Source organism: Magallana gigas, chromosome 2, assembly GCF_963853765.1.
Source record: "Magallana gigas chromosome 2, xbMagGiga1.1, whole genome shotgun sequence".
Lineage (NCBI taxonomy): Eukaryota > Metazoa > Mollusca > Bivalvia > Ostreida > Ostreidae > Magallana > Magallana gigas.
Genome location: NC_088854.1, coordinates 29,058,760 through 29,202,938, shown reverse-complemented (window position 1 = coordinate 29,202,938; position 144,179 = coordinate 29,058,760). Strand labels below are relative to the sequence as shown.

The 144,179-nt window shown below is 33.3% G+C and overlaps 9 protein-coding genes, 1 long non-coding RNA gene and 1 other non-coding gene across 26 annotated transcripts; 8 read left to right on the top strand and 3 right to left on the bottom strand.

Moving 5' to 3' along the window:
• Positions 1-4,651: 4,651 nt before the first annotated feature.
• LOC117685958 (uncharacterized) lies at positions 4,652-18,424 on the bottom strand. The gene is made up of 5 exons (XM_066073549.1): positions 18,266-18,424; positions 17,419-17,631; positions 16,507-16,562; positions 9,625-9,762; positions 4,652-6,318 (listed from the first exon to the last, which is right to left on the bottom strand). The coding sequence occupies exons 1-5, from the start codon at positions 18,407-18,409 to the stop codon at positions 6,279-6,281; spliced, it is 591 nt and encodes a 196-aa protein (XP_065929621.1). The 5' UTR covers positions 18,410-18,424; the 3' UTR covers positions 4,652-6,278.
• A 1,367-nt stretch (positions 18,425-19,791) lies between these two features.
• LOC117688587 (uncharacterized) lies at positions 19,792-51,743 on the top strand. 2 transcript variants are annotated; one of them, XR_010710971.1, is made up of 5 exons: positions 19,792-20,096; positions 25,888-25,983; positions 40,381-40,510; positions 49,174-49,236; positions 49,940-51,743. It is a non-coding gene; the product is annotated as an uncharacterized protein (transcript). The 2 variants fall into 2 exon arrangements; XR_010710970.1 differs by lacking the exon at positions 49,174-49,236 and having other exon boundaries at positions 19,837-20,096.
• A 14,163-nt stretch (positions 51,744-65,906) lies between these two features.
• Positions 65,907-68,649, top strand: LOC105339032 (uncharacterized). Its single transcript, XM_011444434.4, has 2 exons — positions 65,907-66,055; positions 66,405-68,649. Exons 1-2 carry the CDS (start codon positions 66,035-66,037, stop codon positions 68,289-68,291), a joined length of 1,908 nt encoding a protein of 635 aa, XP_011442736.3. The 5' UTR covers positions 65,907-66,034; the 3' UTR covers positions 68,292-68,649.
• Positions 68,650-69,919: 1,270 nt separating this feature from the next.
• LOC105339031 (neural cell adhesion molecule 2) lies at positions 69,920-82,485 on the top strand. The gene is made up of 16 exons (XM_011444433.4): positions 69,920-70,000; positions 71,222-71,272; positions 72,440-72,763; positions 74,299-74,571; positions 74,807-75,030; positions 75,136-75,241; positions 75,533-75,853; positions 75,947-76,246; positions 76,368-76,487; positions 76,679-76,697; positions 76,953-77,005; positions 77,122-77,149; positions 77,340-77,404; positions 78,152-78,167; positions 78,777-78,850; positions 79,879-82,485. The coding sequence occupies exons 2-16, from the start codon at positions 71,227-71,229 to the stop codon at positions 79,956-79,958; spliced, it is 2,049 nt and encodes a 682-aa protein (XP_011442735.3). The 5' UTR covers positions 69,920-70,000; positions 71,222-71,226; the 3' UTR covers positions 79,959-82,485.
• A 37-nt stretch (positions 82,486-82,522) lies between these two features.
• LOC105339030 (uncharacterized) lies at positions 82,523-84,017 on the bottom strand. The gene has a single exon (XM_034462520.2). The coding sequence runs from the start codon at positions 84,008-84,010 to the stop codon at positions 82,523-82,525; it is 1,488 nt and encodes a 495-aa protein (XP_034318411.2). The 5' UTR covers positions 84,011-84,017.
• Positions 84,018-85,062: 1,045 nt separating this feature from the next.
• Positions 85,063-89,452, top strand: LOC105339029 (large ribosomal subunit protein uL24m). Of its 2 annotated transcripts, none has more exons than XM_011444430.4 (6): positions 85,063-85,178; positions 86,726-87,011; positions 87,347-87,442; positions 87,760-87,860; positions 88,171-88,313; positions 89,236-89,452. In XM_011444430.4, exons 2-6 carry the CDS (start codon positions 86,754-86,756, stop codon positions 89,373-89,375), a joined length of 738 nt encoding a protein of 245 aa, XP_011442732.3. In that variant the 5' UTR covers positions 85,063-85,178; positions 86,726-86,753; the 3' UTR covers positions 89,376-89,452. The 2 variants fall into 2 exon arrangements, with proteins under 2 accessions (XP_011442732.3, XP_011442733.3); XM_011444431.4 differs by having other exon boundaries at positions 85,068-85,178; positions 86,750-87,011.
• A 693-nt stretch (positions 89,453-90,145) lies between these two features.
• LOC105339027 (cys-loop ligand-gated ion channel) lies at positions 90,146-94,022 on the top strand. Its single transcript, XM_034462521.2, has 9 exons — positions 90,146-90,482; positions 91,047-91,169; positions 91,992-92,189; positions 92,430-92,537; positions 92,627-92,779; positions 93,024-93,179; positions 93,282-93,458; positions 93,557-93,604; positions 93,714-94,022. The coding sequence occupies exons 1-9, from the start codon at positions 90,450-90,452 to the stop codon at positions 93,816-93,818; spliced, it is 1,101 nt and encodes a 366-aa protein (XP_034318412.1). The 5' UTR covers positions 90,146-90,449; the 3' UTR covers positions 93,819-94,022.
• A 625-nt stretch (positions 94,023-94,647) lies between these two features.
• On the top strand, positions 94,648-98,670 carry LOC105339026 (cys-loop ligand-gated ion channel). The gene is made up of 8 exons (XM_011444425.4): positions 94,648-94,803; positions 95,615-95,737; positions 95,946-96,140; positions 96,690-96,935; positions 97,193-97,348; positions 97,591-97,770; positions 98,008-98,055; positions 98,411-98,670. Exons 1-8 carry the CDS (start codon positions 94,780-94,782, stop codon positions 98,546-98,548), a joined length of 1,110 nt encoding a protein of 369 aa, XP_011442727.3. The 5' UTR covers positions 94,648-94,779; the 3' UTR covers positions 98,549-98,670.
• Positions 98,671-99,904: 1,234 nt separating this feature from the next.
• On the top strand, positions 99,905-101,350 carry LOC105339025 (uncharacterized). Its single transcript, XR_010710969.1, has 2 exons — positions 99,905-100,512; positions 100,977-101,350. It is a non-coding gene; the product is annotated as an uncharacterized lncRNA (long non-coding RNA).
• A 5,243-nt stretch (positions 101,351-106,593) lies between these two features.
• LOC105339022 (ras-specific guanine nucleotide-releasing factor RalGPS1) lies at positions 106,594-139,717 on the bottom strand. 13 transcript variants are annotated; one of them, XM_066076001.1, is made up of 19 exons: positions 139,532-139,717; positions 127,371-127,471; positions 120,599-120,734; positions 113,900-114,013; positions 113,537-113,587; positions 113,221-113,304; positions 112,987-113,076; positions 112,759-112,851; positions 112,428-112,551; positions 111,260-111,391; positions 110,781-110,874; positions 110,374-110,562; positions 109,978-110,144; positions 109,755-109,818; positions 109,459-109,570; positions 109,059-109,151; positions 108,769-108,874; positions 108,404-108,495; positions 106,594-108,260 (listed from the first exon to the last, which is right to left on the bottom strand). In XM_066076001.1, the coding sequence occupies exons 1-19, from the start codon at positions 139,646-139,648 to the stop codon at positions 108,231-108,233; spliced, it is 1,989 nt and encodes a 662-aa protein (XP_065932073.1). In that variant the 5' UTR covers positions 139,649-139,717; the 3' UTR covers positions 106,594-108,230. The 13 variants fall into 13 exon arrangements, with proteins under 13 accessions (XP_065932073.1, XP_065932077.1, XP_065932075.1 ...); XM_066076005.1 differs by lacking the exon at positions 139,532-139,717 and adding an exon at positions 139,251-139,293; XM_066076003.1 differs by lacking the exon at positions 139,532-139,717 and adding an exon at positions 135,846-135,932.
• LOC105339024 (uncharacterized) lies at positions 135,867-143,958 on the top strand. Of its 2 annotated transcripts, none has more exons than XM_011444424.4 (7): positions 135,867-135,974; positions 137,191-137,354; positions 137,564-137,662; positions 140,589-140,652; positions 141,732-141,788; positions 142,558-142,662; positions 142,859-143,958. In XM_011444424.4, the coding sequence occupies exons 1-7, from the start codon at positions 135,875-135,877 to the stop codon at positions 142,876-142,878; spliced, it is 609 nt and encodes a 202-aa protein (XP_011442726.3). In that variant the 5' UTR covers positions 135,867-135,874; the 3' UTR covers positions 142,879-143,958. The 2 variants fall into 2 exon arrangements, with proteins under 2 accessions (XP_011442726.3, XP_011442724.3); XM_011444422.4 differs by lacking the exon at positions 135,867-135,974 and adding an exon at positions 136,031-136,262.
• The last annotated feature ends 221 nt before the right edge of the window (positions 143,959-144,179 follow it).

Sequence of the window (144,179 nt, the reverse complement as noted above, 5' to 3'; positions counted from 1 at the left end):
TCACACCTTTGCTAATCAGAATACACCCCTGATGCCTGAGATGAGAAAGATAAAAAAATGTCTCCGCTGCATTGTGTTCTTCGCAACTAAGTTTGTCTTTTTAGCTTGTGCTTTGTTTAATTTTCGGTAAACCAGAAAGTTATGATAATATACTAATAATTAATAGGTACAGAATCTAGGTAAATTTATCACTAGTTTAAGATGAATAATAAAAGGTCGCATATGTGGATTACCGTAACAGAGGGTATACGTTGACAATATAGTGACTGTACATAAGTAGCTGTGGTAGATGTAAGGGTGTGAAAAGACAAATTAAATTAATAAGATAATATTTGTACCTATAATTAAAGAGCATGTTTTAACTGACTATCGGTAAAGTGTTTAAAAAAGTAATAAAAAGTAATGAAAGTGATAATGTAATAATATTGATATTTCTCTCTCTCTCTCTCTCTCTCTCTCTCTCTCTCTCTCTCTCTCTCTCTCTCTCTTCATAATGTGCATGCAATATTGCTAAAAAAAAGTATAAGTGTTTATTCCCCACAGTATTTGATCACCTCATTATTCTCAAAGGCTTATTCCCTCTTCCTTTATTCAAACGTGCAATAATTTTATATGTATATAACATATAGTATATAATATACATGTAATTAAGCAAGGATTTGGTAACAAGTAAACACTTAATAATTAAATCCGTTTCCATCGATAAAGTTTACAAAAATCAAATTTTTGATATGTCCAAGTTATGATTTCTCTGAAAGCACATCTATTAAAAATTAAAGACAGAACTGATACTTACAAAAATTGCGTTGAGGAAGAAAATTACAACTTGTAGGTGCAAAGATAAAATTGCTATGTTACAAAGCTGTTTAATGCAGAAATATATTTGAAACTGCCTTTAAAAAACAATATCCTTGCGGTTTAAAGAAAAATATTTATCTCCATGGAGTAAACTATTGATGTCCTTATCAAAAGGGATAGTGTCTATGAGAAGCAGTCTTTCATTGGTATAGATTAGTCTCTCTCTCTCTCTCTCTCTCTCTCTCTCTCTCTCTCTCTCTCTCTCTCTGACTTCCATGTCGGAAAAGTGCCTAATTTCATATCCCAAGATAAGATCAGTCTCGATGCAGCAATGGTACATGTATCATTATTAAATAGAAAATGTCTCTTAGGTTATACATATGAACCTATACATATTAAATAAACAGTAAGAAAAACAAAGTGTACATAATCAATTTGGATAATTCACATTGAGAGTTCGTTGCTTGTTTGCATAATATAAATACTTACCTAAATTACACAGTTCTTTTAAATTAGTATTAGAGGTAGATAATAACTGTATGACTTTAAAGACACTTGGTTTTCGGGAGTAGTATCTTTTAATATACTTATCTCTTAAACTACGAAATGATGGACAAATAGGTAAAAAATGGAACTCATCTTCAATTACAGTTACCGATAAAAATACCGTGACGGTAACGCGGGCCAATACGGGATCCGCGTTGCCTGTACTGTAATATACATTTTGATGCATTGCTTAAATCGTTAACAACTTTTTGTTTAAAAGCATCACATATTCTATTAAATATAGTATCTAAAACTAGACACTTGTTGCAAAAGCATACATCATCCCACAAAGTTTGGTTGTTCAAGTCGTGACCGTTTTTGAGATCTCGTCGAAATAAGGTTTTTTGTCTCGGGACAGGAAACGGCCAAACGGAAGTGCTCAATGTAAATTGCATTAAATATTTCTTGTATACTTGCCTTTTTTACACAATTTTTCATTTATCTAACTAAAAATATCAAAGGAAAACAGTTAATCTGATTAACAGCTCGATTTGTTTGAACTCTTCCGGTGTGGACCGGAAGTGACGGAAGACAAAATAAAACCGGTTAAACACATCTTCAATCAAATGTCTATCATTCATGGAAGTTTCGTGTCTTGATCAATTATAGTTTCTGAGATCTCGCAGGTACAAAATATGTTTTAAAAAAGCTACCTGAGATGATTGAGATGTCTCACCGGAAGTAGAATTTTTTTGTTGATTTAACATCGCATAGATGACATATGTAAGGATAAATACTAATATCTTTATTTTACGGAAAATAAATTAAATACGTAAAAACAAAAAATTTGAAGTGCTTCCGGTGACGACCGGAAGTTACGCCGAACAAAACAAAAATGTTTAAACACATCTACAACGATAGGTCTATCATCCCTCAAAGTTTGGATGTTCAAGTCTTTATCATTTCTGACATCTCGATGTGACAAGCTTTTTCTCGCGGGACAGGAAACGGACGAACGGAAGTGAATTTAGAAAATCTGTTACAAAAAACCTCTAGCTGTTAATATTTTCAGTCATTCCTGAAAATTTTATAAGAATTCATCAAGACATCTCTGAGAAATTCATAAGACAAAAAGGGGAAAAAAATAATAATAATAACTAGACTCTTGTTGCTATAGCAACAAAAAGGTCTTCCGTTCCTCATGTATTCATCTGTACAAAAAATCCGTTTATCTTCTAAACAAAAAATGGATATAATGTATACTGTAAAAGAATTTCCTAGAAATAAAAACAAAAAGACAAAATGTCAATTTTTGAGTACTTTTTGTGACGACCGGAAGTTATGCCGGATCGTACAGATCATAGTAAACATATCTTTATATATTGCTTTATCTTTTCTGAAAGTTTGTATGTTCAAAATTTTGTTTGTTATAATATCTCGTTTAAAGAAAAGGTCTTTGTCTCGGGACCGGAAACGATCGAACGGAAGTGATTAAGAAATTGAAAATACATATTTTAGTACATTTACCTACGATTCGTAACTGTTCATCACACTGAGTAAAATGTTTAAAAAATTCTAAAGTTAAAAAAAATGTTATTGCTTGAACGCTTCGAGTGAGAACCGGAAGTGACGAACGACCAAATGAAACCCGTTAAACAAATGTTCAATCAAAAGTCGATTACCCATAAAAGTGTTGGGTCTTGATCTCTCTCAGTTTCTGACATCCTGCGGATACTTTGTTTTTAAAAAGAAGGCGTCCTGGGATATTTGAGATGTCTCACCGGAAGTAGAACTTTTTATGTTTTATTACCATGCAAAGATGACCTTTTTTAATTTTATAGGTAAAATTTTACTTCAATGCTAAATAACCAAAATATTTTTAAAAAATCAAAATTGGGTGTACTTCCTGTGACGACCGGAAGTTACGCCGGACGAAACAAAATAGTGTTCACACATGTACATACATAGGTCTATCATCCCACAAAGTTTGGTTGTTCAAGCCATTACCGTTTTTGAGATCTCGTCGAAATTAGGTTTTTTGTCTCGGGACGGGAAACGGACAAACGGAAGTGCTCAATGACATATAGATTTGTTACTTCTTATTTACTTACCTATATAACATTATTATTTATCAAAGTAGCTAAAACTATCGCATGAAAATAGTTAAACGGATAAACAGTTTGATTTGTTTGAACTCTTCCGGTGTGGACCTGAAGTGACGGAAGGCAAAATGAAACTATTAAAACATATCTTCAATCAAATGTCTTTAACCAGTGAAAGTTTCGTGTCTTGATCACTTACAGTTTCTGAGATCTTGCGGGTACAAAAAATGTTTTTAAAAAGCTTCCTGAGATAATCGAGATATCTCAGCGGAAGTAGAATTTTTTTGTTTATTTAACATTGCATGGATGACATATGTAAGGATCTATACTAATATCTTTATTCTATGGAAAGTAAATTAAATACGTAAAAACAAAATCTTTTGAAGAGCTTCCGGTGACGACCGGAAGTTATGCCGAACAAAACAAAAATGTTTCAACACATCTACAACTATAGGTCTATCATCCCTCAAAGTTTGGATGTTCAAATCTTTATCGTTTCTGAGATCTCGATGTGACAAGCTTTTTGTCTTGGGACAGGAAACGGACGACAGGAAATGAATTCTCAAAAAATGAAAAAAAAAAACGCCTCGAGATATGATTATTCTCTATCAGCCCTAAAAAAACTTCAAGTAAATCTATCGAGCCATCTCTTAGAAATCTTGTGGACAAAAACTGGGAAAAAAATAATATCATCCATCAATGTGAAATAGAAACAATCATATGATATACCAATAAAAAAGAATAGTTCAGTGACGACTAACAGCGATACCTTTTTATTACTATTGGCTACTTCATTTTTTCAGTCTCCATTTCAAGTTTGAAGTTCCTTTGTACATTAAAAGAACAAAACTGAGTTAAAAAACCAATTAAGTGACAGTTGAAAGCATAACAACGGACACTGTAATTTTTCTGATTGCTTCCTGTGACAATCGGAAGCAAAATCTAATAATTTGATGTTAGTATTCTCCTGGGTGCGTAAAATTTGATAGTTTCATCGCTACCGAGTAACACGGCGAGGCAAAATGTACGTCCACACAGGTGAGACCTCTACAGCGATGTACTTTGAACTGTTTAGAGGTCTGTCCCTTATATAAGGGTTGTAGGGACAGCAGTGATTAAAGAGAAATATGGCGGACAGTGCCTATTTACGAGCGATGTTCAGCTTTAATGTTTCATACACAGGGCGATTTCACCATGCATCATTGCTATTCATATTTCTTTTAATGTAAATCCTCAAATCTACATATAGGAATTTAGAATAGTGCTTCTGTTTAAAGGAATATTTATCATAAGGGGTTCTTTATCGTGCCAGCTCCTACAGGAACTTTGGACTGAAAAGGGTGTGTCAGTAAAACTCGATTTTTAAGTGGTTTGAGGAAAATGTTTGTATCAATTATTTTTAAAATTCTTATTTTACTTCACATTTAAAGTATATCACAAGGAGTGGGCACATAATCTCCATATTATTAGAAGAAATCATGCAGGGAAAACTGTCCGATGACTGTCAAATTCTTAATTCTGATAAAGTTCATTTGTTCTAATTCAGGAATATACGAAACAACACATGAAAACATGCACATTTATTTGAAAATTTATAAATAAAGTTGTCCGATCCAAGGTATGTGTCGGATGCATGGTTAAATCACCCTATGTATAAATATCATTTGGTTACCAATCTACCAATTTGCATTTATCAAGACAGAACAAAAATTAAAGATACATTTGTTTAATTTAAGTGAAAAATCATTCTAAATCCATGAATAGTTTTAGTTCAAAAATAGAGAAATACCTTAACACATGCAGAACCTAAAGTATACTTTACATAAATACAGAAATAAAAAGTTATAGACTGAATACATGTTATATCACGTTACAAAATTGTGCAGAAGCTTTAATATACAAGTGTGTATTATTCCTGTTACAGAGCACCTTCAAAATATATGAATACTTGTTGTCAAAAAATAAACAAGATTTTTAGGGAGAAAAAGGTATCCACACATTTATTTATTTTAAATTTGAAAAATGTGCATAAACTATTAAGCTTTAGTACACAAGTGTGTAATATTGCTATTATAGGGCAAGTTGAAAATTATGAGCACTGGTTACTAAAAATTAAACACAAGATTTAAAGGTAGATGACTAGAACAAAGTTATTAAGTTACCCACATATGCCATATTACGTTTTTACATTGTGCAGCAGCTTTAATAAACAAGTGTGCATTTTTTCTGTTACAATGCAATTTCAATATATGATCACTGCATTCAAAAAATAAACACAATATTCAAAGTTATCTACTTATGTTATATCACGTTAATAAAATTTGCAACAGATTTAGTATACATTAGTGTTTAATATATATTGGTGTCAAAAGCAATTTCAAAATATATGACCACAGGTTGTCAAAAAATAGACACAATTTAAGATTCTTATAAAGATATGAAAGAGATACTAACAATATATGTTGATTAAAAAGAAAGGATCTTATTTGTGGTGTTATCTCTGAACTGATTAAAACATGGCTGTCCATCATGTTTAGTAATATTTTATAAATAAAAAATGGAAGGTAAAAAAATTCAATACCGCCTCAAATATACATGTAATTGCATGTGAGACACACTTTCTTCATTAACTTTATGCATAAGTACTATGAACTGATTAAAACATGGATGTCCACCATGTTTAGTAATATAAAAAATGACAAAAAATGGAAGGTAAAAAAATTCAATACCGCCTCAAATATACATGTACTTGCATGCAAGACGCACTTTCTTCAACTTTATGCATAATATGTATTTATATAGTCTTTACATATTTCCTCCATGCACAAAGTTTTGCATTTATTAGCAAAAGTTGAATGCGTTTACCGGTACTCTCCGAAATCTTCACAATTTTCAATCTTTTTTTTGTTTCTTTGCTGGATTGCACACTTCCCTGAAGAAAAAAATAATAGTGAACATGAATGGGTTTATATAATTGTTACAATTCTACCTCTGGTTACCAATTGATAACGAAGAGGAAAGTCTATATCTGAAACCTTTATAAAAGTTCTTGAGATAAAAATTTGAACGTCAAGATACCTAGTATATTAAATATATGATTGGACCAATAAGGCTAAATAGTATAGTGGTGGAAAATACATTTGTTACATGGAATGATAATTGGAGACGTTTTTGATCCAAAGTTTTGCTTGGGGGTGGGGGTGGTGTACAGGGGGCCATCCCCCAGAATTTTTTTTTTATTTTTTTTTTTTGCGGGGGGGGGGGGGGGGGGGGTTGGGGGGGGGGGGGTTAAAAGCATGCCAAATCTTGCATTCTGGCTTTATTTTTGTTGTAGTAAAATTGTCACTAAATAATAAAATAATTTTTTTTCCCTAAATAAATTTTAATAATAATGAAAGAATTTTAAAAAGGCAAGTAGCATTAGACCTATATATTTACATTTTCAGTGTCTTTGTCTGTAATAACACTACTAATTGATTTTGTAATATACAGTCCAATAAATTCAAATGACATACTTGTTGGGGCACAAGCGGGGTTTGGATAGTTAATATTTTAATTTTAATCGTACAACCGCTGAAAATTATGAAATTATAAGTAATAAGGAATCAGTCTTTGCATTGGTATTATGAAGTGATGATTTGGGTAGGGCATGATCAAATCTAGCATAAAGCCCTTTGGGCTTTATTGGATATGATCACACCTGACCAAAATTATAACCTCATAATAATTGAAGAATTATTCCTTGTGTGTTCCTTAAATAAATTTCTCAAATTTTTTATTTAAAAAAAAGTATCAGTGCAAAGATTTCTATCATGCAAATCCATCTATTGTTACAGAAATAGAGAGATTCTAAACAGAACCCATAATAATGAAAGCTGAGAGACAGAGTTATTTCAGATTGACAATTCAAAATCTTGGTAGTTAATATTTTGAATTTGTATACATATTTTTCTAAATGTTTACACATTGCTTTGAATGATGGGATGGGATGGTATTTAAAATTTCAGTAGACCTGCACGACAAGCTTTATGATTTGTTTATTAGCGAGCCCTAAGTTTCAATTGTCTAAGGCTAGGAGGTTTTTGTCAGTGTCTAACCCTGCAACAACACCCCTGCGAATGTGTTCGGAATGTTTCCTTTATCGTTGCTAAGTAAGTAATAAATCCAGAGGTGCTCGAATGAAAGTTCACGAGACTTCACCGATATTTGTTCAGTTCCTGTGAAATTTCGAGCGGAAGTATAAGTGTTCGGATAATATTCTCAAAATACGTAAGTACTGGTCGTTTTTCATATCATATCCTACTTTGATTTATGTTAAAACGGGAAAAGCTTTCAAGATGTATGTCTTATTTAACCATCTAGCAGTTATTTATATTAAACGATAATATTCAGAACAGAGTTATCGTTCGTGTTCAAACACGTGTAGAGTGGTTGAAAATATTAACATTGGGTTGCTTAATAAAATCATAGCCATGTTTGATGCTTGTGGTGAGCAATACCATGTTTTTAAAAAAATAATGGGTGTCTGTTTTGCATTAAAACTTAGTATATTGAGCCATTTTCAAGGAACATTCTGCATAAAATGGTATAGTCTGTTTCACTATTGATGTTATTACTAGGTCAGGCGCGGATCGAAAATTAATCCTCAGGAGGGATCTCTTTTAAGCATGTTAGTTGTTGCAACAGCAGACAAAAAACTAAGTCACATTTATTTCTAGAACACATTTTATTCACCAATTAATGAAAATAAAGTTTAAAATAAATAAACCTCTAGATTTTATATTTGACTGTAAGAACCTAGATACTGTGAAATAGACTTTATACACGAGGTACGATTTTTACTGCGAAACTGAACGGGTCAAATAAAACCACGTGGTCTAAAATTTGAATAACAATAACATTCGCAGGGGTGATCAAGGTATAGTCTTAGGTATTTCTTGCTATCCAATTAAGCTCCACAAGTATATAACAAACACTCCAAGTTGTCAATAAAATATAAATTAATGCTTTATTAAAGTACCCAGATGTTAAGTCTCCTGTTTAAAAGAATTTTATTATCAAGGATGAAATTTCAGGGATAGACATTAACTTCTTAATGCACTTAAATTGCCCTGGTGGGCAAGTAAACTGAAATTCTCACTCGCCCCAATGTAAAAAATTGGTAGCCTGAAAATTGCAATGCAGTAAGAAGACAATATCACTTTCATTACCGGTAATTTTATTTGAGTAACTCACAAATATGACCAAATATGAACTTTTGTAAGCTCAGTTGCTGGATAAAACATTGATGCACCAGGTTTTTTGGCATATTAATTCATTACGGTAAACCTCATTTACTTTTAATAACATGTCTTGTTTAATTTTTTGATGGATGCTTCTCCACTAACAAATTATTAAAGGAGAAGACGGTAACAAAGCCATTCAAAATGCAGTCATTGCTACCGATATTTTTCATGATCAAGATAAGTCTTAAGACAAATATATTCTATCTAATAAATTCTGTGGATAAGCAAATAAGATAACCTCCATCATGAAATACAATTTTATCAAAAGAATGTAACATAATTATGAGATGAGGGTATAATTTATTAGAACTAGCAGGGCACATAGAATTAAATTTGATAATTGATTAAGTGTTTGTAGTGGATGACTTTTCTATAATCAACACCGGGGCCTTTCCGAGTTTCCTTGTGCAAAGTTGTGTAGTGAAAGTTTAATGTTACGTTTTTAAATTATTTCCATTAATTATTTCTATTAAAATTTTCGCTTGCCCGATCAGACAAGTTTAAAGTTTCACTTGCCTTGGGAAATTGGGCAACCGTTACTGTCTATCCTTGAATATATTTGCTTAATTTGTAATTCAGAGAAATACATTGCCTGTGTATTTTATTTTAAGAGATGCAAGAACTTGCAACTATTGAGTGTTACATGAAGTCAAAAGCTTCTTAAAGGTCTCAGTATGGTATAATGTCCCATCAACTTCATCGTTTTGAAAGTTACCTGACAGTGTACACTGTGAAATCATTTTTATTTGTGGAGTCAATGTTCAGATGTAGGAAAAACTTTCAATTTTGTTGTAATAAGTATAATCTTAATAAATTTAAAAAATGCTCATATATACATGATAATCATTTATGAGGAAATAAATTTGTAAGCAAGAGTTACCCTCGAAAGCAACGAAGATTGGTTCTCTGCGAACAATGATGATTCCACAGTAAATGCCATTTTCAATACTTACACATGAGTGATTGTAGTCCCTTTCGACATTCCCTTAATTGTTATGCTGTCCTTAAACTTCTTTCCTCCAAATATTTGAATGGCCGTTTTTGTGGGCATTTTGAATGTTCTGCTGTTCACAATAACGTAACTGTAGTTTCTGTAAAGTAATATTTTATTAGACATCATTTACAACAGTATCATATTCAAATTATCTTGACAATTAAGTACAGTACATCTAAAAGAAAAAGTTAAATTTATTCACATTTTATCAAAATCCTTTCTTTGTTTTAGATTTTTCTTTATTTGCATTTTAAAACCCCCCCTCGCCCTTTTTGTTGCACCATTTTTGTTTAGGGAGTCATTGTGAACCTTTAATCTGCACAATCTGTGCTTTCATACAAGTGTCAGCTTTTTTTCACTGAACTGTTTTCGAGAAGATTTTAAAAGATTTTTCTGTTTGTTTTCCGATGTATGACCCCTCCCCCCCAATTGTGGCCCTAACATACCCCAAGGATCATGCTTTGAACAAACTTGAATCTACATTACCTGAGGGTGATTTCAAACAAATAGTTTTTCAGGTCCTAAGTTAAATTTTTGAGAAGAAGACCTTTAAAGATTTTCTATCAATATATATTCCTGTGAAAAACTACCGTATTTTCCCGACGACTCGTCGAATTGCTCATTTTTAGCCCAAATTTTAAAAAAATCCTACGATACGTCTAATCAGACGATACGTCGAACTTATCGCTTAAAAATAGCTTATCAAACTGCAAGTACTGTTATTAGTGTATGATGCACATGATGTCCCCGATATTGCTACCAATTTTTATTATTGATTAACATTAAAACAATTACGCTTTATACTTATGCATCGTATTTTCAAATATCGGTACATGTTTAAATTCGCTTGCATTGTATACAATTCCCATAATCGCGTGGTATGCAAGTTGTATGAGTGTCAACTAAACTTACTTTTTCAGAAACATTTCCATGTATCAAAATGATTATCTACTCTGACCATCGCAAGTGTATTCGCCATTACGTAACCAGCCACCTGTTGACTTGGCGCGTGGTCAATGTTTGTTTAACAATTTCCGGTGTCAGAAGCATACACCTGTTTCGTATCGAACGACAATGGGGGATCTTAAATGCAGGAAGATTTCGATTATTATGTTTTGTTTTAACTCGTTTACTTGTGTCCAGAAATGTAGTTACCGTTAAGGTTATTGCTTTACATATACAAAACGAAGAATGTGAAAAAAATAGACAGATCAATGTACGACTTGATAATGACAATATACGACATACAAACGTTTCATCACAATGCCTATTTAACGACAGTCAGATATATCAACCCTTATAACGGTACACTGTATATACACAAGGAGTGCCTTAGGGCACGATAATTAGCACAACTTGTACACGTATCTAAACTCCAGTAATTTTTTATCATTGGAAATTTACCATGTGATTGAGAAAAATACGCCCCATTTTATTAAAACATAAAAACTCTGTAAGTTGCAACAATATTTATTAATAAATAAACATATAAATGATTCACAACAAGTTCTTTTTAAGCACTATTTACAGTCACTACACAGTCTTTAAACAGTTCATAGCACTATGTACACAGTCTTTCAACGGCACTAGTCACGATCAAGGTCCACATCGGAAAAACCGTCGAAGTCCGATGCCTCACTATCGCTGTGGAAGAGGGCGGCTAAGGCGAGTGGCAAGTCGTCAGTTGATGCAGCAGGGGCTGGTGGAGCTTCATCTAGTAGTGGCACGTCGACGATGTTGGCCTTGATGAACCCGTTGATTATGGCTGTCTCTGGTACTGCATTCCAGGCGTCCTTCACCCACTGCACCACGGTAGGGTATGAGGCCCGTCGCATACGTCCGGTCGCTGTGAAGCTTTTGTCTCCGTTGTTCATCCAGTCCTCCCAGATGTGTCGCAGCTCTGCCTTAAAGCATCTGTTAACGGAGATATCCAGGGGCTGGAGTAGCTTGGTCAGACCGCCGGGGATGACAGCAGGGATGGAATCTGTGGCGCGGATCCTCTCTTTCGTGACGTCGCTGATATGGGCCCGCATTGAGTCGAGGACAAGCAGGCTCTTTTTCTGTCGGAAAAATCCTCCAGGCCGCTTGACGTAACATCTGTTCAGCCACAGGTCCATGACTTCATTATCCATCCATCCCTTCTCGTTCTGATGAACAATGACGCCGGGGGGTAACTTGTCTTTGATTGCCGTCTTCCTCTTGAAGATTACCATGGGGGGCAGCTTTTTCCCACTGGCAGTGCATGCAAGGACTACGGTAAAGCTGGCCTTCTCGTGCCCCGTTGTTCGGATGTTCACGCTGCTGGCTCCCTTGCTCTCGATGGTCCTGTTCATCGGAATGTCGAAAGTTAGTGGCACCTCGTCCATGTTGACAATTTGGTCGCTGCCGAGGTTGAATTTCTTCGTCTGGTCAGCGACGAAAGCCTGAAATGCTGCCATCTTCTCTCGATGATCGTCGGGTAGGGTCTGGGAGAGGGTGGTCCGCTGTCTAATGGCCAGGTTCTTCCTCTTCATAAAACGGAAGCACCAGGATACCGTTCCCTGGAAATCTTCTATCTTCATCTCTTCTGCCATGGCTTTCGCTTTCAGGCGTAGCTGGACAGTGTTCAGGGCTCTGCATGCCGATCGCTGCTCCAGTACGAAGGCCTCCATACGATCCTCAAGCTCGGGCCAGCGTGGTGCGTGAGTACGGAAGGCTTTCTGGGATTTCTTGGTCTTCTTCAGTGCGTCTTTCTGCTTCCGCCAGTCTCGAACGAGCTTTTCATTCACTCCAAACTTTCTCTGTGCAGCCATGTTCCCGTTTTCCTCTGCAAACTCCAGGACTTCAACCTTGAATCCAGCGGTGTATGAACGTCGTGTGGCTACTGGAGGCATGGTGACTTTGATGCCAAGAGGACTGTGTGCCCCCCTTTTAAGCGCTCCAGAGGATTGAAACGTTCCCTCCGTCAAAGCACTATCAAAACACTGGAGATGTAAGGCGTCATCTGATTGAATAATTTGGTTTTTTAATCTTATTGATGATTGGTTTAACAAAAAGTATGTTAAACTGTATTTGATTGATTGGTATTATCTAAACGATAATTTAATTGGTTTTTTAATTTTTAATGATTTTTTTATTGTCAAACTTGTGTTTTGTAAAAACCAAATTACCGAAAATAAACGTGTATCAATTTATAATATAAACTTAACTTTTTTTTAGAAAGTTATTTTTAAAGAACATTTTAAAGATCAAATTTTTTACCATAAGAAAAGTTTTATTAAACTGTTTATTGCTCGTAAGAATTATTGAGATCTGTTTAGTGCTCATAGTAAAATCTTAATCACCAGCAGTTGAACTTATAACAATCTGCAATTACGATACTCAAGACAAAGCATTTAGGTCTGAACAATATCTACATTTATAGCCCGTATAAATTAAAGAATCCATTATTTCACATATAGAAAACGTCAATATTGCTGAAAATATTAATCCTGAACGTGCAGTTAAAATACGTAAAATCTCTAGGATGATTATTAATTGAAAGATGAACTCTAATATAACTTACACACATTTCCCGGGACTAACCGTAATAATTTGTTCCATTCGAACTTGGTTTTAATTTTACTGTGCAATGTTATCTTCCCACTTATAATATATGGACACCATGTGACGTGTTTATAAAATGTGTTTTTAAAAACGTAACGGTAATTTTTTTTAATTGATTAAAGACATGTACCATTTTTAATTACCGTTATTACTTTGTATACAAGTGTTAACAAATGTGTGAAAACGATAATTAATAAAGTTGATCAATAAATTCAACAAGGTAATTTCCAATCACACAACCAACTATAGATCAGATTTTTAATGCTCTTTTTGACAATTTTCCGACCTCAAGCCTACGACAAGTCGATCTCGACGATAAGTCGGATGCTCTGCTTCAGATGAAAAAAATACCGACTAATCGTCGGGAAAATACGGTAATTGAACTGCATATGTTAATATTTTTCACAGATTTTTTGTGTGCTACACTATCTAGAGTAATTTACATTAGCAGTAAAACTTTCAAGGTACTATTCTCTTTAAACCAATGAGAATGCAAAACACAGTTTTTGAGTACTGAAAATGAGAATGCCATGAAAACATGTAGTTTTTTACAGATGCAAGCATAAGCTTTAACATGCAAGATTTTTTTCATAAAATTTGAAAGTAAAAATTGAATGATTAAATACTGAAAAGAATATGAAAGCTGTAGATTAGTGTGGGTAGTTTGCTAATGGGCCATGGCTTCTAATTAAATTCAAATGAAGTCTATATCAGGGTGAACTACAATTATATAATAGTGTTGTGTTGTACATGTACTATGCCTAAATAGTAGTCAGGGTTTGATACATGGTGCACCAGCCGGAGGTGAGTGCATTATGTATCAAACCCTGACTACTGTGGTTTCATTAATATTCAAGGGTATCAATTTTCGTGGATAAAGTGAAAATCAGAGTTTCAAGGATACGTAAATTCGTGGCCAATGACCCTATCAATAGAAAATGTTAATAGAAATTACACTTCAATGAACATTAAATTTCGTGGATGAACTTAACAATGAAATCCACGAAAATTGATATTCAACGAATATTAATAAAACCACAGTACTATTTAGGCATAGTACATGCACAACACAACACTCGTTATTATCATGTTGACTGTTGTATATACTGACGTGCTTTGCTATAAGTACATGTAGCTGTAATGTTTGAGTGTTGTCTTGTCTCAAAAAATAATCACTGAAAAAGCTTGTGTTTTTTCTTTCAAATTAATCAATTGATTTCAAATTGATTGATCATTTAATGAACAAGTTGTTGTACAACCTGTTGTACAGGTTTATGTTCTTTTCAAGAAACGAGAGAAGTTCACCTTTCCAAGAAATACGAAATGTTTAGCAGACAAAATCTCCTTGAATTTTTGTCTCGTACATTCTTTATGAAAAGTTATTTAAAAATGCGTTTTTGTGATTCCCAGGTAGATTTTCTTCGAAATTGTTTAATCCATTTTATCAAAACTTAAACTTATAAAATTACTGTCAATAATGAGGTGTTTTTGGAAAGATAAATAATTTTAATTGTTTGATGTCAATCATATGTTTCTACGTTGAGCTTCAAGACGTAATGATTTCAGTGTCAAGAGTTTGAAACCCCCTTGTAAGCGCTTCGAAGATTGTCGTTGTAAACATTTGCCGTGCTCTTTTTCGTCATAGTATGCTTACGCTATATAAACCCTTTGTATGCTACGAGAAAATAAATGAGTAATGAGTATATAGCAACAAACTGACAGAAGGCATAAGGCCTAAGAAAAATCAAAGGTCGGAACGGCCACAAAGGCGTCGAGCTGACATTTTCTTTTATATAGATTGATAAAATGATTTCAATAATTTGAATTTTTGTACTAATAGTCATATATCAAATAATACATATTAGAATAAAAAAAGTAAATGAATTATGTTTTGCGTTCTTTAAAAACAAAAATCACTATATTTCCATATATAATATGTTGTGATGCGTTTATAATACAATAACTCATCATAGTTACAAAAATCAAAGAAATTTCAAAGTTAAAAAAAAATTATACAATGTATTTTCTTTCTGCTTTAAACAGTCTTTGAACAATTTTCAAGGTGAATACATTAATTACAGTGTGTCTCTAATTATAAAAATAAAACATACTTTTATTTATTTCAATTCCCGTTTGAAACAAGATTACCTATGGTATGGTTGTTTACAAACAAATCCACAACACGTGGTATTTTTTTCTTGACCAAACCGACTGCATTATCGTGTTTATTTATTGCAACAAAATCACTAGATACGTTTATCGCTTATATTCATTTTGGAGGCCGTGCCCGATAACAAATAAATTTACATATCAAATTTTATTTCTATCGGGCACGGTCTCAAGTTAAAATGTAATCGATAAACTAAAATAATATTTAGTAATGTTTACACCTTTTATATTCATCCGCCATTCTTGAATAGGCAAATTTATACTTATGCAAAGAGTTATCAATAACCAGGGAGGCAAGGTTGGATTTTTTGTACACAATGTAGTTGAATAAATGGAATAAAAATCTTGTAATATGTTTAATACTTTAAGGAACTTATTTTTTTGTGCGCATTTAAAAGGCGGTGCAGTGCATGAATTTTTGGACGATTGCCAATCCAGAAGATCGCTAGAAGGCTGCCGAGCATTAGCTCAACGTCTTAAAAATGGCTTGTTTCCGGTTTCCCGACCGACCCTAGCTTTTATCCCCCGACCTAAAACTTTTTTAAAAGGATTTTTTATGGAAAATCATTTATTTCCGTTTTTATCCGATTTGGAAAATAATTACTCAAAATTTTGGTCACAAAAACGCTTGAAGCAGTTAGATCTTTTCAAATCAGTGTAAATCAAACGTTTTGTTTCAAAATGGCTGTGTGTTTCCATGTGTTGTAGATTTAAGTAATGCTCTTATCACTGGCAGAGGAAGTTTTTAAGACCAGCTTAATAGTCAGGAATGATATTAAAAGTATTGCTTATTTAATACCATTCAGCAGTGTCAGTATCTAACCGCATGTATGGATACTGCAATATTAAAGGAAAAAAAAAATATTTGAAAAAATAAAAAAAAAATTTCCGACCGACTGACCCTACTTTTTTTCAGCATGAAACCGGAAACAAACCATTTTTTTTTCTTAGGCCTAATAATAATATTTAGTATGTCCTGAATATATATATGTCTCTTTGAATGATTTGAAATTTTCAATAGATTGATTTGATCAAATGTTTAAATTCATAGTAATACTGCTCATTAAATTGAAGAAAAAGTACATACTCAGAAAAGTTAACTGCCTCAATTTCTCCCTCAAATGTCCCATCTTCATCTGTTTCCTGCAAAGAACATAAATATTTAATTATTCTTAAAATAGAATAAAAAGAGTTATATGGCTTAAATCACTCACCTATGTAAACTGAGAAACAGTTTTGTAACAAATTAATTCTTCATTTTTCATAACAAATTTTGACCTTAATGGAGTTTAAGACATGTGGTAGAAGGTGCTATGATAAATTAAAATTTGTTTAAAGATTTTCCTGTAAACTATTTAGAATTTTGCATCCCACCAGTCCTGTGGTCAATGTTTGAATCTGGGAGAGATGATTAGCTACCACAAACTGATGCATTATGGTTCTTGTAGAGATGTTTAGTCATTTATTCAGGTGTTAAAATTTGAACCCCTTCCAGCCATGGAGAGAAGTGTTAGAGGGGATACGAGAATAATTTGAACAGTTAAGATTTTTTTCTATCAAATGATATCACAAGTTACAGCATTAAAGCATTTGTGAAGATTTTAAAACTTTTTAATATTAAACTTTAAACCTGTCCTGGAGGCAGGGAATTGGTCTGCATGTTAAATTTAGAACAATCTAGAATCTATCTACATGCTAGTGCTGTTAACTGACATATTGTGGCAATAAAGTTCTTCAGAAGACTTTCAAACATTTTATACTCCCTCTCTCTCTCTCCACACACACACACACCTATATATGATAACTTTGGCCCCCTCCTGGGCCACAGTATTAGTCCATGGTCATGACTGTAATATGAATCTACACTGTATTTAGAATATCAATAAATAGCAGCATTTATGCCCTCCCTTTATTATTATTTTTTTTGATTTCTGGTATTGAATTTTATTCTTTTCCGAAAGTAATTAAAACATTAGAATATCTGCAATCGAAGTTATACCTTCAACTCTGTAAGTACTGAAGAATTCAAGGAGATTTCTCCTCTCCATGAAGTGACATCCATGCCTGTGAGTGTTATTATCGAGTCTTGTGGAGGAACATCAAACAGAGCACAATTGCCCCACAGTTTGCATACAATTTTCGATGTTCCTTCCATAGATTCCAGTATTAGTTCTTTTCTTCTGCTGTTTGGCGACTCAATGAGATCCGAACTCTTTTAGTAAAAAAAAAAGGAAACATGTAGCCATTATCAGAGAACAAAGGGTATTGTAGAATACGAAATTGAGAATATTGGTAAAGCTGGAATGAACTCTGATTCTCTGTGATTTCATCCATTTTTCATATAATTTAATAGTACTGCTATTAATAATTCTATTCATCATATTGCAAATTTTATGTTTACATATGAAACATCATAGAGTATAAATGGACCTCAAAGTAAAAATATTAAGAAACAAAAAAGATTGTCAGAATGTATTATCTTGAATAAAAAATTTAATGTAGAAGGGGTTAATGTTACTTTGAAATCTTTTAATATTTAAACTTTATTTTAATTTATCCAAATTAATAGCATTGAGTAGTATTGAATCTATTGAAGAAATGATCGGGAGATCGAGATCAATCGAGAGAGAAAAGCCCTATGAACCATAATTTGTTTCATCTTCATTGAAAGCCAAACCAGAAATTTGATTGACCTCAATATGAGTGAATAGATAGAGCTAGACAACAATTGAATTATCTCTGCTGAGGTTTGTTTGAAGGTTGGGTGGGTTACTATAATCAAGTGCAACAAGTTAATTGTTTTGTATGAAAGCCGGAAATTGCCAACTCATTATGGAAGTACTTACTTTTCGTAAGATTCCTTTCACAGAAATGTGAGTTTTCACAGGGGTTTGGAGGGTTTCTTCCACTGTTTTTTCTGGTGGGTTTAAATAATTGTGTACTTTGCCACCATCATCAAGTTCAAAGGAGGCTATTTGAAATACCTGCATTGAAAATCAATACTTGCTTGTTAAGTTTGCATTTCAAATTAACTTTGAAAGTGTAGCTTTCCGAAATATGACATCTAGTAAATATTTTTTCTAAATATGTGCATGTAGTAAGTTTTTCGCCAAATTTGAAAAATAGAACTCATTAAACCTTTCCGGATAGTTGGTCCAATTGTATTTAATCAGACCTCATAAAATTTCATCGGATTTATCAGACGGTCTGAGTAACCTTGGCAATTAACACTGCAGTCAGTTTTTATTTATTTTTAATAGAAGTAATGAAGATCATTTTTAAAGCATTAAATGCATTAGCACCATGACTATTTTGGCCTGACTTAAGTCAGACCCAACATTAGGGGACATTTAATTTATAATTTTGGTGGAGGGTTTCCTGGTCGATAAAATTAAGAATTCAGTTTTCTTTACAAGTGTGTGGGAGAAGAAAAGAAGATACTTGAACATTACAGATGAGATATATATCATGCATTATCACAATATGGACATATTACTGCCCCTCCCCCTAAGGCTTGAACCTCTGGCTTAGGGGCTATGAATTTCACAATTTAGGTAGAGGAGTTAGTGGACATACCGATACATTCAGTTTTATTCCCACATTTATGGATGTAAAGAAGACAATTTTCTCAGATTCCTAAAATCCTATGCATTATATCCTAAAATATAATTTATGTTATTGTTTAACACCAATATTTAATTAGGAATCTTATGTTCTTAAGTTCAAACTTGACAATAATTAATGATTTCCTGAAATCTAAAGTTGCCAGTTCCTATACTTCCACCTGTCTGGTTTGCCATCTTCTTCGTCTTTAACGGCACGTGCAGAATTTCGCGGGTTTTAGCTCCGAAGCAGCCCGAGTTTATAAACATCGGCTAAAATCGTTAAACTTTTAAAATGTAAATTTTTGCATACTGATATAAAAATAATGTTTTATATTATCTTTTAACATTTATTACATTATAATGAAATATACTATTTTGTTTATAAATATATTTTGGTAAATAAGGATATATTTCGAGCTATCGAAGTAGGAGTTATCTTTTCCTTCATATGCATACTCAATCTCTCACCAGAGGGCGTATTACGCTACGCTACAAGTGGAGCGAAGCAGGAACGATAACTCTGGGTAGAGATTGATGCACACTGTCTTGAAAAAAGAACGGCATTTGCGCATGTTTATACATGTTAATTTTTCTATTGATGTGTGTAAAACTAATTTTGACTGGGTTTTTTTCACTAAATGTCTTCTGGTCTTTCATATATATCTGCCATAATGCAATATCTTTGGTATAACGTGTTATATTCAATGTCATGATTAAAAGTTTCAAATTAATCTGAAAAGAATTGAAAACCCGTAACTCACTTATTAGATCATGGGAAAAAAGACACTAACAGATAATTTTGTTGTATGTCATATTTGAGAATATCAATAAAATCTACTGAGGTTTCTTTAAGAAATTGTGCGGAAAGGTGGCAAAATATAAACCCGACGAGGCGATAGGGCGACATTTCAGCGATCTGAATTCTATTTGGAACGAAACATCGAGACACCGTTTTGTGACGTTGTGTTTTGTGCGTCTGCTGAGAGTAATTGAAAGAACAGATCAAGAAGATTTCTGTACCTGGCTATTGTTTATTATTGTCAAACTTTGCTTTTGATTTACACATTTCATGGTAAGTACTTGATGTGACTTCTTTTGTATCAAATTCACATTCCGATGAGTTTTTGTACAAACATAATTTAGTTGACTGGGCTACGTATTTTACGGTGTTAACAGCATGGTTTTCAACTTTGAACTGTTATGTAACAGATTGCATGTAAATATAAAGATTATTCATTAAACTGTGTCTCCTTAAGAGACTTTGCACTTAGAGTTCTAAAAGTTTTGGGACAACAGATTGTAACCTAACAGTTACTTCTTAAAAGTGGTTAGTTATGGTAAAGCAGAAAATTGATTGGTAATTAATAATAATATAAATTCAGCTTAAATCATTCTTATCGATGCCTCAATCTGCTCAAAGTGATGGACAATTACTGAAACAATGAAAATGTATTTTAGGCTTACAAATGTTTCAACGCTGCAATGTTAAAACTATCTTTTATTAGGGTTACTTTTCTAATGGTCATTGATGAGTAGTTGTGATTTTTGTGATCAGCTTTGGCCGATCACTAGCTGTTGTGTCCATATGAGGCATCCAGCAAATGCTTCCACGTGCGCACACATTCCGCTTGCATAAGTAGTTATTATAAAAACTTGAAGTTTGGTTAAGTATTTATATAACATTTTACTCAGTTTAATTTCAATTCATTTACCTAAGAGATGCAAACATACATAAAATACAGTTCGACCTGTTAATTAAAGAATGCACATTTTGTCTCATGCATAAGAATTTCGATTGAAAGATTCATTCAGTAATGCAGTTGACCTCGATGAACTGACCTCAATCATAAGAAGATGCTCCATGAACTGACCTTGATCTACTGATGTTGCATAATAGTAGCTAGGAAGACAGCTTGATTTTTTAACAAGGTTATGTTATAATGCGACCTCAATAGTAAGTTATGATGGCATTGAAAGTTTTTCAGTCAGCATTAAATTATTTTAGTACAACTCTTTCTTTGTATACATGTTAATGCTCTTTGAAGAGCCCTACTCAGTATTCTGAAGAAGAAGAATTTTTAAAATACATTAATTAACATTTAATAATTACGTTAAAAATATAAAACTAGACAAGGAATTTATAAACGGCTTCGAGATCCCCAAATTTATTTCAAAATTAAATTTGTTGACGGTTTATAATGATGAAATTTTGAACATTTTTGTGATAAACTGCATAAAAATAGTTTTATGGAGCTATTTTGAATATCTTAATAAAGGTATATAGCTTATTCAAGCTATATAGCTAAATGAAGAAATTGTACTGGTAAAAATTTACAGACCATCTGAGAAACGATATTATGAATGAAGCGCTTTTGAGTTGGAGATTTTTACTCATCTAAATTCAACATGCTGCTTTATTAATTATTTATGCAACGCTGCACCGTGGTTGTTGTGAAAGTGGTGGGCAAAATATTGCACATGCATTCAGTTATCTGTCAGAAATTGTTCATTATGATAAGAGCTCAATTAAATTAACACTTATTGATAATTGAAATTCAAGGAGTTTGTCCAATTCTGGGTAAGTTTACTTGAAACATATTGTTTGTGGTTTTTCAATAACATGTAAAGAGGGACAGAAAGAAAATTTATGTACAATTTGTGTTATCAGGATTTAATCTTTTGTTATATATGTCAAAAGTGGGGGAAACTGGAGACTTAGGCCAAAAAAAAATTATTTGTGTTTCTGGTTTCCGGAGCGACCCTATTTTTTATGCGCCGACCCTAACACTTTTTATTCCAAATTCCAGATTACCAACCGTAATTGGTTTAAACGACAGAGTCTTTACAAATCAGAGTTCAAAAAACGCTTGGAACAATTCAATAGAAAACACTACTTATCAAAGCGTTTTAAAGATTTCTAAGTGCAGATTGACAGCATGAATGAAAGTTAATTATTCTTGGTTATTTTAGCTAAATTATCGATGCAATAGATAGTTTCATAGGGCAGTGATGTGTTATAAATTAATATAAAGATGTACAAAAAAAAAAGCAGAGGCAAAGTTTTTTTTTTTATTTATGGGTGTGGAGATTGCAAACACCGTAAGTCTTTGAATAGGCCCAAGAATCATTCACATTATAAATATGATTTTAAAATGCTGCAGTTTAATTGCAAATGAAATTTTTAAAATTAGTTTTAAACCATTAATTACCGTATGTTATCATTTTTAGCTCACTTAAGCTGAAAGCTAAAGTGAGCTATTCTGATTACATTTTGTCTGTCGTCTGTCTGTCCGTAAACTTTTCACATTTTCAACATCTTCTCAAGAACTACTGGGCCAATTTCAACCAAACATGGCACAAATCATTCTTAGGCAAAGGGAATTCAAAGTTGTGAAAATTAAGGGTCACACCTGTTTTCAAGGGGAGATAATTAGAAATAAATGAAAAATTTCAAGAAATTTTCAAAAATCTTCTTCTCAAGAACCATTAAGCCAGGAATGCTGAAACTTGTGTGGAAGCATTCTCAAGAAGTGAAGATTCAAAGTTGTGAAAATCATGACCCCCGGGGGTAGGGTGGGGCCACAATGGGGGGTCAAAGTTTTACATAGGAATATATAGAGTAAATCTTTAAAAATCTTCTTCTCAGAAACTAATTAGCCAGGAAAGCTGAAACTTGTGTGGAAGCATCCTCAGGTAGTGTAGATTCAAAGTTGTGAATTTCATGACCCCCAGGGGTAGGGTAGGGCCACAATGGGGGCTCAAAGTTTTACATAGGAATATATAGAGTAAATCTTTAAAAATATTCTTCTCATAAACTAATCAGCCAGGAAAGCTGAAACTTGTATGGAAGCATCCTCAAAAAGTGTAGATTCAAAGTTTTGAAAATCGTGACCCCGAGGGTAGGATGGGGCCACAATGGGGGGTCATAGTTTTACATAGGAATATATGGAGTAAATCTTTTAAAATCTTCTTCTCAGAAACTAATCAGCCAGGAAAGCTGAAACTTGTGTGGAAGCATTCCCAGGTAGTAAAGATTCAAAGTTGTGAATTTCATGACCCCCAGGGGTAGGGTAGGGCCACAATGGGGGCTCAAAGTTTTACATAGGAATATATAGAGTAAATCTTTAAAAATATTCTTCTCATAAACTAATCAGCCAGGAAAGCTGAAACTTGTATGGAAGCATCCTCAGGTAGTGTAGATTCAAAGTTATGAACATCGTGACCCTGGGGGTAGGGTGGGAACACCATAGGGGGTGTTAAAATTTTACATAGGAATATATAGAGTAAATCTTTAAAAATCTTTTTCTCAGAAACTAATCAGCCAGGAAAGCTGAAACTTGTGTGGAAGCATCCTCAGGTAGTGTAGATTCAAAGTTATGAAAATCATGACCCCGAGGGTAGGGTGGGGCCACAATGGGGGGTCGGAAGTTTTACATAGGAATATATAGAGTAAATTTGAAAGAATCCTCTTCTCATAAACTAATCAGCCAGGAAAGCTGAAACTTGTGTGGAAGCATCCTCAGGTAGTGTAGATTCAAAGTTTTGAAAATCGTGACCCCAAGGGTAGGTTGGGGTCACATTGGGGGGGGTCAAAATTTTACATAGGAATATATATATATATATATATATATAGAGTAAATCTTTAAAAATCTTCTTCTCATAAACTAATCAGCCAGGAAAGCTGAACTTGTGTGGAAGCATCCTCAAAAAGTGTAGATTCAAAGTTTTGAAAATCGTGACCCCGAGGGTAGGGTGGGGCCACAATGGGGGGTCAAAGTTTTACATAGGAATATATAGAGTAAATTTTTAAAAATCTTCTTCTCAGAAACTAATCAGCCAGGAAAGCTGAAACTTGTGTGGAAGCATCCTCAGGTAGTGTAGATTCAAAGTTGTGAAAATCATGACCCCCAGGGTAGGGTGGGGCCACCATAGGGGGTGTTAAAATTTTACATAGGAATATATAGAGTAAATCTTTAAAAATCTTTTTCTCAGAAACTAATCAGCCAGGAAAGCTGAAACTTGTGTGGAAGCATCCTCAAAAAGTGTAGATTCAAAGTTATGAAAATCATGACCCCGAGGGTAGGGTGGGGCCACAATGGGGGGGTGGGAAGTTTTACATAGGAATATATAGAGTAAATTTAAAATAATCCTCTTCTCAGAAACTAATCAGCCAGGAAAGCTGAAACTTGTGTGGAAGCATCCTCAGGTAGTGTAGATTCAAAGTTGTGAAAATCATGATCCCTGGGTGGGGCCACATTGGGGGGGGGGGGGTGTTAAAGTTTTACATAGGAATATATAGAGTAAATCTTTAAAAATCTTCTTCTCAGAAACTAATCAGCCAGATGATTCTTTATAATTGTTAAGACTTTGTCTCCAGGACAATTCTTTGGTCTCACAAGAAGGTTCAGAGTTTGATGTAGCTTTATATCTAGGGCTGGGACGATACTGTACTGAGCCGATTCGGTACATATCACGATACATGAGATGCGATACGATACATATCACGATACATTGCAATTAAATGAAAACATGAATAAAAGTTTTAAATTTATTCAACCTGCCGATGTATTACCGCATGTCCAAAGTTATTTTGTTATATTCATAATGAGCGTTGCACAATTTACAAATAATTTTAGTCTCGTGTACACTAGTTTTTCATAAACAAGTACTCCAAAAGTTTTCCACACTCCATATTTAGCTTCCTAACAGTTTTGACAACTTTACGAGGTTTTCCGCCATCTTTGTACTTTCATATTAGGCGCGCAGACTAAAAATAGCTGATATATGAAGCTCGGATATTTTTGAAAAATAAAAAAAAGTTCGGTAAGGTATCGTTGTATTAATGGTAAATGTATCGATCCAAATATCGTCAAAATAAATTCCGCGATGCACCGGTGCATCGGTGGATCGTCCCATCCCTATTTATATCCCATATATAAACAATTGTTAAGGATCTTTTTGAGAACTGCAATACTCAACATGTGATATGACTATAAAATCATCCTGTTAGAAAAGGGACTAATGATTATAAACATAAGAATATCCAGGGGGGGGGAAATGGATTTTATTTATACAGGATCTACATGTATTATTGTACATTGTCCAGATTGTTTGTATTATGACTCCATTAAGCTGATTTTATCATTCCTATTGTTCCTCAGGTGAGCAATGTGGTCCATGGGCCTCTTGTTTTTTAAATAATTGAAAAGATTTAATTCTAAGGCTCTCGTCTGATCAACCAAAATTTCCTCTGTTTCTGAATTCAACACTTACAGTTACGATATTAATGTTTACTGTTATGTCAGTTGACCAAGAAAATAGAACTAATAACTAATATATAATATATTTGTGGTAATGAGTATTATACTCTGTTAATTTCTAGTGGCTGTCATATTTATATTTTCTATTTACATGAAAATAAAATCTTCGTAATACATTCCAAATTAACCTTAGATTTAAGACAGCTTTAATTCTGTAACAGTTGTCACTATCCACAATTGCTCCACCTTTAAAATTCATTTTCTTATTGTATAGAGAAATCATATGCTAGGAAAGGAGAAAACTTAAAAGCTCATTAAAAAAAAGCGACCTACCTACCCTATTTTAAAATTTGATGAAATAGGAAACACATATTTTTTTTTTTGGCCTTATAATATTGTACTGGATACAGTGTTTGACAAAACTGTTCAACAATTTAAAGGTACACAACAAACAATAATATTGATACATATTATTTAACTTTGAAAGAGAGAGATTGTAGTACATGATACTGCTTTTGTTTACATTGAAAAAAAAAATTCAAATATTAACATATATACATGTAATAAATTGTACAGAGTTTTGTTTTGCATTGAAAATTTTAGCGCAGAACCCTTTGTCTGCCTTGTTACCCAGGAGTACTTGTCAAGAACAAAGAAGTGTGACATAGAAAATCAAGGTCACCTGTGAACAGTTGTAAGGTGAGCACTAACAGTTCAATTTTTAAAGTCTGTCCCAAGTTATTGCTTCCATCACTTTTTGAGGATTTTTAATAAAAATACATATACCTGTGAAAGAATTACATTTGAAATCTTTAAAAGGGAAAATATTCAAGATATCTTCATTAATTGACATTTCATTTTTCACTCATAAAAGTTCATAGGAATGAAATAAGATTTCTTACGGAGATATGTAATGGGAAATGTTTACATCTTTTCTTCATTCGGAACTACTTGGAATGTCTTGCACATTTTTTCAATGTTATTATCTGGGCTACATGTATAATAAAAGACATTGCAGTAGTTTTCACGGTCAATTAAGCCATATTTCAATTTAAAATGTACAAAATAATGTATAAAATTTGTTTTAAAAACAACCAACACAAAATTAATGCTGAAATAATCATTAAAAAAATTGTTAACAGTTATTTTCAAAAATAAAAGATCATTTGCATAATGGTTGTAATAGGGTCAAAGGTTTGGAGTAATGAAAGCTCAGGTGAGCTTTTCTGATTAATTGTTGTCTGGAGTCTGTCTCTCTGCCTGTTTGTAAACTTTTTACATTTTTGACTTCTTCCCAGAGAAAAATCTTTAAAATTCTTCTTCTCTGAAACTGATGAGCCAGAAAAGCTGCAAGATTGAAGGAATTGTACTTGATTGTATGTCTTGCGTACTTATAAGCGAGTATATATGGTAAAAGATTAATTTGAATGTCAAATTGGAGAGGGCAGAGACATTAGATGGAAATAACATTCATAAGATTATTTTAGTATCAGGTTATTTTGAGAAAAAAAAAATTACTGTAGGTTAAATGGTCTTTTACTGTCTGTCTGTCTGTAAACTTTTCACATTTTAAACTTTTTCTCTAAAACCACTTGGCCAATTTCAACCAAATTTGGTACAAATCATCTCTATTTAAAGGTGATAATAAATTGCAGAAATAACAGACCGATCTTTATTTAAAATGGAGAAAACTTCGAAACTGTTGAAAAAGGGGGTGAATTTTAAAAAATCTTCTTCTCAAGAACTACCGGTACGTACGGAGTCAAATTCAACGTTATTTAGCATAAACATTCCTTATGGAAAGGAGAATATAAATTGCAAAAATTATGGGCTAATTCTGTTTCAAATTTGAGTAATTTAATGAAAATAAAATTAAGAAATACATGAAATTGGGTTAATCAAGTTTATAACTTCGGGTTCGGTATTCCATATTGAAAAAGAAAGTTCTGTGTGTAAAGCAGCCATGTTTGAATGTTGACGCATGACAAACAGATCAAACTGACAAAGATGAATTTGCTTGTTGTGCAACAGTTTACATGCTAAGGGATACTTGAAACATGCAAAATATATTTGTGTCTATTTTGTGAAGTAAATTGAGTTTGAAGAAGAGAGAACATATTGCTTTGTTGCTGTCTGCACTACTGGCTCTAAAAAGAACTGAAAGTGCCATATTTTACTAATATTTACTGATATTGTACTGTAAGTGCTGAGAATTGCTAATATTTATTGATAATTTTACTGTTGTTACTGATAACTGATGTGGGTCCTGATATTTACTGATGTTTTTGGTGTTAATACTGATAATTACTGATATTTAATAAGATTTACAGTCTTTACGACAATTTTTTTTTCAGCACATGCCCTTCAGGCATATAGACCCATCATTTTAACCCAGCCCATTCAAATTTTTACATGCCCAACTCAAAATTTTTATATTTATGTTTTTGTTCATAATTCACTTTAGAGTCACATGCTGGTCTTTTGACCAGTTTAGCTGAATTCAAAAAAGTTATCACGACTGCCCAATCATGACTACATGTGGCATCGATGTACGTCTCGTAATTTAGCAAACATATATACAATAGGTTTAACTGAACTGTGACTTCAATGATTACGATTGACGATTATTTGACAAGTCGTACTGAGAATGTAGACTGCACAAAGCAAGTTTCGCGAATAACTTGGGTATGATGGAAGAAATGGCAAGTAAACATATTGTATGTTGACAGAAAATTTACACATGCCCTCTGGTAATGTAATTTGGCAATTTTTACATGTTCGCCTGCAAATTTACCAGGCCCCCTGGCATCGGACTCCCAGGTTATTTCGAAGACTGGATTTACTGTTGTACTAAGAATTGCTAAAATTTACTAAGAATATTTTTAAAACCCAAAACATTGTCTTTTAATTACCCGGTATTAAAAAACATATTTCAGATTTAACATAACTTCTACATACATTTATATAAAAGACAAATAACTTCTAAATATAAAGCAATGCAATTTCATTAAAAGTACTTCAAAATACAGATTTTTTCAGTACATGTAGTTCCTCCGCAGAATTTCCAAAATGATTTTATCTTCCATAATGATACCCTAATTTATGCATTCTGCGGCCTCTTTCTGCTATGCATGTTAGAAAAACTTGTGTACTATAGATGGTAAACATAACCTGGATAAATGAAGCAACATATCACGTATCCAAAGGGCATGCGACGCATTCGGGGTAGGCCTGTTTTGACAAATGATGTCCTACGTTTGGTTTAATTGATAGGTTTCATGTGGTGTACATATATGTTTTCGATAAGCAGAATAGGATTTATTAACATGCATAAATGTTTATTTTGTGGTGATGAGCTAAAGGATCTCATATTGCGCTTTAATTGGTTTATCATTGTGATGTTGATAATATTAAAGATATGATTTTATGAGACATCGATATTTTTACTTAAGTATTACTTACACAGTCATATGAAAACTTATCTCCATTACCTCATAAATAAGAGTTATGATTATGATTAATCGTCGTACATATTTGTACTTTTAACTTACACTATCAAGTTGACACCACATTGTCCCTGCTTGTAACTTTTTATATGAGTATAGTGTAGAGATGATATAATTTATTATTATATTTTATCATATCATACTGTAGTAATGTTTATAATGTAACTGTTCTTTTTAGCTCACCAGAGCTGAAAGCTCAAGTGAGCTATTCTGATCACATTTTGTCTGTCGTCCATCTGTATTGTCCATCTGTCTGTCTGTAAACTTTTCACATTTTCAATATCTTCTCAAGAACCACTGGGCAAATTTCAACCAAATTTGGCACAAAACATTCTTAGCCGAAGGGGATTGAAAGTTGTGAAAATTAAGGACCACTTCTTTTTGCAAAGGGAGATAATTAGGAATTTATGAAGAATTTTGAGAATTTTTCAAAAATCTTCTTCTCACGAACCATAACACCAGGAAAGTTGAAACTTGTGTGGAATTATCCTCAGGTAGTGTAGATTGAAAGTTGTGAAAATCATGACCCCCAGGGGTAGTATTTGGGGGGAGGTGTCAAAGTTTAACATAGAAATATATAGAGTAAATCTTTAAAAATCCTCTTCTCATAAACTAATCAGCCAGGAAAGCTGAAACTTGTGTCGAGTATCCTCAGGTAGTGTAAATTCACAGTTCTTAAAATCATGATCCCTGGGGGTAGGGAGGGGCCAGATTGGAGGGGGGGGGGGGGTAGATATAATGTTCTATCGTTAAAATGACAGATGTCCTACGAACCCGGTTCAACGATAGAATTTGTGTCATATGTACTCGCTTTGTAGCAAATAAAAAAATTATATCGCACTGTATCTGGCCTTAATTTTTATATGATTGGTCTCTACTTTGTTGCTCTTTTATAATCCCATATTACCAGATTAACTGTTTTTGCAATGAAATCACTACCACTTTAAACATCATGTTTGAAAACTCGCTGTTTATGGTCGCCTTGTTAATGAAAAAATCCGAGACATTCCGAGTGCGATTTCTGACAAAATGGCAGGAAAATTCAAAAGTGTATATCAACAAAATGCCTTGGTTCGACTCAGTAAATGGATATTTTGTGGATTAAACTATATATGCATGTTCATAAAGGTTTGTAATGTACAAAAATGTGGTTTTCCCATGCAGAATATTTTTAACAGACTTAAAATCGACGCGAAGCTAATCCGCTTCGCGGCTGCTACATTGCAAGTATATTGGACAAATTCTTACTCTGACCAGAGCGTAGCCTGGTCACGGTAAGATTATTCTTTCTGGAGGAGGTTGTTGTTAAAGTTTTACGTAAGAATATGTGAAATAAATCTTTAAAAATCTTCTCAGTAACTAATCAGCCAGGAAAGCTGAAACTTGTTTGGAAGCATCTTCAGGTAGTGTAAATTCAAAGTTGTGAAAATCATGACCCATAGAAGTAGGGTGGGGCCACATTGGGGGGTTGAAGTTTTACATAGGAATATATAGAGTAAATCTTTAAAAATCTTCTTCTCAGAAACTAATCAGCCAGGAAAGCTGAAACTTGTTAGGAAGTATCCTCAGGTAGTGTAGGTAGATTCAAAGTTGTGAAACGCCTGATCCCTGGGGGTAGGGTGGGGCTACATTGGGGGGGTCGAAGTTTTACATAGGAATATATAGAGTAAATCTTTAAAATTCTTCTTCTCAGAAACTAATCAGCCAGAAAAGGTGGAACTTGTGTGGAAGTATTATCAGGTAGTGTAGATGCAAAGTTGTCCAAATCATGATCCTTGGGGGTAGGATGGACCACATTGGGGGCGGGGTGTTAAAGTTTTTCATGGGAATACATAAGGTGAATCTTTAAATATCTTCTTCTCAGTAAACTAATCAGCCAGATGACTTCTATAATTGTTAAGAGTTTGGCCCCAGGACAATTTTTCGGCCTCACAAGAAGGTTCAGAGTTTAATGTAGCTTTATATCCCATATACATGTATAAACAATTGTTAAGGATCTTTTTGAAAACTGCAATACTCAACATGTAATATGACTAAGAAATCACCCCGTTAAAAGAAGGGACTAATGATTATAAACATAAGAATATCCAGGGGGGGGGGGGGGGGAATGGATTTTATTTATACAGGATCTACATGTTTTATTGTACATTGTCCAGATAGTTTGTATTATGACTCCATTATAAATCTATTGGTCCTCAGGTGAGCGATATGGCCCATGGGCCTCTTGTTTTTCTTATCATATAATAATTAAGGTCAGACGACACGTTCCTCAATTTTATACAACTTTTCCCAGGAATTTATTCTTGGTTTACTACTAATTTGACAAGCTTTCTTGCAAAAAATTAAGATACCATACCAGGCATTTCTGCAAAATACTATAGTATGCAATTTCCTATATGATCATCTGAAAATACACTTCAATTGCTGATATCAAAATATATAAATATACAGGACAGCGAATTTCACTATATTGAAATTCTATCTCGGCTGAGGCCAGGCTTTGAACTCGCAACCTCTAGAACCTACGCTATTGACGGTGAGCGGCCATGGCTCTAACCACTCGGCCATCTAGGCACTTCTCCATACACAAGTAAATTTTAGTCATTCTAAAATTAATTATGAAAATAATAATTCTTACTGGAACTCTTTATTACGAGCAGATACTAAAAAAGATGCTCGAGGAACGTGTCGTCTGAGTTTAAGTGAGTTTATCGGTAATTGGCTCAAAAATAAACTTCCGGCTCCCCCGTATGCATTCTGGGCTGATTCACTCAGCTAGAAATGTAAGCATAATTTGGCAAATTAAGATGACTTAGTAAAAACATTGCATTTATTGATAAATCAATTGGATTTTGTCTTATTCACACCCATTTATAGTAAGGTTTCATTTCTTAATTTGATCTGTTAAGTTTATTGTCAGGCTTGGCTACATTTGTGATCGGACATCAAAGGAATTATGTGAATCTTGAAACACACGTTTCTTATGTATAATTTTGTCTATTTATATATGTGTTGAATCGTTGATTACTCAAGAATGTGAACTTTAAATTATACGGATTAGATTCTAATTTAAAAAGTGAAGTTTCTGATGTGAAATATAAGTTTCTTTTGAGTTAAAAATGAAAATGAACAGACTGAATGAACGGTGAGCGCAAGGTGAACGCTTTGTGAACGCACAGTGAGCACAAAAAATGGGAAAGTAGAACGTTTCACAGACTGTATTTACATATATAAGTTTATTTTAATGTTAAGGATGCCGAAGAGAAAGTCATTGACTGGTAGAAAGGAGCGAGAGAAAAGGAAGTTGATGAAAAGGCAAAAGAGACAAGATCACAATCCACAAAATGAGATTAAGACAGAGTCTCCTGCTGACTTGGGTCCTCCTGGGCAAGGTTTGATTGGGTTACCTCCTGCTAAGGAAAAACCCATGGCCAGGGTGCGGGCCTCTCCTTGTGAGAGAATGCACTCGGCCCCGAGGTTGCCATCTCCTCGGGGAAGTCGTCTGATTGTCCCAAAGGACAAGGTAGCATCCCCTGACTCCCCAGTGTGGGTTTGTACTCCACCGAGAGTACCTGAATTAGACATTTGGATGATGTCAAGTTCAGCAGGTCAGGCGCAGCTGATACCTTCCATGGGGGAAGAGGTCAGCAGGACTTTAAAAAAAGATGAGTGCCAGATAGAGGAACACAAAGGAAATATAGAGGAAACTAAGAAAAATATAGAAGAATCAAAGAAATTTAAAAAGAAATCAAACAAGTATACAGAGAAATCAGAAAGATATGAGAGAAATGCTAAAGAGATATCTGTGCAGGGATATAATACATGTATTGGTAGATGCAAAACAAATAACACAAAAGGAAAGAAATTTGAATTTGAAAAAAATGGGAATACATATTTGAATGAAAACAATATGATAAGTGATGGAAAAGCTACTACAGAAGTTACTGGTAGAAAAAATGATGATAAATGTTCAAAACATTTCAATTGGTCTGTGCAAGGTTCATTTCATCAGGGTGATCCAATGTTTGGGGAAAATGCTGGAACTCAGTGTGTAGCAAATTCTTTAACAGCATTGGCATATCATAAAATAAAGAATTGTGAGCAATGGCAATCTGAAGATATGAACAAAATATTGGCAACAGGAGATGAGATGTATTCATTTCTACAGTGTAGTTCAACAATTGCAAACAGATACCTTTTGGTTAATGAATTACCACAGTTTTTTGAATGCTTTGGTAGAATGTTTGAGTTTAAAGCAAACGAGTCTTTACCAAGTCTGATTAACTTGGCAGATGTAGTACTGAATTATGATGACTTCAATGCTTATCAGGTATTAGAGGCACTTCATATAGCCCTTGATGACAACGATGGTTGTTTTGTGTGTTTTGGTGGAAATACATTTTTGATTGGGAAATGCCTTCATAGTTTTTTTACATTTGATTCCCACTCGAGGTCATCTGCAGGATTACAGAGTGTAAATGGTAGAAGTACACGAGTTTTGTATAAATCAGTTCAAGATGTATGCAATCATATATCCTCTCTGGCTATATCAATGGGTTACTCTGAAGCAGTTGAATGTGAAATAACTGGAGTGCAATGCTCAATTAAACAGCTTTCATTGGGTATAGAAGAAGGTATTCGAAAACAAATGGATATCAGTGATGAAGAACGTGAACTGTACAAGTCTGGAGAGTTTCAATGCAATATTAGTAGTACTGGTTTACAAAATGATGATGAAGTAGAATTTGTTGGGAGTGAGAAGCGTCAGAATAGATTTTTACCTCTTTCTGATGATCAAAAGAAAACACATTGTGAAATCTTAAGAATACCATATTCAATGCACAGATGTGAAAATCAACATCAGTATGGACAGGAAATAACAGTGCCAATGACCACTGTACCAGTTGAGCCTGATGGAAATTGCTTCTTTAGATCAATCTCATTGTGTTTAACAGGAAAGCAAGACTATCATCACATGATACGTTTAGCAGTATGTCATCATCTGTTGGAAAATGGGTTGCTTTTCACATCATTCTTAAGGCCAGGTGAAACTTCTATAGAGGACCACATTTCCTCGTCAGGTATGAGCATGGATGGAAAATGGGCAACGGAAATAGAGATTCTTGCACTGTCCCATTTACTGAAAACTGAAATTCATACGTACTCAGAGAATAAATGGGTTACTTTTTCTGGGTTAATGGTAGATTTACAGGAAAACATGACATCATTGGGAGGCATTTATTTGGATCATAAGAATCAGAACCATTATAATGTTGTTACATCTATTACATTGGGAAAAAATGTGCCTGCAACATCTCAGAAACTATCATGTTTAAAGGAAATCAGTAGGAAATTTGCAGATAAAAACCGAAAGAGACAACTACGAGAATCTGTTTCATTCCATAATGAAAGCAACAAAGTTCAAAAGTCAGATGTTACTGCTAAAGAAAATAAATTGTACAAGCAAAACGTGAAGTACAAGACGGACTTAGAATTCAAAAGAAAATGCATTGTAGATGCAAAGAAAAGATACAGAAATGATGAACACTATCGTGACAATTTAATACAAATCGGTATTCAACGATATAAAACCGACCAGCTGCACAAAGAAAAGATGAAAGAAAAAAGTAAAAAAAAGTATGAAACAAACGAGCAACACAGAGAAGAAGTCAAGGAAAGAAGCAGACAGAAATATAAAACAGATCAATCATTCAAAGAGGAAGTTAAACAAAGAAGCACACAGAAATATAAAACAGATCAGTCGTTCAAAGAGGAAGTCAAACAAAGAAGCACACAGAAGTATAAAACAGATAAGTCATTCAAAGAGAAAGTCAAACAAAGAAGCATACAGAAGTATAAAACAGATGAACAGCATAAAGAAAATGTTAAAACAGCTGGTAAAGTTAAATATCATTCCAATGCAGAAACAAAGATACAGATAAAGGCTTCTGTGCAAAAACAAAGAAATGCACTGCACAAAATGCTTGAAAATACTGATGAAGTGGTGAAATCATTTAAAAATTGCATTAGACATGGACCGGAATACACATGTTGCTGCTGCCATCGCCTTTTGTTTGAAAACCAGATACAAGGATGTTCACTTGAAATGTATGAAAAAAATATCAAAGCAGTTCAAGTTGCAAATTTGTGTATTGATAAGAAATATGTTCATAGTTGTACATCTGCATGTTCTGAGAATTGTCCCAAATCACGTACCTGGATTTGTTTTACATGCCACAGAAAAATTCTCAGTGGAAATGTTCCTGCTGAAGCAGCTTTTAACAAAATGTGTTTGGAAGATATTCCTCCAGAGCTCAAAAGCTTAAATACTTTAGAACAGCATCTTATTGCTCTGCATATACCTTTCATGAAAGTAACAATGCTTCCAAAAGGTGGCCAACAAAATGTACATGGACCTGTTGTTTGTGTGCCATCAAACATAAAGAAAACTAGCAGTTTGCCTTTGGATGGAAATGAAAATCTTTTGTTACGAGTTAAGCTCAAGCGAAAGTTGTCCTACAAGGGATATTATGAATATCAGTTTGTTAACCCAAATCACATTAGAATAGCTCTCAATTATCTGAAAGAAAACAATCAGTGGTATCATGATGTTGAACTCAACACAACATGGGAGAAAGATTATGACCAAAGTACGTTGTTTAGCCAGCCAGAAGTATTTGACAATGAAGAAATAGCTGAAGAACAGAACAATGAAATTGAAGAAGTTGCTACAGATACTTGTTTACAACCTGTTGATATTGCACAAGATGTCTTAGATCACTACTTTGACGATGTTTATAATATAGCTCCAGGTGAAGGACAAAATCCAGTAAGAATGTTGCAAGAGGAGGGCAATGAAGCAAAGACATTTCCTCACTTATTTCCAACTGGAAAATATTCATGGAATGAAAGTCGAGATGTAAGGATAACACTTTCTCGATATTTCAATAACAGGTTGATGAATGCAGATAATAGATTTGCAAAGGATACAAATTACATTTTCTTTTGTCAATATCTATCTGAATTAAATCAGGTCATTGAGAAAACACAAATTTCAATTCGCAAATCTGTATCAAAACTTGATGGAGGGATACCAGTTACTACAGAAATGTTACAAAATCCTGTTGTACTTGCAAAACTGCTCAGGAGTGATGAAGCCCTACGATTTATGCAACCAATTAGAGGAACACCTGCTTATTGGTCAACTGCACAAAAAGATCTTTTTGCAATGCTTCGACAACTTGGAATTCCAACATGGTTCTGTTCTTTTTCTGCTGCAGAATTCAGGTGGAATGAAATATTGGGCTCGATTATGTTACAAATGAATGACAACAGAAATCTCTCCGATTTAGATTGGTCTGAAAAAAGTGAAATTTTGAGAAGCAATCCCGTTACAGTTGGAAGGATGTTTGAACATAGGTTCCATATTTTCCAGAAAAATGTAATAATGTCCCGAGCAAAACCTATTGGACACATTATAGATTATTTTGTAAGAGTTGAGTTTCAGCAGAGAGGTTCTCCTCATATGCATTGCTTGTACTGGGTTGAGAATGCCCCAAAATTAGATGAAGACAGTGAGGAGAGTATTTGTCAGTTTATTGATAGGTATATCACATGTGCTGTACCATCAGAAGACACTGACCAAGAACTTAGACAAACTGTACTGGATGTGCAACAACATAGCAAAAGTCACTCAAAATCATGTAGAAAAAAAGGAACAGAGTGTAGGTTCAATTTTCCTAAACCACCATCTGAGCGTTCATTCATTTCAAGACAATTAGAACAAAATTTGGATGATTCAAGGAATGAATTAAGTTCTGTGCAGGCAAAGGAGATTTTGTTGAATGTATGGAATGAAGTAACTAATGATGCTAATACGTGTAGAACAACAGAGGAAATATTCAGCAACATACAGCTATCACAGGATTTATATGAAAAAGCACATAGAGTATTGGCCTCTAAAACCACCTGTATTTTGAAAAGAAATCCAACAGAAATGTGGACAAATCAATACAATCCATGCCTGCTCAAAAGCTGGGATGCTAACATGGACATACAGTATGTACTGGACCCTTTCAGCTGCATAGTCTATATTATCTCATATATTTCAAAATCAGAAAGGGAAATGGGAATGTTACTTAAGCAAACTAAAATAGAAGCAGCAGAGGGGAATTTGAGTGCACATGACACCATCAAGAGAGTAGGGTCAGCTTATCTCAATCATAGAGAAGTTAGTGCACAGGAAGCAGTTTACAGGGTGTGCAATCTTAAAATGAAAGAGAGTTCAAGAAAAGTTAACTTCATTCCTGTGGGAGAAAATCCAACTCGACTGAGTAAGCCTCTTCGGCAAATAACAAACAACAAGAAAGTCAAGATTGGTGAAAATGATGTGATTACGGAAGATGATGATGATGGTGATGAAGAAAACAGTTTATGGATGACAAATATTGTGGAAAGGTATGAAAACCGACCTCAGTTGAATCTTTTCCATAAAATGTGTCTTGCTGAATTCTGTTCAGAATACAGAGTACTTAGCAAATCTGAAATTCCAAAGGGCAAAAAGGATGGTGTATATGAATTGAGAAATGGAAAGGGTTACATTCAAAAGAGAAGCAGAGGGAAACCAGCTGTTATACGTTACCCAAGATTTAGTCGTGACAATGCTCCTGAAAAATTCTATCAATGTCGCCTACAACTTTTTCTTCCATACTGCAATCTTAATCAATTGAAACCACCTGGATTTGATTTGTACCAGACTTTTTATGAAAATGGATATGTCAAAGTGAATTCAAACAGAGATTTAGAAACAGTGAAAAGCATTGTGGATAGCAATCATAATTATTTCTCAAAGAATGAGGATGATATTGAAAATGCTCAGGATGCTGTAGAAATGCTTGGTGAACCAGAAGATGCGTGGGCAAATTTATGTCCAGAATCAGAATTAAATCGAAGAGAATGTTTGAATGAAAAATCAAAATCAAAGGAAAAAGAGAATACAGAATCAGAAGTCACACACGAAGTTGAAATTAGTGGTTCTGAAGACATTGTTTATCATTTGAGAGAAACTCAAAACACTAGAAAAGAGATGCTTCCCTTACTGCGCAGTTTGAATGAGAGACAGAGGCAGATTTTTTATGCTGTTCATGAATGGTGTATTAAAAAAATATCTGGAGAGAATGTAGAACCTATGCACATTTTTATAACTGGAGGAGCAGGGACAGGAAAAAGCCATCTGATAAAGACAATACACTATGAAGCATCTCGTCTCTTTGAAAAAACTTTGCCTTCCCCAAATGCAATATCTGTGATTTTGACAGCTTTTACAGGAACAGCAGCATTCAATATTGGAGGAAATACCATTCATCATGTTTTTTCTTTATCAAAAGCTTTACCAATTCCATATCAACCCCTGAAGGAACAAAGTTTATGTGGAATAAGAACAAGATTAGAGTATTTGCAGATTTTAGTGATTGATGAGGTTTCCATGGTGTACAAAAGGCTACTGTTTTATATTCATGAACGACTTGTCCAAATCAAAAAATGTAAAAAACCTTTTGGTGGTGTATCTGTGATAGCAGTTGGAGATTTCTACCAACTTCCACCTGTCAAACAACGAAAAGATGAGAGGTTGTATAAAGAAAATGGTTCATATCCAATTGATTACTGGCTTGATTTTTTTAAAATTGTAGAGTTGGATGAAATTATGCGACAACGAGAAGATAAAGCATTTGCAACCGTTTTGAATTCATTGCGCATTAGGACATCTGAAGAACTTATATCAGATGATGCTTTGTCAACACTTCAAGAATGCATTAGAGAAGGACCAGATGATGTTTTACATGTTTATTCTACAAACCAAGAAGCAAATGAATACAATCTCAAAATGTTGCATAGGAATTGTGAACAATTAATAGAAGTCCAAGCTGATGATTACCAGAAAGACAAGACAACAGGAAAGTTAACTTTACGTGACAAACCTTTGACCAGTTCCCGAGCTGATGGCCTCTCTGCTTCATTACTTTTAGCCGTGAATGCACGAGTAATGCTAACACGAAATGTAAGTGTTGAGGATGGACTAGTGAATGGTGCAATGGGATATATTTCAAATTTTGTGTTTAAAAGCAAACAGCCTGTAAATGCAGTAGATGTAGTTGAAGTCATCTTTGATAGTGCAAATATTGGTAAAATCCAAGGGAAGATGACATCCAAGGGGAATGTGGTCCCAATTAAAAGAGTAGAAGAAGAGATAAATGAAAAAAATGTAAAGAGTGTTGTCAGACATCAATTTCCACTGAAACTCTCGTGGGCATGTACAGCACATAAAGTTCAAGGCATGACTACCAAAAGTGTTGTTGTCAATTTAGATCGCACTTTTTCTCCTGGGCAAGCATACGTAGCAATCAGTCGCGTAACTTCAAAAGATGGTCTATTCATTGAGACTAATGATGAAAGTGTCTTGCAGAAAAAAATATATGCAGATTTAGATGTGAAATTAGCTCTTAAGAGTATGGAGAGATACATTTTAGATGAAGACTGGATATGCAATGTAGCAAAAAATGGAAATTACAAAACAATTCTTTTGTTTAATGTACAGAGTTTGAGAGGACATTTTCAGGAGATAAATTGTGACAACAGATTAATGAAAGCAGATTTTGTTTGTTTAACAGAAACATGGTTGAAAGAAGAGGAGGACATTCAAGATATTGAAATTTCAGGCTTTGATTTTCACCATGTTGTACGTAACCAGTGTTACGATGATAGTGAAGATCTGATGACAAGACTGAGAAAAGCTAAAGGTGGTGGGGTTGGAGTGTACAAAAAAGAAACAAAAGAGACAATTTTGATCAATGCTTTGGAATACAAGAACATAGAGGGAATAACTATAGAAATACATCAGGAAGACACTGCGATCATTACAGTCTACCGGCCCAGTTTACTGCCTGTGAACAATTTTCTTAAAACATTACAAAAAGTGGTGGATTTTTATAAGAGACGTTATTGCAACTTGATTATTATAGGTGACATGAATGAAGATGCCAAAATGCAAGGACCCATACGGAGTTTCTTAGAAACAATGGGATTTATGCAAATAGTTCATTTTTACACAACAGAGGGTGGAACAATATTAGATCATGTATATGTAACTGATCCTCTAAAAACCTGTGTACACAAAGCTTCATTTTATTTCAGTTATCATGAAGCTATTGAAATTCATGTGAGAACTAAATAAAAAGGTTCAGATTGATTTTGAGTTCACAATTTTTTTAACAAGGATTATTTTTAGTTTTGCCTGATGAAAAATGAATTTACCGGTTGTTGATATATTATTAGATACTTTCTTTATTTGGAAGCCTCAGTTTTCAAAAGATTACGTCTTCTTCAATATTATAAAATATGTTGCCTTTTGAATTTGAAAGAAATTTTCGTACTTAATTCCTATGACATAACAATGTTCAGAGGACATATTTAATATCTGTGTAAAGTGATTTTTTAAATTTGTGAGATACTGAGAATCAAATTGATACTGTGTTTACAATGGATTATATCAGTTATACATATGTACTTATATTTTTCATTGTTGTTTTGACAGATGTTTATTTGGACATGGGTTAGACTCTTAATGCATACAGAAATCCTAACAGTACATGAAATATGCATAAAGAATGGGAAATGTACATAAGGTGAAGAGCTGAAAAATGAAAAATGGCTACAATTTGAAGGTAATAATGCCACAAAAATTCTTAATAATGAATTGATTTACAATTCAAATTGCTGGAACTTTAAGAAACTGTATTTGCAATATAATTTAAACAGAAAAGTTCATGATATAGGTTCTTTTCTTTGTATGTATTACATTTTATAGCGTAAACATGTATAAACATCTTCTTTTATGCATTCAATATTTCAATATTTTTAGTAAGAAATCTCAGTTTAATACTTTAAGCAAAGAAATCTTTCTTATGTTGTCAATGAAAGAAAACTTAAGAATATGGGCAAATGAAGTGAGCCAAATGCCTGTAGTATAACAAATAAATAAAGATGATACATCTCCATGATAACAAAATTTTCTTTCATATCAATTTGCAAAAAATCTGAATAAAAGAATTGAATAATTTGCTGTTGAAATACCATTTATGGACAAAAAGGTTCATTTACTCAAAACACAATATTTTCACATGAGTAGGTCTTTCCTCCATATTACCCAAAGTTAGGGTAAAAATGGTTTATGCTTAATCAAAAAAGATGCACATAATTTGTAGCTTTCCAAGAAATACTTAAAGAAACAGTACATCGCCTCGTATGAAAAAAAAAAGCGACTTGAAAAAATTTTCTGATCGGGTTTGGTATTTTTGTACTACTCATAAGTTTATTAAATTTCAGAAAATTTTGAATATATCCATGAAGTCAATCTAATTTTTTTCATTAAAATTAATAATGTAATTATGTATAACCCATAAATATATACATCGCAACGTATTATAGGTTTCTGCCTTCTACACTATTATGCATGAATATTTACTATATACATGACGCATGCAGGGCTCGCGAAGATTCTCTTGCACAGGTTTGTTGATAGAAATATGTCTTTTCTTCTTCTCCTGGGTAATTATTGTTCAAAGTTTTTAAAATAACCAGAATTATAATTTTGTAATAATGTATTTTGCGTTTTTATCACAGGAGTTGCTACAAACTAAATTCATTATGTAAGTGAGGCCCCTTAAGGGATTCTTTTTATTAACAAAAAAACTTTTGAAGAGAAAAATATTTTCTTTAGAGAAGTTTTGTTTGGCATAATGTCATAAATTTCACATATAATAATTTTACACTGAATACTAAATTAAGATAATTGAATATGATTTTTATTTATCGGAAGCTATAAGAATTCTGCTCTCTGTGTTCGCTTGTCTCATTTCCAAGACAACATATACTTAACTCATGCATTATGCTGATACCTAAACTGAAGGTTTTTTTGAAAATTAGTGTATATATATGTAAAAATTTCATTTAAGGAGACCAATTTAGGGTTTTTTGGCATAAAAACTTAAATAGCAATAGCAAAACAACCATATGTAATGAACACCAACTATAGGTTATTTGCAAAGTTTTAAGAAAATTGACCATCTGGATTTTTTGGGGGGACCATCTCAAAATGCAGGTATATATACCTCATGTAAAAATGTATAATAAATTGTCATTTTACACTCTTCTGAGCAAATTTGTAAAATATTTCTATTAATAGGAATTTTCCTCAAATAGAAATATGTCATAAGTCATCACGTTCTAACACATATATAAAAAAAATACTAAATTATACAGTCTGGTGTTAAGGGACAGCTATCTCAAAATGTAAAATTGCACCAAATTTTGCTATAAATATGGAGTATTACAAATGTAGATTGAGGTTAAGGATTCATTGAAAAATTAAGCAAAATAACCCCAAAAAGCATTATTCTGTGTATAAAATTTCAACTGAGAACAATTTTTACTTTTTGAAATGTTATTTGTTATAACGTACTCCTACAAAGCCTCATTTTATATTAATGTCATGAAAGCTTAATGGCAACACTCTTCTACCATAAAAAGGAAAAAAATGTTTGTAAGGAAAGATTAAAAATAATATTTTTATCTATCTTTGTTTATTGTGTTCAGTTTTAGAAATGATGTCGAAAAAATAATAAAAGGTATAAATACATTTTATTTTACTAGAATGTGCAAAAACATGTGCAATGAAAACTTAAGTCATCTTCCTTAATTATATGAAAAAGAGGTCAATTTCTTGTAAAGAATAAAAAGTTAGGCTCATTTGTTTTCTTCAGTAATTAACTGCATGAGGTAGTGCCACTTAATAGATCAAGAAATACTTTCATAAATGGTTAAAGAATATTTTTTCACACAAATCTTCTATACAAATCTTATTTTACATAATATAATATAACAGCATTGAATTGAGGTCTCTTATTAGATTTTATGATCTCTGTTTGACACATGAGTTATGTTCAAAATTCTGCTAATCATTAATGACATTTAGATAAAGTCAGATTGATAAAAATATCAGTAATATAAATTTCAATGATTAAATGTTTAATTATACACCCCCCCCCCCCCCCCCCCCCCCCCCCCCCCCCCCCCGCGAACAAAGTTTGGGGGGTATATAGGAATCACCTTGTCCGTCCGTCTGTCTGTGCAATCGTGTCCGGTCCATATCTTTCTTATGGAGAAACATTGGAAGTTCTTACTTCACACAAAGATTGCTTATGACCTAAGGGTGTGTCATGACCTTGACCCAAGGTCATTCGTACAAGGTCAAAGGTCACTGGCAGAAAAAATGCAAAATTCGTGTCCGGTCCATATCTTTCTTATGGAGAAACATTGGATGTTCTTACCTCACACAAACATTGCTTATGACCTAAGGGTGTGTCATGACGTTGATCCAAGGTCATTTGGGCAAGGACAAGGTCACTGGCAGAAAAAGTGCAAAATTCATGTCCAGTCCATATCTTCCTTATTGAGTAGCATTGAATGTTCTTACTTCACACAAATATTGCTTATGACCAAAGGGTTTGTCATGACCTTGACTCAAGGTCAATTGAGGAAGTTCAAGGTCATTGTTTCAAAAATGCTTAATTCTGTATGCGTCATGTTTTGTATTAATGGAAATATTAGAAGCTAAAATTTGACACAAAGCTTGCTCTTCTCAGGCCACATAAAATTATTTTTAGATTCTCATCCCCGTGTCTCTGAAAATGGCCTGCCCCGATCAAATTTTTATTTGGGAAAAAATATGTGTGGAAAAAAAAATTTGGAAAAAATTGGGCTCAGTATACCAATAATTCAAACTTTTTAAATATTAAATGGCTGCTTGACATGTGGATTTCGTTTGATTCGAGTCATGGTTGTTAATGGAAGGATGCAAATGTCCTCATGTATTTACAGTTAACTTAAAATAAAATGGAATTAAAGGATAGAAATTGGTTTGTTTACTCCTATTAGCATTAACAGTTTGAAAAAATAGAGCAGTTGTTATTTATAGAAAATGGACAGTGAAATAGATTCATCCAATATTTTCTATAATAGAAAAAATATTCGCGTTATGATTTTTTTTCTTTGCGGGGGGTATCAATTGTGAGCTTGCTCACAGTACCTCTAGTTTATAATGTAAAATAGATTTGTGTCATGATAATCAATAAACTATAAAATCAACTATCAAACTTTAATATGATACAAATAGTACTTTAATGCTGTAAATTATTACAAATCAAACATTCTGTCATTATTTTCAGAACCAATCATGATTTTAAACAACTGTTGAACAAATCATTTAATTAACCTACATTCCTATAACGTATTGTCGGAGTAAAATGTATGTATATCAATAACTGAAAGAATTTTTTCAACATCATGCATTTTGTATTAAAGTTACGACAGTCTTTAAATGGTAGATGTTAAAACTTTACCTTGAATCTGCATAAAAAATCTGTCATGCATGTGACATAACTAAGTAGATGTATGTATGAACACTTGAACAAGTGAAAGCGTATCATTTTGCTTAGAACTTAATGCATGAAACCTATCTTTGTTTATGATAATTAAAATTGAATAAAATTATCTGTAATCATTTTAAGTAGATATTTACAGGTAATTTATCTATTTATCTTTTCATATTTATCTATTCTATTCACTATCGACGGTTTGTTATTGTCATTTTTATACTTTTAAAACAGTAGATATATTAGTTTGGGATGGGGGTTGATCTTGAATGTTTGAGGGGGTTTGTTCTTTAGGTTGCAGAAATGTGTTGTGCATGAAAATGTACATCTTCTCAAGCCAAGGGTTTTTGGTCCACTGTGCTCCCCATACACCCTTGGCAGATTTCATTGCGAAAACTCTGTGACGAGCTCCATTTTATAATTTGCTGCAGCTGCAAGTAGCTGATCCAATCGCAGTGCTTGTAAATATAAACTTTAAAAGAAAACACATGTTTGATCTTTGGTAAATCATTCGGTGCTTTTAACAAATTGAGACACAAGTTCTCGAGTACAGTTCCTCGCCAACGATGGTCTAACCAGATCGTTTTAAGAACCTATATATTTTACTGGGATTGAACATAGTTCTACAAACTTCTCAAGGCTCGCTTGATTGCATGGGAAGTAAACATGGCGAATGTAGAAGTTGCCCATCCTTTTAGTATATACCTTCCTGCTTATGGTTATTGCTTTTAAAGGTTCAATTTTTGCTTTATTTTACTTAATTTCTTTGGTCCGCAATATTTATGACAACTATACGAGGTTTTATGACATGAAAGCTTTGATATAAATCGGTGACCTTTTCATTCCTGGTACAGGTCCTTACAAAACACTGTGAAAAAAACATTCCGTGCTTTCCGTAGGTTATAACTTAATTCATATTTAATAGCATCGTTAATTATGTTCCGATATTTGGTAGTCAACATGTTTTCAAGTTGTATTAATGCCATGATGTGTTTATACCTCGTTGTTTATTTTGATTAAAATGTAAATATGCAAGGGGCGCAACTCAAGTTGCTCGCTAGATAGCGCCACCTCATCACCGAGTTTTCACAATGAAATCCGCCAAGGGTTTATGGGGAACAAAGTGGACCGAAAACCCTTGGCTAGCTAAGATGGAAAATGTAGTTTGTTCTCTAGTCTCTCTCTCTCTCTGAACTTTAAATATATGGCTGCTTGTGACATGAAATTGCAAATGTTTGGGATAGTATTTGATACATGTAGAATTAAATTCAAATCATTTTATATACATTACTGTGTTAATTAAGTGAAATATATTTTTGTAACAATGATATCTAATTACAGTCATCCAAGTTTAAAGAAGGAATTTGTAAAAATTTATGTACCCAGTACTTGAGATGCAGATAATTTAGAATGTTGGGAAACTTGATATGTATTATACATATTTCACAGACTTGGTGTATATTTTTTTTTTTTAAACTATAGTTCACAGTAGAATTTTTATAGGATATGTTTCTTCATAAATTTTGTTAAATTTGTTACTATGGTAACCATATACAAGAGTAAAAAACCCTCCTTATTAGCAATTTACTTGTCCCTATGACATATCTTTAAGTTATGGTGCATTTCTTCTGAAATTTGGCTTAATTAAAAGTTCTGTTACAGTTAATATTACACTTACAGGAGTATAAGCAACTCATCTTTATAAAGTCATTATGACATCATAGGTTAGGTAATGTCAAGCTAGCATCAAAATGAAGCAAAAAAATAAACTAAGGCCTTCACAATTTAGAGTCATATAGCTTTAATATTTACGGACCAATAACTACATACAAGACCTTAAATGATAGGGAAATTTCTATACTTTTTAGCTCACCTGAGCTGAAAGCTCAAGTGAGCTATTCTGATCACATTTTGTCTGTCGTCCGTCTGTCTGTCCGTCTGTCCGTAAACTTTTCACATTTTCAACATCTTCTCAAGAACTACTGGGCCAATTTCAACAAAACTTGGCACAAGTCATCCTTAGGCAAAGGGGATTCAAAGTTGTGAAAATTAAGGGCCACACCCGTTTTCAAGGGGAGATAATTAGAAATTAAAGAAATATTTCGAGAAATTTTCAAAAATCTTCTTCTCAAGAACCAGAAAGCCAGGAAAGCTGAAACTTGTGTGGAAGCATCCTCAGGTAGTGTAGAATCAAAGTTGTGAAATTCATGACCCCCGGGGGTAGTGTGGGGCCACAATGGGGGGTCAAAGTTTAACATAGGAATATATAGAGTAAATCTTTAAAATCTTCTTCTCAGAAACTAATCAGCCAGGAAAGCTGAAACTTGTGTGGAAGCATCCTCAGGTAGTGTAGATTCAAAGTTGTGAAATTCATGACCCCCAAGGGTAGGGTGGGGCCACAATAGGGGGTCGAAGTTTTACATAGGAATATATAGAGTAAATCTTTAAAAATCTTCTTCTCAGAAACTAATCAGCCAGCAAAGCTGAAACTTGTGTGGAAGAATCCTCAGGTAGTGTAGATTCAAAGTTGTGAAAATCATGACCCCCGAGGGTAGGGTGGGGCCACAATAGGGGGTCGAAGTTTTACATAGGAATATATAGAGTAAATCTTTAAAAATCTTCTTCTCGGAAACTAATCAGCAAGGAAAGCTGAAACTTGTGTGGAAGCATCCTCAGGTACTGTGGATTCAAAGTTGTGAAATTCATGACCCCCGGGGGTAGGGTGGGGACACAATGGGGGGTCAAAGTTTTACATAGGAATATATAGAGTAAATCTTTAAAAATCTTCTTCTTAGAAACTAATCAGCCAGGAAAGCTGAAACTTGTATGGAAGTATCCTCAGGTAGTGTAGATTCAAAGTTGTGAAATTCATGACTCCTGGGGGAAGGATGGGGCCACAATGGGGGGTCAAAGTTTTACATAGGAATATATAGAGTAAATCTTTAAAAATCTTCTTCTCAGAAACTAATCAGCCAGGAAAGCTGAAACTTGTGTGGAAGCATCCTCAGGTACTGTGGATTCAAAGTTGTGAAAATCATGACCCCTGGGGGTAGGGTGGGGCCACAATGGGGGGTTGAAGATTTACATAGGAATATATAGAGTAAATCTTTAAAAATCTTCTTCTCAGAAACTAACCAGCCAGGAAAGCTGAAACTTGTGTGGAAGCATCCTCAGGTAGTGTAGATTCAAAGTTGTGAAAATCATGACCCCTGGGGGTAGGGTGGGGCCACAATGGGGGCTCGAAATTTTACATAGGAATATATAGAGTAAATCTTTAAAAAACTTCTTCTTAGAAACTATTCAGCCAGTAAAGCTGAAACTTGTGTGGAAGCATCCTCAAGAAGTGTAGATTTAAAGTTGTGAAAATCGTGACCCCTGGGGGTAGGGTGGGGCAACAATAGGGGGTCGAAGTTTTACATAGGAATATATAGAGTAAATCTTTAAAAATCTTCTTCTCAGAAACTAATCAGCCAGATGATTCTTTATAATTGTTCAGACTTTGGCTCCAGGACAATTCTTCGGCCTCACAAGAAGGTTCCGAGTTTGATGTAGCTCTATATCCCATATATAAACAATTGTTAAGGATCTTTTTGAGAACTGCAATACTCAGCATGTGATATGACTATAAAATCATCCTGTTAGAAAAGGGACTAATGATTATAAACATAAGAATATCCAGGGGGAAAAGTGGATTTTATTATACCCCCCGCAAACGAAGTTTGGGGGGGTATATAGGAATCACCTTGTCCGTCTGTCCGTCCGTCTGTCTGTGCAATCGTGTCCGGTCCATATCTTTCTTATGGAGAAACATTGGAAGTTCTAACTTCACACAAAGATTGCTTATGACCTAAGGGTGTGTCATGACCTTGACCCAAGGTCATTCGGGCAAGGTCAAGGTCACTGGCAGAGAAAATACAAAATTCGTGTCCGGTCCATATCTTTCTTATTGAGAAACATTGGAAGTTCTTAATTCACATAAAGATTGCTTATGACCTAAGGGTGTGTCATGACCTTGACCCAAGGTCATTCGGGCAAGGTCAAGGTCACTGGCAGAAAATATACAAACATTCGTGTCCGGTCCATATCTTTCGTATGGAGAAACATTTGAAGTTCTTACTTCACACAAAGATTGCTTATGACCTAAGGGTGTGTCATGACCTTTATCCAAGGTCATTTGGGCATGGTCAAGGTCGTTGGGAAAATAGTGCAAAATTCGTGTCCGGTCATTATCTTTCTTATGGAGAAGCATTGAATGTTCTAACTTAACACAAATATTGCTTAGGACTAAAGGGTGTGTCATGACCTTGACCCAAGGTCATTTGGGCAAGGTCAAGGTCACTGGCAGAAAAAGTGCAAAATTCGTGTCTGGTCATTATCTTTCTTATGGAGAAGCATTGAATGTTCTTACTTCACACAAATATTGCTTATGACCAACAGTTTTTAAAAAAGTAGAGCAGTTGTTATTTAAAGAAAATAGACGGTGACATAGATTCATCCAATATTTTCTATAATTGGAAAAATACACGCATTATGATTTTTATCTTAGCGGGGGGTATCGATTGTGAGCTTGCTCACAGTACCTCTAGTTTATACAGGATCTACATGTATTATTGTACATTGTCCAGATTGTTTGTATTATGACTCCATTAAGCTGATTTTATCATACCTATTGTTCTTCAGGTGAGCGATGTGGCCCATGGGCCTCTTGTTTATTTTACCTTTTTTAAGGTATATGAAAATTATTCCATTTGGTAACTTAAAAAAAAATTCAAAATTCTGCAAAGAAATTAAATTTTAAAAATCAGACATCATTAAGCTTTTTCATAAGAATATGAACAGATAGATTTGGTAAAATATTTCAATGTTTTTGTTTTACTTTTATTTTAATCCTTGAGATGAAAGTTTCTTCAATATATGGGATATGAAGAACATCGAGGGCCAATGAACTAGATGTTTAGGTAAATTTTGACTTGACTGTTTCTTCAAAAATCATGAATGCTGCAAAATCTATTATAATGTATTGAATTTTTCCAGATAACCACAATGACTGTTTCATATTGGGTATATCCATCTAACTTTTTTTAGAGCCGGCAGGACATCAAAGTAGTGCCATTCAGCAAAATAGTTCTTGTACTTGCAGAATGTATATACATTTATTATTATACTTTCATGTTAAATACTGAAATCTGATTGGTTAAGATTATTATTACCCTCAGCTTTAGCAATACACTTAGCAAAGGGTAACACAGCAAATTGTTACATGCACGTAAATGATGCGCGTACGGTTCACCATAGAATTCAAGCAAACCAGTAAAAAATTCTCCAAAATTAAGACATTCAGTATGATAAAATAAATAGTGCCTGTTTGGGAGGATAACAGTTGAAATTGACACCCCTCGAAAACCATTGTCAACCTCCGTTTCGCGTCGGTTGAAAATGATTTCCTCGGAGTGTCAATTTGAACTGTTACCCTCCCAAACAGGCACTATTTATATATTGTGACATTTTTAATCGGAATGCTTGACAGATGTCAAAAAGAGAATTTGCAATTTTAAAGGCAAGTGTCAAAATTGAATTATCATTTGAAGGAAAGAATTCAAATTGTTTTATGTACACACTTTCCTAAATTGTAAAATTCCCTACTTTTCCTTTTATTTTCAGAGTTTTTCAATACAGAGGCATTTTGCCAGAAAACAAATCTGACTTCACACCATGAAATTTGAACCAGAGAGAGACAATTTCATGAGCTTTTATTTAAAGGTTCTCTTGTTGGTGAACAAAAATAAGAGCTGGAGCTATGAACCCTAATGTTAACATTTAATACCACCTATGGAAAATGCATTACTGGACTGCATACCCATTTAAATTTTTATGTCAAAGACATTCAATATTTCCATTGAAAAATCTCATGTAAAGTAAAGCTAGATATTGCCATGCATGTAGAGCATGGTTAATTATATTTTTTATCACAAAAAATTGTTAAGCTGGTAGATGCCCATAAATTACAAGCAATCCTTGCCATAATTTTATACCTTACACAATGAGTTGTGGAGGGTATGATAATTGTGACCTGTCTATCCATCTGACTTTGGTCCTTTTCTTTTCATTGCAACTCCTCTGAGAGACTCTTAACATAGTGTCATGAAATTACTCAATAAGGACATAATATGTAGATATGCATATTCAAGTAAGATTAACTTTTCCTATGTGAATTTTTTTTTTTCAATTTAGAATTTTGGTTTAGATAAAATAAACTGTTTTTGACTCCAGCCAAATTTATTTTGTACATTACAAAGAATTGGTGATTTTGTAAAGATACTTGCAGAATGCAGTGGGACTTGAAGAGCTTTTTGCTGCCTACAATTTTGACCAACTTGAAGAAAATCCAAATTTGAATAATTTTTATTTATTTCAGACATTTCCCCCTTTACATGTATTTTTCTCCCTACTCTAGTTTTGTGTGGATTTGGACTCAATAATGCTTGAACGTCATTGCATTTACAGTTGGCCTTTTAGTCCCTCTTATTCAGACAAAATAATGTGATGTGATTATATAAGATGTGATATGAAGATAATATGTACCTAGATATGTGTCCATATGTTCTTATTCATGAAAAATGAAAGATTGTATCATTATCATTATGATATTTAGAAGAAAAAAAATTTTTACTTGAGGAAGAAAAGTGCCTTGCGTTATCTGATATGTGTATTTTATTTGATAATCTATAACTTTGTCATTATACAAGTACATGTAGTTGTATTCTTCTTTGACAATTTATGTGCAAAAATTCATGCAATGATTTTGGATACTAACGATTATTTGCTTAAATATGTAAGAGTGTATGTTATCTTTAAACATTATCCATAGTATGTTCAAAGTAATGCTCCCATAACATTTGGAGGATTTTTAATCAAAATGCACATACTCATGAAAAAAATGTAGTTGAAATTGATAAAAGGGAAAAATAACCAAAGTATTTTCATTGACAATTAAATTATCATTTTTCACTCGGAAACACTTACAATAAAGAAAACAGACTCAATAACTGATAACTTTGTTAGTTGATGTGTATTGTTGTTGAATTCACAAATGTTCGGGAATATTTTGGGTCACTCATATACACCAATTTACAATCCAATGATTGATTATTTTATCAACGTGTTGGACATTGAATCTTTTTAAAATCATGAAAAAGGTAACACGTAACCCATCTCTTTATAATTATCATATATATAACACCTAAGGAAAGGTATACAAATTCAAAATATGCAGGTTTATTGTCTTTGAATAACTTCACGACGTATTCAATTGTTAGATTAACCATGTCAGCATGTTATTGTTACTTTTCATTGGTTTCATTTATTGTTTTAAAATTTTATTCCAAAATTTTCAGAACTTAATATTGTGTTTTTGGATTTTTTTTCATATATAATTGCCCAATTGTTTAACAAATAATGCCATATAGTCAACAAATTGTGTATTGCTGAATAAAAATATTTATTCTTTTATTAATGAATTGTTTTTGTTTTCTTTATGCCATAAAAGCAAAGTTGAGATATATCAGTCAGGTGAGTGTGAGGAACTGGGAATTTTGAATAAAATTAAAAGTTTGTGACTATTGTTCATTTATCTAGTGTACTATACAGTTTATCAAGCAATTAAAACAGACAAAGATAAAACGTTAAAATGATAACAACGGTTTCTTGTCTTTACTGTTCCAGTAAGAACCAGAAGTGAGGGTTGAAAAAATCAAACTAGTTTAACACATCTCAAGTCAATGTCTATCATCTAAAGTTTTGTTTCTTTACACAAAGTTTGGATGTTTAAATCGTTGCCATTTTCGAGATCTTGTTGAGAGAAGGATTTTTCTTGGGACCGAAATGGAGGAAAGAAAATTTTCAATGAAAATAAAAGCTGGTTTTCTTGTTCATTTGCATAATGTACATAATTTTTTATCAGGCTTAATGAAACAGTCAACGAAAAACATCTCGTTGAGTAGAATGTTTAAAAATCTAAAGTAAAAAAAAAATTCTATTGTTTGAACGCTTCAAGTGAGAACCGAAAGTGAGGTACGACGAAATGAAACCCGTTAAACACATGTTCAATCAAATGTCCTTTATCCGTATAAGTTTTGTGTCTTGATCTCTCAGTTTCTGAGTTCTTGTGGGTACTTTTTTTTTAGATGCCTCACCGGAAGTAGAACTTTATATGGTTTTTTTACCATGTATAGATGATCTTTTGTATTTCTATAGCTTAAGTGTCACTTCCATGCTAAATAACCAGAATATTTTTAAAAAAATCAAGATTGGGTGTACTTCCTGTGACGACCGGAAGTTACGCCGGATAAAACAAAATAATGTGAACCCATGTACATACATAGACCTATCATCCCACAAAGTTTGGTTGTTCAAGTTGTTAACGTTTTTAAGATCTCGTCGAAATAAGGTTTTTTGTCTCAGTAAAGGAAACGAACAAACGGAAGTGCTAAATGTAAATTGTATTAAAGATTTCTTGTATACTTGCCTTTTGTACATTATAATTAATTTAAGTAACTTAAAATATCAAAGGAAAACAGTTAAACTGATTAACAGCTTGATTTTTTTTAACTCTTCCTGTGTGGACCGGAAGTGACGGTCGACAAAATGAAACCGTTTAAACACATTTCCAATCAAATGTCTATCATCCATGAAAGTTTCATGATTTGATCATTTATAGTTTCTGAGATCTCGCGGGTACAAAATGTTTTAAAAAAGCTACCTGAGATAATTGAGATATCTCACTGGAAGTAGAATTTTTTTGTTGATATAACATCGCATAGATAACTTATGTATAGAATTATAGTTTTATGTTTATTCTATGGAAAAGAAATTTAATGCGTAAAAATAATTATTTTTGAAGTGCTTCCGGTGACGACCGGAAGTTACGACGAACAAAACAAAAATGTTTAAACACATCTACAACTATAGGTCTATCATCCCACAAAGTTTGGGAGTTCAAAACTTTACCGTTTTTGAGATCTCGTGGTGACAAGCTTTTTCAACGCGGGACAGGAAACGGACGACCGGAAATGAATTTTGAAAAAATGAAAAAAACGCCTAGAGATATTATCATTCTCTTTCATTCCAGAAAATTTCAAAAAAATCTATCCAGCCATCTACGAGAAATCTTGTGGACAAAAAAAGGAAAAAAAAAAATAATAATAATAATAAAAAACCTTACAATCACTATAAGGTCTTCCGTTGGAAACGGAAGACCTTAACTAGACTCTTGTTGCAAAAGCAACAAAAAGGTCTTCCGTTTTGATTTACATGTATCAATTTAACTGTAGGACATTACTTCTCTCACATAGAAAAAATAGTGGATGTGATAATTATTGTGAATGATATATCCAGACGTTACTTCTATGTAAAACAACCGGAATAAAAAAGAAATCAGTTTTTGAAGTACTTTCTGTGACGACCGGAAGTAGCGACGAACTAAACAAAAAATGTTAACCAGTTTTACTATCATACGCATCTCTGCCAAATTTGAGATATCTTTGAAACAATGTTTTCTGTCTCGGGACCGGAAACGGACGAACGGAAGTTTTTAAAAAAGGGATCGTATTTCGCATACATTTGCTTAGCGTGCATCACTGTTTATGGGGCTAGATAAAACACACAAGAAGGTTAGTTAAACTTGTTAAAAACATGATTTGTTTGAACCCTTACGGTGGGAACCGGAAGTGACAGTTGACAAAATAAAACCCGTAAAACACATTTTCAATTAAATGTCTATCATTCACGAAAGCTTTGTGTCTCAATCACTTACAGTGACAAAAATCTCACATTTGGAAAAGCTACATAGAGATATTTGAGATATCTCAACGGAAGTAAAATTTATTTGCTAATTTAACATTATATATATGTAATAACTAAGATTGTATACTGATATATTCATTCTATGTCTTATATATAAATTAAGAAAAAAAAATTGATGAGCTTCCGATGACGACTGGAAGTTACGCCGAACCAAACAAAATAGTGTAAACACATGTACATACATAGGTATATTATCCCACAAAGTTTGATTGTTCAAGTCAATACTGTTTCTGGGATCTCGTCGAAATAAGGTTTTTTGTCTCGGAACAGGAAACAGACAAACGCAAGTGCTCATAGTAAATTGTATTAAATATTATTTGTATACTTGTCCTTTGTACTTTATTGTTCATCGAGCACACTACAAATGTCAGAAGAATTATGTTAATTTGATTAACAGCTCGATTTGTTTGAAGTCTTTCTGTGTGGACCGGAAGCGACGGAAAACAAAATGAAACCAGTTAAATACATTTTCAATCAAATGTCTATCATCCATGAAAGTTTTGTGCTTTGATCACATTTAGTTTCTGAGATCTCGTTTGTACAAAATGTGTTTTAAAAAAGCTACCTGAAATATTTGAGATCTCTCACCGGAAGTAGATTTTTGTTGTTGATATAACATCGTATAGATAACTTATGCTTAAAATTTATACTTATATATTTATTTTATGAAAAAGGAATTAAATGCGTAAAAGAAGTTATTTTTTTATGTGCTTCCGGTGACGACCGGAAGTTACGCCGAGCAAAACAAAATAGTGGGAACACATCTACATACATTGGTCTATCATCCCACTTAGCTTGATCGTTTAAGTCGTTACCGTTTTTGAGATCTCGTCGAAAAAAGGTTTTTTGTCTCGGGACAGGAAACGGACGACCGGAAGTGCTCAATGTAAATTGTATTTAATATTTTTGTTGTACTTGCCTTTTCTACTTAATTGTTAATCGACTTCACTACAAATATAAAAGAAAAACAGTTTAACGGATAAACGGCTCTATTTGTTTGAACTCTTTCTGTGTGGACCGGAAGTGACGGAAGATAAAACAAAACCGGTTAAACACATCTTCAATCAAATGTCTATCATCCATTAAAGTTTTGTGCTTTGATCACTTACAGTTTCTGAGGTCTCGTTTATACAAAATGTGTTTAAAAAAAGCTACCTGAGATATTTAAGATATCTCACCGGAAGTAGAATTTTGTTGTTGATATAACATCGCATAGATAACTTAAGCATAAAATTTATACTTATATATTTATTTTATGATAAAGGAATTAAATGCGTAAAAGTAGTTATTTTTTATGTGCTTCCGGTGACGACCGGAAGTTACGCCGAGCCAAACAAAATAGTGGGAACACATCTACATACATTGGTCTATCATCCCACTAAGTTTGATTGTTTAAGTCGTTACCGTTTTTGAGATCCCGTCGAAACAAGGTTTTTTGTCTCGGGACAGGAAACGGACGACCGGAAGTGCTCAATGTGAATTGTATTTAAAATTTCATTTGTACTTGCGTTTTCTACTTAATTGTTCATCGTCTTCACTACAAATATAAAAGAAAAACAGTTTTATGGATAAACGGCTCTATTTGTTTGAACTCTTTCTGTGTGGACCGGAAGTGACGGAAGAGAAAACGAAACCGGTTACACACATCTTCAATCAAATGTCTATCATCCATGAAAGTTTTGTGCTTTGATCACTTATAGTTTCTGAGATCTCGTTTGTACAAAATGTGTTTCAAAAAAGGTACCTGAGATATTTGAGATATCTCACCGGAAGTAGATTTTTGTTGTTGATTTAACATCGCATAGATAACCTATGCATAGATTTTTCCTTATATATCTATTTTATGGAAAAGGAATTTTATGCGAAAAAGTAGATATTTTTAAAGTGCTTCCGGTGACGACCGGAAGTTACGACGAACAAAACAAAATAGTTTAAACACATCTACAGCTATAGGTCTATCATCCCACAAAGTTTTGATGTTGAAGTTTTTACCGTTTTTGAGATCTCGTTGATACAAGCTTTTTCAATGCGGGACAGGAAACGGACGACCGGAAATGATTTTTGACAAAATGAAAAAAACGCCTCGAGATATTGTCATTTTCTTTCATTCTAGAAAATTTCATAAAAATCTATTCACCCATCTCTGAGAAATCTTGTGGACAAAAAAAGGAAAAAAAAAAAATAATAATAACTAGACTCTTGTTGCTAAAGCAACAAAAAGGTCTTCCGTTCCTCATGTATTAATCTGCACAAAAAAATCCAGTTATCTTGTAAACAGAAAATGGATATAATATATACATTTTGTTTTTTCTCAAAGGTTGGATGTTCAAGTTTTTGTTATCTATAGTATCTCGTTAAGAAAAGAGTTTTATCTCGGGACCGGAAACGGACAAACGGAAGTGATTGAGGAAATTAAAAGTAGATATTTTTAGTACATTTACCTACGGAACGTTACTGTTCTCCACATTGAGTAAAATGTTAAAAAAATCTAATGGAAAAAAAAAGACTTCTGCTTTAATGCTTCAAGTGAGAACCGGAAGTGACGTACGACAAAATGAAACCCGTTAAACACATGTACAAACAAATGTTCATCATCCATATAAGTTTGTTGTCTTGATCTTTTACAGTTTCTGAGATCTTGCGAGTACTATATGTTTTTTATAAAATAAGGCTATTTGAGATATTTGAGATATCTCACCGGAAGTAGATTTTTTTTACCATTTGAATATGACCTTTTATATTTCTTTAGCTTAAATGTTACTTCCAGGCTAAGTAAACAAAATAATTTTTAAAAAATCAAAATTTGGTGTACTTCCTTTGACGACCGGAAGTTACGCCGGATTAAACAAAATAGTGGTAACACATGTACGTACATTGGTCTATCATTCCACAAAGTTTGGTTGTTCAAGTTGTTACCGTTTTTTAGATCTCTTCAAAATAAGAATTTTTGTCTCGGGACAGGAAACGGACAAACGGAAGTGCTCAATAAAAATTAAATTTATAATTTCTTGTTTACCTGCCTATCTTACATTATTATTTATCGAAATAACTAAAACTATCAAAGGAAAAAAGTTAAACTGACAAACAGCTCGATTTGTTTGAACTCTTCCGGTGTGGACCGGAAGTGACGGAAGACAAAATAAAAGCGTTTAAACACATCTTCAATCAAATGTCTATCATACGTGAATGTTTCGTGCCTTGATCACGTTTAGTTTCTGAGATATTGCGGGTACAAAATGTGTTTTATAAAAGCTACCTGAGATAATTGAGATATCTCACCGGAAGTAGAATATTTTCGTTGATATTACATCCCAGAGATATCCTATGTTTAGATTTATATTTATATAGCTATTCTACGGACGAAAAAATTAATGCCTTAAAATAATTATTTTTTAAGTGCTTCCGGTGACGACCGGAAGTTACGACGAACAAAACAAAAGTGTTTAAACACATCTACAGCTATAGGTCTATCACCCCACAAAGTTTGGATTTTCAAGTCTTTACTGTATTTGAGATCTCGAGGTGACAAGCTTTTTGTCGCGGGACAGGAAACGGACGAACGGAAGTGAATTTAGAAAATCTTTTACAAAAAACCGCTAGATGTTTATATTTTCAGTCATTCCTGAAAATTTTATAAAAATTCATCAAGACATCTCTGAGAAATTCACAAGACAAAAAGGGGAAAAAAATAATAATAAAAAGAAACATTACAATCACTATAAGGTCTTCCGTTGGAAACGGAAGACCTTAATAATAAGAAACATTACAATCACTATAAGGTCTTCCGTTGGAAACGGAAGACCTTAATAATAATAAAAAGAAACATTACAATCACTATAAGGTCTTCCGTTGGAAACGGAAGACCTTAATAACAGATTCTTTCATACATATGTAGTACTTTGATATAAATCGGCTAAGCCCGAGGTGGACAATTTTTTCCTAATATTTGAAATCCATTTGTCATTATTTTTCACCATGTCTTCGTAGCATGCTTTTAAAATACAGTTTTTTAAAAATTACTGTTTCTTAATTTAAACCAGTATTTAAAAATTTTTTGTTTCCTGAAAATCTCTAGTGGAAATCTACCTACTTTGTAATGGGTCACGTTTTTAAGCGTGTATCGTATTGGAAAGATGCGCAAAAAGAGGACGTATACAATATCCATTGTTTACATGATCATTTCAAATAGTCAAACACCTGAATTCGAAGGTGTGAACCCTTACACCTGCAGGGTGGTGTGTGTGTATATAACACCTAACCGAAGCCATTGTTTTATTAATGACACCAATCAGTTTCATTTCCTGTTTTTATAAGATCGACTGGCAAAATTAATGTTGAAATAAAAAAAAAAATCCACCAGTTTTAAACTGTTTATGTGTGTCCTAACTACATGTACATGTAAAATAATGTATTTTCATTTACACTGTGTGATGGATGTTTACCAACTCTCCTCGGGTAAGTACTCCTTTTCAAGAAATACAAAATGATGCCACTTAATTTATAACAAAATAGTCGAAATTGAAAAAAAATATATAGTAACAAATTAAAAATATACCCGGACCTTTTATGTTAGGCGGACCTTTTCTTATACGGGCCGGACCGTTTTAGTGCAAAGGCGGACCTTAAATGTTAACATTAAGGGTCCGCCCCGGACCATTTTACAAGGCGGACCTTAAATTATACGACACCGGTCACACCCGCCGTGTGCTCTTTATCGTAGTCGGGGAAAAAATCGGAAAAGTCCGTAGACAATTAGTGATTAATTATAGTCTAACAATTAGTGTGAAAAACGTCAGTCAGCATGCGACCCAGTGAAAGATTGTATTTGCTGACAAGGTCGTAGTATCGACCATTGAACTTACGAAAAGATGACTTCAAACAAGACTGTTGATAGTCCTGTTTTATCAACTTGTTTGTCAGTAGCTTGCTTCGTCTTAGAAACTGTTCATACGAAGAGCATGCCCTTGCGTATCGAATCAACTGAGAGACAAAAATCGCTTCTTCTTAGCATTTAACAGCTTTATTGAGTTCATGGTAAACGAGCAGGAAAGAGATTCTTTAAAGTATAACATTTGTAAAATTCTTAGTGTCTGGGCAGAGATAGCTTGATTATTATGGGAGAATGCATAAATTCTTCAAAACTGATTTCATCTACTACATGTAGTATATTTTCAGGTAAACTAAGTGAGTTAAGTACAGTCAAGGAAGTTTCGTTATATGTGTCTAAAAATACATGTACGACAAGGCTCTACTGATCTCTCACGTAGTGAATATGAATTGATTTTTATAGAAAATCTCTTATTTCTATTCCTTGTAATCAGGCAGGCACGCTGTCTACCGAACTGAAGCACAGGTAGTTGTCAACCTTCACGGAGGAGCGGGGCCTCTGTTGGTCAAATATACAAATGTACATTGCACTTTCGAATCGTTCCTTACCGTTGATCATTCTGTTCATGTCTGTAAAAATATATTTCATTACAAAACAACTTTGTGCAATTTTTAAAAGCTTCATCTTTAACGCAAATACTTTACTTCCTTTTAACAAACTGTCAAATTCAAGATTGAGTGAGCATTTCTGAAAAAGAAAATAAAGGTACAATAAATCGTAAATTTTTAGTTTTCAATAATTTATTTGATAAAACTTTCCTTTATTGTAATTCATAATGCATTCTATAAATGCATATCTTGGGGAAGAGACGTACGCACGTCTTCTATATGTTTATATGAACATGCACTTCTCTCATTGTGCCTAAATTTGCATAAATGATACATCATAGAATAAAGCATCTGACAATCTCATAAATTTTATGACTTGTTGTAATGTACTTCTTCGTGTAAAGATATATACATCACGGCAATGGTTTCAAGTGTTAGCAAATCGAACTCGTTCCTACCAGTGAAAAAATATCTAGTGGTGACATTTGGTTTCAATTGTTAAGGAGACAAGATGAGTGTATTTTCGGGGTTATTTTTCCCGCTTTTAATGAAGTGGGGTATTGCTTTGGGTCTGTCTGTCTGTCTGTCTGTCTGTCTTTCTGTCCGTCTGTCTGTCTGTCTGTCCGTCCGTCCGTCCGTTCGACTGTCATTCCGTCTGTGTGGCCACACTTTCTCAAACACTATCTCAAAAAGCATTTTCCATTTTGCAATTAACTTTTACATCTACACAGAATATGACCTCAAGAAAACCCTCATTGATTTTGAAGTCAAAGGTAAGATTTTGAAATCAAAGGTCAAGGTCATAGATTATGTTTGTGTAAAACACTTTCGCTTTGGGTGGTACCTCTGAAAGTGTTTGACCTTGACACCACAACTCTTAATGACCTAACGAATACAAGTACTGATTTGATAAAATCTCAGAAAAATTTACAAAGCTTAGCAATATAGATTTTGAATTTTATAGTACTGAATTCAAGATAATTGGTTTCTTTTATCACTTATCTTTTATTGTTAAAGAAAACCCAGGCTCCACCGTCACCAAAATTTTCAAATCCCTCAACTCATTCCTCAACTCAAATCCTTTAAAGAAACGTGCATAAATTTGAGGTCAAACCTCAGATTTGAGGCTGAGTATTGACTTGAGGAAAATTGGTGACGGCGGGGCCTGGTCTGAGAAAATATTTTAATCATTTTATTGCATTATTGTCTATGAAAACGGTTCCCAAATTGTGTAACCACTGTAAAAGAATGGAAAACAATTTTAACATGCACATTTTGTTATACTTTCATGTTAAATACTGAAATCTGATTGGTTAAGACGCAGTTCATAATCCTTTCTATTACCCTCAGCGTTAGCAACGCACTTAGAAACGGGTAACATTAAAAAAATTTACATGCGCGAAAATTATGCGCGTACGGTTCGCTGTAGAATTCACGTTATTCCTATATGAAAGTAGTAAAATTTTCTTAAAAATTCAGACATTCAGTATAACAAAATAAATAGTGCCTGTTTGGGAGGATAACAGTTGAAATTAACACCCCTCGAAAACCATTGTCAACCTCCGCTTCGCGTCGGTTGACAATGGTGTTCTCGGGGTGTCAATTTCAACTGTTACCCTCCCAAACAGGCACTATTTATATAATGCTCAATTGTTCGTTTTTTATAAATGAGAGAGACAAAATTTTGGAAGATTTATTAGATATTTTAGATGTATTTGAATATGTTTCTTTTGATTTGCAAGATACCGAAATCCAATATTTGGCTCTATTAGGGTGCATTGCAAATACCAGTTTTGCACAAATAACATTTGAAAAGTGGAAAAAAATTATAATTTGTGTATCGAAATTCGTATTTTTATTGTGGGATCATTTTGTAATTGATTGTAGAAAAATTTAAAATAATACTGTTTTCTATATATATATATATATATATATATATATATATATATATATATATATATATATATATATATATATATATATATATATATATATATATATATATATATATATATATATATATATATATATATCAGGCCTGCCCCCCCCCCTCACTTTTTCTCGCAGCAAGTAATTTTTAAAAATTAACATATAAAAAATTGAATTATCATGGAGTTGCCCCCCCCCCCCCCCCCCCCCCCCCCACTTTTTTTGAGGATGTAAAAAATTGATATGAATTTAAAGAAATTAGGATTGAAATTGAAGTTATATACTACGCTTAGTATCATTCTTAATAGATCTTCTTTAATGTTTTTGCGAATGAAATATATGTATCAGAGAAGACTATCGTTCAAATTTGCTTAGCTCCATAGCAACGGCCTTTTTTAAAACCAAAGTGATTTACAATTTAAATAAGTAATAACAACTATTACTTATTTAAATTGTAAATAACTTTGGTTTTAAAAAAGGGCATTTTTGTATCCGGTTACATTTATTAAAAAATAAGATTCATTCAAACGTGTCTCAAAATTAAACGTGAACTTTTTTTGTATTTTACTTGTAAGGGTCGTTACATGTAACATAGCAACTTTTCATACTTCCATGCTTACTTTGTTTTTTTGTTTTTGTTTTTTTTATTCGACAAGTTAAATATTGCTCAGTCTTATCTAGTTTAATAACCGCTAAAATACATGTCTCATGCCCCTACCTTCCCCATATATCCTAACAAATCTTCGCTTTTAAAGACTATTAGCTTAATTAAATTCATTGCTACTACGAGCAGGAAGGATTCTTTTAAAAGTATGATGGTTACGACATTTTTCAGAATTTTTAGGGAAGCTCGTTTGATCACGTGATGCAAACGCACCACTTTTTTAAAGTCTCTTTTATTTACTACTGGATAAGTTTCGGGCAAACTGTAAGACAACGTCGATCAAAGAATTCGAAGCTTTTCTCCAACACGTTCGTCCTGAGTCTAATAAATGATGGGTCTTTTTGATCTCTGAAAAGTGAATATAGATTATTAATAACATTTTGAACTTTTCCTTTGCTCCAAAATCACCGAGTAAGCAATCTATATATTAAGACAAAATAAAGCAATAACTGGTGTTAACGTATGATGTTGATGTGTGTGGCATGCATTCATCAAATATATTCATTTAATATTCATTTCAAACATTTCTTACTCTTGATTCTACGTTTAGAGGAATAAATTCCAGTGTAAAACAACTTTGTACGATTATCAAAAATGGATTCTTTTATACGAATCCTTCACTTTCTTTTAAACAAATTAACAAAACCGATTATTTTAAAGATCTACATTTTTTGTGCAAGAAATTTAAAGATACAAAATAAACAAAAAAACTGTAAAAGTCTTTACATTTGTGATTTAGTTTGATACAATTTACGTTCACCTTAATGTATCACTGAAGAAAAGACGCTACTTCGTCCTCCACATTTATATAAAATTTCGAGTACGTACAACTACGTACGACGTGTACCCAAAATTGCATAATTATAATTGTAAATGACAAATTATAGAATTAAAACGAATGACAATCTTGAAAACTGTATGACTTGTTGAGATGTACTTCTGCGTGTAGAGATATTCACTTTACGACAATGATTTTAAGAGGTAACGAAATCTACTTGTTTCCTTCCCGTACTGATTAGTGCTGTTAATTTTCTATACTTGGTTTTGTTGTGTAGGAAGATGATTGTGTTTTCCTGTTTTCCTTGGGGCGGGGGTTAAAAGAAATAATCAGATGTTCAGCTGATCTCAGTAAGACACATGGTCAAATAAAAAAAACAGCTGGTGTTGCTTCAGAGCACAAACAATCTTTTGGTAAAAAGCATGAAATTAACGTGATAAAACAATCAGAGATGCTTATACAATATCGGACTCCTAAAAATAGAGTACATGGTACATTAATTATTTTGGTTATATACCTGTTAATGGACAGGTACATGTAATAGAAAGAAATATGGGATTCTTACTCGCAAGAAGTAATATTTACAACAGAAATACTCAGTCAATTTTAATAGAACATGCGCAGAAACAAAAAGTTGGCTGAGATATTAAACAGGGACACAAAACCACTGGCGTTTGACTACGTAGCAATAGTTCGTAACAAAGTGTAATTATAAAACGCACGAGTTGTTATTATACAAATGGAGTTAGCTTCAAACAAGCGGCTGTGGACAAAACAGGGTGTTAAAGTTGACAAAAAGAAATGTTGAACACAGACGAGCTTGCAAAATCAGCAGTACAGAAAATAAATTCAGGGAAGTCGGACACTTTGATGCAATCAAGAATCTTGCTTGTATAAGGACGTGTAAAGTACAACCCACTCAACGCAGACATCACAACAGCACAGGAAGACTGTAACAACCGAATAAGGATACGGTTAGTATGTCATAGCACAACATAATTAAAACGGAAGTCAGCTGGTCGAAATCATACAGTGTTTAGTGGGGCCATAAGCACGTTCGCTTAAGAGCTAAAAGATACAATACTGTAACTCCTTTTTTCTCGTGTTTTATCTAATCGCAACATCTCGGGTCTTTCTGACAAGCGGGAAAACAACTTCTAATGTATTTATTTAGGCATCCATGACACCCCCCAACCCCCTTTTTTAAATTTGATAAAAATACAGAACATTTTAATCTGTTAATGGGTGAGCTTGACTTTATCAAAATTTAATGATATATAACCTAAAATATACCACAGAAGAGACATAGAAGATTAGAAGATACTTAAACTTATGCATGGGAAATGACTCCATTTTGTATAAAATTCTGACATCCAGTGATGTTATTTTTCCGAGCTCTGTCGAAAAGGCACAAGGAGTTGCGATTGGTATTTACCCGTGTTCGCATAATATTCCTTTATCGCAAAACTACTCAGTATACTGATTGATTTAAAAGCTTCGTTGATTATAATTATCAAAATACAATGAGTGGCCATTCGTAATAAATGAAGGCCCCCTCGTCAACGATATTTTCTGAGTTGAAAAATAAGATTATGCTGCAGAATTTTTACACAAAAATGTGATTTAACAAAATTTTCTTTGACTACTCAGAGAGTAAGAACTATTTTTTCAATCGAAAAAAATTTGCGTAAGCCCATTTAGGGCTTTTATTTATATATCGTGCTTAGCACTCAGTGTGTTTAAGAAGATTCAACATCAAACATTTAGGAATTACTAAAATAAAATGTAAATAAAACATGGCTTCAATTTTTCTATTGTGTCAACTTTACTTAATTATATCGCAATATACCTTCATCACCTGCATATGGTGTTTTGTTTCTCAGTTAATTTGATACGCAAGGGTGTGCTCAAGTTGATAAAAGTTGATAAAACAGGATTATCAAAAGTCTCGTTTGAAGTCATCTTTTCGTAAGTTTTATGGTCGATACAACGCACATGCTGACTGACGTTTTTTCATGCTAATTGTTAGACCATAATTATTCACCTAATTGTCAAGGGACTTTTCTGGGTTTTTTTTTTTTATTACGACAAAGAGCAGACGGCGGGTGTGACCGGTCAGCAGAGGATGCTCACTCTTCCTTGGCACCTGATCCTACCTCTGTCTTTATAGAGGTCCGTGTTGCTCTGTTTTTTAAGGATTTTTGAGGTTGAAATTTTTGATGTTTTTGTCTTCTTTTTTTTCATGTACTAAACCATTTATTTAACAGGACCAACCTAATCATTTTTTTTTCACGATGATTCATTTCTAAAATACCAAGTTCAGAAATGGTCCGGTACACATATTACCGGTGAGTTGTTTTTTTTATTCACAAATTATTCAGAGGCAAAAACCACTATTGTTGGGATGCATATAGATTTATGATTTAAATTTCCTCAATAGTATCATTTATGCAATAATTCTTTTAAAAGAAATTAATTCAAATTGCGATTTTTAATTTTTATAAATATGGAGGTTTATTAAATGATGTACACGTATCGTATGCATTTATTTTTTTAAAATCAAAATCTTACATCAGTCTTTACATGTAAATACTGGGAAAAAAATTAAGAGGAGAAATATCATTGTTATGTTGGTGTTCTGTTATATAATGTTAGTGTAGTACAAGTATCCATCCATAGACAAACCTTCCCAAGTCAAGGATTTCCGATTCGCTCCGCTATCCTAGGGTCTGTGAGTAGCGGAGCGGATCAGAAACCCTTGACTTAGGCAGATGCCTTAGGATAAACTCCAAATGGTTTAAAATTTCTTTTTATACAATTTAAAAATATAAATAAAAGTTCCTTTACTAGCTATTTCATTACTATCATTGAATAGAGGAATTTAGATATCATTGAATTAAGTTATTTATCGGAGGAAGCGTGTTAGAGTTAGATCCCAGTTAAATTTACATCGGGATCGAAATGCTGTTTTCCCAAAATAATCAAAACATAAATAATATTATAATTTATTCAACATTCAACAGTTTATTATTTATGTGCTTATCGGGATGAGCAAGTGTTCCTTTATCTTTAGTCCGTCGTGCATTTTATGAGATTCGTCATAGACAAGGTATCAATAATTATTGTCAAAGCTACTCTTCGCTCCACGGTCTTATAATATACAAATCTTTGGAAAAATCCGAATAGATATCGATTCAGTAGGCTCCTATATATTTAACCATTATGCTGTATAGTATTATGAGGTTGTAAACTGGTGTGTCGGCAATAAATTTTATATCAAAGTATGCCAGATGCATTATTATCGAAGTTTTTCTTCCCAATATGAATATAGGGGTGAAGGAAAGACAACTCTATTTGCCTACAAACACGAATATAATGTGTAAAGCTGCTGAATGAAAGCTCATCATTATCGTGCAAAATGAACAGTGTAGTTTAAGATATGTGTATTTATTTTCCAGATGTCTGATGTGAGTGAATCTGCGACTTGTTCCATACACAAGTTGCCCCTCGACCGAGAGTGCGTAACGCACAAGAGGCGGATCTGCTCGGGGTGTAGTATCGTCGAGCACAAATCTTGCCAGCAGTTTGATTGTAGTATTCCTCTACAAGACTTCGTAGCATCTGTTTCAAGAGTTTGTGAACTTATCAAATGCCAACTGTACATGTTGGGGAAAGAGAAACATACATCTGAAGAGTTGGTGAAGGACAGATGTCGTCTTTTTCGTGAAATGATTGACAGTATGGAGAAACGGTCCTTGCAAGATATTGACAATGGCTATCAGAAACAAGCAGCTCAGCTGCGAGAATATCAAAGTAAATTTGACTGTTATCAAAATATTCGCTCTGATGTTGAAGAAGTTGAAAATACACAAAACGATGCTTTACGTTCTTGTTTGGTGTCAAAACTGACCGCCATGGAGAAAGAGCCACAAATTACAACATTAAGCAAAATGGCAGATGATTTCTTGAGAATGGAAGCCCCGCCTTATCTTATGAAATTTCAAATATCTGAGGGCTTGGAGCAGGCGATTTTACAGCCTAGACGTATTGGCAATGTCTCTTTGTCCAACTTGATTCAAAACGAAAAGGCGCCAGAAAAACAGCAGCTAACAGATGAACATGAGGCGTACCAAATAATTCCACCAACAGCACCTGCGTATTCTGATTTCACCAGCCTTCCAAATTATGGAGATATCTTTCAAGGTCATGAAGCAAGGGGGGTACTAGGACCAACACCTCCTCTTCATCCAATGACATCAACGCAAAGGGTTGATAAACCTTCACCCGACTTTCACACGGGGGCTAAGTGCCAACCTTCAGTGCAGCCCGTACAACAAGGCATTGAAGCAATTGGTCTTTCTGGTGGACCAACGGCATCTCCATATGGTCACCTTCACGGACAACCTTACCAGGACCCATACCAAGAGCTCTCAATGGGTCGTCCCGAATTTGTTCATCCATATCAACAAGTTAATCCTGAGCCAAGGCAGATTCCAGATAGCCTGACATCATTTTTATCAGCTCCAGATGGACCACCGAAGCAACTTAAGTTTCTATCCAACATCCATCCAAGATATATGAATGAGACAGATGCTGCTACAATTTCTGGAGTTTGTTTTCTTGAAAATGGTTATGTTGTTTTGTCCGATAAATCCAATGGCGCGGTTAAAGTCTATGATGACATGAATGTTTTGGTTATGTTTAGAAAGCTTGGTCATAAACCCTATGACGTCACCCAGGCTCCTTCCGGTGATATAGCTGTTGCTTTACCAAAGGAACACAGTGTCAACATACTGTCGTTGCGTGACCTGTCTACGGTTCCCAATGGTTGGATAAATAACCACAAAGGCAAATGCTTCGGTCTAACGTCAACAGATACTAACATATTTGTTATTTGGAAGGAAAACGACGCCAAAGAATACATATCTGTATACAGTAGTAATTACACCGAGATAAGAAAGATCAACGTATCTGTCGAACGCTCGCTGGCTGTCAATCCAGCAACTCAAGACGTATTCTATCGAGTTCTGAATTTCGGAAACGACCAGATTAAATGCATCAACCCCCTTAGTAGTGACAAGAAGAAATGGAAAGTGAAAGTTCCGTCATGGAAAGCGGTAATCGAGGGATTGGCGGTCCTGAAGGCTGGAATCTTGATCTCAACGACTTCAGCCGTACAGTTTATGGACTTTTACACCCAGACCTTCACCCCCATTATGAAATTAAAAAATGGTGGCCACTTGGCGGTCAACAGAAATCGCTCTAAAGTAGCTTTGGTGATACATGAATCAGATTCTTTAGATGACAAAGACGACATTGTCGGGATCTATGATCTTGTATATTAATATAAACTCTCTCTCTCTCTCTCTTTCTCTCTCTCTCTCTCTCTCTCTCTCTCTCTCTCTCTCTCTCTCTCTCTCAGGGACAGATTAATGGACCCCCATTGCCCTGGAAAATAACCTGGATCCGTGCATGAGGTTCTCCTAAATGAATAAATTTACCTTAACCGTTGACTGGACTTCAGCAGCTGTTAAACAAAGATTACGAAACCAAAAATCCCTTTGGTGATATATGAAGAACTTTTAAGACTACATTTGGTAATAAAAAACATAAATAAACTGCCTTTTAAACTTTTTAGATAAAATCTTGAAACAACCCACCTTTATTCCAACAGAGAGTGGAAAATATTAAATATTAAGCTTGCTTATTTTTATTTGGGATATACTGCTGATTAATTTCATAATATCCAGGAATATGAAGCCATGGAACTTTATAAAAAATTATTTAGAAGCAAGATTATGCATGTACATCAGCAAATGTAATTAAATTTTGTGCACTTGTGTTAACTACAAATTACATATAATTAAAACATTACATGTAGTATGCAATGTCGAATAGTCTTTCCTCCATGTCTTCTGTGTTGTTTTATTCTCTCAATTTTAACACATTTTTTATATAACGTTATATCTCTGCATCGTGTTTTGTACAGTTACTTCAAGAAAGTGTATATAATAATGTAGTCGTAATATTCAGCATGCTCCTCATGTACATGTACCATTTATTTTTGTATAAAACAAACTAAACTTTAACCATTTCGCTAATTTGGTTGTTCGTGTATTTTTTGTGCACCTTAATTGAAATGATTCCTTAATCATAAAAAATAATTACATGGTAATATGTCATAGATTTACGCCTTTATTTGTTCTTTATTCGGGTTTTTACGATTGATTAAAAAAAAAGATACCGGAATTTGGTTTTCAGTTATTGAATCGTCGGTCAAATAGATCAAAACTTCCATCGCTCATGAGAACAAAGACTGATAGAGAAAGGTAATTTAATATTTCTAATTCATTTTATGATAAAGAGGAATGAAGGACTCGAGATACAATAACATGATAACTTTATCGAAATCAAAACACAAAAATTTCACTGCGTAAAAATACAGCTACATGTATACGATATTCGTTAACCTAAGACATAGATATGCTTGTAAAATAATACATTTCAGGCTGATACTGGGTGTGATGTCAAAAAAAAACAAGGGATATTATGTAGTGTCATATTTATAACTTATTGTAGAAAAAAACATACACAACACATGTACTTCAAAACCCTTCTAGATGTACTAATTTTGCATTGTATTAAATCCGGAATTTCTAATTAGATTATTTAATCAATGTAAAACATATTCAACTGGCAAAAGTCAAATTTACACAAAGATTATGAACGCAAATGCGATGTGCTATTGGAGGTAAAGTTGCAAATGGTTTTTTCCCCCAGAATCTAAACACATGAGTATTTTCACTTGTTATCTTAATAAACACAGTACGCCTCCATAACAAAGTCACTTGCTAACTCACTGTAGATTACTGAGCTGAAAAAAAAAATAAGGATGTAAACTTTACCCTCTCCTTTCTAAATTCGATACAGATGACAGGAGATGGTTGAAAGATATAAAATTGCGGCACTTTTATTTTTACTTCCTTTTAAGCAGAAATCTGCATCTCTTGATTCATAAACCCTGACCCTGTCACACGATTGGTATTATAACGAAGTAAGTAAACATATTTTTCCTACGCATGCTGTCAGACATTTGAAATGCAAAAAACAGGCTTTGGGTGTAATCGCTAAAATTTCAACAATAACTATTATATATGTTTTTTAGTCACTATATATTTTAAATTCTTTTTTAAATTTTGTGTGTGTGTGTGTGTAATTTACAAAAGTACAAACATGCTAAGACAAAACCAGATATATTAGATGTAAAACGCAAGACATAAAAGTCACAACTGACAAACGTTCAGACTGGGGATAAACTCAAACTGACAGATAGGCAAATGTTCTTGTACAGTTCCATTTATTAATCGGATGGTCAGATAAAAAAAATTAAAGACAACCGAAAGGATTGAAAAGCAATGGTGATTTTAAGCCTACAGGCACTTAAACATCCTGGATTTCGAAGAGTCCTACACTCGACCTCTCCGTCTTCAAAAAGGTCTGTCCCTAGAACTATAAACTGAGAACAATGGATAAAAAAAATTCACAATAATATTAATAACTGTGATCATTTTATCATGCGTTCGCGTTTGAAAATTTAACAGGCCTGCAGAGATATATATTTTTTTAAAATATTCAAAATACCCAATATCTACAATGTAACTTACCTTAGGTCTTTTCTTTGTTTATGTCATTGGACCCTTCAAATGATAGTGATAGGTGTATACATTTCGGTATCTGCCTTTAGTTACAATTCCATGCACAAATCGTGTGGGGGGGGGGGGGGGGCTTTTTTCAAGGCATCCCCTATACCGCAGTCGTAGTAAAAAATATATGCATCTTTGTGTATGATACACACTTTGAGAGGAAATTTAATATTTTAAGTAATGGTCTCAGAATCCAAACCTTTTCAATCGCATAGAAAAGTTATCTTTTTTTTGACAATTTGTCGCGCTCCACTTTCTTATTATGGGGATGTTGCAATATGGTATAGGGTTTGTGAACCACTTTCCAACTTCGGAACCCATGAGATTTCTTCCTATCCGTTACACTGCTTTTAACGACTGTTGTAACGGATAAAGGACCCTTGTGTTCCGATGATGACCACTTTCAAGAACTAAATTGCTTGGCAAGGCGGGTTTTTACTTCAATATTTTGAAAAAAATTTAAATTTTGAAGTACATCATATAACCTTAAAAAAAACATACTATAGATAAAATACTTGTATTTCTTACATGATATTTTGTTTGTAAACAGAAACTATTTTTTTCCTTTACAGAAAATATGAGTTTATTTTCATTCCTTCTCCTTCTTTTTCCGGAATATGTTTGTAAGTACTAATTGCTGCATGTTATAGTATTTTGATAACATTTTTAAAACACATTCAATATTCTTTCTATAAAAATATGAAATAAAAATATAAAAAATATATTCTCTCTCTCTCTCGCTCTCGCTCTCTCTCTCTCTCTCTCTCTCTCTCTCTCTCTCTTACGCGTGCATTGTTAATTAGTAAGAAATACCACATATTGTATCATTATAGTCTCTGTGTACCATTGTGCAATGGTGTTGAGATTGAAATAAATGAATTGAATTATATATTGTATATAAAGCAATCATTAGCAACGGGAAACAATCACAATCATTATGTCGTTAACAAATGACTTAGAATTAAAATAGACATGTCCTTATCATTATAAGCATCCTTTAAAAAAATGTAATTAATTACATTCAATTACAAATACTTCTTTTTATTACCCAATCCCTGATCCTTATACCTGAACAGCGTCGCCCACTTGACATCGTGATGGATCCTGTTGATACCATCAGAGGGCCTTACTTCCTATCTTGATAATGTATAAAAATACCGGGTAGTTCATATATTTAAGTTGATTGTAGAATATGATATGATATTATATTTTGATACTCATGATAGTGAATTATTGATACAAATTGTAACATTCCTTGCATAATATCATACATTTCCTTTTCATCGTCCATATTTTATAATTAATATATCATATATAACCGCCTTTATCAACTCAAATGTTTAATAAAAGTGTGTATGCATATTTATTTACTTTAATTGGAGACTGTCCATGTAAATAGCAGAATTGTTTAAAATACACTTTGAACACGATATGTCTGATTCAAAAAATCTTGAGTAGTTCATTATCATTTGACCAATATGGGTTTCTGTCATAACAACGAATTATGCTCTAAAGTTTGGAGAGTAAGCAATGTTTATTTAACCACTCGAGCTGACCATCACAACGAAAAAAAAACTTATAGACATCTAAATATACAGGACTGGAAAAGAAAAAAAGTACTATTATATATGAAAAATATTTGCTATAATTCTTTTTATAAATGAAGAACTTTTGTTTGATGTTTCATCGTGTGCTCTTATTATAAATTAAACACCTTTTTAATTGCTTTAATATTTATTAGATGGATTTCCAATCTTCACATCTTCATAGGCTTATTTTTATCCATTTAGATATGTCGTTCAGTATTGAACCATCACCAACGGTTCGAGGGGTCTATGGCAATCCAGTTTACTTCAACTGTACGTTGCCTGTAACATGGAAGTATATTCACTTCCAAATAAAACACGAAACTGGCTTCAAGTTTGCCTTATTCAGTGGAGGTGATTGTAAGGTCTCGCGAAGCAAAGCAGATCAGTACACCGTTAGTTGCCATGGAAACACTTTTACCCTCGGGATTCTTCGACCAGAAGACAACAAAACATGGGAGTGTACTTATAAAGATGGAAACTCCACTAAGGAACAATTCGGCGGCACAACTATTGATTTACAACCAGGTTTGCTATTCTTAATATGAATAATATTTTATTTTTCGTGTCCATATCAGTTCTTACCACTTATCTGTTGCAATCTGTGATCGATCGTATCTAGAGATAAGAAATATAAAGTGTTGAAGTTTAATGACACAAAACCTTCTTCCCATTTAGAATCATGATAATCGGGTTGAATTTTACATATTTACATTTGCAAATATGTTTTCTTATACAAACTTAAAGAATTGCAGAAATTTTTATTTCTGTGGGAAATATTTTTAAATGTTTATCGTCGACGGTTGCTTTATTGTTAACATAGATATACAGTTATGTTAATAATTCTGAACCAATTATAAGTAATAAACAGCATTGTTCAAACGTTTACCGTGATATGAACTTGGTTGGTACGTGATCAAATTTTCTGAGAAGCCCTTCCGGCTTCACAAGTTTTGTTCACGTGATCAACCAAGTTCATAACCCGGTGGGTATCATTTTTAACATGCTGTTTATTTCTTAATTAAGGAAGTTGGCACCAGAAATAATAGTAATGTCAATTTTCAGAAAACCACTTGGATATAAAGATGGGCACATAAAATGTTCATTTATTTTTTTTGTGACCCATGTCACATGCCATATTTTGGAAATATGGGACCCAAAACAGAAATTTTTGCTAAAATTTGACATGGAAATTGATAATTTGAAGAAATCAAACAAATATTTAAAAATATTTTTAAAAATTTTAAAATAGTTCGAACTATTTTTTAGTTATGATTTTAATACAGTATGAAGTTGAACACAAGTAGTGACTAAAAAGGAAAATATAAGTCAAAGTTTAAAATTCTTGCTTTACTTGTGACTTAAAAGGCCAGTACATAATGAACACAACAACAAACGTTACAAAAGTTTGGAGTAATCAAATTATAACGCAAATGAAAAAAATATATTAATGTCATTTGTCATACAAATAGACATACATTTAATGTCTCATTTAAAAGTAAAAAAAAGTAGGGTCAAATCTCAAAAAATTGAGATATAGCATAAAATAAGCTAATTTTAGCCCTAAATTGGAGTTCACTTTTTTCTTAACTTCTATGAAATATAAGCTAAATATGCCAAAATATATCGATAGAAATATTAAAATATTGTTTAATTATGTTTTTTAGAACATCATGAATATATCGTAATACACAAACTATCTAGAAGTTTGGTCTGCTCTGAAAATTAGGAAGCTAAAGTAACAATACTCTAAAACTAGTGAGTTATGAAAATTGTTTATTTCCTTCTTGAAAACCTTCCGCCACAAAATATAGTCCTTCACTTAACTCTGTAAAAATGTAATGAAAATGTAAATGTAAAAATGTAAAATATGTATATACTACTAAAAATGATATGTGATACAGAATTTTCAAACTAGATGTGACCCAAAATGGCTATCCAAAACCTAAGGAGCGAACCTCTCTAAAGAATAGTTATTGTTTACCTAAACTTGTCGTGCATAATATCACTTTGCCAATCAAAAAATACATTTTATTGTGAGATATATCTTTTGTGTTAAACAGATATTCCAACCGTGTCGCTAGGAAATATGACGTACGTTTACACTGAGGGCTCTGAAGTCATCATTCCTTGTACATTTTCTGGTGCACCGATTTCTAACGTCACGTGGCAGCGAGAAAATGAAGTAATAATGTGGACGCAGAATTCAAATGGGCCTTTAACCCTTAGTATAAAGAATGTCTCCAGGACAGCGGCAGGGAATTATACCTGTAGTGCAACAGTCAATTTCAAAGGAGTTTATACTGCCTCTGAATCATTCATCTTGGTCGTTGAATGTAAGTTTTTATCGCATGTAGTTCAATATGAAATTTTCTTTTTGAAATGTTAGATTAATTTTCTTTCGCTTTTACTTATAGTTATGATTTTAATATATATGCCATGTATCTAAATGTCATTCAAAAGCTCTTTAAAATTTGAGTACATATATCTGGATAAATTAAAAACAATTAACAGTTTGGTATTTTTTACATAATTAGTATGGTCGTTTTTGCTTTTATTTTCTAAAACAAGATCCCCCAACTCTGGTTCCGGGTGGCAAGATGGTAGAGGTAAACGAAGGATCGACCCTAGTTAATTTTAGTTGTACGATACAGAGTCATGGAGTTCCCTCTAACTTTATTGCCATGTATTGGCAACATTGGGTAGGAAATCGTACTGTCAGAAACCTGACTTCAGATATCGGTATCTCTCGCTTAGACCCTGCAAGCTCAACATTCTTATTATCTTTACCATCGGTAAGAAGAATTTTCTTGTTATATTTTTTTATTCTTGTCTAAAATTTTATTTTCAAATTGGTGGCAAGCTGTGGTTTTTATATAGATTTTTTATTTGAATTTTAGATTTCTTTGTTTGATGCTGGAAGTTACGTTTGTAAAGTTGGAAATGGTGTAAATGATTTGGAAGGGAATGTTGAAAAGGCTGCTTCGATCGATCTGATTGTAAAAAGTAAGACCAATCTTTAACCCAACCAAATATAGGTTATTTGCATATGCTAATGTCACCGATCTTTTTCTTTAAATTGGCTAAAACGAAAATGAATGAATGTTTTTATAACAAGTATACATTTGTTGTTTAAGAGCATATTGAGTTTCAAATTGTACATTGATTTATAAATGTGTTAATTTCTCAAAAAATCATATATTTACTTCGGAGCACAACTAATGGTACTATGATTTGGTAGTTCACATATTCCTCGATTGACATTTCGTCTAAATCAAAATTATTTTTTGTATGTAGGTATTCCAAAACTCATTCAAATGAAAACGTATTACTATGGAGAAATTGGAAAAGCATTCCATATAACTTTCCAATATGTTGGAAACCCGGCAATAACTGTACAGATTAAACCTAAGGATGGTCAAATCAGTCCCTCGTTCAACGTATCATTGAAATCCGCCTTGTTATCAATAAACGTGTACAATAAATCGGTTTATGTGAATGGATATACCGCTGACATGGACTTTGGAACAGTAAAAGATTGGTTCAACACAACGTATGAAATGATCGCAGAAAACGCGTTAGGTACATCGAATTACACCTTCTTCGTTGAAGGCCAGGGTAAGCAAAATGAGGACATAGTTTTGTAGGCAACATTTATGTAAAGAATGCTTAATTTCCACTCAAAATATATTTGAATAATTTCATTTGCAGATTTTCCCAGTAAACCATACCACATATATTTTAAGGAGTATGAAACATCAGCTCAACTTGAATGGGAGGCTGAAGTTCCGGATTTGGACAAACATTACACTGTCCATGTAAAAAACAGTGTTGGAGAAGACAAACTGTTTAAATATCCGGGAACAAATTCTGAAATTTATTCATACTATTTGACGAACCTTTCTTCGAAATCAAACATCATTCAAATATGCACAGTAAATGGTGTAGGCAAAAATTGCTCTTCTACGTTCAAAATCAAAATGACACAGGACTCTCCAAAAACATTGGCGGGTAAGCTCACCGATTGTATCACTCTGATCTCGATGTATATCTTTAAAATTGTAATCATCGTTTTCAGCGATATATGCATACTACCAACTACATCAATTATGTATTTATATGTCATTGTCAGTTTCAAGCAATCGGAAGTCCAAGTCGGGATTTAACGTTGGTGTTATTCTCTCCATCATCATTGTAGTTGTTATAGGGATTTTTGTGCTTGTTCTGGTTCTCAGGTATCGACATAAACGATGTAAGTTTTCCAAGCGTTCGTTGTGTCTCTAATTCATTTCAATTATATTATTTCATCGACCGACAAATGCAACATTCAGCAGTTATATTTGCCATTTGTTTTATAATGTTGATTGTTGAAAGTCTTGAAATTTAATTCTTTCTTTGTCATAAAGAAAACATTTAACACATCTTTCTTTTTCTTTTTTATAGCTTTGAAAAAATACAGAAGGTGAGTTGTCTTTTCTCTATTTTTCCATGTCATTTGTATTGAATTTCAAACACTTAATCATTATTAGTCCCAGTTTGTCTTCGTACATGTATGTCCATCGAATCCGCATATAAAATTTGTTACTTAACACTAAATTTAAAAAAAAAATTATTTGAAAAAAGGTCCTCTGTCTTATTTTAGAAGACATTTGTAATGAAGTAGCAATGTCTTTCGGTGTTCATAAATCACTCTTTTTCTTATTTAATATGCTTACAGACAAGCGTCTCTTTTGGGAAGAGACGACCACCCAGTGCAAAGAATATCTTGCGGTATGATTCCTATGACTCTTTTTCATATGTTCTGCCGTGGTTTTTTTTTATTTAAATTTTATTGGAGGAAGGCATTGATGAATTATTTTTTATAAAGTTATGTCAATTATTTTTAGCTCCGGTCAGCAGTGGATATTCTGAAAGGTACAATGTAGATGTAAACATCCCGTGATGATTCAAGTAGTTTTTGCCTGTTCTAGTTTACTCTAGTTCTTGCCTTTCTCTTTAAGCCATTCTCAAAACAAAGTGTCCTCTTGTTTTCATAACTTGTTTTTCTAAAAAAAAAACAAAAAAAACACGCATATCTGAAATATACACAAATCGTTGTTTTCAGTGAATCTCGTTCGTTTAATACTTACCTCACACCAAAGTGTATGACGTCACTCCTGCCAGAATCGCGTAAGTATATTGTTTAATTTTAAACTTTACTGCCTTTTACAAAGAACTTACGACAAAGTCGTAAATATTTTCAGTCTCATGGAACGGTCTTTGATGAACAAAATTTATATCAAACCATTTATTTACACCTATTTATTTACAACTATTACAATAAAATACTGATTTGTTTGTGATTAATAAACATTCATTAATTTGGTTTTAAGTTCTTTTGTAAAACGCAGTACTTTATGGAAATTTTCTCCATTTGTCCAGAAGTTCAATAAACTAAATTGAGCATTTTTTATTAAATTGTCTGTTGTCTGTCACCTTTTGAATGAATTTTTTTTTAAATGAAGCGTCAGAGTATTTCTATTTAAAAAAAAAAAATAACACTCTTGGCATTCTCATAGATCCTGAAGATTTTAAGATAAGTTTGTCGAAATATGACCCCTGAAACAAGTTCTCTATAGGCAAAAATAGTTTGAAAAGGATTAAAAGAAATAGTTATTTGAGGAAGCGATAAGTTTAAACCCATAAATTCACAGGATGATTGATTTCTTGTGCGTTAACCCCCCTTCCCGAGTTAATGATGGAACACGAAAATAAATAAATAAAGTTAAAGTTGTATAAAGTGACTTATAGGTCCAAGGGGCCGGGTGCAAATTACGATTATTTGACATATATACTTTGTATGATATAAATGCCATGCACAATGTCACTATAATAAACAATTACTTACTTACTTACTTATACTCAAATCATATATAGCAAGCTGTGCAACAACGTGAGTATCTTTACAACTAATGTTACATGTTACGTGTTCTTCTATTTTCCATTGGTCTGGAGATAACCCGTGTTATCTTATTAACATTACATTATTTAATCTTTAAGTCAAAAATCCTAAATCTTAAATCTATTGAATAACTTTTCTAAATTGTTTAATCCAAATCAAAGTGTTTTATAATTATGCATACTTTTTCTGCATGTTTAAAATTTTGTATTCATTTTTCAACTCAAATTATATTTAAAATATTGCTTTATGTACTTAATATGTACCTATCAGTTTTTACTTATACAATAATATCAAAATTGTTTATATTTTTATATAGAAGAGGGATAGGATAGGATATACATCTTCATAAGAAATTTTGTTGAAGTGTAATGTAGTTTCGAATTTTGAATTATGTTTGGACGCACATTCCTTTCCATGTGATTGCTTTATAGCAGCAAATCTTGGCCACAATGAACAAATACTACCATTAGTTTAAATCAGCACTCATGTGCATGTATATCATGCATTTGAGACTCTAAGCTGTGTTTTTGTATGTATTTTTCTTTTAAGATATTTGTATTCTTGAGTGCATCTTTCTTTCTTATCTTTTTAATTAAAAAGTTCCTCGGAAGGGGGTGAATATGCGAGAGTGGATGATATTGATATCCAGAAACTAAAGGAACAACGCAACCAAGGTTGGTTATTTTTCATATTAATTTTGATATACTTGTCCAACAGTATGCTTCGTTTTTATAGTTTTTTTTATATCAATGAATATTCTACAAAACAAGACATTTAGACCAATTTTTGATCAGGTTTTCTTTTATCAGACAGTACATTATAACGCTATATTTTTATTTGTCGATCAAACTGTCGCCAATACAGATGTATCTCTTGACATAGAAGGTTTGGCGGTCAACAAATCACCCATAAGATCTACCTTAATTTTTTAAAACTGATTTGTTTAAGCATTGAATCATTTTTTTTGTGAAAGATGTGGTCTCATAACTGCAACGGTGTGTATACAAATTCAATGACGCGCGCTAGCGCGTTATGAACATTTGTTGCACACACCGTTGCAGTTATGAGACCACATTTTTCAAAAAAAAAAAATGATTCAATGGTTATATTTACGTTTTTTAACATTTCTTCTTGGAAGAGACGAATCATGCTGACAAAAATAGTGCACATGGATTTGATAAGTTATAAGGGAATTATATCTTTTATTCTGTAATTTGATAAATTTACTTTTGGTATACTAAAAACTAATAAATTGAATTCATTTTACTGTTAAAATATGTCTACATCAGTGAAATATTAATCAGCGTAAGTATATCAGGTCGTGATCTGGCTTGAAGTCGCTAGGAGAGTCAGTCATGATCTTCGAGAAATACTAAAGGAAGACTGTATTCATACGCACCAGATTTGGTGATTGGGTCTTCTGTTTTATGCGTAAATATCACTCAAATAAATCAATACAATTTGATAGGGGGGGGGGGGAAGTAAAAGTAAATATATAGCTATAAACTATTATTTCATGAGGAAAAATCAATATATTTTTATTTCAAAATTTCAGTGTTTTCCAAATATATTTACAGAGCTCTTTATACAATCTAAAATAGTCACGAAAATCCGGCACGCCTTATTTCATTTTAAACTTACCATTTGTTTTTCCTTGTCACAATCTTTTCAGAAATTGCACATTGAAATATTATATTTGTAGGCGAAAACCCGACATATAGCGAATACACTGAAATAACCCAACCAAAGAACGTAAGATACGTGAAAAAGAATTGTAAGTGATGTCTTGCTGAGATCAAGGAAATATACAACATTTTTAAGAAACAGAAACCCCAATTTTAAGCCACCTCCTGAAAATTCACCTGGATCGAGATCAATAACATACCGCTTGTCAATCAAACAAGAAACAATACCAGAGTCCTGATTGACAGATTTGGTCAAGCGTGTCAGCTGGACACCGAGACCGGGTGTGTTGATAGCAATTAACGGTTCAATTAAGAGCATCACCCCCCTTTTATCCACCGCAAATATTTTGTAGTTTTTTTTTTTTTATTTCTTTGCAATTGAATATAATTATTAACATTCGATTGGAAATAAATCGGTTCTTTAACACTGCATGATCGCATCACGAAGAGAAATTTGTCCAAAACTACATACATAAAAAATATTAGTTTTTGGAAATGAATACGAGGAAATTTAAGGATTATGATGAGATAGAAGGACACGTAGGAAAAAGGAAACGTTTCTGTAGAATAAGTACAAGCTTTTCTTTTACGACATAAAAACCGCCCTGAATTTCCTCGAAGGATGTCGATCGATCATGCATTCTCGTTGACTTGAACAATTTTGTTAAACCAATAGTTTTTATTATATAAGTAGTACATACCGTACGAACAATCACTGTAAGAAATATCTAGTAGTTTAGAAAGGTAAAGTTTAGATAGGTAAAAAAATCTAGTTAGTTTAAAGTTCACCCATTGCCGCGAGAAAAATTGAAGACGATTTGACCAGACAGACAGAATAACATTACATCAAAAAATATTATTTATAATATCAGATAGTTATAAAACTTCCGAGATAAAACTATTTTTTAAAGAGTTCTATATAATGATAGTGATGACAGTTCAAAGAACTTAAATCATAATCGTAACTTTTCTCTCAAATAAATTATATAGGTCAAACCAAGAAAAATATTTAGATAAAACGAATTTATTTGTAATCGAGTTTTAAACCGATAGATTTATTTTTCCAATTAGTTTTAAAAGTTTAGTTTATTTATTCCTTCAGCCAAATTGCTCATCAGATACAAAGAATACATTATATATATATATATATATATATATATATATATATATATATATATATATATATATATATATATATATATATACACACACACACACAATGTAAGACATAATATGTAGCAATATACGTATTAAATGCATCAAAGTAGTATATGTTCAATATTTTTTATGTTCCGTGTATGTCATCGTGTTTAGCAATTAGCATTTCGATGGACCCTGGTCACTCCAGGTAAATAACACATGTTTTACAAGTAATTAGGCCCCGCGTAGATTCAGTAACCGTACGTTCATGAAATGGGTCTTTTAGGCAACATTCTTATACAACTGTTTAGACTTTGCCTAGATATCATAGAGCAATTATAAATATTAATCCTTAGAAATTAGTTATATCCGTTTTGCTACTGTGTACAACTGTTGAAATTGTCATGTAACATCATTTGAATATAAGTTTGCATGACAACCATTTGTTAATACATGTAATTATATATAGAAAATACGGTATTATAAGAAGTTAGTACACCAGTTTGTCTGAAACAAAACAAAAATCTAATTTTACATGTAACTTCATTTTGCTGTAAGTAGATACACATGTATATGTATAAGTAATAGGTCGTTTTTAATTTGTTGATTATTTTTTTTAACGAGTTTGGTTTTTTTTTTTTACTTGTTGAGGTTAAGCTCTATCGTTAACATCATCATAATCGTCTTCGTCACAATAACCGCGCAGAACACTGTAAATTGTTGGGGTGTTTTTGTTCTTTTTTGTTCTTTTTTTTTTGATTTTATATTTTTGTAATTAATTTTCCATTTTTTCCCTTTGTTTATGGCTGATGATTTATTGTTGATTTTATTTATTAAGCATTTTTTTTTTTAATTAAAATTGGTACCATTAGTTCATGAGGTCACTTCTAAAAAAAATTTCTTATTTAAAGTGTGCGGTGGCAAGATGTAGAATTAGCTTATAACGATAGCTGCCAATATTTTTTGAGGCTATCGTGAAGAAACCAGTGTTTGATAAAACATAATGAGTTCGAATTTTGTGTAAGTACATTGAATACACACGATGTCATGTTTTTAATTCATTGTTTTGTTTTTGAATTTTTCTACAATTTTGTGGTAAGGGTTTTCCTTGCTATTTAAAATGTTTTTGTTTGTTTGTTTTTTCTTTGTTGTTTTGTTTTGTTTTGCTTTGTTTTTTGTTTGTTTTTCCATGTAAAAATATTTTACAATATGCGTCACACTTTTTCAAACCAACTTAACAGTTATGCCTATTTGAAATTGAGTACTATAAAAATTTGACATACACTAGTAGCAATAATTATAGCAAAGTAGGTGTGTAGCAGTCATTTTTTTTCATATTTTGTGATCAGTGAGGTAAACTATTCAAATGAAACATTTTTTGGTATTTTTAATTCGTTTACTTTGTACCTGTTTTTGCGGCTTGTTAAAACAGTCAGATTACATGTGTCAAATTATGTTTGGAAAAATAAATAACGGAAAGCAAATTTTTTGCAGATGGGGTACTTGAATCTATCACTAAAGTTATGATCGCATCCATCGTTCACACATCTGGTTCACGGTCTGGTTAACTCTCTCTATGACCACGTCAATAGGAACATATGTATAATAGTCAGGAAATTCGTTTTGGTGGTCTCGATTTTGCCACCTTAGGTAATGCAAGCTTCTCCACTTGGCCATGGCCTGGAAGTGGTTGTTTTTTGTAGACTGGTACCGAGGAAAGAGTTCTATGAGGGAGGCGTGTTTCGGAAGAAGGAGGGTGAAGGAAAGACCAGCGCCGTGCATCCCTATGAGAATATCGGTGTTGACTATAAGGTCCAACTGTTCCTTCATAGGAAGCTGGTCTATTTGTAATCCTTTGACACTATGACTTGGGAATGTTTGTTGCACAGCTCTTTGCAGCTCCATTTCGTTTCTTATCTTTCGCTTGATTTTCCCTCCAGGATTCCTCGGATGCGATACATAATCTTTACGCCAGATAAATAAAATTGACAGGTTTTCACAATTTAGTTTCCTTTTGTCTAGAACCTTGAATCTCGTGAGGAAAAATTCTCGAAATTCCTCCAGATACGGAACATGGGACAACGAGTGCTGGTTTATTGGACTGTTATATCCGGTTATGCCCCAGATCAGGTCATCATATGCAATAGTACCTGTCAAGTGACCGGCTCGTGTCACGTGACCAAAGAGAGTGTTCCAGACGCCGTCAAGATCGCCTGCTGGATGACTGTCAATCAACAGAACGGACGAAGTATCCGGACTTTTTCTAAATACCACCAGCATTAGAAAGGCGTTAAACCAGTCGGTCATGGTATGATACAAGTTGACATACTCGTATCTAGTCACAGCAATTGTGAAATTATGGTTGACTGACATTGATTGATGGTCACTGTTTGTTGTTTTTACAGCAGATAACCAGAGTTTCAGATGGTCTCTGGCTTTGAAACGATAGAGTAATCCCTGGTCATGACACCTCATTTCGAAATAACCTTTTTTCAAGGTCATGTACTCGCTCTTCTCGGGTTGACCTATGACCTTTTCGATAGATTCTCCCCCTTTTCTACCAACTGAGAGATGCGGATTTATTTGAACGTGTTTTAAATGAGCGAACAAGTTGTTATATCCCACAAAATCCCCATTGCACTGTGAAGTCTTCGTTTTTATCCACTTGTTCACAGGATCGAGAGAAATTGTAAAATCAGGTCTCATATGGGTGAGCACCGTAAACGCACTTAATATTTCCCGTTTATTTTTCTCGGATGCACTTTGATTTGATGTTACATTGATTTTGTCCTTTTGTAACACTGTAGAACGTATGTCTCCATGGAATAGATTGAACGCATGCATGGAAAGATAAACCATTGCAACTACAAGTAGTAGTCTCTTCATTACAGTCAAGTGTAGTTTCCTCTTCATATATAAAAACAACTTCTGAAAATATCTCCGAAAAACAAAGACAATTTTTATATCGAAGAAATGCTGTAAATTTCTCCATTTTGAGTTCTTCAACATATTATTCTTTCGGTCTTCTTTAAAATCCAATTGAAGATTACACTTAAACGTACGCTAGTGGTCATATACGAATCATTAAATCGGACATGTGGACAAAATATAATTCAAATTTAGATACAATTAATCGTTTTAAGTACTGTGAAGGTAAACGCAATCCATATTCAGGATACACCCTCCCCCTATTAGTAAAGAAAGTGCATTGCATGTATATGTTTACAAATGTACCTGTATCGGTCAGTGTTTATATGTTACGTTAAACACGGAAGTCGCTACCAGAAATCACCTGTCTCAAGGCAATTTTTTTTTTATCTACCCATATATCATGTTAATTATTCGGTCATTATACATGGTTGCTCTCTCTCTCTCTCTCTCTCTCTCTCTCTCTCTCTCTCTCTCTCTCTCTCTCTCTCTCTCTCTCTCTCTCTCTCTCTCTCATTGATCAGTCTAATGTAAAAAAAAGAAAAAGAAAAAAAAACCACACACACACACACACACACATTATATACAATGAATTGTTAATTGAACAAATTTCAACATTCAAAATACATGTCTTTCATGAAATAAAGAAAATCAAAGGCGCTCCACATCTTAATAAACTTCTTTAAAATGCAGTTCCCTGCTGTAGTTTTTAAAGTATATGAATGAAGATTTTTTTTATATATGTACTCTGATTTATATGAGGAGCGCCTATGTAGAAAATTAGAATCTTCAATCTCAAATTATTATTCCGAAATAGTTTGTATATTCTTCTAACTTAGCTCAATTGTATTAACAGAGTGAAAGATTTGATTTATCTGATTCTTTTTAAACGTGATGGACTTGCGTAATTAAACCGTTTTATAAAAGAACCTACGACAAAGTCATTTATAGTATATTTTAACAGTCTTTAGAACAAAAATTATATAAAATCATTTATTTAGAACTATTTCCGTTTCCATAATTTACAGTCATAAGAATAAAAAAAAATGATTAATTTGTAATTAATTAAGATTCATTAAAATGGTCGTAAGTCGTACATGTAAGTTCTTTTGTAAAACGCTGATAATCCGGAATGTAAACGGTTTTCCTTTTGAAATTAGTCTGCTTTATATGTTTCCTGCATGTGTTCTTTCTCGCAAATTTGATCTGAGTTATGATCATGACTGCACTGATAGACAAGTATTGATTGGTAAGAAGCATTGTTACTTAATTGACATTTAAAATATTTTTTTTTCTTAGAATTAATTAATTGTGAATGCAATATTTATAATATAGTACCTTCAGCCAGAATTTCCTCAATTTTCACACGAGGTCGAGAACCTTATATGTAATACGGTGCTACCGTTGGGGCGACCGCAGCATGTGATAAAATAATGAATTATGATAAAACAATAAAAATAAAAGTAGCGACGTAAAGTAAATAAATGACTTTAAATGCAGAATAAAATAAACATGCCTTTTTTTCCAGTAAATTTTCATAATTCATAAGATTTTGTTAATATCTATTTATATATAGAATTTATCTCAGATAAAATGTTGTTGAATAATAAAAATTTAACATTATGTACATTTCCTCTTTTCTTGCAGCTGACATTTTTCTTAAACTTGCATATAAAAAATTGACTTATCACAGAGTCACCCCTCCCCCGTTTAAAAAAAAAAATCAAATTTGCGTATAAAAAAAAAGATTTGCTGATCATATAAGGAAAATGGATCCCCCAGGAGCATGTAATAAATGGAAGTGAAAATACATGTAAAGACACTATTGAGCAGCTAAAGAGCTAAAGGCATACTACGCACTCCCAATTCTTCACCAGGATTAGAATTTTCCTGATTTTGAGAATTTCTTTTTCTTTTTGCTTGCTAAGATTTTTTGAATGATGTTGCCACGCCCCCTTTAAAAAAGAAACATTCCTGGAAATTACCGTAAATATAGTGAATAAAATAAATGTGAGCATTCATCCAAAAAAGCAATTACATAATTTATCTGTTTCTCAAATTCTCGCGAGATGGTATCCAGTCTAGTGAGATCGACCGACATTGAGGAATTGCATTGTGGGTCGAAATTTACTGACCCCGAAAAAATTCTGTCGGATCAATGTGTAAGAAATCCATTGTGACAGCACTCGAAGACGATAACTCCGTTAGTCTTATGTAATGGAATTTGCATTGTGTCACCAGTATATTTACAATGCATGTACATAGTCTTATATCTTGTTCTCGTGAGAGTGTGAAATGGGAAACCATAATTACAGGGAACTACTGGGACGATTAAAACAAGGCATTACTGGTCCGATTTACTGACGCCAAAAAAATCCGTTGAATGAATGTGCAAATAGTCGGAATTTTCTATTCACACACGCCTTGCCGGTAGAGCTCGCTTTGCGCTGGTGCGCAGCACTCACTATTATCTATTTATATAAATAATAAGTTTTTACGGTGCGACCGTTAGAGCGAGCGCACCATTATTTGGAATGATAATCTAGTTATCTCCTCATTTAGGGTATGAGAAAGGGGAAAGAGTAATATAGAGGTACTGATATTCTTGAGGAAAATTTGTTAGGTCTAATCTCGCCCACTTTTTTAATTTTTTTATTCACAAATTTTAAAACCATCACAGAACAAGTACTCACATAAAATAAGGAATATACAGTAATTCAAATGCAGAATGATGCAGTTTCTCTGTTGAGCTATAGACAGAAAAGTGTAGTGCCTTTCTTTTCTTTTCTCTATCAGATATTTTTCCATTACATATACAAGAAAAATGAGGCTTACTTTGAGTCTACTAAGAAGAACAGACTACTGGGACAGGTTTGTACATCGTCTCGTAAGACGGTCCATTGGACAACCTAAATACAGACTCCTGAAAGGATGGAAGGAGTGGGAGAAGGATTGGTTCTTTACTAAGTATGGACCAACAAATCCTTTGGAGCTGAGAATAAATAGCTTATACTTTGGAAGGAACCGACCTCAGAAATTGATTGTACCATATTATGAACCCTACATCTTTGAAAAAGATCAGGTAAGCAAGCATATCATTGACATTTAAGAGAAAGATAAACATTTCAGAATAGGTGTGAAATGTGCAGTTTTTAACATTTCTTAGTTTTTAGATTGAATCTCTAAACTGATGCTAAATTTCATAATATAATTAAGAGAAGAGGAAGAGAATTCACATCTGTATCAACAACAATTACATACTGTATGGATGTAAAAAGTCTGATTGATAATTGATTTTCTTACAGAAGTTGAAGCTATAATTGAATCACACAAGACTTTAGCACCACACTCCCCCTTCTTTTCAACTAACTGCAGTAACACATGCATGTTTATTATAAATTGTTTTGTCCTTTACAGGTTATGTGTATGGTTGGAAAAGACAAGGGAAAAATTGGTACAGTAGCTGTGGTTTATCGAGATGCCAATGAAGTAGTACTGGAAAACCTCAATGTGGTATGTCTATAATGCTCTTACAGATAAGCTTAAATCTTATTCTCTAATTCCAAAAATAAGGTAATCTAAAACCTTGACTATTTTAAGTTTTTAAAATGATATTAAGATATAAATTATTGAGAGTTGATGTCCAGTCCTGCCTGCCATATCTTATGTCAACTCATGCAGATTTTCTCAAGCATATGGGGAATCATACAGTAATTCAGATTGTCAGATTGACTGGATAAACAAAAAAATATATATATTTGTCATATAATCCTCTGATGGGTATTTTATGTATTGCAGTTGTTTTCTATTTTTTCTTCCCTATCATGTAGACATATGAAATGATAAAAACAAATGATGGAGAGCAAGCTATAAGCAGACAAGTTCCTCTGAAAATTCCGGATGAAGTCAAACTAGTGGATCCTGCTGACAAGTAAGAGTTTGACCTGATATCAGATATGACCTGATATCTGTAGATACCACCTATCAAATATGACCTAGCTGATATCAGATTTGGCCTGATATCAAATTTTAACTGATATCAGAATTGTTAAAGTAGAAAATCAATATTATAGTGTTGGAGATAGATACAATATTTTACCACATTTGTCTTTAAATTTTGTTGTTGTTATGATGATGTTGCCTGACTCCATCTAAATTGATCTGCCTGTTTAAAGTTTTTGTAAATGCTGTAAAATAATAAGAGACCTATTAAGTAAAGAACCTTGTTTTCATTTTGACAGGAGAGCAACAGATATTATATGGCGGTACCTGGAGGATGGATCTAGAGTCCGAGTCTCTAAACACACTGGTCGTGTAATTCCCATACCTATAAACGAAGAACAGAAAACCGAAGGGGATGAGATCGCAATAAACTCATATGTTGGTAAGTAGGTTACATGTAGTAATTGAACTACTGTACACATGTGTTTTCCACCATTAATACCATAGTAGTATTTAGTAGTACTCAGACTGCACTGGTTTTCTCTTGTCCAACTTTCCTAAACAAACTGCAAAATTTGTATATTCAGGTTTTATGTGCAGACAATCTATCCTATATAAAAAAAAATAATGCATAAACTCATTATTTGTGTACTCATGTTTATAAAGTGACATATAGGTCCGATGGGCTGGTGTTTATTCTTCAAGTTATTATATAATATACATGTCTCTATATTTATTTATAATACACCTGTCACTATAATAAATCATTTACTTCCTTACTTAGTATAGTAAGTAAACCATTGTTCAAGTGTTTAGTATGCGGTTATCAGTGAGTAAATGGTTACTAGAGTACTAATTGATTGCATCCAAGCTTGAAGTATCAGTACTTGAGTGTGAGAAAAGAAAGTAAAAAAACTATGTAATATTTCTCTTTTGTTTTCTATAATTGAGCTGTTTAGCACTGTAGTTTTATATTATACTATTATCTAAAAAAAACCTACCTTGCCCTGATTTGACAACAACTAAATGTTTCCTAGTCAGTGGCTGCGAGTGGCAGAATTACAGTGCATTGCTTGGATGATAGATAGGGGCATGCCATGATTAAAAAAATATCAGTAGAAATACATATGAAATTTATTCTTTATAAAAAAAAAGTGTGGTCTTCTATATTCGTTAGAAACAAGTTTTCCTCTATCTTTTCCAAAGATCTAGATGTGCCTTTTATAAACTGGTGGTTATTTTTTAAAATATTGTGTTATCTGTTTTTGCCCTGATGGACTGTTGCCAAGTTGATATAATGAAATTTGTTATTTATGGAATATGTTCTTGTTTTTTTTTTCTTAAGTAAATCTTTCCTTTTTCAGCAAGCAAAACTAAAGATACGGACAAGAAAGAAGTGAACAGAGTGACATTTGTTCCCAAATTAAAATCATTTGAACAAGATATCATGGATCAGATGGGCATTGAGGAGAATCGACAGTACAGGAAGACATTCTGGTATTAAGTAATTTGTACCAAGAATGGACACAAAAGAATTGTTGTTTTAATATATGTAGTGTAAAAATAAATAATGAAAATTAACTTTTAATTGTGTTTTCCTTCTGGAGGGTTTTGTTCTTAGACTGTGGGTTATAGAATCCAGAAACGAATTTATGTTTGAATTTTTATTATTTATATGATGGTTATGGAAGAGCTTTATCATGCTGGTATTGATCAAGCATGAAAATATTTCCTAAATTTTATATACATATGATGCAGGAAAATTGACCTTTAGTTTAAAAAAAGCATTTATATTGGTGTGTGTCCTGTAAACATAAAGGTTTGCTTTTATTCTGTCCTTTATCGAAATTCTTAGGTATTTATATAATTTGTGACCTTAATAAGAACTTATTTTCCTGAATTTCTATTAAATGTAAGAGCAAAGTTTATTGTTAGATAAACGGTGATCAAGTAAATAATTATGTAAGAAAGACATCTATAATATCACCGAGATTTATTATTTATGTTGAACCACAGGTATTGTGCTGTTGAACCCAAATATGTGAACGTCATAATAATTTATCTATAGTTGTAATCAGCTTCAATTGGTACATGTATATAATCACGAGTAATCCAGTTTTTAATAGGTAAATTCACTTTGTTAATTATTTTGTATTTTTTTAGAAGGGGGGGGTGTTTCTATATGCTTTAATGAGGGAGGGGGTAACTTAAGCCATGCCGTTGACACTGGGCCTCTGCTCTTTCGTTGAACAACTGCAGATAACACCATTCATGACTTGTTTTAAAAAGCTATTATTTATTTTTAGAATTTAAATTTTGTCTTTGACACTGCAGAGTTGTAAATGCATGTATACTTGGATATATACCGGGTTCGTCAAATGGGGGAAACTTTAAATTCAAAATGCTTGCCTGCCCTGACTAAAATTTGGGTGTTTCGACATCACAGACATAAGATATTCGCTCCAGTGGGCCCATTTAAAAGACAAATGTTTGAATACAAGAACTGTACAATCCACATCTCGAAGCCATGAGGACATGACAAAAAACCTTCTAATTCAAACTTACATAAAAAGCTACCATGACGGACCAAGACAAAAAGATTACTCCTAAGGTAAGTGGCTTACCTTCAATATTCAAATACACTAGTAATAAGGCATATTCTGTATTGTGTTGAGTTCAGCTGTTATCAATATCATTGGGAGAACTATGCTACAATCATGAATGAATTTTTCTATAATGTGCTCTGTTGTAAAATGTACAAAATTAAAAAGTTGTGAGTTACAACTGCCGTATTCAAAATTTGTAGACACAATCGCTAGAATTTCATGACTTGCTTTAAAGCTATCATAATGACAATTAGTTATATTAGACCATTTAAAAACAGTTGACATACTCTTTCGAGCAACACATAGAAGCTTGGTGGTCAATTTGTATTTTCTTTACCAATTCTTTTTTTTTCATACATACATGTATTATGCTGTTCAAGTTCGTTTGTTGATATGTAAGTTATGAAATTAAAATTTCGATGGTCTTTGTACAAAGATTTATGAGAGGGAAAAATTATTGTCACGTGTTTTCATTTTTACATGTATGATTTTAAACAAATTATACATAGATAGTTTGGATCTAAATAAATAAATAAAAATAAAAGAGATATTTTCCTTGAAATTGACAGCATACAGTACAGACACGAGTCGTGTTTCTGAAGTTGAGCGACATTGACACGGTGAAGGAACAGTTCGCAGCAGACGTGTTCATAGAGAGCAGATGGCGGGAAAAGTCGCTGGACCACGGAAAGGTTGTGTTCTATCAAACGGCCCTCACGCTAGAGTTTAGAATGGGGGGGGGGGGGTTCATTATTGTCATCACTGGTGTTATGAAATGTCATTGGAAACAAAGCCCTTTCATATAAGGAGGGTGGAGAGTTAAAAAAGATACCAGAAGTGTCTTCAAAAATCCAAATATTTTAGAATCAAAATTGTGGAGCATTTTCCTGTAAATGAATACTAGTACAAAGCTCTACGTCTTAAGGAGATTGAAATATTAATCTAAAAACGACTTGGTTTAGCTAGCCCTCTTAAAATTTGGGTCGGGCACTGGTATCTTTCCGATCATCATTTATATTTATATATTTAGATTTATATCGTCTAAAATGACCATCCTGCCCTCTCAAGTTTATTTTTGTTTGTAATACTTCCTTGCAGGGTGCAAAGTACGGGAAATACATTTGCATGACCCTTCAAAAAGATACAGATCAGTGTATCCGAAGTAAACATAAATAACTAACATCACGGAAAAAACAATTTGTTCCCTTGTTATAAGACTGCCTTCTTTTAGACAAACAGCAAAACCAGGTCAATGACACTTCTAGTGTTCGATTTTTATTTTATTTTTTTTAATAAATCGGTATGTGTCTTTATGGTTTTTATGCTAAAAATATCCCGTAAAAGTGTAACGGTTATATCTAAGTTTGTATGTTTCAAGTCAATTTGTTTTGTTCTCCGATTTTTAAACGATTATTTTCTAATCACATAAAAAAATCTTCTTCTTTTTTTTTTTTTGTTATTTTATCTATTTATTTATTCTACTTATCTGACATTTAATAAAATATTGTCTACAGGAAAACGACAATATGGATTTTTCCAAATACTGGCATCCCAAGCTAATTGTCCAAAACGTGATCTCAACATCGAAAGACAATGTGTGGAAAAAACTAGAATTCGGTAAGAATGGGGAGGCATTTATTGTAGAGAAGAGGAGAATTAAAGGAATATTCACAGAAAACTTGGAGTTACAAGACTTCCCGTTTGATCTTCAGGTACTTTTGTTTGTACAATGTGGTGAGAAAAAATACTTCACCCCGCTGCCTGCGAAATAAAACTTGTTTTCTTACAGAAAATCTTTTACATAAAATGACAAAAATTAATGATACCTAAGATAGAAATCATACATCTATTAAAAATTCACATATCAATGGATAAACCTATAAACTCTTAGCGACATCGATATTGAATACTGTAGATTCTCTCGATCATTGCAGTAATTGATGACGTTTCAGGACCTGAGTATTGTGCTGACGTCAGAACATCCGGTCGAGGAACTGGAAATCATCGAAGACGACGAACATTTGAGCTCCATTATCGTTTCTTGTTTTGTTGACGAACAGGTATTTCCAAATTTTTAACTGCATGCATGTTGTCATCTTTTGAAAATAAATGTATACATAGATTGTCAATACTATTTTTACCCTTCCAGGAATGGGAACTGCGAGAGTTTGTAGAATCAGAAATAAGGAAAGTGTCAAAAGAGTTTACAGGGTCCAAAAACGTAGTCTATCCATTTCTTGTCTTCAAAACTTTGGCCATGAGAAGGGCTGGTTTCTTTGTTTGGAACATCATCTTGATCATGGTACGATTTTGGAGATTGATAGATTGATTCATTATTTGGTTGTTGTTTCGTTACTTATGACGGATATTTTACTGTGTTTAGATTTCGTTTCTTCCACGCCATGGGTTTGGTTTCAAGTGTTTTCTAACGACTTATGGGCAGTAAAAGTATCAGTTCCAACTGAAAAAAATAGATGAATTGTACCTTCTTTTTTTTCCAGAATAGGTGTATTTAGTATCTATTATATCCTTTTTCTATTTTTCAGACCATCATTAGTTCACTGTCTTTCGCCACATTTGCTGTCAATAGAAATCTTCCACAGAATCGACTTCAGTTGGCCTTCACCCTGACCCTTACAGGGGTCACATTTAGATTTGTAACCAATCAGCAACTTCCAAAGATATCGTATTTAACAAGATTGGTAAGAAAATAATCTGTAAAGACTATATCCGAATAAAAAATGGTACTTATTACGGAGGGAAAGTTTCAAAATTTCTATGTGTGATCACGCTTTTGGTTTTAGGATAAGTACATCCTGTATTGTATGGTCTTTAACTACCTGGTTACCGCATGGCACGCCATTGTGACCTTGATCTCTGATGATGATACCCAGGCGGACTATGACCTCTACTTCTTCATCGGCTTTGCCGTCTTCTACGCCCTGTTCCATATCTTCTTCTACGCCATTTCTTTGAAAACCGTAAGTTATCCATTTTGATCCAAGTTGATTCGACATGGTATTTTACAGAGTGTGGCGTTTCTTTTATTTATTTTTTTTCTTCTTTTTTTATTGTTCAGAGATATTTTAAAGTCAAAGAAGTTCATCAAAAAGAAAAGATGTACCAGGTATGCCCCCCCAACCCCCCAAAAAATGTAATGTTGTCCAGAATGGTATTTTTTCGTTGAAATTTACTAAAAAGGAAAAAATTTAAATTTTCTTTTTTATGTTTTACAGGAAAAAGCAGAAAAGTTATTCGGAGAAAGTTGGAAACGAAGAAAGAACAGAGTCAATCGAAGGGAGAGGATAGCGGCCCTACCGTCCACGTTTTCTAGATTTTGATGTTGTATTTGATAACTATCTTGCGATTATTTAGTTTAAAAGATTGTTTCTTTGTTGTTGTTTGCTATCAATTTTACATAGGTTGTGATTATATTAAACAGTTCATTACCTTTGGGTTTTTTAAAACCATTTTACATGCATGTTTAGAAATTCGTTTTTTGTTTGTGTTATTTAAACTATTGATGGAATAAATACAAAAAAATTGACATATTTTCTCTTTAGAATTAAGATTCTCTTTTCTGCGTATGCCTCTGTCTCTCCCTTTTTCTTTCTTAATAATATTTATAGAAAGAAACCCGCAAAGAGTATTGTAACATTTATCATATTAATATCGACGTTAAACTGATGTTAATTAAAAATCAATATTCACATAGACTTTCTAATTCCATGGTATGTTTGAAAATTCTGCCAAAAAATAAACAAATATTTTATAACTGCATGATTAAATTTTGGCTGAAGTGGTCCCAGGATCATGAAGCAGACTTTGACTTAATGCACACTTGATCATCAGATTACAAATTTATCATGCCGTGTATTACAACAAAACACAATTTTTCATTGTTTCCCAGTCATGTTGACGAAGTTTACTCATTCTAAGTAAAAAGTATTCGTTGAAATTAAATTGAAATAATGACTGAAGTCTAAGTCAGTGGAGTTTTTTTTTATGATTCAGGACCCAGAGCTAATATATTCGAAGTCTGTAGAGTGATCTGGTATTGCATAAACTTACGTATTGCAAAACCAGTATTTCGTCAATATCGTACAGCCAAAAATTCAAGCAAGTTGGGCTGTCAATATAAGAATTTAAATGGTCGATTTCAAAATTGTTGTTGGTTTAGATACTGTTTAAAATCAATAATCATTTAAAACCAATCATCCGGAAACATACTGATTGTGAACTTTGTCAATTAATACCGGAGGAAAGGGTGGCCTCCAAAGTGTCGTCTGCTACTGCCAGAATATGGAAACCACAAATTCATTAAAGGTAATATTTTTTAACGTGAAATATTATGTAAACTGAATTTTGATTTATATACATGTAAGGATCTCTCTTTTTTTCTGCAAGTACTCTGTAATTGTCATTTTAACTTGTACTAATGGTCGTAACATATGTGATCTGATCAGACTATAAATGAAATTGCGAAACGTGAGCCATTATTTCCCTGGCGTTGAGCATATCTAGAATATTTGATCTACTGTTTGCAATTAAATGCATTTATTCTGTTTATGAACCTCAACATTTTAAACTACAAAATCCCTTTAAAGCAAGTCTTACATTAGAGGCAGCTGCATATGTTTACTTTTCGTATTTGTATTGAAAACAAGAGAGCCCATTTCGAAAGTAAACGGTCATAATATAAGAATCATTTTTATATCAACATTAAGATTTAACAACGCTATGTAAATGTAGCTATTGAAATGAAAATATTTTCCGAAAACTGAGGGAACGTGCTTAGAAAACAACGGATCCTTGATTTAATACTACCAGACCCGGGGCCAAAGAATTGCCTGAAGAGAAAAACATTTTTAAGTGGTTTAAAACAAACTACATCTTGCCACTTTAACTTAGTACCATGCACGTTTTGATGAAAGGTATCTTTTGTACAGTTGTTTTCCAATGGTGAAGTTTTAATGTTCACTGAAGAAAAGGGATGTGTTATGCATGTCCAGCCTGGAAGTGAATTTTAGAAGCATACACCTTTACTAAGAGTATTTCCATATCCATCAATAATTACCAAAAAAAAAAATGAATAAATTCTCTTTTTTCAAAACTAACTTTGATATTCTCTATATAGAAGACGGTATATGTCCGGATGGTCTTCATCCGAATGGACAATGTGGAAACTCTCAAGGAACAGTTTGATGGGGACGTATACTTCAGGGCCAGATGGCGGGAACCCAAACTAGACAACCTTAAGGTCCAACCGGCGAAATTCTTTTCTACTGATTTTAAAGCTCTCTAACTGAACTGCTTTTTTTTTTAAACAGACGTCTTCTTAAAACAAAAGAGATTCATTGTCATTACTAAACACTTAAAAAATTTTCTTTTTATAACCGAAAATTTAAGTTTTGACATTCAATTGCTGACTTGGATTTAATTTTAACCATTAACCAATCTTTTCATAGGAGAATCAGCCTGTGGACCACAGAAACTTTTGGAACCCAGCAATACAAATCAGAAACAAGGTGTCCGAGAAATTCTCCAAAACATGGTACGAGGTCCTCACCATTGATGGAGAAGCCTACTTGGTTCAGAAATCTCGACAGATTGGGACGTTTGCGGAGAGATTAGAACTCCATGATTTTCCTTTTGATTCACAAGTAAGAGGTGCATGTAAGGAGGTGCTATCTACATAGACCTGTACACTCTAGTTCACTGATAAGATTTCAAGGCTAATCCAACGTTCATTTCATTTCATATTTTCAGAGGACCAATTTATTAGCATCCGAACTTAATACATACCATTTCTGTGCCATCCATCTTAACCTTTTTTTGTATAATAAAAAATACATAGGGCCTAATTGTATTTTGAAAATCCAGTACAACTGGCGATAGTAATACAGTACCAATTAACTTTTTATGAAAAGGTAAAATATAATCTTTAACATTATAAGATCAATAACTCTCAGTTAAATACATTTACAAACAGTGTTTTTTCTCTCAAATAATGGGCAGTTCAGTTGCACATCTTTTGGAGAGAGAAAAAATTACTTTACTTTAATTAATATGCAAAGAAGCGTATATCGCCTTTAACATGTTTAATTAAAGTAAATAATTAAAGTAAATAGCGAGAAAACTATCGTCCCATCAATGTTGACAAGTCTTGGTGTTTAAGTGTTCTCATAATAATGCCGGTTATTTTTATTTAGCCCCTCAATGTATGTTTCACGTCCTCACTGCCTGAGTCTGAGCTGGAGTTGGTACCGGACACAGTGAAGCCGAGTGAGATAGGCGTGTCCTGCTACATCCACGCCCAGGAGTGGGACCTGGAGCCTTTCGTGGAGTCGGATACCTCAGTAGCCGCCACCGAGGAGGGCTACAGTCCTATCCTTAACATCCGGGGACTCGCCAGCAGGAAATACTCTTTTTTCATATGGAATATCATCATAATTATGGTAACTTTACCCCCCTTCCCGAAATCAATAAATGATTTTCGAGTTGCTGCCCTAGTTAATACGCAATTTATCCAAGCTAGAACGAGGGGCCCTACAGTTTTTACATGTACATGCACTACGTATTCAAAGATTATGGATACATGTATCATGAATCAAGGATAATTCTTTTTGCATACCATTAGAATTTGCAAGAATCGTGTAACTAATGCATGTCATAATACACATATTATGTACAAATAAAACGATCTCCTTTTCAGACATTGATTGGTTCGCTACCATTAACTACGTTTGCAATTAACCGGAACAACCCCCAGCGCCGCCTACTGTTGGGGTTCATCTTGGCTCTGACTGGAGTGTCCTTCCGATTCATGGCTAACCAGAGTATACCAAAGATACCGTACCAAACTCTCTTAGTGAGTATATTAAATGATCCAGAAACATAGAAAAGTCAATTTTGTTTTTTTAAAGCCTCTTCTCTTCACAAATTTAACTGAAAGACCGGTGTGGACTACAGTTAATGCTCATCAAAATCATCATGTGAAATGACCATTCCATGCAACTGTATTTGTAACCCCTTATATATGAAGGTAGAAAATACTGTTCACTTTCTGATCCGTGTTCCCTCAAAAATATGTCTTTATGTCATCTTTTTCAGGACAGATACCTATTAGTCAGTATGCTGTTTAACTACTTGGTCTGTATTTGGCATATCATCGTTTCTCGCTTTGAGGACGATAGTGACACGCAGGGTACAATGGACCTATATGCTTTCATTGCAACTGTCATCATCTACATCGCATATCAACTCGCATTTTTAATCGTCGTAGTCGTTAAGGTATCAAACAAAAATAAACATGGTTTTTAAACCTTAAGAGTATTTTGTAATCTTTTTAATAAAGAATTAAGATATGCCTTCTTCTGCAAGTTTATTGACACAAATAATATATATTTATAATTTACATTGTATTTTTTTAATGTTTAAATAAAGAATAGATGTATTAGTTACTGTAGCTTGTCTTGGATTTTAAATCAATATCTATTAGAATTAATATTTTTACTTCTGATTTTACAGATTTTATTGAAACAACGAAAAATTAAAGAAAAGGTACAAGTTTATCAGGTATGCAAACCTAATTTTTACCCTAATGCAATTATATTTCAATTTCAAACAAAAAATAACAAATCATATATACATGTGTATATTTGCTTTTAAAATGATGTCAATCAACTGTGCATATATTTAAACCTTTATTTGGGTAGCATTTTTAAAAATACTGTATGCTGCAATACATATTGACTATAACAAAGCTCCGATTTTATTTTCATAATGTTAAAAGTAATATTATGATGCCACTATGTTTTGATTGAGTCTGTATATACGAACTTATTAAATTTATGTTAATTATTTAAAAAAAATTTAAATTCAATCTGTATACTATTAATGATGATTTTCTTTATTATTTGTTTTTTTTTAGACAAACTTGGAAAACGCCAGTAATGCTGTCCAGGTCAAGAATCCCATTAAAGTGAACAAACTACAGAAAAGACAGACTGTAGCCAAGTTTTCACATCTTATTCTCAAGTCTTCCTACGAAAAAGAAAAAACAGAATAGACTAATGGACGCAAATATATGATAATACCAAACTTTATTCCAAGTTTTTATGTGTCTTTATTTTTCTATTGTTAACTATATTGAAGTATATTTTTGTTGTTTAAAATAAAATATCAGAAATATTTCGAGTAATATTTTTCTTAACCAGATTTATTTAAATTTGAATATATTTGCAATTCTGTTTAGTTTTCATTTAATAAGTTTATTTTAAATAAGCCTAGGGAATGTTAATCATTAATTAAAGTATTGGATATTTGGTAGTTCCTTTTTATTTTTAAATAAAAGTACAATGTATATGATCTGTATATTTGACACGACTCGCTCTTTTAAATTAGTTTAATTCATTATAGTTAAAATGACAAACTTACAGAACCTTTACAATTTTTAAAGTTTTTATTTCAAAACACAACTTTGATTTTATTTTTAAATAGAAATGTTAGATAATGATATTTAAACAGCTTTAAATCATTATTTCCAAGTTCTTTCGAGTTTATAAAGCTGTGTTGATAATGAAAAAATAATTAAATTATTACAGAAAAACTTTAAAAGATCAAAGGAGGAAAATATATTTTTTCTTACTTGTTTGTCTTAATTTTCACCTTTTTAAAAGTTATATCCATTTATAGGAGATAAAACGATGATGATGATGATGATGATGGCAAAATAACATCTATAAATGTCAACAGCTCAGTTCGACTAGCATATCGCTTGTTACTCACGTGCACACAGGGTGATAAACAAAAATTCTTCCCCGATAATTAGCTGATTAAAGTGTAGTAAATTGCAAAAAATTCCAGTCTGATAGCTACAGGTGCTAAATCGTGAGTTAGACTTAACAACATTGACGTCACCAGCTGATGGGCGCCATTTTATCGACACCAAAGTACATAGTTAAATCACTATTTCAATTTAAAAACTTGAACGTATCACTCCACATTCTTTTATTAATGATTATTTGATATGGATAGGTAAATAGTTAACTTCATATTTCCTTCAAGTGTTGCCTTCTTGTCATCAATCGCCTCCCTCAAAACACATATGATAAATACATCACCATGTTAGAGGCAACCGGGGGTTCTTGATTTGAAATAACAAACTACGATGTACATATTTAAATCCATGTTTATAAAATTGTGTTATTTTACATATTTATTCTTTTTTCTATGGAGAAATGAAGAACTTCTTTATTATGATTTTTATTTTAAGTAGTTTGTGAGCAGTTAAATTTTCCACTTAAGGTAATTTTATAAACTTTCTTTAGTGAATGTGCTTATCGGATATTTGCGTGATATAAATATAAAATTTTTAGTTTTCAAGCAGTTTGTTTTCATTGTTAGTCTACATATTGTACGAAATCTGCACTTAAAACTTAAGGATATCATTTTTGTTGTTACTGAAGAAGTTGCTGTTGAATTCATTGGAGTAGTTGTTTATTGCAGTCGTTGTGTTTATTGTAATACGGTGATTGCATTTGCAATATTGTTGTTGTTGCTCCTGTTGTTATTTGATTGTTGTTGTTGCTCCTGTTGTTATTTGTTTGTTGTTACTACTCCAGTTGTTATTTATTTGTTGTTACTTCTCCTGTTGTTATTTGTTTGTTGTTACTACTCCTGTTGTTATTTGTTTGTTGTTACTTCTCCTGTTGTTATTTGTTTGTTGTTACTACTCCTGTTGTTATTTGTTTGTTGTTGCTACTCCTGCGTTGGTGAAGACTCTTCGTTTAAAAAAAAAAAAAAAGAAAACTGTATAGTCTAAACGTTGCTACAGTTTCAGTAGATCCCTATGTCGAGCCCCAGCATTCAGACCCTTCCACCCTACCCTGTTTAACCTCTGGACAATGCATCTTACATGGATATTAAGCTTTTGTTAATAGGCGTTGTGCCTCCTTTATAAAAGACGAGCGTTGGACTTGGAACTCACGCAATTGACAGTGAGACTTCTATCAGACCACCTCTTCACTACAGGTAATAGTGATTTGCAATTGTGTGGGCCTCTTTTAACCTATATAGATTACTTGAAATGTAACCTTCAGTACAAGTGTGGAGTTAGCATTGTTATGTGAGTACTGTTGTAAATGTATATCATTTGTTTATTAGCATTTATTTAGTCCGTCATCTCTAATGCGAGGAAAAATTATCGCCCGGACAATTAATTACCTTGAAAAAAAAATCAACCATTTATTTTATTGCTGCTATTTGTTTTAAATCGTAGTATTTGTTTTGATAAATATTGCTTTACTGTAGTATAAATACAGTGTGCAGAATTAGTGTACTAAGTAAACTATTAGGATTTTCGTATGCATTAGCAATGTTTTCAACGTCCATACATCTTGAAACGCACTTACCGCAAAGATCGGCATTTATGTATTAACATACTAGCAGCTGAATATCTGAGAGAGAAAAAAATGAATGTTTTTTTATTATTTCAGAAATCAGTAAAGATGACTTCTGTGCCTTATCATTGTGTGGTGATCTTGTTACTCAGTCTGTTTGTCATCGCCGAAACTTTGCCATTAAACCCCAAAACAGAGAAACTCAATAGCAAACAGAGTCAAATAGATTCATCATCAACCAAAATAGGATCCAAAAGCCTTGTAGCAATGACGTCACAGAGTGAGACTCGTTCGGATCCCTCCGACTCTGTGACAATCTTTTGTCCAACTCAGAAATGCATCGAACAGATAAAGCTGTTCATCGCCAGTCATCCGAATGAAGGGTTGGTGCTCCTAGGGGGACGATGGTAGCATAGACGATCAAAATTGTGCTCGAACTTGAAATAAATATCCTTGGGAATCTCAACGTGTTCACGACATTGTGTTCATTTTATTCAATGAAGTTTCATCTTGTTTTCATCAGTGAATTATTTGTTGGCATTTACATTATTTTTCTAAAAAAAAAAAATAAATAAAAAAAGGTATTTATTGCTTTTTAATGATTTCATACAACTTTTTTCACGAAAATGAAATAAATGGAATTACATGTAGAACAAGTCAGTAAAACGTCTTTACACACATAAAACAAAAATCTTCGGTGTTTAGATTCAAATCAAGTTTATTATATGCTTCATTTAGAAATTTGGAACTGCTTCATATCCGCCCGGAATAGTCCTGTTAAGAAACGCCATAAGTTCTCGGCATTGTTCTGCGCTACATAGAACTGTAACTGAAGACCTCTTAGCCGGGTCCAATATGGCGTCTTTGGAATCTGAAACTCTGTGGCGCGGTTGTTCATATAAATTGCGTTTTAAGAATCTTTCGGCGAGGGTAGGTGTTCGTTGTGGGTGATAATTCCTTTGGTACTCCTGGGGCCATGGTTCGTAGGCATGGAGTAGAGATGTCATTGTTCCCATGAGAAACAGAGCAATTGGTAATGTGGACGCCATTTTGCTGCTAAAAAATATTTTTTTAAGAATTCAATACTACAGGGGTGCGTTTTACAAAAGAACTTACGACATACGACCGAGTTAATGAATGCTAATTAATCACAAACTAATCAAAGTTTTATTCTCATGGCTGTAGAATATTATTATGGACATCAGAGTTGTTGTATAAATATTTATTGGTCTAAAACACAATGAAACAAATTTTGAAGTTTTTTGTCAACTCCACTTCTGAAACTTAAAAAACTGATATGTTAAGAAAGGTAATGCTTAAAAAATATTGATATCGACGAAGTCTAGTCTATAAAGTATATTTCTTGTATTTTTCACACGGCTTATAAAATTGTATAATCTTTTTTATTTTGAATTTTTTGAATGTACGAAAGCGTTCGCACGCAAACGAGGAACTTTTATACGATTATATATTATCATAAATTATTATATATCACTTTAGTTGTTGCTAAAAAAAATATTTTAAATTTTAGTAATTGGAATTGTGATAATCTATTTGAAAATAAACAAATTGAAATATCTTTACTATTTCTGTCTTCCGACTAAAAAAGTTTAATCAAAAATTTACATTTGAATTTTTTTTTTCTCTTTTAAGAATTAATCTTATTTTCAAAGATCTTAATTAAATAAAGATTGGACGTCCACAAATTATTTCAGATATGTATTTAATTTGGGTTTTAATTTTTCAGCTACAACATCTAAAGCCTAATTAAAATGTTTAATTTTCAACCATAAAAAAGAGAATTATTTCAAAATGTTAATTGAAATAAGAATGCGTTAAAGTATATTTTACGCAATTTTTAGTACTTAACCCGTTTTTACATTTTCAAAATATAATGTCACAAGAAAATGTTTAAATATCTGCACATACATTCTATTAAAATTTGCTCATAAAAGGCTATTCGAATTGCAACAAATAGATGAAAACTAGTTTTGCGTATAAATGTAGTTGAATTAAAACGAGTTTGAAAAGAATTTCAGCTAAATCAAACTAGGACATAATTTTTTTTTAAATCATTTTCTATACGAAAGAAGTTTCCTTCTCAACAAAATTTACTTTGTTCCGTTTTCTGTTACCTTCAATTATATTTATATTCCTTTTATCCATATTCATTAAAAAAAAAACAATCTTTGTGTTAAAATATATTCATACTTTAGTTCAAGGACTATATATTTAGAAATCCTCCGTTTTTTAATAGAATTCTAAAATCATATCAAGTTTTAGAAATGGACACATTTTTACATAAAATGATAATGTCTGTTCACAATTTATTTATTCATTTCATTATTTATTTATTGGTTTTCAAAATGTGTGCAAACCTGTACACAATTTTATTATATGTTAAAGTCGAGGTGTTTCAAACTTACCTTGCAAACTTAAAATCCCTTTCTTCGTTTTTTTAAAAACTAATTATTGACATCAGAGACATAAATAACATCTCTGTTTACATGTTCTTGTTTTGTTTGCCAACTCATGTAGTTTCATTTATTGCAATATGAGCTGTATTTTTTTTAGAACTTTATTATGCTGCAAAAACCTGCTGGTGTGATAAGACTGCATATAACTTAAACTTTTATGATAAATAAGAATTTAAAAAATCATTAATTTTTGTCAAAGGAAATATTTCTCTAGTAAGGAGTATGTAGCAAATCATTTTTTGTACAGGACGACAATAATTCAATTTTGCTCCAAATAAGGCTTCTTACCGGCCTTTTCCACAAAAATATGGCTAACAGAAATTGAAAAACCATGATATTTTTGTCATTTTAGTAGAAAATAACATTTTAGTAAAAAAAAAATTCAATATGAAAAATGGAGCTCATATTACTTTAACTTGCGTACCTTTTTTCATCGAATTTGAATCTTGCATTGAATACTTCATGAATAAAAATTCGATTTTGGTCTTGTTATTAGCAAATTAAATGAATTTAGAAAAATTACAAATGCAGAGTATATGTGACATTACCTGAAGCTCTGAGATTCTTGATCCGTGAGATTAGGCCCTCATTCAGACCCCCCTGTCTTTTATATACACCCCCGTCTGCATGGTCATTTACAGAGAGGGTTGTCCAGAAAGCCCGAGTGTTGTAAATGATGTTGTTTCTCTTTCATTCTAATTGCGTCGGCGGAAAATTCTCTCCAAATTAACCCGTTATCATTGTGTTTTAAGGGAACAGTTTCCAAATATAAACTTGGCGTGAGCAACCCAGGGTTAGTATTTGATGTTTTTGTTGAATTTGAAAGGTTGTTTAGCTTAGATGATGTTCTATTGGCACTCAGATTTTTCTATTTGTGGTCTTCCAAAAGCTCCTTGTTGGTTTTATGCCCTTTGGTTGTAAGCTACGCCTTGTTCAAACGCTCACGAGATGGTGTTGTGGGTTTTGGGTGTCGTGTGTTGATGAAGTTATTGTGACTTAGGAAATGTCATGATTCCCGATAACTTGGAATTTAACAGAGATTATGAGGTTTGCTTTAAGAAAATCTATCTTGTTCTCTCTCTCTCTCTTGTAGGAAGTTTTTATCAGTTTAAATTTTGATCAAGATTGTGTTGGGCAGTGCATTGAATATGCTGTTACTTTTATAGCTCGACGCAAACAAAAGTACTAGTACTCCCTTTCATCATTTTTTTTTACACTTAGTTGTTTGTCCTATGTATACAATAATAATTAGTTGTTTGAATCTTAATCACTTTCTACAGAAGGCTTACTGAAGGGTTTTCAAAACATTTGGGACAATTTTCTCAAAGAAACTTAATTATCAATGAGAATTGGTCGAGCCTCAAACTGAGCTATCTTTTAGGGAGACGTACAGACCAGAGCAACTGTTGTTTACGGGGGGGGGGGTTGGTTAAGATTTTTTTAAAAATCCATTTCATGGAAAGCATATACCGTGCATCGCAATCTAACTCGGTAACTTTTGAGCAGTTGTCCGATTCTCTATCTAATGGCCGATGGCAAAGTTAAACATGGAAGTCTGTTGTTAAAAGGTCAACTAAATTTTGCAATGTATTTTCAGAAAAAAGAGTCAAGGAACATCGTAACTGTGCAAGGCACGTGTGATTAACAGAATGATACTTGAGAAGACTTTTTTGAATGCTTATGTACTAGTTAGAAAAATCGAACTTAACTTTCCCGCGACCAAACTTTCCCGTGTCCTTCTTATCCGTTAAGGTCAGACGCGACCTATCTTCCATTTTTTCTATAAAAAAAAATTCTGTCTCCACAATTTGAAGATTTCCACTTCGTAATTTCATAATTATATTTTTATGTAATATGATTCATTTTTTATTTAGATATAAAGTGTTCAAATGAAAATGTAAAGTATGGCTTTACTTACATGTATAAGCATTCAAATGCATTTTGCATGCTATTTTAAGGAAAATTCAAAATATTCTAGCTCCGAAACGAGCCAGGTAATATACCCTGAATTTTTGGGAATTGACAGGTTTAAATGTTAATAAATAAGGAATAAAATATCAAGGAAAATTTTATAAAATTGAGGAACGTCTCGTCTGTCCTTAATTTATCAATTTTGATATTGTACCGTGGCAAGTAGATTGTTTATTAAGACAACATTTTCACCGTATCAGCCCTATCGGCTCTTAATTGAAAAACGTTTGATTATCATAATTATTCAACCTCAACCCGTTATGCTTCGGATGCTGCACGTGACATGCAGGTATATATTTGGGTCTTCCATATCATGATCAAATTTTCAGGAATGATACACCTGAGGATGTATGTTTCTGATGCTTAATGTGACCCATGTTTTCTGGACGAATGAACAGGTTTAATCCTCACGTGCAGTTCTCATCCCAAAGCAAAAAAAAGGGCCACCCTGAGCCTTTAAAGGTATGATGAATCCACGTAGGGGTACATAAAAACCGCCTATCATCAGTAACTATTGATCATGTCCACGCCATGACCGCTGGGCTGATGCAGTACTAGTCCTGCCTCAGATACTGTAAACGATCCACTTTTTTGTGGGTGCATACATACATGTAGTAACTACATTTTTAAAAAGGAGCAGTTCTTGTTTCTTTGTATCCGCATGTGTCTTGGAATACGCAATACCGGCGATGCTTTGAATTTTGGGAGATATGCGAAACAAATCATGTTTCAAAAGTTGAAAGTACAAATTGGTGGCCTTGTTCTGGTTGTTTTAAACAGTTCAATTCAACCAGCACCTGACATCACAGGGACCACTATATTAAGTCTCTTATTTTATACTAATTTCTTCGAGAGATAATTACACATTGTAAATATTTTCTGATAACTTTTTGCAAGAAACTAAATGCACATGAGAAGTGTGGTTATGAATGTGTAAATATGTGTATATTTCTCTCTCTATCTCTCTCCACTTGTCCTTATCCTGATTAATGGCCTACATAAATTTATCTCTATATGACAGTCCCCACCCACATAAGTGACTTATTGTCCATCACAGATTTGAGCTTTTTATCTACAGAACAATACTGTGAATATCTAAGTGTTTCTTTAGAGTATTAACCAAAGCTTTAGACTACAATCGACTGCATGGTCTGTGTTCATCCATCTACAGGGACTCCAGATAGGAGATTTAAGGACCAACATCTGTACAGTTATCTTCATATCTGACACAAACACACTTCAATAGCAACAACATAACAAAGAAAAATATTTAAACTGTTTTTATTTTAATCATTTTTATGCATTTTTCATATTTTTGTATTAGCATTTCATAATTTTATCATAATGAAAATGATGTAAATGGAAATGACAAAAATGATAATAGAGTAAAACAGAGATTATGCTGAAGAAATACTGCACATAACCACTCATATAATACAGCAATGAAGATCATTTTGGTTTTATTTTATGACATATTAATATTTTTTTTTTACCATTAATGGAAAAAGATATCTGAGCAACCATATTCCAAGCAAAACATGTTATTGCACATTTTTTCTACTGTTTTTCATTCATTTTCTAAGAAATAATTTTTTTTTCTTATTAGCACTGCAAGCATCTTAGAAAACAAATAACAAAGAGCACAATCCCCCAAAACTTTCTGCATTTTTTTCCTCCTATTTCTCATAAAATATGTAGCACACAAAATCTACACAGATAAAAAGCCTCTATCCTACAAGTAATTTAAAAAATATATACCTCATCGAGTCATTCCAAATATTTATCTCTAATTTGGCTTTGTCTTAAATCATGAATATTTGCACCTCCATAAAAATAATTGTGCAGCCAAGAAAAAAAAACCCCACATATGGCGTTATAATTTAAGCTTGTAACACTCGATCATTCTAAAATTCAGTCTCTTAAAGAAATAGCATTCAGATGAACATATATTATGTTTGTCTAAAAATAATTTTTTTTAGGTAAAAAAAGAATTAAAATTTACACCTCTTACAGTATTGACACGTCAACAAACATTAATTATATGACATAGTTAACATAACCGACTAGGGACCTCTTATCAGAGGTTAACAAAAATAATCATGTTATTGCCGTTTAAAATTGCATTGATAAATATGATATTGGGGTGTTAAAGTTAAGATGCAGTGGCAGTCATCTCAGTCAGGTACTTTTATACTTGATTAAGTCAACTTACACTAAGAACAGAATTGTGTATAGGGATTCATACGTTACTATAGCTTACTCATGATCTACTTCAGCATGAAAGAGTTATTATGGAAACAGATTATAAAAAAGAAAAAAAAACTTTTTTCTTTGGAATGTTGAAAAACAACCATAGATTGAAGACTAGATTTAACAAAAAAAAAAGGTCAAGTGTTCCATGGAAAATGAGTAAGGAATGTGAAAACCGACAGAGACTATGGCAACCTGTTGTTACGTTTCCCCCCGTTTCAGGCATCACTGTGGGGATAATGCTTCTGTTCACTGCCTTGACAACTTGACTTGATTTTGCACCTCATTTCATGGAATGTCCGGTCAACACGACCACTGCTTGCTACATCTTGCTGTGATTTTACACACACCTAGAGGGACAGAGTATTTCTATCCTCAACACCACACAGTAAAGGACTTTGGCACAGAAGGGTTTTGGTTTTTTTTGTAGAATGTTCACAATCAGTTAAACTGTTCTTATTCCTAACTGTCCTTTGGCTACAAGGGAACCTCTAACTATGGGTGGCCCCAATGAACTGAGCCAATCGCTAAGCACTGGAACATTGCCAAAAACGGCTGGCACAGAATCTCCTTTGGCAAATTCACTGAGCATCTGTCAAGATTCCTTGAGATCCAGAATATCACAGGTGAACCTTTCGTGGGATTGGGACAATCAGTCAAATGACATCAGATTTGCTGGCGTCTGAAAGAGGTCCACAAAAAAACAGGGTTAATTTGAAACTCAAGATAAATATCAATGCTACAACACTTTTGGATAATGGATACATTTTTTTTCACATTTTAAATTTAAAATGACAGCCTTAGAATTAAGAAGAATGTGTATACCTGCTGTTGATATCTCTTTGCAGCTTCATTCAGATGTCGACACCACACCAAAGCTTCTGCTTGGGACCCTGCTCTGAACTTGTAAACATTACCTAAAAAACAGACGAACAATCAGAACAAATTAAATTCCTCCTTTCTTTCTTTCTTTACTGCATGTCTTACATTTTTCAAATCAAAATAAAGTTAATTAATCAATACCAGTCTCTTTTTTAACATACTAGTATGTGTAATTGCCTTATTTTGTTTGGATTACTTAACGTTCAGGTGTTAGATTTGTTAAATCTAACTAAAAGGTTTTTTTCATATTTAAATACATGTACATATCTTCTTGATTATATAAACTTGAAATCTATGGAACATCCTACCTTTCATGGGGTCGGACAACTGGAATGCATCTGGATGTAAGGGACTGTCTCCCATGATTACCATCCAACCAACCACTGATGTCATCTTACTCGGCTCTGTCTTAAACTGGAAGAAAAAACAAAGAAGTTGTTATTCATATTCAAATTACCTTTTTTATGAAACTATACTTATAGTAATTTTTATTTTTTTTTCTGTATATAGAAATGGTGTTAAAACATACATACAGAATCAAATTGGATATGTCATAGTTAATGATATTCAAGAAGAGTTGTATGAAAAGAAAACTTACTGATGCTCTGTCGTTGCCTCGTAAGGATTTATAAGGGTAATACAGTAATGAAGTTCCCCATAATGCCACCCAATACTTTGTCCAAGCACTAACCTGCAAAACAAGAGGTGAAATGTATGACTTATGAAGAAAACAACTTTATTAATGTTTGAATAACTATATAACTATTGTCAAGTACTAAAAAAATTTATGTCAAAGTATTTATTACCATCAAGTTCAAACAAAAAAACCCCATGAAATTCAAATAACCATGCAACAAAACTCTTTTGTCTTAATTGTTTATTATCTCCACGTACAGAAATTACATCCACTGGTGCTATTGATTTTGTACATCTCCTTGCAACATGATTACAAAATAATGCATTGTTAGTACATGTACTGTATAAGAGGGTATACATACTAAAGGTTTTTTCCCATCCTTGAGTATTGTTTTCCTTTGTAAGCACCCTTCACATGTTATACTTTGTTGGAAATTGCTCAGATCTTCAGGTGTGAAATCTCTGCTGTACATTCTGTAAAAAGCAAATGAAAGTAGGGTTAGTCTTTATAAAATCCTGTTCTAAAAGTTTAATATATTCTATAACTTTAATATATTCTATAACTATAATATATTCTATAACTTTAATATATTCTATAACTTTAATATATTCTATAACTATCACGATTTAAGAAAGAGTTATCCCTCTTTTTACTTACATTTTATTTTGGGACTCAAAATCCGAGATAGGAAATACTAAATCAGTGTTAGCCTCGTTGTTATCTGTAAAACAAAAAAACAAAATTTTTATTGCATTTTCATTGCATCAATTTTCATATAAAAACCTTCTGAATATTGGTAATCATTTAACATCTGAGACTTTGTGTACATTGAATAAGAATAAATTTTTGTGTTTTTCTGGGTCGTTATTGAGATACTGACCAGGAAGAATTTTCCCACAGATGGAGCCATCACTGGAAGCACATGGGGACTCTTCGAGGACACTGTCGTCTAGCAAATGGCGAACCCCTTGAATGTAGGGAGCGGTCGTTTTTGATGGAAGACTAAAGGTTTTCTCTGCACTTGACTTCTGTCCATTACTCATAAAACTAAAAAAAAAAAATATGAATTTAAAAAAAGAAAATAAAGAAATAAAGATATCTTAAAGGCAGTAATCTATTTCTTGAAATAGTTATCATGTTGTAGTCTATCTATCAAAGATTGACAGACATTTAATGCTAAAATTTAACAGCATTTTTCAATCCATTGTTGCGGAAAAACATTTTGGAGTTCTGCAAATCTGTAAATAAATTCATTTACATGTATGTATGATCTTACTTGGCATTTAAGCTTTTGGTTTTCCTGTGACATGGCTGGAATTTGGATGAGGTGGATGTGAAGCTGGGAGTGTGAGCTATGTTGCGGGGCTCACTGGAGGGGGAAGGTGGAGCCACCGTGATCTGCACGTCTTCTTTGGATGTGGAGAGATGAGGACCTTGAAGTGGAGGCTCCACTCTTAAAGACAATCTGTGAAAAAACAGTCAACTAAATTAGGAATCTACCCCTATTACTACTCACTGAAGCCAGGATTACACTCTAAATGACAACCAGTGGAATTGCAGTCAACAAAATTAGCAATCTACATGCATTATCATTACCCTATTGCAGTACGCCGATTCAATATTTAAAATCTTGTAAAAAGTATAAATATTTCTTTTTCCAATAATGAGGCCAGTGGGACTTACTTGTAGTTGTCATCCTCTACGAACTTCTGTAACTCCTCAATGTACCTCACAGACTTAAGGTAATTCTGGACGTGGTCAAGTATTGGGAGTTGATCTAAAGGAAAACAGAAATTAAAATCCATGATTGTCTGTTTATGGAATGGAATTCATACTTAAAACGTTTTGAGTTGCTTGGAGTGACAGTGTTAATTTCCACATGTGTTTCGCTATTCAATGCTGGTAGTTTGCTTTGGATGATAAAGAAAATTGACCATTTAAAGGGGGATAAAATGACAATTTTTGACTCTTAACAACATATTACATGTGATGCAAAACATTTTTGTGTGAGAAATAATCATAAAAATAATAATCAAGAGATAATCATTCCATAGTGTCACCATGTTACACAGGCACCATGCATCAGTATCAGAAATATATAAACATGGGCTGATGGCCTTCATGTTTAATCATTTTGGATTCTGAAGGCAACTTGCTCTCACCATAACTGGACTGTTGGTATTCTGAGATGGTTCGTAAAATGTTGTTCATCTGCAGTTTGCGAGTGTGGGATTCCATGCCGCCCGAGTGAGGATGTGCTACATCTATGTAGATCAGATCTGACAGATATAGACCTGTAATGCAAGGGAAAAAATTCTTATAACATTGTATCAAACAGTCTCAGCATTGTGAGATTAGTTACAAACATCAAAAAACATTTCTCAGCATTTTGTTGTACCAGGTTATATACACTTTTCAGTTGTCAACTTCAATTTGTTCAAGTCTTTTCAACTGTTGTGCTTCTTATAGATTCAATTGTCAAGATTTAATGAATATCTTTTATATCCTATATGAAACACAAAGTATATTAATCTATAATTTTAAGTTCTTGCAGAATGTACTCCAACAAAGGCTTATATCTATAAACATGCCAAATGAGAGGGCCAACACAAAGTCTAAAGGAGATTTCTCCATTAGGCGAGAACTCTTCACATCAAAAGCTCTAGGGTTTTTACAACCTTATTTACCAGCATAAATTCAAGGGTGCAGTTGAAGCAAATCAAAATACACTTAATTTTTCATGCTAATGACTTTGGCAGATGTTTACGATATTCCAGTATGCCTTAAGCTCATATCATGAGAAAGCCCACTGTTAGCATGTCAGCTTTCCACAGGGGATTTTTCTTTCTTTAAGATTCCGTTCCAACCACCCACCAACTGATTATTTATGCTTATTATACGCTATCAAAAGAATCCAGTTTTACTTCATACACCCAGATTTCACGCAGTAAAATAATGCATTCAAGCAATAAAGAGCACTCAAAAGTAATTTTTCTTTTCTCTCCCACACATATTTCAAAGAAACTTGATAAATGTCTTCATGCAGATGTTTGCTATTCATATAGACAGAAATATCATCTATCATTTTATTGGGAGAGGCATAATTTATCCCTTCAACAGTTTATTTTCTGCATTTCATATTTTAAAGTAATAAATCCTGGTTGGAGTTCTTTTATTATTTTTTCTAATTTTTTGGTCTCCCTGGATGCAATTGATCATAATTTGAAACTGCAGTTGTTTTAGGTAAAAACTTAAGCTATTTTTGTGGTCAATTACCCACACACTGTGGACAGTGTAGTACAAAAGCTACAACAGTACATGGTATTGTACCTAAATATGGTATACAGGGCAGCTTGATGATGTCCATGTGGTCCCGTAACCTCTGTCTGTTGTCATTCTCAGAAAACAGGTCAGCCATTTTCTCATAGGTTGATTTGTCTTTTCTTGACAACATCTAAAATTCAAAATGAATGGTTAATAAAGCCAGCCATTATCTCATAGATATCTGTCTTTTCGTGACAACATCTGAATTTAAAAATGTATGATGAAATCAAACTTCAACACCAACACCCAATCACCCCCCCCCCCCCTTGAAAAAATATGAATGACACAAATACATTGAAACTTGTATCCACACCAGTCCTTTATCTATTAAACTTACCATCCATGTTTTGGACAACCGAAAGATAGCTGCACTTTGGAGAGCTGAAATAACTGCCATGACTGCATGGAGGTTGTTTAGATCTAAGAGTTTCTGGAAAACAAGAGAAAATTTTCACTTACTTCACATCAAATCTCTGTTCAATTGGTAAAAATGACTCAAAATCATATTCAAGTCCTACACAAAGGATGAAATATCAATAATGTACAAAGAAAGGGGGATTATTACCTTAGCAATCTTTATAAAGTGAGCGAGTACATCTGCTCTAGTTTTTACGGTTTGACAGTTCAAAATCTCTTGTTGTACCCAGAAATTCACCTGCAATAAACACAAAAACTTACATATAGGTCTCTTTCATAATAGGAATGAAAATTGGAAATGTAAAGTCAACACTTAACATTTAAAATATGGTACATGTATTACTATAGGTAGGTTTTTTTTTCAGTGCGTCACAGTACTTACATGATTGAAGCGCCTTGTAAATGCTACAACATTTGGAGCTTTGATGAGTTTTTCTTTTGTTGTCCATGCACATGAAGTCAGTTCCTGTGAAAGAGAAGCATCAAAGTCATTACATTAATTGTTTTTGTGGCACACAATTGAAGTAAAAAAAGTTGATGATCAATAAATTGAATCAGCATGTCCACCTAATAAAATGATGGAATTTTTCGTATAGTTTGGCTATACTGTTCTACATAATAATTGTGGTTACTGGCATATGACACCCCTCCCCCCCTTTTTTTAGAAAATCATTTTTACATTATTAACCATGTCTTACCTCTGGCTGAATGGACTTAAAAACAGGCAGATCCATTAAGGTTATCTGGCTCTGTCAAAATAAAACACATGAGATTATGAGTGAAACTTTGGAAATTAAATAATTTTTTTCAAAACTGTTTTTACAACTTGTATTTTTATTATTTTACAAATTTTACATATTCAAACTCATAGAATTTAGAACATGTCAATTTTTTATATAACAGGTAAAAGCCAAGTCTGAGATCTCATTAACAATTTAACCATGAACTTTCTAACATCAAAAGAAAAATCTGACATGACTGCAGGCACATTAAGACCCACTTTCATTTGAAGTTGAGCTTGTTTGCTCAAATACTAAGTATACTTAAAAGTTGATTCTTACTGCGAAATCGTCCGGTGACACTCTCAAAATCTCGAAAACGACAGCATCGTAGCTCTTCATTCGAGGGAGACTCGACCGCCTCTCTAGGGACTCATCACTACTATGGCTTATACCCTGAAACCAAACACATTAAGATGCAATGAAATGATCCAGCTACTATGGCTTATAGTCTAAAACAATTACCGGTGAAGCACAAAAAGATGCAATGAAATGATTCAGCTACTATAGCTTATACCCGGAAACAAAACTTGGAAAGTGTTGCTTGTATCCTGGAACATAATTTACACTGGCAAGAGCAAGGATAAGACTGCAGACCAGATCAAAAGAATGCTGGTAATGGATTGTCATCTGTAATCTACATCACCTGTACTTTGAAGATTTGGCAGTGTGTGTATCAAATGATGTGTCATTCTCTGAATTTCTTTTATCGAATCAGATGTGATAAGTGAAGTCTAAAATTGCCATCCAAAGCTAGACAAATGCAGCCTTAAATGTACACAATTGAAAGCCAATTTGAAAGCTACAATTAAAGCATGCTAGTAGATTTGAAATTCAAATTTGAAAGCTCTATATAGAACTGTAGATTAGAACTGCAGTGCAAAAACTCATTGAAAGACCTCTTAACTGGGTTTATCGACAATGTTTCAAGTGTGAATGTGAATAAATGGAAATTTTCACTTCCCTCAACATAAAACTTACTTTTTCCCATTAAAATTCACATAATTAAAATGAAATAATTATCAAACCAATTGCTCTTTAAGGTTTGCAAATATACAATGAAATCAACTTTCCAATTACAAGGCGAACTAATATATTGATCAATAACCAGAAAAATTGGCATTAAATCTTACACTTGGCAGGCCATTTGATTGTGTAACCAACGGGTATGATCATAAAAAGTTGTTTTACTTTGACTAGAAAGAACCAATTGTAAAATCCATCACCATTACAGAGATTTAATTCATAGCTCTTATAACAAAGGTGAAGTATGAGTCATTTATTGTGAAAAAGTCTCAAATTTATGAGACGCTCTCATATTACCAAGGAAATACGGTATATACCTTTCTTGTCTCTTGGGTCGACTTTCCCATCCCGCAAAATAAACACAACAACATCTTTTAGGTTCAAAAGTCAGAAATTGTGAAAATAGAACACAGCTTGCATAATACAGACAGGATATCGATTGTCTCGCATTTAAATATCCATTTTTGAGTGAATAACTTGGGTAATAAAGTACACTAACAGACTCTACAGCTGTTGAAAATGTACCGTTCTGTCAAACTGGGACTTTTATAAACTGAAAATAATGACGAGTCGAACACATGAGTAATATCCATGATGGTGTCTAAATACACATCGCAGGTATTTTTCGATCCAAATAGAAGAGGTAATTTCCAGACGGAACAAGGTCTCCTCAATCCCCGGGTAAACACAGTTTTCAAATCCTTTCTGGGCAAGCGGCCAATGCCAGGCACCCTTGCAGCTTTTCAGGGTATTTAAACGGACCAATAGTAGAAGACAATGCTATTGACTGGGATCCCTAGAGAGCTTTATGGTAGGTGTTGATCCTTCCATCCCTCTGTCGTTACAGTGCACTGTGTCCTCAATGTTCTAGGTCAACAAGACCAGATAACTGTATACTACCAGACAGAAACAACCTTTCCCTCAGCAAAGAAAAATATTCCCCCTGACATTTATGTTATAATAGCATATCTTGGATTGCAAGAAGTGATCTAAACAAACTCATAATGTGGTAGTGCATGTATGAAAACGATAGAGAATTGCCATTTAAAGAACTCAATAATGTCAGATGTCAATGGTAATAAAATTTAACTAAACAACAAAATTGTTAAATTGTGTGTTTTTCACACTCTGAATCAACACAAGCAGCTAAATCAACTACGGGGGTATTGTCTATAAGACCCCCCTCCCCAGCAGGGCACTGTCAAACAAGCCCTGAGCTTATATTAGCTTACTTTGAGGATCCTGGTATCCTCTCTTTCAGAATCTGTGGATTGTCGCCTTGTACACAGGAGACTCAAAACACCACATGTTAAGTTCTTCATCTGAACCACAAGAATTTAAATCTCCTTTGTCTCTCAGAAATTAGGAGTTTTCCTTATAACCCTTTCCTAGCTGTCACCAGTGGTTATATAAGAATAAACAGCTGGTAAAGTCCATGCAAAACAAAACGGTAACCTTCTAGTTTCAGTTTCGGTAGTTAATATGTTCTATTCAGGACACCTTGAAATTTAAACTTAGATACTGAGTAATGTACATGTATATATACACAGAGTACTGTGAGCAGACACTACAAAACACGTCCAATGTCAATCAATTAAGAGACAATATGCGATATCAAACAGCACCGTTTGAGGTTTAAAACACATTGATCAAATAATGTCTGGCTCCTCAACATAACCAGCTGATCACTCAGTTTATAACAGCATTTACTCTCCAACATATGAAATTTATTATCAACAAACATCTGATCCGAACAATACATTGACCTTTTGACTAGGTTATAATATTTTTCAGATAAGCTCAATAAAAAATAATGGAGATCATCAGAATCTGTTGGCCTTCTTTCCAGATAAGGTTGACACTACACACATCTTATCACCACGTGTGTTCATCAAACACTTATTTTTACAGCACAGTGCGATAATGTTAGAAGGTCTAACTGTAGAACCCGGGCAATCGTACAATATATGATGACGTCATTGCCATCAAAACCTGATGTCAGAGATAGAAGGTGGTATACAAGATCCTGACATTAAGATCAGTGCCCTGTGATCGTTTTCTGATACAGATGGTTCCAAAAAGAAGCTGTCAAATGATTTCCAGTACAGGCAACTCACCTGCACTAGCTGACAAGATATTGAAACATCAATTCAAAATAATCGGTCTTTTACGGAAGGAATATGAAGTAAACTGAGATGAAGATGAAAATCTTCCAATCGAAAGAATTCAGCACACAGAATTAACATAATGTCTATAACATGTAAATAAGAAAGGCTGCTCTACATTCACTGACATTTTAAAAAATATATTATACCCTGGTACTTCTCTTATGAAATATTCATTTGAGGATTAATTTATTTTCAAATTCTTTAGTTTTAAGTCTCAATTTAACTATTAAATCGGGATTTAGAACAATTACATGCAGGTCTTTTTTCACTTGACATAACTGATGAAGAATTGCTTTATTTAATTTGCATCATATGCATGATTTAATTTATCACGTGTTTGTCTCAAAATGAGGTTAATATCTCTCATGCAATTATAATTTTTTAATATTGAAATGATGATGTCACAATTACTTTTATGCATTATACTTTTGAAATGATGCTAGTAGGGTCTTTTGCATCAAACCATGGATGCATGGAACCAAAAAGACGTACAATATTAATTGTTTCAACATGTGATTGAAAAAAATCCAAACTTTATGATTTAAAGTATAGTATATATTCAGATTTTTTCTATACTTTATTCATATCATGTAGTCAAACTTTACCCCCCCCCCCCCCCCCACTTCCATCCTCTTATATGCCATGTTGAGTGGGTCATATGTGCAAACTCCATGTGGCACATCTGTTGGGAATTAGGCTGACCATGTAAGAAGATTATGAGGCTTACACAAGGAGGGGTTAAACAAAGCTTAGGAGTTCAGTAGTGGGTCAAAACAATGCCTGTATATACACACAGGAAAGATTAAATATCCATCAACAGTCACACTACTTTCAGATAAATGCTCAAGTATGAATTTCCTTTTTATTTGTGCATAATAACACAATGTATAAACAAACCATAATCTTCTTTTCAGATCACCTATTTTTAGCATTATAGATTGAAATATTTTTCTTTATCCATTTTTGCATATATTTAAATTTATGTTTCAATTTCAGACCTGTGTAAAATATCACATATACAATTTGCAGTGCACTTTCCCATAAACTTAATGATACAAACTACATACAAAAAAATCTATAACAAACCCACTTATTATCCTATATTTCTCACCTGTTGCCTTCCCACTGTCATTCTGTTCAATATCTTTCCCAGATTTCGCCAAGTTTCACAACAGGTCAAGTGTCATCTACCCATCAGTATATCCACTTCAAAAATTCAAATCAGGTCCAGAACAAAACACAAAATCAATATGGTCACTCTCTTCAAGAGTCTCTTCAGCAAATAATCCAATTCCTCTCACAGCTGCCCAAATTCTGGAGTAGGGAATTCTAAAGGTGTGATCACTCTACCTTCCCCTGATCACCCACAGTTAAAATTTTAAACTGTCCCACGGTATGTGACCTATTTGAAGCCTTCACAGGCAGTCATCCTTGCGTGACCTAGATAATCCAGTGTAAACAAATATTGAGGGGGGGAATGCCAGAGTCAGCCTCAATCTGGTGTTGGATTCTCCCAGTCAGACAATGAAACTGAGGCCACTCAAAGGAGATCAATAGGAGGCTACTCCAAGGGGATCAAACTGACCACAAATGGCTTCTCCAAGTGATAAGGAGATATTCACAGTATGCAGCTCAGGGTTTGGTAAAGACAGTCAAAGCATTAAGCAGGTTTCCCCTCAGGGAGTTTTGACTCCAGTGATAGATTAACTGTAATTAACAGATTATCCTTTTCTTGTGGTGTGAGGGTAATTAAGTGGTCTCTGATCATAGAGTAATGATTGTCCAATTATTGCACTTACATGACAACAAAGGTGGTAATTTGGTTATATACACAAAACCTGTGCTGGAAATTTGGGCTAAATAAACACACATAAAATTCACTAGTCCTTGGTAAATTGACAATTTGATTACAGCCATCAAATTTTATTGATTTATCTATATCAAATAAAAATCAAAAGTTGGCAATACATAATCATATTGATTTTTTTATATCTTTATTTTATACAGACCTAGTTTAATATATGCTTTGTGCATGCCATATTACTATTATACTCTGTCCTGAGTTTTTGCTTCCACCACTTTTTGCTTGATATTTCAATAATAGTAAATACCTTTGTGCTCAAACTACGTTCATCCACTAATATAAAAAATGTCCAGATTATCTGTTTTGAAACGCCCCCTCTACCGCTTCAGGTTTCAATACACATCCCGAAATTGAAAGTCTACGGAGATTTTGCATTGCAACAGCCATTAATAAGCCCGGATGATAACGTTAAAAAATTGCGCGATGTATTCCGAGTGTATTCCGAATGGAGAAAAGATGTAAACATTCCCCATTATAAATCTCCGTAAGAAAATTGTTTTCGTTCCTGTGAATTTTTCTGAGTGGAAAGGGATAATTGTTCAATGAAGATATCTTGGATATATTCCCTTTTAACGATTTCAACAGTATTTCTTTCACAGGTATGTGTAATTTTATTAAAAATCACCAAAAAGCGATGGAAGCAATAACTTGGGACAGACTATAGTCTGTAATTTATGTTTTAAAAAATTTGACAATCTAGCTTTAAGATCATGAACATCACCACCTTGATTATGGTGTACTTCATTAATTTATACTTTTTTTTGGTTTGGGGGGGGGGGGGGGTTAGGGAATTGCAACAAAACATAGAGATACAGTTTACAGCGAAGAATTTAAAATATTTTATAAGACACACATACAAGCAAATGTAATTGAAAGAATGTGGTCAGACAAGTGTATAATAGCTAGTAAATAAACCCAGGTGTGTGGAAATTAGGGCCATACATGTACCTTTAGGGCATGTATGGGGTCAACCCAGAGTTCACAGGACAACCTATTCAATAAATAATAAGATGTCAACACCCCTTGCAGGTCTCCATGTTTTGCTGGTGGGGGCCCTTATAAATTATTGTGTCCCAGCTGAACCTGGTCCATGTATATGCCATGTAGAATTGCAATACACATGTGCATGATCACCAATAAATAATAACCAAATCTAAATAAAGATAATTAAACCACTGTATGCAGGGGCAGTCATAGGGCATATATGTCATGACTATACATATAAACTAAGGCTGCATGTTACTGGCCGCCTTAATGGATTTCATAAGCATTTACAAAGTGGACACATCCAAACTCATAGAGAGTCCATAAGTATCTGACTGACAAAACAGGAAAAACTGTAAAGTAGTTATAATCATGATGCAGGCACACAAATTGTCTCTCTGATGTACCTCAAGTAGACTGAAGATGCTCACGGAACACACTCTGCTTACAGTCTTCGTTTGCTGAGAGTGCGTAGCCACTACCAATGATTCCTATACTGAGGGTGGTGTAGAAACTTCCTTATGTGGATAATTCAAACAACTTTTCAGTTCTCTTTTACCACTCAAGTACTCTGTACTTAGCACAAGATTCTGCCAACATATTTCTTAAAAGGCTGCATGGGCGAAATGCACTGCAAGCAAGCATGCACACGGATCTCATTTTTCAAACATGGAAGTCACTCAACCTACACAGTAATTTTCAGGACAATGATAAAGTGCACCAGACTTACACCACAAAAATGCTATATTATTCCAACAATTTCGACAAGATGGCGATAAAAGATGGAACATGATTATCTGTACACTATATCATATTGCATGAAATCTCTTGGCAGCTAGTGCATACATGTATAGACTATTGGTCCCATGTGGAACACCCTATTCAAATCCGATACAATGATTCTAAAAATGCCTGTCTGAGAGGCTGCCATGTACTTACATCTCCATAAGAAGACTGGGGGGTGGTCACACACTCGTTGCTAGTATTGACCTCCGTGTATTTCCCAGGTATGCCTGTATCAGGGTCATCCGGCGTCAAAATCCGATGAGGGATGTTCATCTTGCCGTTATCCCACCTGCAATAGTGAAAGAAACATTTTTCAAAAAGCTGCGTTTCGTTTTTAACTTGCAATTGAATCTGTATTTTATCTACAAGTCTGTGTAAAACCATACATAAAAGTGAACTTCCATCTCGATCCTGAATAAAAAAAATAGTCAACACCCACAAAACTGCACCTGAGCTAGAATTTGTTTTGAAATTCTCTAAAAAAAACACCAGCCAATGCAGTTCCCTCTCTGATAAAGAAACCTCGAACCGTTGTTTGAAATCGTGTTAACACATTATCCAAAGTGATGGCAATGTTTAGCTACCACTAAATAGCCAAGCTTATCTCCCCTGAAACAACACCTACTGTCTGGTCAGCGTCTAATAACAGAGGAAATTTGGGAGTTCCTATAAACTGTCAGAGAAATTAACACCATAATTTCAGGTTTCTACACTTTCTCACCTCCTCTGTGGAATTTTTTTTCTCATTCCCCCTGATCTTGGCTCTGCTAGATATAGATGTACTTTACAAGAAAGTACTTTTCACCAGTTTTATGAAAGACAATCAATAACACATATCAGCCTGCATTATATGCATTTGAAGGTTTGGCTCTGACCAGCTGTTTTCGATAATACTGTCAATTAACATTAAATTATACTGATAACAAACTCCTACTTCAAATAATCAAACCAAAAATATACAAGATATCAGCTGAACAGAAATATCTGCATTGAATTAGGGATATCTATAGACAAATATTCAAGGCAATATGAATGTTTTATGTTTCTGAAATAGTTGTAAGAGTGGTTATTGGGCAGAATTTAAAATTTATGACTTTATTAATTTAGTTTTAGTTAATTTTTATTAGCCTACCAGTACCCATAAAATTCAATAATACAACACTGAATCTGACACATAGATACGCATATAGAATATAGATAATATACTATGGACTTTGGAACTGATGAACATTGTCATACTGATTACTAACATAAATTCCTATTGTATTGAGTGTAACTATATAAATAAATTGTATACGTATGCACCATATATTGATCATGAATGCTGTGTTGGTGCCACGTACTGCCTATATGACATAATCCTCATAGTAATGACCCTGCATCGCGAGTTGTTAATTTTTCTTTATGCTGGGACCAAAACATTACATACATAAATGACACTAGCATAATAATAATCAAAACAAAATTTTGTTTGCCGTTAATTGATAACCCAAAACAATTCATCATCAAGAAAACATTTACAAGCCCACTCATCCCATGTAGAATGCGAATGTGATGGATCGGTACATTGATGACCTGACCCAGGAAAATTGTTTATATGTGGCCACCAGGTCATGTATATGTACATACCTAGATGCTGTTTTTGTCGACAAGCTCTTATTTTTTTGGCCCATCTAGAACTAGCTAGCTCCAATCCTACTATTAACGAATTCGATAAAAGAATTTGAAACGAACAATGACATATTATTCAACATGACGTTAATTGTGTGTACGCACCACAATGCACGCATAGAACTGAAGTATGTATGTAATAAACAATTATAATCTAATGACTTAAACAATGTGATGCAAGTCAGCTTTTTTTTCTGCTTAATTCACTACTATAAGTGAAACTGATATTTGTCACACTGAATGACTCTATGGTGTCCAGATTTCATCTACTTCAATTAAATTGTTTGAAATATATAAATACATCAGATACAGTTCAAAATATGAATATGAACAAATTCTTTATTGTTACTGAAATATTTCTAAGAAAAAATATATATGCATCACTACGAAAGTTGTCACATCTGGTTGCCTCCATCTATACGTATACATGTTCATTAAGTCTGACACTGCAGCTAGGAATTAATACACACTCAAACAGAGTAAACTTTTAATTTCCTTATATAAATGCTGCGTAGAACAGAAAAGTACATGCCTGGCCAAAAAATATAAACAAATTGAGAATTCTAACTGTAAATACACGATTGTTTTTCTTTGAAACACTCCTTTAATTTACGGTGTGGCGGGCAAATTAGTTTTAACCCTCAAGAAATTACATGCATGTCAAATTGGGTAATGTGGGAATTGTGATGATCTATAGAAGAACATTTGCAGGTCAGCCTTATGTAACATAAGGCCAGAGCTGTCAAAACATAATGGGCCATCATCTCCCCAAAATTACTTCTGGCATTTCGATAAAACTTTGCATGCATGCATAGAAACAGAAATGGCTAAACTTACAACACCATATCGAGTAATCCCATTCTTCCAAAAACCAGTATCCAAGAACACAAATTAATATTAATCGCCCACTATGCTGTTGCTCAACCAGGCAGCATGATAATGTCACATTACGTACAGTGCACATGAAATGGACCAATTTGGGACAACAGCAGAACAAATATACATCATGTAAACTGTTCAAGTAGCCTGATTTACATTACTCATTCTTGAGTACTTCCTCTGAACTTTATGCAAAATGTACCACTGCAATACTATGTCACAAATGCAATGAGCTAGCGCATGGTGCTTATACAGTTCTCGTTTTTTAGCAGGAAGTATTTCTATGAGGAAAATAATTTATGTGCTCATGTAATTTAGATTGCAGTCATCACACTGGAATTATTTTGGGAACATTTCACTGAAATTCGGATACATACAACAAACATGCATTGACATATATTATTATGAAACATCTTCACAAATCAAAAGAAAGATGTGTATAAATGGTTGGATGAAATTTAAGGCATCTCAGTAAAAGAGCACAAACTTCAGCAGAAAACCATGCAATCAAAATAGTGCAAGAAAGACTAGAAAAGTACCTTATTGGCCATAGACTTTTACATAGAAGACAAACATAGATATCAATGAATATAATGTGCCAGGTAAATGAATCTGATTCAACATTAATCACTTCTCATACCATGTCCACTTTGTAAAACATCAAAGACACAAATGAGAATAATGAAACCAATCTTTTGGTCAGTCTGTCAGTCAGACAGTCAGTCAGTCAATTGGTCAAAAGCCTTTTCCCAAATGAAAATTAAGAAAATAAAAAAGATTAAGATATCTTATTCATTTAAAAATATCAAAAGTCAACAGTTGTGACAAGCTTTTGTGTTGATATTTGCAGATTTTTAGGTCAAAGGTTTAATCCGTTGCAAATCCACAAAATCCACATTCAAATTAATCGAAGGCATTATTTAGCATTTTAATAACACAAACAACAATAATACATTGATACTCAATCAACACCCATATCAAAAGGTCCTATTTAAATAATTCAGATTGACTTTTTGTGTTGAGTTTTGTGAGATTTCATACCTGTCCAGCGGTTTCTCCTCTTCGTTCATCTCCTCTTTCCATGCTTTCCTCTGACTGACACATGTACATGTTCCCAAACTGACCAGAAAATTCATCACAAACACTAACTGATAATCTGCCAAGTATCAGAATCTCAAAATAGAATATCCCAGGTAACACATGGACACTTCACAAAACTTTTAGATTTTCACAATAGGACCAGATGTCGAAGGGGATGACTCCAAAAAGACATTCACATGACAATTTATCATGCGTCCCATGAATGAATGCAAAGGTTTTTTTTTTCAGAACCTGGTACAATGTATCTCTATCAGAGTTCATGAGATTTTTACTCTGATTTAAAAAATCATTCAGACAAGACAAATAAAACAAATTCACCAACACAACTGGAGAAACAAACAGTGGGGATTCAAATCACTGAAATATCTCTATAATCATGTTGTATTCCTCCACACAGAGTGAATCTTCAGTCTTTGTTGTAAAAAAGTTTCTTGGTGTTTACTGTTCTGAATCACAAAAGAGTTTTCTAACCCAGTGCAAAACACTTCACTACACCAGCTGAGCAATAACTGTACACTCTTCACCTTAAAGGTTGACTCGGCGATCCACAGAACAGGTAATTTTGCCTTGTACAAAGTCTACCTACGTGGGATGCATGACAGATGGACAAAAGTTTTCAGGTAGGACGTAGCTCTAACCAGTGATAATAACAATAACGCTCTAGACCAGCACAGGTAATGTTGTAAGCGCTTGTCTGCCCTCGGGTCCAAAATTGTACACATAAAACACTCCTGCATATCAAGTTTAAAAAAAAATTTCAAGCCCACAATTTAACACACTCCAATGGTGCATAAAAAAAAGAAAACACTTAATTTCCCTTTATAAAGCACTGAGAGAACGTACACCAGTCCTCATAGACCTTTATACCAGTAAAGTCTAACAAAAACACAGGAAAATTATCACCTTAGAATGCACACATTAACCAAAGTATATGCAATTGGTAAAAGAATGCCACTAAGTCTGAAAAACAAAGCACCAATTAATTGCTACTGAACCCAAATGCAGACATCTTTTCCTACAATGGCTTGGAAAGGCTTCCAAGAACTAGAATCCTCCCATATTTCCATTCCTTTTCTTTCTTTGTCTGCTGTCCTACATCCAATAATCTGATGAATCATAATTTTGTCTCGAATACATTAAAACACAAAGCCGAGAAATGTGGAATAAATCAATATCCGAATCGGAATCAATGGATGCGGCGAGACTTTATAGGATTTCTGTGACCGGCTAGACAAAAAAAGAGGACTTTTGGGAAAGGCAAGGCAACCAAAGAAATCGAGGCATAAAGGGAATCCATTAGGAAGAGCCACAAAAATAAAGGTTAAGAGCGTTGGCTAATCATAAATATTCATGGACTGCCTACAGACAGGTATAGAATGAAATGATTCATATTAAGAAAATACAGCCCCAGGTAAAGTAACAAGTAAATTAATTGTATTGGATTGTAGGTAATAAACTCCAGAAACACTCTTTTGCACTAAATCTATGGGCTTTTTAGGTAAAAAAAACAGTTGTCCTATTACTTAGAAAATAGGTACAAAGAAAATAATTATCCCACAGTGCAGAGTATTGATTTTTGTTGTCTGCTGCATGCAAAAAAATCTCCTTTGTTCTGCATTTTGTCTGCATGTCTCTATAAACGTGTGCAATTCTGCAGAATTTTAAATGTTTATTTTTGGAAACGTTTAACTCAAGGGATCAAAACACTTATACACAGGTTAATGAATTCTGATTATCATGTCATAATCAATTTTTCAAAAGAGCAATAAATTGACAGAAACATCACATCCCTCAAAGTTGAGTAGCAAAGGATTTAACCATCTCTCTGCAGAAACATGCAAACATATGAGAAACAAATTCCAATGCAGCATGCACACAAAATGAAGAAAAAAACCAATTTTCCTGTATTTACATTTTATCTGACAAAAAGTAGGGCACTGACAGCATTGTCTCATTACTGGAGGCTTGTATCTGTAACCTAAGAAGAGCTAATTTATCACTGTGATCTATCCATCCCTCAATGGGGGTTCGGATGAAGCAGACTGCCAGAATCCATCATCGGAAGGCCACTTCATTCTTCTTCCTCTCAGGCCCTGGAATAGTTTCCCTTGCTAGTAGTCTTATATTGGTAAACAAACCAACTGGTCTGAACAGAAAAAAAAAACACCCACAAGGCCATAACGATTTCAGTACCTGGCTCTATACCCTCTTTCAATTAGGAAAAGAATTTCTCCACATAAACAATTTAATACCCTGTCTGAAATCCACTGAACCGTGATGCACAAACATTACTAGGATGTGAGACACATCCATGTAAAGTGTAAACACCGGAGTACAGCTGCACCGAAAGAGTGTCAATTTTATTATTAAAGTTGGTAAAATGAGAATGGACATTTTTTCAATATGATCCATCTTTTGTGAGTCATGTTAGATGTAGTGTATCCAATTCTTGCTAAAGGAGACGGAACTACTTTGATCATATTACTGAAATTATGACATAAATGGGCAAATAGAATTTGGTAGAATTATCTATATTTACATACCATTACTATTTTTAAATAAAATATCTAATTTGCAATGAACACCAGATTTCTGTTTGACTTGACCTTCTCAATCAAAATTAGTGTCACATTTCAATCTGACCAAGCCCCATTCTTTTTCGGGGGAAAAAATAACAGTCACTCAAGCAAACACCAGTTAATTACGGACTAATGAATGAAGCTTTCTGGAACATCATTTTCCCATAACTTCCATGAAATATACCTGGCACAGCCTAGCTGATCAACAGACACATGAACTCAACAGACCAGTGAGAAATGCCTTGGAGAAACCTTCACAACCATAAACAAGTTTACTTTGTTAGATGTTTAACTGGTCTGTTAATGACTGTGTTAATTGGGGTCAAGATTGGGAGTTGGGGAGGGGACCGGCATCAGGTCCATCCATTACACCGCTTTGCAATAGATAGAAAACCCGTAGTTTCCGACAATGGGGGGCTGGATGAATCTTATCCAAGTACACGTACCTACTTTGTAGGGCTAAAGGAATCAGATGGTATAAAAAAATGGGGTGGGATTGAGGGGGTTAAGAACGTGAGACTGGTACAGTATAAACTACAATAACCTTCCGTAACTGGTAATACTCAAGTTATCGGACAGTGTTGAAGGCGTATGGGGTGGGAATGAGATGGGTACAAGTACTTAGCTTGTTACATTTAGGGAATCAGACAGTGTTAATAGGTTGGGGGGGGGTTGAGTTGGGTATATTAACCTACCTGGTAACATTCAGGGAATCGGACAGTCTCCTCATGAACCGGTCATGTTTCACCGCCAGTCTGTTGACGCTGTCTTGGAAAGAGGAATGGCGCTTCACCGTCTGAAAGAAGTACAACATATATTAAACTGCTGAAAAGTTCACAGAGCCAAATCTTTTGTTGGACCTATATACACAAAAAGAAAGTATACAAAGAATGACGGAAGTATTTGGGTTTTTTCATTTTCTTTTTGTCAATGAATATGATATGCAAAGAATATGAAGGCACTACTGTAACGAGATTAAGTCTACTTATAAAGGTTTTTTTTATCATCTCTTTTACTTGAAAACATAAGTCAATTAAAAATTCAAGAGACAAATTATAGAATAATACAGGAAAAAACTTGCTGTAATCTTCCTCATTTTAATAGGTGAGGATGTAAATCTAAGGGGAGGGAGATGGTAATAGTTTAAACAATATTTTATTTCAAAAGAAAATAGGATCGGACAGCAGGCATGGCCTATTTTTTCCCCTCCCTACAGAGGGTAATAAAATACATGTACAATTTTGCCCTCAATATAAAGCAACTGAAAAAATACCTTGTATTAGTTAAAACATTTTGATTTTAATAAATGTACAAATTTAGGAAAAAAAAACAAATAAGTTAAAAACAGAACAGAAGATGCAACAAAAAATATGCCCATGCAGGGCAAATGTAAAAATCATCACATACTTAGTACATGTATAGTATATATACTTCTATGTGTTTTTGTGAGGTTTATGAAATAAAAAATTGGACAGATTTAGAATAATCCTTTGTACCTATTTAGAATAATCCTTTGTACCTATAAAACGGATCAAATTTCTCATGTTTTAAATAAAATCAATTTTAAAAGGCGTGCAGAAGCAACAGTGACTCCCTATATATCTGATACCAGTTTAAATACATGTATCAATATTAAATTCTACACCGCCCTCCCACCACACACACTCTTTACATCATATCACCCACACAATCACCAAACCTTCCAGCACAGATAAACTTGGTTTTGAAGAGAAACCCTTTCAAGCATTCAAAATGCTGAATTATCTGTTTTTATTGATGCCAATACACACCTGTAAATAGATAGGCAACCAGGGCTTGCATGACTACACAAACCCGGAGAGATTATGAATTCCATTCTATATTTTATGTGTTTGTTTTTTATAGGCAGGGAGTGACCTGACTGGATTAATGTAGGCTTTTTGTAGATGTCTGTTGTAAAAGGTTGTCTGTCAGGCATTGTTATAGTAGAATAGGCTTAACAGATGACCCAAATCAGAGGAAAGAAAGAAAGAAAGAAAGAAAGAAAGAAAGAAAGAAAGAAAGAAAGAAAGAAAGAAAGAAAAGAAAAAGAAAGAAAGAAAGAAAGAAAGAAAGACAAATTTTTTATGATGGTTGCATGATTTTGGCAGCTTGTGTTTACACTGATAAATCGGTTCATTCATTGATTCAACCATGATTTGTAATAAACAGTTGTTTCTGCAATGTATTTAAAACATAAGGAAATGTCTTACATAAATAACATTTACTACACAAAACCTACATAAAGACGTAGAAAAAAGCCTGGGTTTATAGGTTTTTCAGCAATTCTGAAGAAAAAAGGTGCCACATCATCGCAGAAATCTGTTTCTTATCTGAGAGGAACAATGGTAACATGAAATGTTTTTCTTGCACTCTCTTATCAGAGACAAAGCAATATGCATACACAAGAAAAAATTATATAAACAATATCTTATCCTAAGAGGAAATACATGCAATTACCTGGGATTTGGCGTGCAGATGTAATCGGAATCCATTAAAGCCAGAGTGCGGAGATGGGGTGAAAGTAGGAGTCTGAATGACTGCCAAAAAATCTCTGCCTAGCGCAGGGAATATTCCAAAAGAAAAAACCCAGACTGGGGACTTGCAGCATAGTCGAGACAAAATTGATTTCTTTGGGGATGGTTGAAAGCTTTGGAGAAAGTTCTATAGTACTGATCAGTTTCAAATTCATTCAGTATCTGATCTTTTTTTTCTTCTTAGAACACTACACACTTGATCCTTAGAACCATTATTAATAGACAGTAATTACAACACTTTTAGATGATGCATGCATGCTTTGAAAGTCAATCTTTGTTTTTCCTAATGATCTTGAAATAACATAATAAAAGGATGTGCTGTGAATGAAAGAAAATAAAGCAATGATACTCAAGAAAACAGAATCCATCTAACAGAGGGCAGGAAATTTTTTTACCAATTCATTCTCTTCTCTAAACCACCACCCCCCCCCCCTAAAAGAGATGGTACATGTAATAGTACATGTATTTCACTGACCACCAACTACTGCTTGCTTCCTGGTCTAGCTAGTTAGGGAACTGTGTTTATGCGAAGTTTTCTTGCAGCAGTAATTGGCAGTCTGCAGGGGCAATTAGAAGCCTGACGAGTTGTGATTGAGTCTGCACACTGTTATTGATCAGTGTAAAAGAAGGAACCAGCAAAAAATTACAAGCAACTGAGCAACTACAAGCTCCTTAAAAAAAAATCAACCTGATCAAAGTCAAGTTAAAACCCTTTAATTATTCAGTACTTTTGTGTTAATTTATCTATGGTAAAGACTCTTGAAGACTTTTGGTACATCTAATATATCTATTTACTCCCTTCACCTATTTTTTTTCTATTCAGCACACAAATATACTCTGACACCAATCTCATAAATTTCAATTACATGTACCAAAGGAACACAAAAATCTCCCCTATCAGAATTTGAAATTCATTCAAGATATTTAAGAATTCTATGCATACATAAAAATATTTATATACTCAAAACTACCACATTTTTGTAGACTGGAATTATTACGGTAATAAAAACACAAATGTAAAAATGCATGTGCATTTGTCAATGAGTAAATCAGATTTATATGCATTTTTTTTAAAGTGAAAAAAATTTGGAAATCAGAAACAGCTAGTTGCTTTGCATGTTTACGTAGGAAAAATGACCTTCAAAATGAAAAAAAAAAATTCAGAACGATCAAAATAATACTTCTATAAATTCTCGTATCAGGGGGGTAAAGTGGTGCCAAGTAAGCATGATCTACAGAGATAGAAATTTTGGCTCCAGTCTGATTCAATCAGGAGCATTACATTAATCCATAATTCTTATCAGAAAACAAACACTTCTTTGATCCACTTGATCTAGGAGACTGCTAAGGAAGATGAATGTATTCATCTATATTCATTTTTATAATCGCAATCAAAGTCTGCAGCCTTCAGTGAATACACCACATGTACAAGTGAATAGAAAATTCGTAGATTATTAAATGTTTCAAATTATCATCATAATTTCATTTTGTATCAATTCTAAATGAGTTATTGTAAGTTTTTAAAAAATCGAGAGAAAGAGAGAGAGAGAGAGATTAGATTAGTTTTGGATACGTTGTATTTGCGATCAAGCATTAATATGTCACAGGCAAAAACCAACTGTTCTGAAGTTGAGTCCTAGCTGCCATCTGTGTATCCATCAGATGCAGCTCAGAATGAGTGATATTGGACTTGCTTTTTTATCACCTAATCATCAGCTATGTACATGAATGCAGATCATTCCATTAAAGATAATGTACAACTGTCAATAAAACAGAAAACATCAACTGATAAAATGCACAATGAAGTGATAAGAACAGCCTCATTCTCAATCTGTAATCACTTCCATTTTTCCTGGAGAAAAGAAAAGCCAACTCGTCCTACCTGTGAATAAGCTCGCCTCAGTGGTGGACCAGGCATTTTTGTCTTTAGAGTCTCTGGTCAGCTAGTCCTGTCCAAAACGATATTAACAAACAACTTCTAGAAAAGGTTCCATGTTCTTGTCCTTTTGACATGAAACTCACATTTAGAAGCAGAAATCAGAGATGAAATTTTTTTTTACACAAAAGTCACACCATGGTATCAGAAATGTACAGCGCATTAAGCAAGTGGTGATTCCGCAGCTTCTAGCAGGATCAATAAGTTGACAGTGTGTGTAGACTGTAATAAAACCAGGTATTTTTGTCACCTCTCGAGAGACAGTACTGATCACCGAAATCAGTCTATTAATCCATCAGTGCTTCATGGCTCATATGACTCCTGATCAAACAGACCCTGGCACACAGAGACCATCAGTCCAAACAGGCAATCAGTCCCTCAAACTGAGCACTCTTCCAACTCCCTTGATTAACGGAGCACATTAAATTATATTTGCACAGCCGTATATTTTCCTATTGGTCTGTATGATATAATCTGCCGATTCAGACAGAAGCTATTACTGTCCACAGCCCCTGGTCATGCTTTGTGCCACAGCATTTTCCATTACCCTAATTGTATGCAAGAAAAAAAATGCATCCCAATATCAATTTCCTATAATCTATACAGGCAGCACATTTCCATTAATTTTTTGGTATTTTAATGTCAGTTATACATCAGACCAATGTCCCTACTGAGACCTCAATGCCCTTCCAATAAAAATGTCTCCGAAGCTTCGTCCTGGCCGGCTGTCACAAACTTGAGTATTGCTGAAGCCGATCCGTATGGTCAGTCCTTGGCGAGAAGAACAATTCAATGCCCGAGGACACTCCAACAAATGAATCTACGAACTAAGGATTTAAACTTTAATCTGTTCTTTAATAAATTCATTAAAACATTACATGCTTGACATCCAGGATATGGGCAGGGTTAAACAGTAAAGGTAATATTGTCATTCCAATCATATCTCCGGACAACTGTCCTTTTATGTACAGAATGGGAGGTTTTTTCTCTGCATTTTCTCCTATACATCAATGCATGTTCATACTTTAAAGATCTTTGTTAAGCATGCACTTATATATTTTTCTTGCTATTGCTTTATGGTGTCAAAACATGCCTTCTTTTTTTAGAAATCTGGAAGCTGCTCTCTTAGGTATGGAAAGAAGTGTATAGCCCACAAGTTTAGTAGCATCAGGTTAACTTGATTGATCATAGGTCAGCTAGTACATCTTGAAAATCAATATCTTCAATCAATCAATTAATTTTCATCAGTGATAGTCTAAATGCAACCTAGACTGATTACCAATACATATAAATTCACTTTGATCATTACATAGTTCCATTTTATTCAGCATTTCCAATCTGAGAAAAAAACATTTTGCACAAATAATCGATGAGAGCAGAATGTATTTTAGCCAAGATTAGGAATTATTCAATACACGTATTTGAGCCTTACAAATTTTATAAGGTTAACCCAGGCTTGATAAAATTACAAAGCCTATTGGTTAACAATTTGCAGAATGCATTTGCAAATGGATCGTAATTTTTTCTCCATATCAAATCAATACCATAGGTTTATGACAACAGTTTAATTCTATTACTGATGATATTGATTTATTTCAAAGAAATGAGGGGGGGAAATTATCATGGTCACCGAGGGGAAAGGTTCAGGCTATCATTTAGAGCAAGAATTGATTTATCCAGTGGATGCATTAATGGTTCAGTGTGTCACCATGAGGTCTTGTGATGGCTGAAGGAGGAAGTAAATTTCTCCCCCTCCCCCTTCAAAAACAAAAATAAAGAAAGGCAAGAGGAAGCATTTGATAAATCTAAACATAACATCCTCATTGTACATGTAACACAGATAAGAGATATTTTCAAGAAACAGAACATACATTTTCAACAGCTATTTTCTACAAAAGCTAGATCATCATAGACAACAACAAATACACTGTTATATTCAACATCATATCTGATGAAAATTTTCAAATGTATCTTATCATCAAAATAACCCTTAATTTTTTTTTCTGAAATATTAATATGGTAATTAATATAATATATACATACATGTATATATATACTTACAGCTTTCATTTTGCTAATAACTTCACCTAAAGCATGGTCCAGCTCAATATATAGTAACATAAATAAAATCCATGACAATGGTGTCATTTAAGGTCACATATCCGCCTGACCAAGTTAAACAGATCCCTCCCCACAAAAAAAACATCTGTTTTATTCGATTTATCAAAGAGGGATCTCATCTGCAACTGATATGTGATTGACAGGAGAGAGGGGGAGAAGAGGCCTTCAACGGGGTCATCCTCCCAAACCTCTACCTCAGAGGAGATAATTGCCATCTTTAATTAGTTTATTGATGTATTTGGCATTCATAGTTAAATTTATCTGCTGTTGAGTCTATACAGAAGAGAAGAGTTACTAAAATAACTCACATTATATCAAAATAGCTATAACGCCAAAGTTTCTATTTGTGTACGAATGCATGCAGACAAATGTAATACATGTACATGTTGTGCGGGTTATGTATTATTGTGTGTTAGTATATACTCTACAGATACAACACAGTTAATGACTGAATTAAGTCAAGGTTTGTAGCTATTATATACTAAATAAACAAAAACAAACAAATAAACTATACCAGTTCATCCATTACATGGGCTACACTGATTAAATATTTATGTATAAACTATGCATTATACTTTACTTTTTAAAAGTTTCCACCTAAAAATGAAATTCATCATATAAAAGTTAATCAATGAATCACAAAAGGTACATTGTAATTAATTTACAAAACCAATTAAGTGTTGTTTTTTTTTTTTTACAAAACCCAAAGTTCACTTCTTGCCTCTAACAATCTAAAAATAACAAGATGTGTTTCTCAGCTTTTGTATGATTGTAGCTAGAATATAAATTTTCTTTATATCTCAGAGTCTCAGTGTGTAATGTAGAGATCATAATCTTCTCTTTGGGAGATGGTTTTTTGCCAAATTTCAAAGAAACTCACAAGATGAAAAAAATTATTTTTAAGAAGATTGTTGTTGCAGTTTTAAAGGTTAAATAGTTTTATGTGTCACATATAATCATTATAGTTATAGTTCACAAAAATTCTGTGATAATTAATGGGTTAGCTGAAATAAAGTTATGGTGGGTTTACGTATAAAGAAAATTAAATCTCAAAAACAGTTTATTGCTTGAAAAAAAAAAAAAAAACGACAAAAAAAATATTTTTTCATAACTGAGGCCTAAAAAAAAAAGTTTTGTGTTTAGGGTAACCCGACCTAACCTACAAAAATGCCCTGATCCTACAATTTTTAGGTGTCTTTTTTTCATCCAATTGTGATTTTTATATTATTTCTATTAAAAACCCATTATTAAAATATGACACCAACAAACATTCTTAGGATTCATGCAGAAAAAAATATGATAAAATTAAAAAAAATCCCTACCTACCTAACTTAATTTTTTCATCAGTGTTACTCTAAACACACAATTTTTTTTAATAGGCCTGATTACCAATTAAGTCTAAAAATTAAAAACACTTTCATTGATAAAACTTATCATTAATTATAATTAAACAGATACATATACATAAATTTAAACCACAGAGGCAATACTATAATTAAAGCAGTTTCGTCCGATCATTTTGTGAATGCTTTTAATCGATGGTTATGGTAAGTATGCATGTGCATAAATAAAAGATATTGCAGTAGTTTTCCCTGTCAATTAACTAAGCCATATTTTAATGAAAAAAAAAAATGATGAACAAAATTTGTTAAAAAAACAAACAACATAAAGAGGTACAGCATTATTTCGCCTCAAATCAAATTTGCCCTGACGTCAAGGCCGCTGTGATTGTATTATGACTTAGACATCGCTTTATATCAAGGTTTTAATAATTTGGCAAATCAAAAATTAACCTGTGTGCATTTTGTTCACTAATATCTTTAAAGTTTGTTTTGTTTATAGTTGATGCAAAATAATTGCGGGTTGAATAAACCCAAGCATTTGGGGGACAAAACCAAACAGTTCCATTTTCTAAACATTCACATTATGCAATTTTGTTTGCTTTTCTGTATGCCCATAAAGAAATTATTTTATTTACTTTGAATGTATTTAACTTTGAATGGAGACCAATTATGCTGCTTATAATAGGCGAAAATTCTATACCTTTCTAATATATTTGGTTTGTATGGAAAATTATTTGATATCGTAAGTTACAAAAAAAAATCAGACCATACGACTACCTTAAAATCTATCGTTTTTGAACCACAATTTATAACTTATCACACTTCCCTTGTAGGCCGTTATCATGGTAACACATGTCTATATATTTATATAATAACTGCATTCCCTTTGTCCAAAATATGTTCCAACTGTGTAATGGGGAAAAGAGAGACAACTCAAAATATTAAAACAATTAAGTTAGGTTTATCATTTCAGCAAGGGTTTAACAATATTGCAAATTTATAGAAAATGCAATAAAATATCATATTTATCACAGAGGGTTAAAAAATAATCTACGGTTACTTTGTATATGATGCATTCTATAAAAGTAGAGAAAATGTGGATTATTATTTTCAACTCTTTAGTAAAAAAATGAACGTGGAAAATTGCATTCACTGCAAAATAATATCTAACTCCAAGTTGAAAGTCAAAACTTAATTGTCAAAGCTTATCCATACCCTTGGTAACTTTTTAAGCTCTGCTTTGGATGCAGATGCAGATGAAAGACTGTCGGTGCTTAGTGACGTCATTTGAGCCTTTAAATTTCCCTCCTAACATAGAAGAGTGCGCACAGCGCTGCATGAAAGGTAATTTCCATCTTATCTAAAGTTAAGTATATGTGTATAGTCTGTATTTAATTTGGTAATTTAGCTAAAAGATATCAAAGCGTGTTAAACTTGTTAAAAACAAACTTATGCTTTGAACTTTGCAGTATCATTGTTGTTGTCCATATTTGACTGTTCATCTACTTTCACTTTCGAAATATTTTCTGAAAAATGAGAATACACTCAAAATGGCAGATGTTAAATTTTCTCGCTTTTTAGCAAGGATTTTACGCCATGGAGCTATTAACAGAGGATTAGATATAACTGAGGGTATGTGGTACACGTAAATAAAATAGGATGAGTTCAAAACAATATCATCTAACCATAACGATTGAACTGTTGAAAACGTACGCCACTATGTTTAAGACATAGTTTATGTAGACGTGAGCCTAAGGACAGACAGGACAAAAGTATTATGTGCACACGTTTGATCTTCGGGTCAGCATTTATATACTGACTAATTGTAACTAATTTATTATACAATGTATAAAACACCCAGAATGCCTGCATTTGAGTAAAACAGTTGTATTGGTTTGTATTATGATAAACAAGTACTGGTACATCATTTTAATTAATTTCATTAGAAGACTACCCAGGTGTATGCTCTACATATAGTTTAATTTATATGGAAGCAGAAAACTGAACTTGTTATTTGGACTGACACAGAGATTAGGCATTCTTTCTGTAACCCATTTTAACTTTTTTAGGAATGGTACATATATGCTAGATAGAATGTTCTATTGTGAACATGATTGTTGTCCTATGGTCTCGGTTTAATGATAGAATTTTCCCCTAATACTCGCTTTGTAGCAAATGAAAATAAATTAATGCGTTGTATATCGTCTCAGTTTTCAATTGATTGGGCTAAAATACCTCCCATGGTTGCTCTTTTTAAGTCTTTTATAGTCACATTTTACCACATTAATTGTTTTTGCAACAAAATCACACTATACCATTTAACATCATGTTTGAAAATTCCTTAGTTGTGTTAGTGATAAAATCCAACTGAGACATTCTTTGTGCAGTTTGTACGCGAAATGGCAGGTAAATTCTAATGTAAAAATAGTGTAAATCCTGGGGTATGACTTACTAAATAGACAGCTTTGCAGCTGCTACATTGCAAGTATATGGGACAAATTCTTGTCATATGGTAAGATTATTCTTTCTTATGGTATGTGTGTGCTTTGACTGCTTTCAGATGGTTATGTTGATGTGGAGGATATTTTAGAATTACCTGAGGCAAATGACAAAACTGAACAACATGTCAGAAACATTGTCAGAAAAGATGACAAGGGAAGATTTGCTCTCAGAGAAAGTCGTGGAATTCTACAGATTAAAGCAACCCAAGGCCATTCATTTGAGGTTATTCTTTATTCCACATTTCACAAAATAGACTCATCAGCTTATTGGTGGAACAAATTTAATGTTTTCCTTTTCAGTATTGTACATGTTCTAGCTCTATTAATTAGCTTGTGAGAATGGTGTGCATTTCATGTCTTTAAGAAGTTTATTTGCTTTTCTATAACTACACATGATGTATGTTTATTAGTTTATTGATGAAATAATGACAGGTCCTAAAGCTTGAGTTGAAACCTGTTACCCATTACACAGAAGTAAGATGTGCAGTACACGGCACCAGAATCATGAACTGGGAATCCATTAAATCAAAGGTAACAGAATAATATGACACCAAGGAAAATGCTTACATTTAGAAAGTCTTCACATGCTTCAATTGTGTGAAAATAATGGGTATTCCTTTAGTTATTTCAAAAATGTGTAACTATTACCTTAAATGTCATTAAAAATCTTTTTACATAATTATATGTATATTTTTATGCCCTCCTTCACAGAAGGGAGGGCATATTGCTTTGCTGCTGTCTGTCGGTCGGTCTACCAACAGTTTCCGTTCATTTTCTTCACTGAGGATGCCGATGAACATATTGAAATGAAATTTGATATACAGGTTAATCATGATAATATCTAGGTCAAGTTCGATATTGGGTACGACTACAATCAAGCAATTTTCGACAGTGTTATGGCCCTGGGATGTAGAAAAATTCCAGTTATTTACAGTTTCCACTCATTTTCTTCGCAGGGAATGAACATGTTGAAATGAAATTTGGTATACAGGTTAATCATGATAATATCTAGGTTAAGTTCGATATTGGGTACAATCGAGCAATTTTCGACAGAGTTATGGCCCTGGGATGTAGAAAAATTCCAGTTATTTACAGTTTCCACTCATTTTCTTCGCAGGGAATGAACATGTTGAAATGAAATTTGGTATACAGGTTAATCATGATAATATCTAGGTCAAGTTCGAAATTGGGTACGACTTCGATCAAGCAATTTTCGACAGAGTTATGGCCCTTGGATTTAGAAAACTTCCAGTTAATTGCATTTTATGCTCATTTTCTTCATAGAGGATGAACATATTAAAATGAAATTTGGTATACAGGTTTATCATGATAATATCTAGTTCAAGTTTGATGTTGGATACGATCAAGCAATTTTTGACAGAATTATGGCTCTTGGACTTAGAAGAATTCCAGTTATTTACAGTTTCCACTCATTTTCTTTGCAGAGAGTGCACATATTGAAATGAAATTTGGTATACAGGTTTATCTAAATGATATTGAAGTCAAGTTTGATTTTGGTATAATAGAGCAATTTTCGACAGAGTTATGCCCCTTGGACTTAGAAAAACTCCAAATATTTGCAGTTTATATTCATTTTCTTTGTGGATTTTGTGGATGTTTCCAGGGGGGGGGGGGGGGCATAAGTGTTTCACAAACAGTTCTTGTTTTAAACTTGTAATAAATGTTTATTATGACAAGTCATGAAATATTTGGTCAAAAATGAGAATATTTTTCAAAAATGATATTCTTAGCAGTTGCTTAATGTCAAAGGAAGTGTATGTGTCTTGTACAGTTATTATGTATACAGATAGCTATTTCTAGAGAAAAGACATAAATGTCAAAAATCAAAGTAAATCAATTAGATTCTTTTTAGTTTGTAGTGGTCTACTCAGACTGATCAACACATTTTATCATGATCAAACAGTATGAATGATTGTAGAGAATACATATCTGGAATTGTGTTTACACGTTTGAAAATTGAATATTACATAGACTTTTCTATACTAATTTAAGTTTTCCTTTCATCTATATTCAATGCTGTCATCCAAAAAAAAAAAAAATATGATTCTAAATAATAAACTTCCTATTGAAATATTATGAAAGGCAAAGGAAATTTTACCTTAACATGTGCTTCCTCTTTCATGTTTTATTCTAAGATATTACACAATGATCTGTTTTGGTGTTGTGTATATTATATCTTGCTGAAAGCACAGCAGCTACATAATTATGTATCCGGCGGTTTAATCTGAAGAGGATGTTTACAAACAAAATGGAGATGTTTTCAAGTAGGAAGTGATCTTTAGTACATGAACTTTAGTCCCTAAGTCAAGTGTAAATCCCTTTTAAATAGATTAACTATGGTCATGCACTAGCACTAGCTAACAAGTTTTAAGTACTTACTATGGTTTTCTTCCCAGCATGGTAGAAAACGTGGGACAGATCATGGCACGATTTCGAGATGGTTCCCCCGAGTTCATTAATAGGCTGAAGATAACGTTTCTTCTCCATAACAAACATTGAACAGTCGTCGTTGTTGTCTTACGTACGGCTTGTAATTGCTTGGTGATGTCATACAGTCAACCTTGTATTACACGGGGATGATGAATCAGTGCATAAATTTGTATTAGATCTACAGGGCACAGTAATAACAAAAAGTTTCGTGGTTATAATAATATATGAAGTTTTTGCTCTGTATTATTTCCTTGGTATTGATTTTTTTTTCAAGAAGGATGTTAAAAGGAAGGCTGTTAGGCAATTCATTCTTGTATTCGTTAGCTTATCTAGGATTTGTTTGATTAGAAAAGATCTTTAATACACATGAGTAAGAATAAGCTGCTCGTGGAAGTTAAAAAAGACTTTTTTCCTTCAATATATATCCTATATCTTCCTTGTTTCTTTTTTTTTTAAGTTTATAATAAATAGATAAATTTATGAGAGTTTTAATTCCATCACAATTTTTCTGAACTTTATAACAAGGAAATAATATTGAATAAATGGTTATTATATATTCCTTTGTACACTTAATGGCTGCAGATATTGTGATAAAAAACAATCCTGTATTTATAAATACTTGAATAAAATACTTCTTCAATTAAATTACCAGTATAGTGTAATATATAATTATAATATGCTAGGTACGGATTACACTATTCCGAGTGCATGCTTTTATTCATAGATGACTGTACCCTGCTACTTATGTAATTATGTCTCTTTGGAAGATATTTCAGCTTATTTGCCATTTGGAAGGCAATTTATTTAAAATTGCATGTTTGGTGACTATCACCAATATTAATACATGTATTCAATGATACTTTAGCCTTGACAAGTCAATGACACTTTATTGATTTTGACATCAAAGGTCACCAAGTTATGGATAGTTATGTTTGACCATATATATGCAGTATGGAGGCATATATTACATGTGTGTAATTTGTATATCATACCTATTTCTTTTTAGGGAATATCCAAGATGGGAAGAAAACATATTCATTTTGCTCAAGGAGAGAGAGGTGTAAAAAGTGGTAAGTATTTTTTCCAAACTTAATGTACCATAGTAATTATGGGTTTTTTCAAAGACATAAATGAATTATACATGTAATAATATTATTATGCAACTGTTTGAAGAAGGGAGGGGAAATGATATTATTGCTGCTGTCTGTCTCTTGGTCCACCAACAGTTTCCGTTCATTTTCTTCGCAGGGGGTTGCACATATATACTGTAATAAAATTTGGTATACAGATTTATCATAAGAATATCGAGGTCAAATTTGTTTTGGGTACAATCCAGCAATTTTTTACAGAGTTATGCTCCTTGGGCTTAGAAAAACTCCAATTATTTGAAGTTTCCATTTATTTTCTTTGCAGAGGTCAGTTTCATTTCCATGTATACTACCCTTAATAAAGGCTTGTGAACCCTATAATGCATATCATAGGGAAGGGGGCATAAGAATTTCATAAACATCTCTTGCTATTATACAATATAACATACGATATATTGTAACAGTATCTAATTAAAATTATATGTTAGATCTGCTCACTTAATCGCTACACAAACATGATGTTTGTGTAGCGATCAAGTAAGCAAGCGGATCTAACATCTAATTTTAACTAGATTGATTGTAACAGTACCTAATGCTTCGGGAAAGAAAAAGCAGATATGGAAAGAGTTCATATTAGTTGATTAAGTAAAAGTAGACATAGCCATTTTAAATGCAATGTGGATTTTAGTCAGATAACATCACATTGGAAGATTACAGTGTTTCTTTTATAGTTATGATGAATACTGTTACCATATATTCAATGAAAGGATCCAGTTTGGGATCTTTTTTCAAAGTGGAAACAATTTAAGGATAGTATTGACTCAGATTAAGGCATCGCGTGCTTGCAATCAATGAAACTATTGCCCTCCTCAGTTTGCTCATTATTGATTTTGCCCCTCATCTTAGTCAATAATGGCTTAATTTTGAAATGCCTTTAATTGTTGAAGGTGTGTAGGTAAACACATGTGCTTACACAACATATACATGTACCAGGTCAGGCCTGGCAGTTTTTTTTATTAAAAATACAAAGAGCGTAATATTTTTACATGCTTAACTTGCAGGATTCCCCCCATACTGTGACATGGCAATTGAAGTCGACGTAAAAAAAGCTATGAATGGTAAGATTTTTTATGACTTTTTGTCCTTAATATGTGACCAATAGACATACATGTACAATTTCAATTTATTATCCTTGAGCTTTACAACATGTATAAGCTAGGTTAGAATTTACTTTTTGATTGACTGATTGATTGATTGATTGATTGATTAATCGGTTTATTGATTTGGGGTTTTGAACCTGGATCCTTCTGAAATGAGTGTACTGATAAAGAGGATACGAGGCAGCTTAAGACTTTAGAAAAAATAAAATACAAGCTTAGTATGCAGTTGAAAGTAATTTTGATGAACTGCTGGTAATATACAGCTGATAATAAAAGTTCCCTTGATGATCATAATAAAGATTAAACCAAGACAGATGTGTCCGCTAAAATAAAAAAAAAGGATGAATTTTCTGCATGGCAGAAAAAAATTATTAAAATCTCTCATGTTTTGTGGGGTTTTTTTTGTTTGTTTGTTTTTTTTTTTTTTTGGTGAAAAAAAAGAATAATTAACTTTAACTCAGAATGTCTTTTTTAAACATCATTTCATGTTCAGTACTATTGTAATCATGTACATTTCCTAAATTTTAACTATTGACTGCTTGATGTATTTTAAACAAAATGTGTAAAATAAAAATTGCATATACTGGTACATGTACCAAAATGTGTAAAAAAAAAATTGCATATACCGGTACATGTACCAGGGTATGAACATTCACTAACTCTCCTAGATATTGAGTAATATGTTTGCTGTATGAAAAGTCTGATGTTCAACATTTATATATTTCAGATGGAATCAAGTTTTATATCTCTGAGAATGATGTTGTGCTAACTGAAGGAAGAAATGGCCATATACTACCAAAATATTTCAAGAAAGCTTATAAAATCAACACTAGTAAGCACTTGCATTTTTGTGTATTTGGTTTTCAATTTTATTCATTTTGTCTGACTTTTTTATACCCTTGATTTTAAAGATAAAGGAGGGATACTTACCGTAAAAAAGTATACATGAAGCTGAATGAAAAAAAAAGTAAAATATCCCCGGTAGCTAAAAAATTTAATTCACTCTAACTAATTTGTTTTATTTACAGGAGAAGAATTGCCATTCTAATAATTTTGTGGAGATCCAGATTTGACAGCTCGATCTTTATCAAGTCAACAGACTCACTCTGACTACACAATCTGTGGTTGTCTGTCGTTGTTTACAGACTTTTAACTTATAAAGCTACTATAATTAATTTATTATGTTACATTTGTATAGGAAAAAGAAAGATAGGTTCTTGACAACCCAAATTTTTAATAATTATAAACATTGGTACTTGCACAGACACTATACTTTTCAATGTGAATATTTATATAGGGCAGGAAAGGCAACAGATTAAAAAACGGGGTTCTTGCAAGATGCTGCATTCAGTCCAAGTCTATGCAAATAAGTGTAATATTCTTCATTAGCACTCTTATTTGTTGTATTGTTGAGCTATGATATAGAGAAAATTTAAAATTATAAATGGGTTTTGGCAGAGTTGTTGCCCTTTGACAATTTCTTTTGTCATGTGTACTGATGTTCAGCGTATTTTGAAGCAGCTGTTCATCTTTATACATCGTACCAATTAGAATGCATCTCTTCTGGCCTGGTAATTATGTCATAGTTATACATCTAGTTTATCAAAGCATTAATACCAATTGGATAGTATTTATGGATTGTTATCCCTCCCGCATGCTCCTCACGGGTTAGAGGTTTGGATCAACTGACCCAGCTATTTTGTTGCTTGTTTATATAATGTATTGCCATTCCATGGATCCTTTGCACTGTTGTAATATATTCATGTGACTGTTAAAGCCATTGGGTCTCTTGGGGGTTTTTTTATTGTAAAGTTCTTATGCCTCTTGTTTTATATTGTTCATTTGATGAGTGTCAGACAGAGGTTTTTAAAACAGATGTGATATAAAGTATTTATTTCCATATTAATTTATACATATTGTTGCATGGTTTTTGAAAATTGTTATCAATTATTTCTGCTTTTACTGTAGTTACCGGTAGAGTGTTTGACACAGAATATGATTTTGTTTCATTTTTTATGTTGAAAAGATTCTACAATAGCTATGAAATTTTCATTATTTATTACCTGTACAGAAGGTAGAAAAACTTTTAAAATGTTGAAATTTAAAAATAAAAATCACGAACAACCAGTTTGCATACCTTTTGTCATTACTTAACTCAATGAGGTTTTGTAAGTTTATGTACATTTATGAATAGGCTGATCTCAAAATTGGGATTCCAGGAGCATTCATCAAAATATGGAGTAAGTTACTTGTGATTGTTGATAAAATCCTTTTTAATAAAACATTATGCCGTTTCGATCAGAGATCAGCCATTTTGTGATGATGTGTTATTCCACCTAACTTGGTCTT

What these genes read in the sequence shown, in the direction of transcription:
- LOC105339029 (XM_011444430.4), top strand. Translation starts at nt 86,754, where the DNA reads ATGAGGCTTACTTTGAGTCTACTAAGAAGAACAGACTACTGGGACAGG. An exon ending in TACTGGAAAACCTCAATGTG is followed by an intron (nt 87,443 to 87,759) that starts GTATGTCTATAA and finishes CCTATCATGTAG; the next exon opens with ACATATGAAATGATAAAAAC. An exon ending in CGCAATAAACTCATATGTTG is followed by an intron (nt 88,314 to 89,235) that starts GTAAGTAGGTTA and finishes TTCCTTTTTCAG; the next exon opens with CAAGCAAAACTAAAGATACG.
- LOC105339027 (XM_034462521.2), top strand. Translation starts at nt 90,450, where the DNA reads ATGACGGACCAAGACAAAAAGATTACTCCTAAG. An exon ending in ACTTCCCGTTTGATCTTCAG is followed by an intron (nt 92,190 to 92,429) that starts GTACTTTTGTTT and finishes ATGACGTTTCAG; the next exon opens with GACCTGAGTATTGTGCTGAC. An exon ending in CTTGTTTTGTTGACGAACAG is followed by an intron (nt 92,538 to 92,626) that starts GTATTTCCAAAT and finishes TTACCCTTCCAG; the next exon opens with GAATGGGAACTGCGAGAGTT.
- LOC105339022 (XM_066076001.1), bottom strand. Translation starts at nt 139,648, where the DNA reads ATGTTTGTTATGGAGAAGAAACGTTATCTTCAGCCTATTAATGAACTC. An exon ending in GCCCTGTATACCATATTTAG is followed by an intron (nt 111,392 to 112,427) that starts GTACAATACCAT and finishes CTTGCATTACAG; the next exon opens with GTCTATATCTGTCAGATCTG. An exon ending in GTAGAGGATGACAACTACAA is followed by an intron (nt 110,563 to 110,780) that starts GTAAGTCCCACT and finishes GTTTTTTCACAG; the next exon opens with ATTGTCTTTAAGAGTGGAGC.
- LOC117685958 (XM_066073549.1), bottom strand. Translation starts at nt 18,409, where the DNA reads ATGCAGGTATTTCAAATAGCCTCCTTTGAACTTGATGATGGTGGCAAA. An exon ending in CAGTACTTACAGAGTTGAAG is followed by an intron (nt 16,563 to 17,418) that starts GTATAACTTCGA and finishes TGTTCTTTGCAG; the next exon opens with GAAACAGATGAAGATGGGAC. An exon ending in GGGACTACAATCACTCATGT is followed by an intron (nt 6,319 to 9,624) that starts GTAAGTATTGAA and finishes TTTTTTCTTCAG; the next exon opens with GGAAGTGTGCAATCCAGCAA.
- LOC105339030 (XM_034462520.2), bottom strand. Translation starts at nt 84,010, where the DNA reads ATGTTGAAGAACTCAAAATGGAGAAATTTACAGCATTTCTTCGATATA.
- LOC105339024 (XM_011444424.4), top strand. Translation starts at nt 135,875, where the DNA reads ATGCAGATGCAGATGAAAGACTGTCGGTGCTTAGTGACGTCATTTGAG. An exon ending in AGAGAGAGGTGTAAAAAGTG is followed by an intron (nt 140,653 to 141,731) that starts GTAAGTATTTTT and finishes CTTAACTTGCAG; the next exon opens with GATTCCCCCCATACTGTGAC. An exon ending in AGCTTATAAAATCAACACTA is followed by an intron (nt 142,663 to 142,858) that starts GTAAGCACTTGC and finishes TTTTATTTACAG; the next exon opens with GAGAAGAATTGCCATTCTAA.
- LOC105339026 (XM_011444425.4), top strand. Translation starts at nt 94,780, where the DNA reads ATGGAAACCACAAATTCATTAAAG. An exon ending in CCAAACTAGACAACCTTAAG is followed by an intron (nt 95,738 to 95,945) that starts GTCCAACCGGCG and finishes ATCTTTTCATAG; the next exon opens with GAGAATCAGCCTGTGGACCA. An exon ending in TACCGTACCAAACTCTCTTA is followed by an intron (nt 97,349 to 97,590) that starts GTGAGTATATTA and finishes CATCTTTTTCAG; the next exon opens with GACAGATACCTATTAGTCAG.
- LOC105339032 (XM_011444434.4), top strand. Translation starts at nt 66,035, where the DNA reads ATGAGATTCGTCATAGACAAG. An exon ending in TGAGATTCGTCATAGACAAG is followed by an intron (nt 66,056 to 66,404) that starts GTATCAATAATT and finishes TTTATTTTCCAG; the next exon opens with ATGTCTGATGTGAGTGAATC.
- LOC105339031 (XM_011444433.4), top strand. Translation starts at nt 71,227, where the DNA reads ATGAGTTTATTTTCATTCCTTCTCCTTCTTTTTCCGGAATATGTTT. An exon ending in CTCTCCAAAAACATTGGCGG is followed by an intron (nt 76,247 to 76,367) that starts GTAAGCTCACCG and finishes TGTCATTGTCAG; the next exon opens with TTTCAAGCAATCGGAAGTCC. An exon ending in AGCAGTGGATATTCTGAAAG is followed by an intron (nt 77,150 to 77,339) that starts GTACAATGTAGA and finishes CGTTGTTTTCAG; the next exon opens with TGAATCTCGTTCGTTTAATA.